At 40.7% G+C, this 125,675-nt stretch overlaps 2 protein-coding genes across 2 annotated transcripts; both read right to left on the bottom strand.

Annotated features, from left to right (window-relative positions):
* Positions 1-4,153: 4,153 nt before the first annotated feature.
* On the bottom strand, positions 4,154-69,663 carry ntng1a (netrin g1a). The gene is made up of 7 exons (XM_030767606.1): positions 69,418-69,663; positions 42,341-42,984; positions 25,338-25,510; positions 18,420-18,446; positions 11,647-11,814; positions 9,393-9,527; positions 4,154-4,401 (listed from the first exon to the last, which is right to left on the bottom strand). The coding sequence occupies exons 1-7, from the start codon at positions 69,661-69,663 to the stop codon at positions 4,154-4,156; spliced, it is 1,641 nt and encodes a 546-aa protein (XP_030623466.1).
* Positions 69,664-85,476: 15,813 nt separating this feature from the next.
* Positions 85,477-91,566, bottom strand: prmt6 (protein arginine methyltransferase 6). The gene is made up of 2 exons (XM_030767605.1): positions 91,553-91,566; positions 85,477-86,533 (listed from the first exon to the last, which is right to left on the bottom strand). The coding sequence occupies exons 1-2, from the start codon at positions 91,564-91,566 to the stop codon at positions 85,477-85,479; spliced, it is 1,071 nt and encodes a 356-aa protein (XP_030623465.1).
* Between the last annotated feature and the right edge of the window lie 34,109 nt (positions 91,567-125,675).

The raw sequence follows: 125,675 nt of genomic DNA, 5'->3' as shown, positions 1-125,675 counted from the left end.
CGTTTGTTATGCGTAGATGCTGCCAATTTCAACAGGTGTTGAGAAATTAATCAGTCAGAGCAATAATTCAGCAGAGAAAAGAAAGACAAAACAAATGGAAAGACATTTAAATGGAAATGAGTGAAGATCATCAACAAAACCATTTAATCAGACTGTCTCACTTATATTACAGACACATGAGAGCTGAAAACTGCCTCCACGAGTATGAATTTCAAACCGATGGTGTACACTGGCTGGTCACCCAGTTTACACAGAAATCACACCATGTGTGCTGAGAGTATCAATGCACTGCTTTGTTTGCCCTCACAGAGAGCACACAGCTGTCTAACCTGATAAAAAGACACAGTAAACTAACTGGACAAGGTCCCTATGTACACAGTGTGATAATGTGGATGTTACTCGATGCTGCTTTGGAAAAAAACAAAAAACAAAACAAAACAAAACAAAACAAAAAACAACAACAACAAAAAAAGAACAGTTTATATTTAAAAAATACTTTTCTCTCTTCATCTGGAGCAGTGCATTAGATCATCTGTATCTACCATGTTCTTTCAGTGGAAATTAAATTTGTTATCTGTGGCAGAATTTGTGTTAACTTTGGGACAAGAAAAAAACTGAAAAGCTCTACTGACTGATTCATTATGACTACATTGAAATTGGTGTACTTATTCAGACTTTGTATGAAGTGTGACTTATGAGACATCCTTTGGCACTGACATCCGTTCAAATTGATAAATATTATGAAAAATTAACATGTGTGAGAAATGCTTAAATTAAGACCTCATTTATCTTTGCTTATCCTCAGTTCGTTTTGTTTGCCATTATTTTGGCAATAATAATAATAATAATAATAATTATTATTATTATTATTATTATTAGTAGTAGTAGTAGTAGTAGTAGTAGTATTATTTTATTGTTATTATTATTTCTTATTATGGCTACCTTTCACCATGTCTCATATTATATTTTATAAATCAAATTCACACTGATTCTGTATAAATTCAGTCAGGACTTTGTCATGATTGGTGGGGAAATCGATTTTACTCTGGATACTGGGAACTCTCATCATACAAAACATGTTCTCACAGCTTCAAGACTTATTTACAGCAATTGCATGTGTAAAGAGTTTCCGAGTAACGTCATTTTTTCTGTAGTGATATAAGCACAGTAAGATCTCCCCTGAACAGCTTAATATTGTTTCGTACAACAGCAATGTCATCTGCTCCAGTTTAGCACTGTTAAGTTCTTTTGCTCCATGCATATCGTTTTCAGAGGGATATAGAATATCGCAGTTTGGTGACTTGGCATCGAGAGACACCTATTTTATCAAAGTGAAGGTATCGTTAAAGACCAGACTTCCAGAAATATTCAGTTTGGAAGTATCGCTAGCCGCTGTAGCACGACACGATTCGGCCATGCGGCGCTGCCTGCACGACGGCTGACAGCCGCGGAGTGGGAAACGCAACAGGAACTCTCTGACCTGCTAACACGAGTGCATCTCACTTCCCAATGACCCTGCATTATTTATCTGCTTGGCTGCCAGCCTTATCCAGGTCAGCTCATGATTTAGCATTACATCTGACCCATTTACGCGTACCTAGCCTCGCCTTTCTGGAGAATGTAAAAATGTACAGCGCTAACTCCCGCAGGTCAGTTACATTCTCCGAAAACCGAGACTCTTTATTATGGTTCTCTAGAGCCATACGATCTGTCCATGATACCTCGTACTTAGGTTGTTCCTCCAGCCTTTTTACTTTGCCATGTGCAAGAGCATATCTCATCTTTGATATGTGGAGCTCTGTCCCGTGTAAAATAGGAATGAGTCAGACAGACATCTGCTAATCAGAGCATAATGAACCAAACACATATTCCAATTGGCCGTACCAGTGCACACAGACTTGACGGAGTTTACTGAGTTTTCTCAACAAACAGTGAAAGAAACAGATCGATACTGAGGTTCATACTGAGGCAGGCTTGGTTTCATGGAGTATATGAGAACTTTTTGAAGTGTACTAATTCATCCTCATTACAAAGTGTCAATGATATTTTTTGGATCCTTGAATAATTGAATACAGCTGAGATAATTTAATGCAGTTAATGCAGAGTTTTCCCCCCCCCATTCGATTTTCCTTTCTCTAAAGGGCACACATAAAAATTTGCAACAAGTAGTGCCTTTCATTTGAAAGGACCTAAATGTTTTGAAATTACACACAGGACCAAATATGTGAAAATTTAAGCTAAAGAAAGAAAAAAAAATGATAATGAATTGTAATAAACAGTACATGAAAAGTAGGTTTGAAAAGTTTATATCCACCAAAAGCTTGCAGTCTGGCAGGATCAACTCTGTAACAGCAAGACTCTCAGCAAGACATCAATAGCTGTTAATATTTAATTTTCTCCATCCAACAATGCATTCCACTACACCACACCATTACAGAGCTGATGTGAAGATAAATAGCATCCAAATATTCCCTAGGCCTAAAGCGTTTTCCATCAGTCTGCCAATTACAGAATCTAATGTTTTTTAAATTTAACACAAAATTTATTTTAGCTGTCATTTCATAGTGTATTTGTATTGCTTTTATGTAGAATCTTGCATAAAATTTGAAATGAAACACGCACATAATAGTACGCCACCTCTGAAAAGGTCTTTTTTAAACTTTTATTCACTTAAATTTTTCCAGTGTTAAAGCAACAAGAAAACATTTAGAATGTCCTTTGGTGGGATTTTTATTACACTTCAGTATATATGTAAACTCATATTCTTTGATGCCAGCACGTTGCCAATACTGAGGAAACTGCACAATCAAGAGTAAAAGAAAACAAAAGAAAAAAAACCCAGGAAAAAATCAAAACAAATAGAATAAAATGAAACAAAATTCTTTCTCACTCAATTTTTCACCTTGTCTGAATACACTAACTTGTTGCCCTTTGAACACAGTTCAGCAATAATACAAAAAAGTATATGTTCTACAATATCTTTGCTCTGTCAAGAAAATAACTTTTTTTAATACAAAAATTAAATACACTGATGATATTTCTAAGCACTTCATCTGGTTTGGGTGAACACACACATCCTAGGCCAGGCCCAGAGTGCGTCTAAGTTCAAATAAGTATATGGGTGGTTTGATTATAATTTGAGGGAGGGTGGGCTGTTACACATGTGCATCACTAACATTGGACAAAAAAAGAAAAGAAAAGAAAAGAAAAAGAATTCATTTGACCAACCAGGGTTACAGAGTAACGTTCACAAAAGCACAGGTAAGAGAGGAGGGAAGGATTGGGTGGGGTAGGGCAGGGAGGAAGGATGGACAAAGGACGTCGTAAAGAGAGGGAGAGAGAGAGAGAGAGAGGGAGGAGGGGAAAGCATCGGGGGGTTATTTCAAATGCAGATCCAATGGGATAGTCTGGATTGATTTCCTTATATCCACAATGCACTGACAGCAAAGAATTCTCATGTTTCTTTCATTAGTCCTTTTCCTTCTTCTTCTTCGTCTTCTTCTTCTTCTTCTTCTTCTTCTTCTTCTTCTTCTTCCTCTTTGTTTTTATAATCTATTTTCAGCTTTATTTGAATTTTTTTTTTTTTCCAAATGTTCCATAGAATCTAGACAGTTCTCCATTGCCCTGTGTCAGAATAGCCAAAAAGCAGTCCAGCCAACAAGTTAACTCAAAGCACCTCAGGTGAGGACTGGCAGCTGCCTTTGCTCTGTGTGTGTTGCAGAGTGATCACTGCTCCCATTGCCATGGTGATATAGGGAGGAGAAAAGAGGTGAGTCCGCCTGCTCCAGTCCCTCTTTTTAAGTATTTTCTAGAGGAGGGGGGAGAAAGTGTCTTGTATGGCTTAGTTCACCGGGCTCCTCTGCCTTAATGCGCTTTTTTTTTTTTCTTTTTCTTTTTTTTTTTGAAGCAAATGCTCTGTTAAATTCTCTTAAATAACATTTTTGAAATTCTCTGGATTTGTTTTTAAGCTTTGATACTTTATCTCAATTTATATATATTCTTCTTTTTCTGTTGCCATGGTAGTTTGGTATCTTTTCAAATTCGTAGGTTTGCTCAGATTCTGGCACATTCCTGGTATCCAGCCGTGTGTCTGTCGGGTCTGGCGCGCTGCTTGGAACAGGAAGCTGGATGTCTGGAGGTCTCTGATTGGCTCTCAGAGCATGGCCGACCAGCATGCCTCTCTGAGGAGGAAGATGGTCAGAAGTTTTAGCAGCAGCCGCAGTGAAGGGGTGGTGAGGGTGGCCTGACCTGAACCCGGACCGCTGCACCCTCCGGCCTCGTTCTCACAGCGAGGCTTTTCACAAAGCAAGCCCGTGTAGGTTGGAGGACATTGGCAGCGTAGGTTGTTCAAACACACACCACCGTTCTGACAGCGCAACAGCTCATTGTCACACACTCGGGCTGCAGCAGAGAAAAAGGGGAGGTGAGAGGTGAGAGTCTAAGTGAGAACTACATGCACACACACACGTGTACACACACACACACACACAAACATGCATGCGCACACACACACACACACACACACACACACACACACACATGCACGCGCACACACACACACGCACATACACACATGCGCACACACTCACACGCACGCACACACATACACACATACACACACGCACAAACACACACACGCACACACACACACACATTCAATATCACTTTCTCTTACACGACTGCTTAGTGAGATATCACATAACCCACCACAGCTGAAAATAGTCAAAGGTAGCCAATAAACTGTGCTGGCAAGTTGAAATATTGATTGAGAAATATTACATCCACAAAATACAATATTACGGAAAATATTCATAAGCAAAAGATATTTAAGAGGAATTTGTCAGATGACTCAATACAGATAAGAACAGTGTATATAACATCACATTCCTAATGTATGGCTATTTTTTAAAATTATCATTGGCTTCATGTACACAGTAATAAATATTCAGTGGAGGTGCAAATATGCAATAATATAACCCAAAATTCTGACTGTACAAAAAGACACAGCAATCATCTCATGACAATTATTAGATCATTTTTCATACCTGTAAATCTTTACTTCATTGTTAAGCTTACACATGTCACCAATCTGTTTTAAATCTCAGGCTTTTAACGTTTTTTTTCTGTTAAATTCAATAAGAACATAAACTTTCCAGTTTTCAACAGTCAGTCTGCACTAGCACCAGACAAGGGCATGTTTGATGATTCGGTGTACAGTGGCAGTTTGGCACAATCCTTTTGCATGCCTGTGGGTTTCTCCAGAAGCAGAGCTTCTAACTGAGCCCAGAGCTGCCATAACTGGTGTGTTCAGTTACGGGACTAGCGAGGCCTGCTCTATTCCCACCAGAGCCAAGCTGCTGAGCGAGCTTAAGGCAAACAAACTCCAGGAAAAAAAAAAAAGAAACAAATAAAACAGCCAACCAAATAAACAACAACAAACCGGTAAAGCAAAATGAATGCTGAGTCATATTAGCAATTACACTGCCAAGTGTTAGTTCCTGCACACAGATACCTATTTGTCCATCATTTCTAATAAACCTTGGAAGGAAGTATATATTGGATGCACTTGCTGAAGAGTACTCACTTCCTTAACAAGTTATTTTATACCAGCTAAGCTGAGAGTGACACAGCTGGTTAGTTAGTGTACAAGAAATTCAGTAAACTGCCAATGTGTATTGTTTTATTACTCAATAATTTCACCTCTTTTAAATATTGTTTTTTTATCTGTAAATCACTCAAACATTTGTTCTTCTTCATGTATTATTCTTCTGCTTGCATACCACTGCCATGTTTGGGCAAAAATATTCCTTTAAACTTGTAACAGCCTGGGAGATGTCCCAACCCGTATTTTTGATTGTCTTCAGTTTTAAAATATGCTTATAAGTTACAAAAAACATGTTACGCCTCCGAAACAAGCCAAATGTGACACACTTGTAAATAAGAGACAGACTAAGACCAAGATTGATTAAGAAATCATGTTCCATCTCCATCAGCAGCTCTTTCCCTCAGACTTCCTCAAAACCAAAGCCAAAAAAAGATAAATTAGCACGAACCAAATTATGACCTGTGGAGCTAGCACGGACCCTCAATTCAACATCTCTGGCACTAGGCTGGTCTACTTGTGGTGGCTCAGAGGACTGTGTTTTATTACAGCATCTGTTTAATGACAGAACAGAGCTATTTTTGGCATGGCCCGGCTGCCAATTGAAGTAGGATGCAATCCCAGCCATAACAGAGGGCTTGGGGGGGTGGGGGTGGAGGTGGGGAGGGTTGGCAGAGACTGTCTACTTCAGGACCCGCAGTCCTAGACCCTTCTGCAGTCCAGAAGTTTTAATGTTGAATTCACAGAAAATGAAGCCTCCAAACTGGGTAATTCATTTTACTTGTTTATCATCAGCCCTCTGTACAATAAAGATTCAAAATCTCTATCATGGCAATTTATTCTTCAACCACTAAACAAGACTCGCGGCGTTCTGTGAGAGAAATGTAATTTGTGAGCAATTTTGACATCAATTGCATATTTAGATTAAAATGATTTGTGGTATTGAGACTGCCACTGAACTGAGTGTGCGATGGTAAAATTTCACATTTGCAAGTAAAGGAAAATGTTTTCTGTATTCTAGGGAGATTTTTTCCCCCATTAGGGAAATTAGTTTAAATGTAGTGTCTAGGACCAGAGCTAACGCTGTAAAGTCATTTAATTGGAATGGCATGTTTTACCTCAGGGGCACTGATGTAATCATGACAAGTACAAGACTTTATTAATTATACATCAACCTTGGGTCCCTTTAGCACAATTTTGTCTACTTTTTTACTTTACAAAAAAGAAAAAAAAAAAAGCCGTCTTGCAAGGCGTGGGCCCGCATTGAGACGACCCTGAATGACACATCCATACAGAAGGTTGGATGGTATGTAAAATGTACTATATTCCTCTGATGTTGTTTTTACCAAGTGGACAATGTGTCCTATTAATATCTTCAGACTGAGTCATCGATAGCACCTATTACCAGCTACAAGTGAGAGGGAGTTTGCAGTAAGGAAAGGTATCTTCAAGTGAAGGGACCGTGTACCTTGACAGAATTTTGAGTACCCTGACAGAAAATGACCTTTCCATCGATCACATCTCTTTTAGTCAAGAGCCTCAGCAAAGGGGTCTCGTGCCAAGTTTTCATCTGAAAGAGGACTTAAAAGAGTCAGCTTTCCACTTTAGTGGGTAAAAGGATTTCCTCTGTGTTTAGGAGCACTTTGGAGCTTTCTTTGTCCCTCTCCCTTTGAATTCTCCCCCTGCTCCACGTCCCTGGACACCCCAGTCAAAAGATACAGAAGCTGAGAGAGGTCCTGCTATGATTTAGAGCTATAAAGAGTACAGAACTGACAGAAACAGAACTAACAGAAATAACTCCTTATTCCTTACTTGTGGGGTACGCAGCGTTCTCCTTCTCTCTGTGTGTCTCCTGCATGCTGACATTATTGCACCCACGGATGATTCAGACTACGCCTTTCACTGATCCTTACTGCAAACAGCTGGTTCCTCTTTGACCTCTATGTGCCTCTTCCTTCATACTCTAATACGTGGTTGCATGTTTCCAGCCAATGAAATAAGACATCTGTTTCAAGTGTGCATCTGTATGACTTTCTCAGCATTTCATAATCTGAGGTACAACTGTAAAACTGTTAGACTGAGCATAAAGTCCAGTGTTTATGTTCCATTTTTCTCTCTCTTTTTTTGAGCAGTGGGAACAGGGGGATATTCTCCCTGATCTATCCGACAATCCTATCTCGTTTACAGTTTGCTGTCATGTAAACAGAGCCTTCCAGCGGAAAATAAATTGCTCAATTTATGAGGTTTACTTTTGATATGAGTGGTAATATTTATAGAGAACATTGTCAGACGTGGTGCGGCGATGGAAAAGAATGTGTGTTATTTGATGAGAGATTTGATTGTTAATTACATACTCCAATCTGCATACAGATGGAGCAAATCTAGACACCTCAGAGACCAGGGTTGGAAAAAAAAAAAAAGAATAAATAAAAAAAAGACTATGAGTGACAAAATTCTGTTTTCCGTAAAGTCTCAACCCTTCAAATTTAGACTTATGAGATTTCGAGTGGAATATAGTACATTTTAACCCAATTTACATCATATAGTGTGAACCACAAATTGAAATGAATGGTTTCCTGGTTCCTGGACATGAAAGGGCGACCTCGAGGCTCCATATGAAAAATGACTCTGGATTTCTGTATGCTCTTGTGTGTATGGAAATGTATGTTAGCCATCGATGTGTATTATGAATGTGCTTGCATGCCTTGTTTCCTTATCACTGGAGCAGAGCACCTCCTCATTAAGTCTGTCCCTCCTCACTGACACCACACCACCTCATCTCTGCCAGCCTCTCTCTCCTAACACGTTCTTTCTTTTTTTTTTTCTCATCCGTTGTTGACCTCCAAGGTCTGCCTGACCCCCCATTCACTCCATCACACTTTGGTGTGTGAGTGTGTGAGAGAATGTGTGAACGTGACAGTCTTGCTCACCTGCATGTTATATCAACCTCATATTGCTACATGTCAAATAGAGAAACTGAATATGTAAACCAAGGAGGAATTGACCTCATTTTGCCAACACACACACAAACACACACACACACACTATGTAGTACATCATCCATCCGCCCTGCCCATTGTCTCCTATCTCTGAAGCCAACACCAAAATTTTTTTACTTTCCAAATAAGAGCTTGACCTGCTGATGACTGCTGATAACATTTTGAACCAAAATGTTTGTGTGTAAACAGTGTTGAGATAAGGGATGAACACACAGTTTCGTTACTGCATATTTTCTCAGTGAGCATCCACCATGCTGTCTGCCGCAAATATTGGTTCAGCTGTTGTGTTTAGCCTGCCCACGGAAAGGTGCCCAGCAGCTCAGAACAATGAAAGACATGCCTGCACATGCAGAACTAGTGGTCCACATCCACGAGCATAGAGCCGCATGACATTCTCATATGGCCAAAAAAAATATGATGCGCTATATGAACGAGCTACTAATCATATCCAGAGTACTGGTATCAATTAAAAAGAGAGAGAGAGAGAAAGAGAGAGAGAGAGAGAGACAGACAGACAGAGAGCGTCTGTCTCAGGACGAAAACATCCATTTGAATTTCTGGCTGTTGGAAATATTAAAGAGAAGCCGCTCGAGTTAGCGTGGGGAAGCGAGAGCAGCAAACAGGGAGCAGAGAAGCGAAAGAGAAGAGAAAAAAAGAGAGAGAGAGAGAGAGAGAGAGAGAGAGAGCACGCAGGAACCAGAGCTGCAAGGTGTTAAAGGTTGGGGGTGAAGGAGGGTGATGTTGGGTAAGGGGGATGGGGTGGGAGGGGGGTGCAGAAGGTTTCTACTTACATTTGCAGCCATTGTCCCACAAATACCCAGGCAGACATTCGTGGCACTTAGCCCCAGTCGCTCCCTCCTTACACTTACAATATCCTGTGCCATTACAGCGATCATTGTCAGAGCCAAAGGGATTACAATTACAGTCTGTAGAAACAAGACACATACACACACTCTCACACACGCTGGAGACGGAGATGAGCTTTAGCCATCTCACCTCATGAATTATGCCCTCAGTACATTTATCTCTACGCAAAGCAGAGTTCTCAAGTCAACAGGGCTCTGCTTCTACAGTCATGCATATTAAGGGTATTTAAAGCTAAAGAGAAATGCATTCATTTAGAAAAAAAAAAAAAAATTTGTGTATTTATTCATTTTAATAGCCATTTCAAAGGAATGAAGTGAGCTATGGGAGCTTGAGAGAGATGATTGACAGTGGTGGACAGGAAAGCTTTTCCATTCGTAATAGAGTTTATAATGAGAGTACATATCTTTACATTTATCTGCACATTATTTTAAAAATTGACATTCTGTTGTTACATCATTAAGCGGCTAATAAAAACATTAACCACTGAAAAGATGAAATGGAACAGAGGCTATATTTTAATTAGGAGTTTTCTACTCTGACACGTGACAGAATGGATTTGGGAAGAAACAATTCAGAGAAAATTCAACAGGTATGGACAATGACACACAGAAACAGAGGGAAATGAATGTCTGTTGTTTCCGGTGCAAGTAATTGTACTTTCTTATAATGGCATTTTGGCACATTATGAAACTGTATCACGGTGTGACACATACATTTTTACATTAACAGTATTGAAATGGGCATTTTTAATCATAACGCACAGTGGGATGTATTTGTCAGTTTCCTATCTGAACAGGAAACCTGGATCATTCCACTTGAAATGGTCCACTACACTATTGTAACCCTAAATGCTACCCTTCAAAAATTAAAAAAAAAAAAAATCAAATTATTCAGCTTTTTTTTCTCCCGTAGTTAATATGTGTAGCAGATGGAAGTTGTCGGCAAAGTCTCATGCCAGGAATTTAACGTGAAAACGAAATCATTCGGTATGCCATTTGCACTCAGCAGAGGTGTGGGCGAAATAAGCTGTCCAATACCCCATTTGAAGTCTAAAGGATGAAACAGAATTTTAAATAATATAATTATCATTCGATGAGGCTTCATATCTTTAACTCCATGATATGTGAACCAAATATTGCTGTTGTCTCGTTTCGACTTATTATGTTATTGACCCATTTCATCTTGCTGTATGTTGCACTTCAGAGACTCATTGCTCTATTTTAGTAGCACCTAGGAAGCCACTGCTTTGGCAGTTTCTGTTAAGATACGTAGTTTTGTTTTGAGCCATGGTGTGAGCGCCACTTTAGGTGCAGCTGGGGTGAAGTGGAGGTTACTGGGTGAGACCTGCCCCCCCCTTGGGGCGGCTTGGCTTGTTTCTGGGTGACAAAGCTGTCCACAGTGCATGATGCTTTTTTTTTTCTGCCTCCATCCCTTTACTGCTGTGATATCTCCCTAGCACCTCAGGAGAACATGGCATGGCAGACATCTCCTCAGGCTTGCTTTGGCATGTTTCTTTCCTCTCTGCATAGGTTTTCCACAGGTTTCTTCCCATTCTGCACATCTCTCTCCCTCTGTCTCTTTCTCACTCTCTCTGTCTCCATCTTGCTCTCTCTGTCTCTGTATCACTGGTTCTCTTTATCACTGCCATTCCCTCACTTTCTGTCACCATTTTTTCTTCTCCTCCTCACTCACTCTTGGGTAATGGAGTTTCATTCTCTCTCTCTCACTCAGGGACAAATGAATGGAGGACAACAGATGCAGCATAAGATTGGTTGGAACCCCCTCCTTCCTCTGGTTATAAATCAATCAGCCTGTGATGCGTTCAGCAGTACATTTGTGTGTAGTGTATCAACATGTCAAGTGAGCTGTGTTTGCCTTTGATGCTTTACAGTAGCGAGTCTGTGGTTTTATTGTGGCTGTATGTAGAACACAAAAGGGTGAGTGACGCGCAGTGGGTGAGAGCAGACAGGACAGGACTGATAAAAAGCCCAGAGAGGAGGAACGATGGAAGACAGGAAGCAGAGGAGGAGATGGAGGCCAGGGGAGAGGGCGGCACTGTGTGCTTACGTAGGATGACTGGTGATACGAATGCTAAGCTTGTGCACGTGTGGTGAAGGATGGTTGGTGGGGGCAGTGGAAGTATGGGGGAGGGTGAATGTGATGGGGGGGCTGACTGACCTATGCAAACATTCTCATCGTCCAGCTCTGCCGAGGCATTGCGGTAGTAGCCCTGTTCGCACAGTTGACAGTGCTGCCCCCTAGTGTTGTGCTTACAGCTCACGCAAATGACCGAGTTTAGCAGCTCGATGTAGCTGCAGCGGTTGGAGTGGCCGAAACATTCGCAGTCTTGCAGAGAAGGAGAGAGATGGGGCCGTGTTTAGGGTGTGTATGCGTGTGTGTTTATGTGTGTGTGTGTGTGTGTGTGTGCGTGCGTGCGTGTGTGTGCGCGTGCGCACACTACGACGGCGTAGGCAAAAAGGGGCACCGCGGCATGCGAGGTTAGCATGAGCTTTGGACGTCAATAGGGCGGGCAAAGCCCTGGCATGAATGCAGCCTGCAGCGTGAGATGTCAGATCACCTTGAGAATGATGGAGAAGCACGTTGTTAGTGAAACGCTAGCCTCAAGCACACCACAATGAATGAGAAGGTGAGGGGGGTGGGGAGGAGCAGTGTTACATGGAAACAACATGATACCAAAAAGTAAGAGAGGATGTAATTTTCAACCTCGGCAAGACGTGACTGCACCAAGTGGTTTGAAATTTACATCAACGGAGTTCTAACTCTACGGGTGATGGATTGATGTCTGAAAAAAGTAGGGAAAAAAAGTAATAACTATGTGAAAAAAAAAATTGTTTGAGAAGGAGCTGGAACTTTAAAATGCAGGAATAAAAAGATGCATCCCGTGCAATCCTATGCAACACCTCGAATATGCAGGTTTCAACCGTCGGGTTTACTGTTGTTTACAATATTCCTTTCACAAAAAAAAAAAAAAAACATGAAAAGGAAAAACACAAGCCTAACCACAGCTTTTATACTGTAGCACTGCAAATATTGAAATGAACAAAGCACGTAACTCAATAAAAGACACCACACTACCCATTCCATTACACTCGGGCCAAAAGGAACCAGCTGAGCGTGCATCCATGAAGATAACACAGGACTCTTATATAAACTGCATTAACTGAAAGTATACACTCCATACATGACAGGCTGTCTATGACTGGCAGTGCGGATACACTCTGCTGGCGTGACAGACACAGACAGCTGCTGGACTCTGCCCTGGCCTGATATCTGGACATCCTGCTTCTCTACCTTCTCATTACTGACAAATCCGTTTGGCAGAACAGCAGTCATCAAGACTCACAGAGGTGGATGCTCTGCTACAATACAGGTGGACCTGGAGAGATAGAAAGCGGGTCTCTCTCTGAGAAGTCTCACCAGAGATACAACAAAAATCCTGGGATGCAAGATTTTTTTTTTTTTTTTTTTTGCTTTTGTTTATAAAGTATATTCTCTATATCACACATATCTCCATAATTAGGCAATGATCAACTGCCCATTGGTTCAGTTGTGAAGAGGCACTGTTAATCTGACTGAGGAATTCAGTATAGGCACAAACACACACACCCTGACACACACACACACACACACACACACACACCCTGACACAAACCCAGACACAAACACATACTGTGATAAAGAGAGGAATCAGCAGGTCATTAACAGTAAAGAGGTAGTATTTGGTGGATTAGTGGTTAAAAGGAGGGGGAGGGATAGATTAGGGTTGAGTGGCTGGGACGAACAGGGCTCATTCTAGATTCATACAGCTAGGGGCAGTACAGGTCAGCACACAAGGGTACTGTATGAATCTCAGAACTCCTACCTCGCTTGCTGTTTGCAACTTGAACAGAGGGGACAGTTGACAAAGCAACTTGAGGAGCTACTGGACAAATTAAAGACAAAAAAACAAACAAATAAACAAACAAAAAAAATATGACCGCTTACTTCAAATTAAATGCTGAATGAAGAGTCTTGAACATGTAAAGCACCAAGTTAGTACTGAATATGATGAAAATTACATTGAAAATAAGTATGAAAAACTTGTAGAAAACACACACACACACACACACACACACACACAAAGAAAATGCAATAATACAAGTTTTTGCACTTGAATTTGTAAGTTTTGCACTGGTGATTTCTCTTTAGAAAAAAAGCTCAAACTCAAACTGTGTCAAAGAAAAAGCCATTTGGGTTCATTTCCCTCCGGTGTCATCATGTACTGTCTCAACAAAGCAGATCCCTCTGCTACCACCAAAAATTTCCCTCAGTCAAAATCACAAGTGGAGGGGGAAAAAAAGGAAACCCAACAAGCATCCATTATTTAGTTTCAGCCACCCATCCCCTCATCCCTCCTTCTAATGCCTTTTCCCCATAAATGCCCTATGACATCCAGCTGCTCTGACTGCTGTTACTGTGAATGACTAAATACAAGCCAGTTGTTTGTGAGACAATTCCAGCAGCACATCTGCACAATGGATTAACTTGAGATTGTCTGAAATCAATCTACATAAAACCTCAGTGAAACCTCCCTGTTCTCCGTAGCTTGACTGAGATAGGATTGAGAGTCTTCTAGAAGTGTCATGCCTAATTAAAATGGAGAGGATAATCAAAGGATATTTAGATGGGTGGAAGTGTATGCCTAGTGCCACAGATTTGCACGGAGGCTGGTGCAGAAAAGGAAAGGGATTGAGGAGGAGAAACAGCGTGGTGCTTCTTTTGGCTGTTGAATAAACGTCGTAATCTGAATACAGCTTTCCGTAGCATCAGAAACCCTCTTTCACCGTACGTGAAAAAGAAAAAGGGAAACAAAAATAAAAGAACTTCCATTTTTGGAATGTCAGACCTCTCCACAAACAAACCACCAAATGTGAAAACTACCCAAAAACTGTTTTTTTTTTTTTTCTTTCATTAAATTTCACAGTTTCTGCAGACCAGGGCTGCTGTATAAGGGAGATCTTAGTTGGAGGTATAGCCTACCTTGGTTTCGGTTAGCAACCCCTAGGGAAGAAACATTCTGCCGAACTGCATGCAATCAGGAGAAACCAGGAGTTATTAGAATGCACTGTCTGCTGTGTGTCAGATGCACTAGAGTGGGTTTGGCTTTGACCAATGGACATAGAGACAGCTACACATACATCTTCGACTTGGCTCGTAACAGAAACTCTCTTGCACCACATAGAACTGCCAAGCCTGACACGGACGAGCAAAATTCATCCCAAGACCAGTTGGACACACACCTTTCAGACATTGTATGTAATTGTGCAGTTTCATGGCTTACTTTTGCCGTAATGGGGATGTTTTAGAGGGATAATGGTAAAATAAAACAAAATTAAAAAAAAAAAATGACAGCAACAGAAAAAGACAAAAAAAAAAAAAAATCTGTTTGAGACTATATTGTGCAAGCCGTGGTATAGTGCACATTGAAGTCATACGTTTAGCCATCCATAGAAAAGCTTGGTTTTGAACGAGGTGTCGGCTTAATTCATCAAGATTGATCATTCAATCAATATCTAATTACGGTATATTTCTGGAAGAAAGAATAACAATGAATAAGTAATGCGAGAGTCCGGGGGTGGAGATGACTGATCATTGGGCGTAACCTCCATAATTACATACAATTCTTTATTTCCTCGGAAAGGGGAAATAGTGGCAGTGTTGGCAGGCAAGGGATGAAGGCATCTCTTATCAGAACCAGAGGCAGCACGAAAGGCCGAAGCCCCAAGCCCCTCCCTCTGAGACCCCTCCCTCCCTCCTTTTCTCCCAACTCAAAAACATCGTTCAGTCTTTGTGTGCTGCTTCGTGGCTGAACTCAGTGTGTGTGTGTGTGTGTGGTCATATGATCAGTGGGCAAAGGAAAGGTAGGGTTTCCAGTGAGGAGTGTTGATTTGAAGAGGAGCAACTCTTCTCTTTCTCTTTAAGGATACTTCAGTGTGCATGCAGACAGGCACACAAAGAGGTATGTGGACCACAGAGACAATTTGTAAAGGGATATGTAACATGAGTAGTCCTTGGATTTTGGTTTAAACAAAAAAAAGAGAAAGAAAAATAATGAAACAAGTCAGGTACGAGTCAAGTTGATATTTCTCGCCGGTATCTATGTTGAATAGAGCCTCCTGACACTCAAGCGCAAGCTATTGTCAAGAATTATTGTATGATTAAAAGATTTTCAGTTTGTTGAATGGATTTTCATTCTTTGTATTGTTTTCAGTTCAAGCTCCAATGGTATTTTATGAAAGGAACTAAAATGAATGGTGTTTCAAAAGAAAAGTATTTTTATCAGTGAGATTTTGTGACACAATCAGTGAAAACCCATCAGCAGCCTAAAAAGGGCAAGTCCACAAAAGACAAACATTTCAATTTCTTTTACGTGAGGTTTGAAAGGGTCCAAATTTCAGTGCAAACAGGCCTGATCTCGGCTTGAGTCTGACATCTTCCATTTAAATTATCCAAGACCAAGAAAAGCATGACAACAGCTGAAAATGGCTGTGATCGTGTGTGCATATGTAATCAGAGTAAGAAAAATTGTGAACTTCTTCGGTTTTGCGGCGGACTTGCCCTCTCATGGGAATTTTCCCCGGCTGGGTGCTGAGAACCGAACAGACCAAAACAGAGCGGACACACTTTGCTATTCTTTATTATCAGTGTGTGTTGAGGACAGTGGGGGAAAACCCAGTATTAAAATGGATAACACAAGCACAGCTCTCCGTGTCTTTAATATAAAGGTAGCACTTGCATTGGTAATAGCTGTTTATCTCAAGGGCCCCAAAATCTTCAATCCCTAAAGGTAATAAAACATATTAATTCTATAACAGTGGATAAGTTGGTCCAATTCATCTCATATTCGGTTTTGCATTTGTTGTTTTGTTGGGAAAATTTTAGATATGCGAAGGTGAGCCAGATGTGACAAATTGTAATCAATATTATTCTCCTCTTAGCACAGAATCTTACACTGCCAGAATGGCATTTTAAAATATTAATCTAATCCGTAATGTCTGCATTTGGCAATTTTAGCTGGTTTAATTAACTTGAAAATAGAATTGAGAAAAGTCAATAAAGAATTTAATTATCCTCAAACAACAGTAGGAGAAAAACAGCCCTTTTCTCTCTAGTGAAGTTTTGGAGCAAGTTTTATCGTCCTCAAGGACGTTGGATTATTCCTAATTTCTGCAAGTCTGCAGAAGGTAACACGAACTGTACAAAATTTTGTTTTGTTTTGTTTATATCCTCCTCATGAAACATTCACCACTGCAGGAGGAGAAACTGTGCAGACAGGTCATTAATGAGATTATGGGTCCTCTTGATAGAAAATAATAATAATAATAATAATAATAATAATAATAATAATAATAATAATAATGAAAAAACTATTGAAAGAGTGCTTGTGAGCGTGGCCTAGCTGAGACTGAATGGAAGACTGGCTTGAAGTGTGTCCTTACTGTGTAATGAATAAATGCAGGTGCAGTCGTGTTCTCCACTGAGGACTGGAGGATGACGTCTGGGACGGGAGGCTGCGTGGGGTGGAGGGGGGGAGGGGGAGGGCGATGTCTGGAGGGACAGTGTGAGTGTGAAGGTCATGCAGAGGAAAGATAGCGTGGCACATGCTTGAGGAAAGTTGGCATTGAGAAGTAAGCAGGGACAGAAGGGGTACGAGTAGAAAAGTGACTGTCCACTTTGGTCAAACGCTCATTTCCGCTCTTACGTGATATTTCACTCATACATCTTTAGTCCAGCTGTTTCAAGTACTGATTCCAAATACTGATTTGAATATTGACCTTCCAATACATTCTAATATACATACTGTGCAAGGCTAAGAGACCTAGGAATCTAATCGACTGAAAAGATGTTAATTCAATTAAAAACTGCGGTCCACAAGTTAACACATGAATCAATATGTTCATTATCAAATATCTGTTGGTAATATAAATTCATATACGCCAAATACATTCCATAATATTGGACTGGTAGAGAGTGTCTCCTTCATGTTGCAAAAAGTTAGCAGATGATCAAAACAAAGGGGCAGCTTTTGTAAAAAAGGATCCAAAAATACCTATGCCTTTCAAAAATACTGACTTAATCTGCAGAGGTGTTTCAGGACCAAATCTGAGCATTTTTCTCATACTGGCTCATCCATTCTCGACATGTGGCTGATATTACACAGCGCATTTCTGATCTTTAATACGAACAGGGGTGCACCAACCCCTCCTCCTACCCCAAACACACACACACACACACACACACACACACACGCACCCTCCCAACCACCCACCCGCAAAGAAGCTTCCAGATGCACCGGGGAGAGGCGATTGATGTGGAAACAGCTGGGCTTTGAATGCACTTTGACTTGTTCAATATTTCTGTGGCTCCTGTTTTCCTATTGAGCCTCCCAGCTGCAGTAACTCTAGCTGTCTGTCGGCTCCCGGGGCCCCTTGCAGCTCCAGATAATACCACGCAGTGCTGCAGTGCTCATATTAAAATGACCTTTCCCATATTCCACTTGTGGAGAGGTCTCTGACTTCAATAAGTATATGTGCCATTTATTTATAATACATATGAAGAAATAAGACTCGGGGAGAAAAAAAACCACATTTTTTTTGTATGCATACAAAAACATCCATTCTTCTCCTCTGCTGTCTCTTGAATGTAAATTAATGCAACCCACACCCACAATCTAGGTGGCCATGAGTTATATGACTGTTACCTGGAAACAAAACTAATCCCTGTCAGAAGGAGCACTTTCAGTCCAGTTATCACCGTATGGTTGAAACTCAGCAGACCCTTACATCAGAAATGAGCGTTTAGCACTAGGTGGACTTATGGGATATGATGAGCGAAGCCAAAGCATTTTCATGCATCTCGTTTTTTTCACTGCGGTGAATTTGTTTACTTACTAACTGGCCCGACGTTGTTTGGAACACCTAAAAGAGAGCAACAACAACAACAACAAAAAAAGGAAAATAAGAAAAGAAAAGACACTGCATAAGTTTACAGTTTTTACAAACAGATGACATAACCACTCAGAGATAAAGTATAAACAGTGAATTTTAGAAAAGTCCTTCAGTTGAAGGCTAGGATCCTGCTCGCTAAAAGATACTGACGTATGTCAAATGTTTAAGAAGGAATGCCATGCACTTCATCCTTTTTTAATGTACCCGTCTCTTCTAAATCATTGACTGTGTGACTAAACAACCAAAATTAAAACAATTCAAAGCAGAGAACCAAACAAAAAGAAGAAAAAAGGTTTTAGTTTTTAATAGCAAGAGATGCTCTTTCATTACCACCCACTGTTGAACTGAGATTACCATTCTGTCTTATGATGACAAATACTTGGAAATATCGGCATATTTGTTTAAGTGGACATCTCAACACGTTGACAAAGCTGACATTACCAGTTTTCTCATGAGTTTTTTTTATTGCTGTTTGATTGTCATTGATTTTACATTTGAACTGGGGGAGTGTAGTCCTGAGGTCCGTCCCAGTGTGTGTGTGTGTCTGTGTGTATTTTGTCATTGCTGTTGACAAGTAGTCAGTTACAACAGCAGGGAGTCTGGTGATATTTGTGTACAGGTTATGTACAGAAAGAAAATGCAGAGAAGTGAAATAAGTTAAATAATAAATAATATTGTGCAGGGCTTAGCATCATGAAGTGAATGGATGGTTCGGCCACAACACTGCTTCAGACACATTTTCTGTTAAAATTCTTTCTCTTCTCACTTCTTTCTAATTCTCTCTCTTTCTCTCTCTCTCTGTCTTATTCTTTCTTTCTCTTTCTCTGTTTCTCTGAAGGGCCAACTCTCTCACGCTGTCATTTGGGGGCGGCAGGCGGAACCCCTGCCATGTGACATCGATCTGGTTCACGTTGTCTAATCTTTCTCTCTGATCCCTGTTTGACAGGGATAGTTAGGAGCCAAATTTATGACCTTTTGGGAGGAGGTGAAAAATGACTGAGTGATTGGGCAAATGGAACGTCTGGAGACAGAGAGAGAGAGGGAGAGAGAGAGAGAGAGAGAGAGAGAGAGGAATAAAAAGAGGGGGTTTACTGTTCAAGACTACATACTGGAACTTCATAAAGACAGCTACCATTTCTTCTACTGCTGTGTTTAAGAGCATTCATGTTCAAAATAAAAGAATTCAGTCTCAAGCATTTACTTTGAAAAAGTGTCCTTCATAGACTGTGCAATGAAAAGAAGAAAAGAAAAAGTTTTGAAAGCAGAAGGCACCTTTGAACACCTCAGAGTATCTCTATGAATATATATTCTAATACAATATAAGGTTTCAACCTTTTTTTTTTCCTAAAGCTTAGATTCTACTTGAGCTTGTAGTAATTATTCTGTGTCAACAAAAATGCAGGTCTAAGAGAAAAAAGAAATAATGAACTAATATAAGTAAGCAGTACCATTTCACTGTTGGTTGTGAATCTGGGGCGATGAAAGGATATATTAGGTTGTATTGCTGTTATGGGGGTTGCAGTGAAACGATGACAAAATCATACGAACTGGGGACGTCGCTGACTCGGCAGAAATGTATACAGAGCTATCTATACTTGCTAAATAGCACCTGAAATGTAATACAGCACCTACATGCTCAGCTCATGGACATGGCACTGCAGAACAATGTGCCTTTGAGGACAAACTCAGCTTTTGACTAACAGTTTATTTATATTTATTTTCCAGTTTACTGCGCGGCTAGTATTACCTCTTTATGTTAACTGTCTCCTGATGGAGAACCCCTTGGTCTGAGACAGATGCTAAATATCATGTGTCCAGTCATTAGATTAATTTTCAATCAACATCATATCCAATCCGCTTCACCTGGTGAATCTCTCCATTAAGCTCCATAACAGAAATCTAATTGTGTAGTCCAATACAGGAACGCATTAGACTGCTTATGTTTATTGCACATTTCATTGATTTTATCATCTTCACTTTTCAGACTCTGTAAGGTCACCCATCTCTAGCTACAGAACATGAGCTGAAAAGGAGTGCACTGGACACACACACACACACACACACACACACAAGAAGTCTTTACAGAGAGCATATTTAAAAAGACATAGAATAGAGAGGCAGTCAGAGGTAGAGAACGTGAAAAGAAGCAGAAAGAAAGAGAGAAAGAAAGAAAGAAAGACATAGCAGGATACATAATACATGTACATACATATTAATCTATTCTCATAATTAGCTGTCAAAACTAAGTAAGGTTAACAGCTGCACTTTTTCACAAAGCTGACTGCTCTGCCTTAAAAAATTTTCACTGGAGAGGAACCTAAAACAAAGACTCATGGGAAAAGGCAGCACACCGGTACTGAATTGAAATCAAAAATATCACCTCATTTTCACCATATTACATTTCCCTCCAGTTGTTAAAACCACTTCTATATAAGTGACTCCATTTCAATACATCCAGGCAATTATGTTGTCAAAACACACCCACATTGTTGTAAGCACCTGAGTGGGAAAAAGAAAAAAAATGCTAGAGAGAAAAAAAAAACAACGAAGGAAAAAAGGAAGAAAGCATACACCCACATATACCTAAACACATGTTGTGCTGACAGTTAATTTTTCAGGCTTCCTCCCAATGAATGATGGGATGCAATTAACCCAACCTGGGCGAGATCTGTTTTGGCCTACATAATACACTCATCTGCCAGCCAAGTTACCAAGCTCCGGGGACAACCATTGGCTGACCGCAAAAACTGTGATGGCCTAACCATTTCCCATTGGAGTGCTGATCTGCCAATTAACCACCCACTGCTTGAGTCAGGGAAAGGATACCTTTGCCCAAGGCGTTAAGCGTTGCCTTCATTTTTTTCCCTTTACATTTTTTTCCCTTTATTTATTTTTCTTTTGCCTCTGCTTGTGTCATTGAAATGATAGTGAATGCCTGTTGGCCTCATTATATTTTTTTTCTGGTAAAAAACAGGATTCTGACCTTCACAGTGTCTTCTTCTGTTTGCTTTGTGTCCACCTGGGCGCTCCAGAAAAGCTTATCTCCAAAAATGTCCACCACTGGCAAAGTTGGTAATTGTTTTTTTTTTTTTCTTTCTTTTTTTCTAAGCTGCACATGTCCCCTGGCAGTCCATTGTGTATGTGTGTGTGTGTTTGTGTGTTTTTCTTCTCCAAGGCACAAGCCATGGAGAGCATAACGTGTCGGAAAGGTATTTTGCCGATCCGCACCACGGACCACCTTAAGTAATTCTACGGGTTTTCTCTGGAGCACAATTACACCGTGCCTTTGCCAGAATAAGTAGCAGCTCCTTCTGTGTGTCTTACAGGTGGGGAAAAAGAGAATAGATTTGTATTGAACGTGGCAAGTGGAAAACAGCGGCAGTGCTGAGTGAGAGGCACAGTTCACATTCTGAAAATGTGACAGAGACACAGGAGCGACGGCGGAGAAATCCGGAGACAGAAGAAACAAATATTTGAAAGAGAGATTACTGCTGCAGCTGCATATGTGGAAAAGGCAAAATAAACAAGCCGTGGTCCCAGGAGAGAATACACAGAGCATGAAACAAAACACACTCACACATACACACACACACACACACACAGAGTGTGAGAGAGAGAGAGGAGAGAGGAGAGAGAGAGAGAGAGAGAGAGAGAGAGAGGGAGCAAGGGAGCAAGGGAGAAATAGAGGGAAAGGAGTAAGAGAGAGAGAGACGGTGAAGGTGTAGGTAGAGGATCAGGATTCCATGCAGAAAAACCCAACGCCACTGGGAAATACAACAGAAAATAGAAGGGTGTGTGAAACCCGTTGGGGCTGGCGTTAGGAGTTAAAAATGTTAAACTGAATAATTACTTTACATAAACAGTACTAACAACTCCTCTCTATAATGTAGGAGACACAATAGCCACCTGTCCTTGCAGATAACTGTAATTACAGCATCCTTAAAACACTCCAGAGCACAGTTATGGGGACTCCTCTTAATTACAGCGCAAGACCCCCTTTTTCCTAAACAGACTTCGCTTAGCACCTTTTCGCCGCGTCATCATTTACTTTAAGGTGGGCGAATGTTAAATATTGAAAAAACGTACAGTATAAAGACCTGCGTCTTTCTCAACTGTTCTGTTAAAATGTAGCCGCGATGGAGGAGAGAGTTAGATGGAGAAGCATTTAGGTGTGTGAGCAAAGGGGATAGGAACTACACTGCATCTGTTGTATTCTCAGCGGTGCATTGGTGGCACCATTTGATTCAAGAACGCCCAGAACCACCAACAAGCACAGTGACATCTGGCAGTTCTGCACTAATGTGCTCTAATTAAAACACAAAAAACAGAGACTGGTTGTTATAGGGTTCTGCTTATGTAGATAGTCATTTGCTCGGATTGTGACCGTAACCTCCAGATGTGAAGCCTTTCTTTTTTTCTTCTCCTTCCTTCTTTTTGCTCTGCCGAGTTAAGCCGGGCTGAAGGAAAGGAGTATTAGGAATCTTGTGTCTCAGTTTATCCCCCAATATCTTGTTAGTCCTGTATACTGCGTTCTCCCATACATCTTCATGGTATTTTCATACAAATCTCTCTCTCTCTCTCTCTCTCTCCCCCTCTCCCATGCTCACTCTCTCACCCTCTCTGTGTAGCCTACGTAGATCTTGTTAACTGTGATGTATATGCTAGATGCTGTAAGGAGCACCGTAACAGAGAATAATTAAATGTTAAAAAGCACTAAAAATCAATAAGTCACATAAAAAGCTTACGTTACGTTTGGCCTTCATCCCAACGTTACAGAGGTCTAGGGCCTTGAGCAGTTTTCAAAACCCCAGGCAAATTCACAGTGGTACCCGGTTCTTCTTTAGAGCTTTGATCTGAGGTAAATTACACCTTCAGTTCAGTTTGATTTCAGTGGTTCAACATGCGGTGCCTAATCCTTCAAGGACATGGGGAATTCTTGAGCATAAAATGTTCAATACGATTCCCTCAAAAATATGAAAGAAAATTGGAATATCAAAACAAAATCCATTATAATTGATCACTCATGCTGTGCGCCTATAATAACTGTTTTTTAAAAATAAACAGTTCCATATAACGACAAACTGGAAGGAATAAACACGTTACTTGTGGGCTGAAACTATGCTAAGCAATTTAACTCTTACTGATGAATCCATCTTCTTTCACAGTTACGCTTGTTCCGTCTCCAAGTTTAAAATAGATTGTGTGATTTCAGGAGGAATGTGCTATGTGTAGATGTATATATATATATATATACCTGACATTCTATGTGGATACAGGGGTTTTTCTCATAACCAACAACGTGACAGAAATTGTCATTCAGAGAAGCCTGTATATTGATGTCTGCACTCTTGCAAAAGAGAAGGAAATGGCGGCATGGCCCTCTCCTCTGTGCTTGTGTATGGCAGAAATGGACTGTCAAAGGTAATTCTCAGACTGATCCCTCTCCGACACAAACTGAGAACATGGTTACATCCCGGAGGGATGACTGCTCCGTGACAGGCAGCGATACACACTTTTCTATCCTTCAGCTACACACAGGTCTTCTTTCCTCCTCATCGCTCTGAGTTCAGCCTTCAGAAGGCCTTCTGATGGAAGAAATGACACTGCCACATGTACGCAAGACTGCTCATTGGTTAATGATTCAAAGCTGCTTTTTAAGCATATCAGATGACTTAATGTATGTCATAAAAAGATATTAAGCCTTAATCGTATTTCCATCTCCGTCTAATTTGTCTCAATCAGTGTGCCATATGTTCTCTGTGCTGTGAACACAACACAGCAGAGAAAGGGCCAGATTTGGCGGTGAATGGTTTTGGAAATAATAAATTGTAAGGAGAAGTTTTTCTGTCAGAAACATGAATTATCTTTATTCTATGGGGAGAAGAACATTAATGCATTATAATTTCTTTTTTTTTTTTTTATCCCTCTCCCAAGCATGATAATCAAGTTTAAAGAAAGACTGTCTCTCAGTTTTGGATGGCGGCTGTTGAAAGTATTAGTAATGCCCAGTTAGTCTAAGCCTCAAATGACCATCCAGGCCCACTCTCAAACTCATAAACTGCATCAGTGGTTGGGAAGAACACACAATGGTACCGCAGGAAACAAACACACACACACACACACACACACACAGAGAGAGAGAGAGAACGCGTCCAAAGTGGATATAATCATACAGCTTGCAACAATGAAACTCAAAATCTTGCTAACATGCACACAATTTAGTTAATCAGTCTGTTGTGTTGCTTTCTCACAACACTGTTTCCATTTTATGTGTGTCCTTGAAGCATTGTGTTTGAGGACAGCTAAAGTCTACCATCTGAGCATAACTAGACAGCTAAAGTCCACCATCTGAGCATCACTAGACTGTATGTAAGTATTCCCATGGCTTGTATTATTAGCTACATAAGCTTCTGACGGCTAGCAGTTAGCTTGTAATAGTCTAAACATTTTTCATTCCCATCCCTAATTTTCCCTCAGTCAGACTCAGTTAATTTCTACTACAAACTGATGTAAAAGCACTTACTGTGAAATGCATATTCAGAGATAAAAGAGTAGAGAGATGTATATAGCATTAGCGTAGCACTAACTAATGCATATGTTGTTGTTTATTAAGGGTCGGTTTTCCAGATGGAGTTGAAAGTGGGTTAATGAGGTCTATAGAGAGAGCAGATCCATTGTCAAAGTTAGGGCAGGCTCAACAGACATGCTTGGCTGACCAAAAAAAAAGGATATGAATGCCTCGATACTCAGAGTCCTCTGCTTTTGTCCCCCTAAAGACACATTTACAGGGAAGTATTGTGTGTGTGTGTGTGTGTGTGTGTGTGTGTGTGTGTGTGTGTATGTTCTGGATGTAGAACTTACAGATATTTGCTGTGCCCTTGGGGATGGGAAGATAGGAACCAGCACTCCACGCCCGGCCCTGGTAATTCCGTTTGCAGCGCCCACAGTCTGGCCCTGTGGTATTGTGTTCACACTCACAACTCAACTTCTCTTTGTCAAAGATGCAACTGTTGGCATGAAGGTTGCACTTGCATCTGTCAAGGAAGGGAAAATATGAAATTAAGCAAAAAAAAAAAAAATATATATATATACGTGGTTTTTCGATCACATAATTCAGTTACTGTAAAGAGTGATACTGGGGATGGGGTGGGGTGGACAGAAGGGTATGAAAAATACACTCCAAGGCCGGAAAGACCTTGGACATTATTTGCATTTCAACAAAACATACTTTGGTGTGTGCTGCAGTTTCCTAAAAATGACTTCCAACTGAGCAAACAACATGTAAAATTCTACAAAAGCCACACTATTACCCCCTCCCCCCTACACCTTTTTTTTTTCCTTGAGAAATAACCTTTCTTATAATTGTCTCTCTGGAGAAGACATAATTGCAGAAAGGTCACGTTTTCTGTGCAAGGGAAGGAAAAAAAAAAAAGAAAAAAGAGAGATAAATCAGAGAGAAAAGAAGTCTTGCCAGCCCACTGAGTGAAACAAGCCTGGTAGAATTGTTGTACGCAGGGAAAGAAAAGAGGAGAAGAGCTGAAAGCTTCTTGGGTAGCAAGTGGGTCTAAGACAGTACCAGAAGAAGAGATTGGCAGGGGGTAGGACAGAACGAGCATGAGAAATGATAAAAGATAATGAGGGATCTCCAACAGCAGCAAAGAAAGGATGTTAAGGCGTGTTCCCAACCTCTCCTACATGGATACAAACACACAGGGTGCATCAGATCATTGTAAAGACATTTCAATTGTCTGACAACCCGCTGTGGTATTTATATTTCAAGACAAACAGTTAAACACCTGACTGTATAAAAAAAAATGAAGAAGAAGAAGAAGAAGAAAAAAAAAAACATCCCACGGGTGTGGAATATTGTCAACCCTTAAAGCTTCAAACCATAAACTTTTAGACCTTTAAACCTGAAGGGTTTTCAAAGGTCGATTCTAAGGTAAAGTGGCTAAAATTTTATGGAATTTTATCCAAATGAAATATGGCATCTAATAACTTGTCCCAAAACATCTAGTTTAGCTCCGATTTCCAAACCCCAGTCATCAGGTACAAAGAGTTAATTACATAGCATATGTGCATATTGGGTTTAGACAGACAGAGCTTGTTTTCCTCACTAAATACAACAAATAGATCACAGTTAGACCAGTTTAGATTTCACAAATATGTATTATTTTTCCTGTTTATGTCCACAGAGTTTTACTACATTTATAAATAGATAAGCAGAACTTTCTGTGGAGTGGATTCAAAGAGGTAAAAGAGGAGAAATAGATTAAGGATATTAATATTATTATATACTGTAGTTTCGTTGTACAATAGAGGTTACAGCAGAAATTCTCATCTTGTTAGATATGGTATACAATGGATTACGTCAGATAGGCTTCAGAAAATACCATGAAGATCTGTGCAAATTGAAATATATATCCTTTCTGAGTGACATTACTATCCTGCTCCTCTCTAGCCAAGTAAATCCCAGAGGGAGAGGGAACGAAAGAGAGAGACAGAGAATCGGAGCGAGGACAGATACATAGCTTGGAAAACAATCATGAAGAGCTTGAAGGAGGAGACTCAGTGACAGCTGGCGCTGTTGATCTGGTCACAGCTAGCATTTTGGGCTTTAAGACGCTTAGCATGATCCGGCAGATAAATATGACAATTTAAAGAAACGATGTCCACCCCCCCCACCCCCCACCAATCACTCCACTTTGATGTGGCCGTCTGGGCAGGTGCCTGGGCTGGATTACGGCCATATAACCGCCCGAACTGACGTATCCAATCCTTGACGGCGGCGTTAGATTCGGCCCAGCGTGAATATGGCCTAGCATTATTAAAACCATTACTGCTCTGCGTGTGGGAGGACGTGCACGGAGGTCCTGATGGGTATGATGCGTCGAGATGGAGCTCGGCGCTGACAAATGACTGCTCGGTCTCTGCAGGTATACACGGATGGCATCAATGATAAGGCATTATTCTCCAGACAGTCTCATTTGCATCTCATTACCAAATGGCCTTTTTTTTTTTTTTAGCTCTGCGGAAGGGCATATGAAGCTCCAAGACCATCCAAAGCATCAAAGACACCATCCTTACAGCTGACGCCTGTCAACAATCTATGCGAAGTTTATCTTGTCATCTTGCGTGTGTGTGTGTGTCTGTGTGTCGTGTTTATCCATACACCTGTTAAGTCACTGATCAGATCTTGAAATATCACGTTATAATGGACTGTTTAACTCGATATAAACATTAAACAGTCAGCATCTGTGAACTATAAAGGTAATAAGTATATGAAATCTGCAAAATAAAAGTTTATGATTTGTTTAACAATTCCATACACCATATAAACTGATGAAAATCTTAACGTTTGCCCAATTAAAATTACTCTGGCATTAAAAACGAACGTGCGTCCAGGACTAGGCGGCTCACTTAGAAGCACAGAGACCACACAACAACAAAGTTGACACATCTGAAGGCCTCAAGCACATCGGTGCTTGAAATTCTGCTGAGGCAGTCTGATGGACTCTTTTTGTATTTGGGGGGGCGAGCGGTCTTTTAAGAGAGGGGGGAGTCTTAGCCTCCCCATAGTGTCTTGTGCGATTTAACCTTCAGTATCCCTAAACACTGCCAACATTTTAATCACCCCCATCATGCCACAGTGCTGACATAATGAAGGAAGTACACCATGGGCTCATGGGGTCTTTCTTGCCACCGGCATGGTTGCATTGCTCTCGGTCACTGAACACTTTCTCTCCCAACCTGGTCTTCGGGGGAGACCGCAAGTGGCAGCGGACCAAACTGAAAAGGCCGCAAAGTTTATTTAATCAGACTTTAATGCCATATCTGTTCTCAAGGGTCACATTTATTACTTTTTTTTCCAACAAACTATGCGTGCTACATTCACAATGAGCCTCTCCTCCTCAGAAGGAATATCTATTATGAATATACTTTTTTTGCTTGGGTGTGAGGGCTTCAAAGAGATGCGTAGCCTTAGGCACAATGGAGAGTCCCAAAGCATGTCTGGTAGAGGTCAGAGCATGTATTTATTAAATTACCCAAGAGGCCATTGCCAAGCTCTGTTTTGAGAGTTTAACGTGCCACACACACACACACACACACACACACACACACAAAAGTACTGTAGATCTTTTATTTTTCTTCCTTCTTTTTTCCCCTCTTAAAGACTTCTACATTCTTCAATATAGCTGACAAAAAAAAAAAAAAAAAGTTGAAAGCTCCCCTTGAAAGGCAGGAGACAGAAAATGTTGGGAGGGAGAGAATTGTTTATTTATTTAATACTTTATTTATTTATTTGTCTTTTACAAAAATAGTAGAACACTGCCAAGCCAGCCTCCACCCTGTTTGCCTGCAGCACAGGAGTCTGTGACCTCCAAAGTAATGGAATTGTGATTGACAATGAGACTGCAAACAGCATATTGCACTTTCTCTTCCAATGTTATTAGTAAAAATAAAATAAAATAAATAAAGAAACAAATAAAAACAACAACAACAAAAAAGAGAAAACAGTGCACCATCTACCAAAGGATGTTTAATATATTATATCTGATCTTCTTCCCAAGTGGTTCATTGAATGACAACAAAATAGGCAATTTTGCAAAGCCACTCTCTCTCTCTCTCATGCTGGGGTATTATGAACAAACATATCTGTAGATAATTAATCGCAATTATCTCCAAATGAGGCCTGCACACGCAAGCCACAGCCTGCTGATGTAGCCAAATTGAGTCGACTGTTGTCTGCTTTGTCCTTAAGTGAGCTAAGTGAGTAAAGCAATTAAATTTATTCAAACATGCAGGTGCTATTCCAAAATAGTAAATTAGGTCAAATGCTTGGTGAATAAATGTTTGCTCATGTCTGCATATAAAAAAAAACCCATTCTATAAATGAGCAGAGAACAGGGGATAAAAGGGTCTACTTCTGACTCTATTACGTAACTGCAAATTGAAATAAAATTGCGGGAGTGCATGTTAACAAGGCCGGGGGTGTGCACAGGTGATTTGCTGGATTCAGACACAATGAGCAATTATGGAAGGAGCATAAACAGCGCTTTTCATATTTATAGCTTCATCGCGGCAATTCCCCTGCACCCTCCAAGTGAAAAAAAGGCACGAGTGTGTGTGTGTGTGTGTGGGGGGGGGGGGGGGGTTACACAGTATTGTAGACTGACATGGAAAGCCCTGTGCTACAGCACTTCAACCCAAATTAGCTGTAAACGGATTTCGCCATCCTGTGCATTGGCCAGAATTGCCTACTGAAAATGCCTTCCCCAGGACCACGGCGTAGGAGAGGGAGGGAAGAAAAAAAAGACGGTTGCTCCCCTGAGACGGCCCTTAGCGAGCGTTCAAACCTCCCACAGTCCACACGGATTTGACAGGAGGAGGAGTGAAGGTTCAGGGTCAGGTCCAAACACCCCCCCCTTCCCCTCCTCCCCCCATGGGAACTGGACAGAACCAGAGAGGTAGCCTTCAACAACAAACATTTCAGAAAGTCTCCTTTGGGTCCAACTTACCTCATTGTTCCCTGTTTACACAAACAATCAGTGACAGCTGCGGTACTACAGTGCACAACCTGCCAGCTTATGAATCAAGCTATTTTTAAGTAGTATTAATAGCTATTTTGTCCAGACTTTTACTCAACACCCGGGAGGTAAGCATAGCACTGGAAGTACAGCGACTGAACCACAATTACCAGACAGCTTCAATTGCTTTGAAAATATTCCATTTGCGGAATTACGGAGCCTGCTTAAATAGGCAATTAGGAAGTGGAGTGGAATAGAAGTGTATGACCCGGGAGGTGAACTATGACACTACGCATATGATGAGGCATTTCAAATTAGTTTAATGAACAAGTCAGAGAAAAGTGAACTGTTTCCCACTTAATCTGGTCATGTAGGCCTGACATCCTCAGAAACTGGAGGTGGTTCAAATTTACTATCACACTGAATCTTAACTGAGGTTGGTTTGTTAAAAGACACTGTATACTGTGCAGATACAAATTGTCCAGTGTAAAGTGTATAGGAATGTGTCATAGTGCTAGTTTATATACCTGTGAAATGAATACGCGTACGAACATGAATATTAATACGAATACGAATAGGAAATAATTTATTAATCCCGAGGGAAATTCAAGTGTTGCAACAACACCGTCAGCACACACCAAACACGACATAGAATAAAATAGTAGAATATAATGAGGTAAATAAGAAAATAGAATAATAAAAATAAAACAAAAATAAAAATAAAGGTTGTATCTTTACATCGTGCAGTAATTAGTAATGTAATAAGTAGCCTTTAGTAAAATGGGCATAGTGAGGTAGATAGAAAGTTATTGCCATAGTACGGGAGTTATATACATAGTATATAATGAATATAATGAATATGCCACAATATAGAGCAGTAGTAGTAAAATTTTCACTATTGTGTGGTGTGTAATGTGCAATAGAAAACATACGGAATTAAACAGTAAATAAGGCCTTTCCACACTTGACTCTTATACAATGAATGATGATGATAAAGCATAATAACCCCCCTCCCAAAAAAAAAAAAAAATACAAAACCCCAAAGTCACCTGAGGTTCAGTTGCATGTACTTTCACCACAGATATGCATTCATTATTAGAACAATTGATTTCACTCCATTACAATTAGGTTCAGCTTAAAATATGTCACACCAATTATCCTTAAATGTAATATTGGCTGTACAACCCAGATAGGAGTCAATCAGAAAGCATTTACCCTTGACATGCGAACCCTATTCAATATAACTGACTGATCAGCAGACTGCAGTAGTTCCTGACCCATTCTAGAGGCACTATTCAGTGAGATCGACATGAGTACTGGAATGAAGACTTACCCATACAAATTCATAAACATAATCAATGATTTTTGGTGTCCCTGTGGCAAAGACTTGACCTTGGACAAGATAAAAAAAAAAATCCAGCCAATTTTAATCACAAGTGTGAGATTAATGGTGCACCTTTTGTGTGTGTGTGTGTGTCTAATTTTTTTTTTTTTTTTTTTGCTCCATGTATGTAATTTAATTTTACTACCACATCACCAGAGGGACGAAAAATGTCTTATGAGGCAGTAGGATCAGAATGTGGAATTAGACTAACAACATTCCGAAAAGAATTGCCATTATTCTCCCTGGAACATCTGACCACTAAAATTCCTGCATTGTTCTTTCCCCTTCAGATAATTCTGCATACCATTACCAAGGTTAAGAATTGAAAAAAATTGTAAGCTATGGTCCTATTCATTAACCAAGCAGCTCTCTTTTGTTGCATTCAGTCTTATTGTGTGACCTGCCCTAGTTTAGAGCCACAACGGAGTCCATAAGCAAGATATTTTTCAGAGTCTGGTACAGTCTGAGCTTTCCACAGAAAACACAGTCAACCCTTTCCTTTGGAGAATCACTATGAGCAATCATTATTAATGGAAATTAATCATGTGGAGAGTCGTATTTACTTCTTACAGCATCATTAGTCTAGTGCTGGAGTATTAACACAGCTGGAAAAAAAAAAAAAATAACCAGAACCATATACCCCATGTGGTTTGCCATTGTGGTTATACACAGAGATTTAGCGTATTTAAGTCTAGTTGAGTTCTGCAGTATGCCCATCTTAAAACAGACACGCAAGGCTGCAGAAAACATGGTGATATCTGTATCCGGTTGATGCATGATCCTGGTGAATTAGCTGGGCTGAGATTGCCAAGAATTTCTTACTGTGCTGATTAAAGACTCTTAATCCATCATCAGAACTTTCTAGAAATGCACAGATGCGCCCGAGGTTATGTGCCAGCCGACTAATCTGTGTCCAGCAGCGTCTGGAGTCTGCCTGACCGCTCATCTGTCCAGCATGGTACCCCATTCTGGACAAAATGAATTACGAAATGGTCTTTGTTTAAGCATTTACTTTTGAGCATATCCCGAGAGGTGTGTACATATATATGTATGTGTGTGTGTGTGTGTGTATGTTAGTGGGTGTGTGAATAAACTGTGGCTAATGACAGTATGTACAGCTGCTTGTTTTTAACTCACTTGTGGGACTATGCCTGCAGGCAACTGCAAATCGTACAGTTGTAAACTATGGGACAACTGAACAGACAGTTCAGAATACAGTTGATGCCTAACACATAGGCTATTCACAGTTTCTGCCATACAGTTGTATAGTGAAGAACAAAATGTTACTGTGTAGTGACGTATATCTCACTGTCTGTGCATATATGTGTGTTTGTGTGTGAGTGTGTGTGTGGTGTGTATATAAGTTTGTGTATGCATGCATGTATATTTGTGTAAGAGGCTGAGGATGTATGTGCATATGTGCATGTGTACATCTATGTGTGTTTGTATGTTTGTGTGTGTGTGTGTGAGAGAGAGAGAGAGAGAGAGAGAGAGAGAGAGAGGGAGAGAGAGAGGGAGAGACCGAGTGAGAGAGACAAAGACAGAAGGAGTTCCTCAATCGTCAGGGGTGCGGTTGTGAGATGGAGTGAAGGTGAGGTCAATGAGAAGATTAGTCAGGAGTATCTGACAGAGGAGAGCAATATAAAGGGTTGGACAGGCCTAGGAGGCAGGCAGAGAAAACCCTCCTACATGTATAAAGACCCCACCATCCATTATATGGGGCATTCCCTTGAATGCTGAATGTGTGCCATCAACAAAAAAAAAAAAAGAAAAAAAGAAAAAAAAAGTATACCACTGCCTCTTCTCTCCTCTCTGTCCACCAGAGCACAATGAATGAAATCGACTATTTTAATACGACCACAAAGAACCTTCTAGAGACTCAGGCAGCACATGACTGAATGCTCCTCTTGACTTTCCTTATTCAAAAAACATAAAGTCAAACTAACTAGGGAGACACATTTACATAGCAATTCCCTGATTCTAATGCACTAATCTGGGCTGTATTAATGACTCTGTTCCACCTTGTGCCTTTGAATGTGGGAGTTTTGCTTTTTTTTTCCCAGGCTTGTCAAAGCTCTTCTGAATGACAAAGGCCTTCTCTGTCTGTGACTGTATTTTCATTATGGGTAATAAAAAAAGAAGAAGGGAAAAAAAACCCTTTCCATACCAAGTCCTCTTTCAGTATTGCGTCCATGTTAGAGAGACAGCCTATGGTGTTGAGCGGTATTCATGTGGGGAGGGCTGGTGCTAGGGCTGGGAGGGTGGGAGGTTGGGGGGAAGGGGGGGGGGGGGGCCCTTGTCATTTATACGACATAACACCTCTCCCTGCTCTAAATCCAAACCATAAAATTTCTATGACTCTGTGTCTACTAATTTCACAGTGCTCTTCAGCTCTAGATGAAATCAATGTCGAAAATCGCAGTCACTTTTGCCTCTGAAAAATGAGATGATTAGTCCGTTTTGCGAAATAAATGATTTCATCAGGTTTTGTCGGGGATATTGTAATGGATGATGAGAATAGCTGGCTAGAATAGCATGTTATCGGCCTGCTGTATCATTCTGTATGTGAGGGAAGATAAGATCAGATCAGAGACGGATACTGTTCACTCAGCTGAATGCAGATGAGATCGGGAAGAAAACCGTAACGTCTCTTGGTTTTGAGACGTGCTGATAGCTTGCATGAACACTCTATCACTGCGACCACCTTCAACTCTAAATGTAGATTCAGACACAGAACACTATTGGGGAAAATGGGATTCAGCTCTTAATGGGCATATTTTACCCACAGTGGGATCAAGCACGATTGTCTTCTGACAGATGAACAAAATAAAACCTCAAAACGTGTTATCAGAACTTGCTTCTCATTCTCGAACAGCAATATCAAAGGTATGAGTCCATTTGGATGCAGAAGCAATCCATGTGCATCTGTGCATCTGGCATTCATTCATTTCCCTAGTCTTTTGATGGGCAAAACAAGGGAAAATGCATTAGGGAAGAACAGAACATCAACACACACCATCACATGTACAGGACAACAGAACTGATGGAATATCTATGGTATTCTTGAACTTTTCTACACTTTTTATTCAGCAAGGTGTTAATACTTCAAAACCCATTTTAAATTAATGCGCGGGTATACATAAATATTCCGTGGAAATAAGAGGGAGAGTTACAAATGCCTGACACATCCGTACTGCAGTCAAAATTGTATTGGGCTTTGAATTTATGAAATGGAAAAGGACAGATAAACAAAGAATGGAAAAAGGAAATCAGCCTTTTATTTTCAATGCTTTTCCTGCTAAACTGCCTGCAGGTGAGAATCTGTGTTATGTCCCTAATGGTAACCAGCATAGTCCTTTGGGATTCACCTCGTCATCAGATTTATATTGGAAAAACTCAATTATTCCCATCCCAAAAGACACACCTCACTTCTCAAAGAAACACCTGCTATTCATTAATATTCTGACAGCATTCAAAAATGTATTACCGAAAGTATTAAGTGCCAAAATAACCTTTAAAAATTATGTCTCCTTTATTTAGTCTGTAAACACCATAAAATGTCCTGTGCATTGTTCCCATGAATGCTAATATGAAGGAAATGATCTATCAAGGCAAGTTCCAGTTGTCTTTATCCAGTGGAAGCATCGGGTCTTGCGAGCTGGGCCTTTTTTCTTTGCAGTTTTTTTTTTCATGGTTGATATTTTAGAGCAATGGTGTGTGTGTGTGCGTGTGTGTGTGTGTGTGTGTGTGTGTGTGTGTGTGTGTGTGTGTGTGTGTGGGTGCGCGCTCTTGCACTAAACCAAAACTTCACCTCCTGTGAAACGAGCGGAGCGGAACCGCTGGAGCTTCGGTATCGACGGAGCATTACAAACACGCTTCACACGAGGAGTGCACCACATGCTCGAAAAATATTCACCATTTCCCAGGGAATTTTCACATTTCACCCACCTTCATGTTATGTTTTATGAAGTCAAGAGAGAGATATATTCTCTCGCCGTCTTATATTACAACTGTTAGATGGAGAACAATTGCACGAGTGGATCTACGTAGACAGAGCCTTTTCGTTATGCGAACTGAGTGACAGCTGCAGTGCTAGTCTGCTCGGTTTTAGCACAGACCGTGCTCTGTTGATAGGAAAGTATGAGACTTTACCACATGAGGGAAGAGTTTGTATCCGTACTGAGAGATCTCGGGATACAGTTCAATAATTCACAACAAATAATGGAGGGGGGTGAGTTTAGGGTGAGGCAACAATGAGACAGAAAGACAAGAGTGAAGGAGAGAGGGAGAGAGAGAGAGAGAGAGAGAGAGAGAGAGAGAGAACTGAAGAGAAATTGAAGGCCTTTTTAATTTTTTTTTTTTTTTAAATAAAGCTAATTAAACATGTGAACTGAGGAATGATTGGCAGGGAACACATCAGAATGTGACACGCATCTGGTCAGACACGCAGAAATAGGCCTGCCCCTTCGCACAGTCCCGACAGCAGACGCCAGGCACACACCAAATATTGCCAGCAGCCATATGCAGGCAACTGGGACCTGCCAGCTGGGCTTCCTAGATATGCTACAGTACGCTCTTGTGCAGAAAAGCTGCCTCTTTCTTTCTTTCCTCCCTTGCTCCCTCCCCTCCCTCTTTCCATTTTTTTTTTCGCCCTCGTGGTTCACAGGTGTAGTGCTGGAGGAGCTTTCTGTGAGGTGGATAACCAATTAGAGTGACTGAAATGGTGGAGAGAGTGGGACAGTTAGACCTACAAGCTCAGAGCAGATCTGGGACTGCTTTCTACAGGGCTGTGCATGTGTCTTTGTGAGTAAATGCCAGAAAATATCACGCTCACAGACTTTCTAATGCACAGGATGTGTAATCTGTAAACTAGTGAAAAGAGAGGGGGTAGTCTAAGTGAGAGGGGGACAGAGAGAGAGAGCGAGAAAGAGAGAGAGAGAGAGAGAGAGGTTTGCTTGGGCTGTAGAAGAGTGATCTTATTTTGAGGGAGGAGATGTTCCTGTCAACTACTTCTACTTGTTGCACTGTGGTAATAAATGTCCTTCAGGTTAAACAGTAACAGGGATGAGGAGTCAGACGTCAGTTTCCATTCCACAGAGTGATGCTGCCTGTCTTCTCCCTCATCACAGTTCATTCTCTTTGACTTTTCCTACAGCTAGCCAGTGAAAAAGCAAGGAAGACCAAAATGAACACGAAACAGATTCTGCCACACTCTTCTCTTGAAAAAGAGAAAGAGAGAGAGAGAGAGAGAGAGGGAGGGAGGGAGAGAGAGAGAGAGAGAGAGAGAGAACACTACAAATTACCACATCCTTCCTTCACCTTTAAAATATCTACCTTATCATATGGCAGAAACAAAATGTGCGATATTCAGTTTTAAACCCCACATTTTTACAAAGTTCCACCAATGAGTAAAGAAAACTTTGCATTGGTAGGTTGTTTTTTTCTGACTGTCCTACTGTTTCAGCATTCCAGAGACAGAGAGAGGGTAAGACAGGATACAGAGAGAGCCAGAGAGAGAGAGAGAGAGAGAGAGAGATCAAAGCAAACAGAGCACAGAAGTGGTGCAGTCATTCTGCTGGGAGTCAGAGTGAAGTCAGGGTACTGGTGGAGGGGACCCCATGGCTCTGAGTGAGATTTGTGACTTAACAGAGTCAGTAAAGTGTCTGAGCTTTACCAGTCACCAAAAAAAAAAAGGGCGGGAAATAACATAAATCCTTAAAGCAGATCTCCTCTGAGTCACACTTGTTAAATCCATCCTTCACTTTTTCTTAAAAACACAACTTTTGAGAATTGAGAGAAAATAAATTTTCTAATGTGCCCTTTGAAGTAGACAGAAACACTGTTAACGGATTCAGACCGAGTGAGAAAAAAACTTTTGATTTTGGAAGGGAGATGGTTTCATGCTGTTGTTGGAGGGTGATGTGGAAATTCTCTCACGTCTGATTTTCGCTCCCCTGGTAGGATATCGTTGCTGTGACGCCTCGGATATCTGCTAGGTCAAGTGTGTATTTTTACATATTAAATTGTTTTGGTAGCTGAGCTGACATATGGAAATGGTGTTTGTGGATAACAAGTTGACGGGATGATGAATGAGGTGCCAGAATCAATTGGGTGTGTAATTACACATCATCGCCACCCAGATCTTTATGCCTGGCTCTCTGCTTTCCCACAATGCCGAGTAATGACAGTCCCTCCCTAGTTTTACAGGATGTACAGTAACCTCCCTTTTGCTGATGTTGAGGTCAAACGGAACAAACATACTACTTTTACTCTAAAGAAAGAAACTCAACAAATTTATCTAACACCAGAGCTGAACATTCTTCACAACGTCTTAACGGTGCGCGAGACGTGTATTTGAATACAGCGGAGCGAAGCAAAGGAAAAACACAAATATCATTTCGTTCATTTTGAAATAAAATGAATTAGATTGGATTATTTTATCATGTGGTGAAGTGTCGCTGTGAAACCATATCAGGGGCAGAGTGCTGAAGAATCAAATAACCGGACCAGGGAAATGTGCTGATGTTTATAGAGGCTAAAGTGCCTAGCACAGCACATGGGGACGGGGCTGATTCTGAAATGAGAGGGTGACTGTAGTAGTCCCAGCCATGCAGAATGACTTATTCAGGAGGAGGTGGGGAGAACGAGGGAGGAAACCTTGAAATTAGCACAAATAGATTATCTGTCTTCTGGTTTCGGGCCACGGATCCAAAGGCGAAGAGATGGGGGGGGGGGGGAGAAAAATGAGCATTGACTGCCTCACGGTTGCTTGGCCGAAGGGTGGAGCAATGCAATTAAACAATCAATCATCTTACAGCCATTTCAGGGCTAAAACAGCTGTGTTGGACACAGGGTGATGATGCATGTAAGCATATAATCTAAACAAAACAACAAAAAACAATGCTTACAAGTCTCTTATTTGGTTCATACTCCACTACTGTTCACCATTTAAATATGTAAATGGATTAAGTGTAAACTTTCTAAAAACCGAAGAAGGAAAGTGAAGAGGATTCCGGGTGCAGAGTTTTCAGAGATATAATCGTGTTTGAAGAGATTAAGCGTTTGAGGACAATAACATGAGAAAATGCACGGAGAGGCCTCATCGTGCTCTGTATAATGCCACTCCATTCGTTTAAGATACTCCTGTATAATTGCCGTAACAAGGTTCTGGCAGAATCTAAAATGCAAAAACGGTGTTAGCAGTCAAGTGCCAACGATATTCAACTAACCATAGCCAGTGAAAAAAATAAAAACAAAAAAACAAACAAAAAAAAGAATCAAATATAATAAATGATCAATAGGATATTGATTGTTAAGTCGTCCCTGAGGGAAGGGATCAGTCTCTGTGCTGGTGCTGGTGGAGTGTGTGACTGACTGTGTGTGTGTGTGTGCGTGCTCTTGCCCCTGGGTGGATGATGGTGGTGGCGGTTGTTGAAAGTGGGGGGCCGGGGGGCAGGGGTGTCGGGTGTGGAGGTCTGAGCTGGGATAATAAGCACAGATGTGTCTCGGAGGCCCCTGCTCTGCCATTTTGGAGATATTGCGGCCGTGTAAGAGATAACGAGGATGAGTAGAGGATGACTAACACACAGTTTAATTCGGCTATGGGATGCTGGCTCCGAGAAAAGACCAATCTACCCCTGTCCTCCCTTAACACCATCATCCACACCCCAACACAAATGAATTGCCAGTCCAACTGCAGTCCAAATGCTTTTAGATTTTTTTTCTTTTCTTTTTTTTTTTAATACTTTTCTTCTCCCTTAGCAATGCTACAGTAATATGTGAATATCTGTGAGGAAATTGGGATCAGAATGGCCACAGGCAAGGCAGAGAATTGAAGAAAACAATTTTATATCTTGCCCAAAGTTCACTCCTGTGGAATGAGTGAAGATGAATAGACAGATATGCGGTAATAGTCTGCTAAAGTCTGCTAACTTTTTGCTCATTTAACTCACTGGATTCAAAACCATCTCGCAAAGCTTCAGTTTTACATTAGGCTTCATGTCACACTGTTTCAAAGCAAAGACCAACTTGTTTAAGGAAGAGTAATCCCTCTCTTTCAGTCATTTATCTGCCGTTTAATACCGACCACAAACACACCAGCAACAGCAAGAGACTACACACTTTTATTGATAGCGTGTGTGTGTGTGTATCAGGATGGGGTTATGGGAGACAGAGGATGGTGGTGGCATCACTCCATGTATAATTCACTGAATGAGTGCAGACCAGCAGTGTGTCAGAGGAGACAGACTCTGCCACAGAGAGCTCCTTAAGGAGCCTGTCTCATCCCTGCTTTAATTACACTCTATTGATCAGAGAGAGGGAGAGAGAGAGAGAGAGAGAGGGGAGAGAGGAGGGTGGAGTGAAAGAAAAAAAGAAACAGAATAAGGGAGAAAAAGACAGAGAGAGAGAGAGAGAGAGAGAGAGAGAGATGTGATGTTATTAAGATCCATACAATTAGTAATTAGAAAATGCTCCGAACTCCTCATCCCGTCCTCCCCGCTCAGCCTTTTTAGCTATGCTGAAACAGTAGGGCTGTTAGGGTGACGAATTCATTCCATTCAATCAGCTCTGCCCATTATTCACCCTCATTCAATGCATACACGCTTAATTTTTATTTCTGATGTTGTGCATCGATCCCCCTTTCCAAGCTGCTTTCGTCTCGTTGCCATTCATAATTAAATATAATGAAATACACATTAATAATTCACACTGCTCCAACACAACTTTTCGTAATGCGTCGGAGACAGAGGTCTACTTTCCAACCTTTATTCTTCATTCATTCTCTCCTCTTTCTTTTGTCGTGTGTTTTCTCCCCACTGACCTACTTTACAGCCGGAGTTCCTTCTTTTGTTTCACACCGTCGTAAACCAAAATCGCGCAAGTTTTCCTCTATATGTGAGGGAATGGAGAAAGTCCAGTGTATTACTGCAGAGTTCTGCCTCTCCAGTGGACACACAGGGGCACACACACACTGACTGGCTGGATTGTATTTTAGGGTTAAGGAGCTTATGTGTCTTGTGTGCACTGTGAGAAGAAGGACTAAGCAGTGATTTGCCAAGGGAGTCAAACCAAGGGGAAACCTTTTATGACAGGAACTCCATTACCCCTGAACTCTGGATTACCCTTTTTATATTAAAAAAGAGGGGGAGAGAGAGAGAGAGAGAGAGAGAGAGAGAGACAGACAGACAGACAGACAGACGGACAGACAGACAGACTCTTTTTGTTTTCAGGCCAATATCAGTCAAAAATGACTCGGACTAATCAAGCTTAAGAACAGAGTGTCTTTAGGGTCAGACCCTCTGGGAATTCTGGGAAATTTACAACTGCTAGTGTACTGAGTCATAGCCTCATCCTCATTTTGTCTGCTGTAGCCCCATGTTGGTTTCATAATGAAATAATATCAAACACTTTTGCACATAAACACACACACACACACACACACGTGCGCACACACGCATACACGCACACACACACACACACACACACAGAGAGAGAGCACACTGCAAATGGTCTACTGAGGTTTTCCTCTCATGAGATATCTTTCTGTCTGATCTAAGACTATGGATAAGTTGTACACTAATTGCTATTTTGTGCTAAACACTGATGAATGACTTAAATGTATCACTGGGGAGTCCCAGTTTACCAGCCTAAAATATTTAAACATCAGGGACAGATTCTGTGCTGATATAATTTGCTTTGGGAAAATAAGAACATCTGCTCTGCCTTTCCTGTGAAATGAATTTTGCTGAATTGAAATTGCATTTCTACATAAGTTCAGCTGACACTAGTGTTGATTTGCTCCAAAAACAAAGAGATGGAAATGTTGTTTTCCAATCTTTTTTTTTTTTTACATTAATTGGACTATTTGCCAGGACGTGGTGTGTCTACTGCAACTTTTCTTCAAGTCATCAAACACTATGGCCATAACAGGGAGTTGAAAGTTAATTAAAACTTGTCCACAGTCCCACTGCTTCTATAATTATAGATCAATCTTCCTCATTTCCAAACCTAATGTCAGAACAAAATACCTTTCTGAAGTAGGAGCTCCTTATAGGTGTTTACGGGGCGGGGGGTGGAGGGGGTGGGGTGGAAAGGGAGGATGAAGGACCTGTCAAATTTGAACAGTGGTAGACAGTACACTTCTCATTTCACATACTTCATTCTATTCATTTGTCATGAACAGCAACGCTCCACTTGGAACTTTAAACAAAATAAGAACAAATAACTTTGGAAAAAGTCGGAGGCAAATTTATTTTTTAGAGAAATTTTTCATTCTTAAACCTGACTGTGGCCTGGAGGGGTAAACTGTGCAAATAGTTACGAGGATGACAAATAGCACTTCCAGAGCTTAAAATAATCATATTTAGATTTAGCATTTCCCATTAGATACTGTCTGCTTATTGCTATCAATCATATTTTTTTATGTGCATACATTACAGAAACGACAGGAGAAAATAAATTCTTCTCAATTAATTCTGGATAAACATCTCTTTACCTCTTTGAAAACCCTCAGTGCTTGGAAATACACATCGTGCAAGAAAGACACTGTGGCTATTTGTGACGCGTAACAACACTACAGTGTGTTGGCCGATCATATAAAGACCCACAACTGACTATGAAAGCGTCTGTTTTACAGCATTTTTTTTCCCGACGAACTGTATTCAACCGAGCGTGACAATATGAAATTGAACACAGTATTTCGACTTTTCAGAAAGACCTGAACAACATTTCTATACTGTCAGCCACACAACTTATGACTAGATAACAACCGTAGAGGACAAACATGGCAAAATTAAAAACAAACAAAAAAAAACAGCAGCTGTTAACAAAAATAATTGATACATGGGTCACAACTTTCCCTACCGATTTGAAAATATACCTTAAACCCATTCTGATATTATACATGGTGTGCTACTGAGGGAAAATAAGAAACATATATTGTTGTGCCTTACCTGCCATGCACTTTGATATCTGAGATGGCATAGAAGTATCTGGAAAGGTTGTTTTCATCCACCATGGTGGCTCCAGTGGCAGGTCTGAGGAGTCGAATACGTAGGTCAGTGATAGTGAAGAAATCTCGCAGGTTTTTGGTGGTGTCCAGCTGGCCATACAAGGAGGCCATGTTATTGAGCCTGGGCCCAGCGAACAAGGCAAAGCGGTCCTTGATCTCGAAGCGCACGGTCTTGTCATATTTCCACACATAGCCTCGTGAGTAGTCCTCCGTGCAGATGATGTCCAGCAACGTGTTCTGAGACAGATCTTGGGCCGTCTTGGGCTCCATCGTGAAGGCGTCTAAACAATCGGTGGCGTAGAACTGGTAGGGCTGCCAGGTACGGCCGTAGTCCAGCGACTTTTCCAGAACCATCTGCTCTGGTCTGCCAGACTCGAAGGTGATGACGATGTCATCGGTCAGCTCGATAGTTTTGTTCCAGGAGAGGGTGATGTTGACCAGCAAGGGCTTGGGATATTTCTTCCAGGAGGTGGACTGCCAAAACGTGGTGGGGTTTCGACCCTCGTGATCAAACATGAGCTCAGGTGGGTGTGCAAGCTCTTCTGTCCCAGCATCACATTCATTGTTGCACATGTAAGGATTTTCCTGAATAAAAGTAATGGAGAAACAGAGAGAAAAACAAGAGGAAAACAGTTAATGGAGAGCAATAACCTTCACAAGAACTTAGCCTTTTATGTTCCCGAAAGATAGGTTAAAGGCGTAGGTTAAAGAAATGGACAATGTCGTTGTGGACTGGTGGCTGTAGTAAAAGTTCCCTCACCCCACAAGACATGGCATAATCGTTGGTATAATTGATGTGCTGCTTGGGTCTCTTACTCCAGCTGTGCTATAAGCTGTTAGCAGAATCCAGATGATTGGGGGGGGGGGGGGGGGGGGGGGTCATAAACCACTCAGAGACACACTGATTTTTTATTGGGCCATTTCAGTCAAGTTCCCTCTCGTAGAATATCAGTAAAAAACCAAAGTCAAAAGAGGGCCCTACGATTTTTATCACAGTCTTATTCACTACACGCTTTATTAGATCCTCATCGTTCCTCTTTAAGTTATACTACAGAATGGTTATAAAAACAAGTGGGGAAAAAAAAGGAAGTCTCTGTAGTGTACAAGGAGAAATACAGAGTAAAATGCTCATTAAGAGTGAGAATAACCCAAAGGTCAGTCTGACAAGTTGTGAATAATGCCCCGTTTTCCAGCAGTCATTCTTTTGCATAAAGCCCACCTTGATCTGTTCCTCATGTTTAAGGACACCCAGAGGTACCCTTCAGTCACCGCTGTCACTAGTGAATGAAAAATATACTGCGCATACACAGTTCAAAGTCAAAGAAACTGTCCTGAAGGCGATGGTGAAATATAAGCACCGGTGCTTCTCTTGCTTCCTCCGAAAAAAGGTGAACAGACAGACCTAAGACCAGATGTAACGGTATCAGCCTTGGTGATAACCAGTGATACTCATCAACTCCCTCTCACCCCCAAACAACCTTTGTAACATTTGCTCCTTTTGCCACAAATCATTATACCACAATGTTCTACAATTCCCATGGCTTGAGACAAGTATATGCTGAAACAGTTGTTGTGGCTTTACAAGGAGAGGCAGGTGGTGGTGGTGTGCATGTGTGTGTGTGTGTGTGTGTGTGTGTGTGTGTGTGTGTGTGTGTGTGTGTGTGTACGTGGGTGGGTGAGGGTATGTGTTCAAGAGAGACCTTTCAAGAAGAACAAACTCCAATTTATCAGGACAAGACACCACACTACTTGATTAGGTGGTGGATGTCTGTCTCTCTGTATGGCTCCAAAGTCGAGGACATTAAGGAAGTCCAGGATGGATGGAATGAGGCAAAAAAAAGAACTAGGCAGACACACAACAAGGGGAGAGAGAGAGACAGAGAGAGAGAGAGAGAGAGCGCGAGCGATGCCAGGGGAAAAAAGTCCCCGTTAATAAGCCTTTTCTTTTCTTTGTCCTTCAATGCAAGGTGACAGCAAAACCCTGTTCTGCAAGCCACTTAGCCTTCGAACTTACAGAGACTGGCATTAATATCCTGTCTGGACAAACCTCTACAGATCTCTGAGCAGTGGCCATGGGCCTGAGCAGTGAACAAGTCCTGCCAATGGACAGCCCCACTCAGCACTTCCCATCTGCTTTCTAACAACACTATAAAACCAATGTCTGCAAAAAGGGCAATCTGCTTTAAGCAAGAGAGAGAGAGAGAGAGAGAGAGAGAGAGAGATAGAGAGAGAGAGGATCTATAACCCAAGTGTATAACTAAAAGGAATTAGAACCCGGTATATTTCCATCTGCATTATCTAAGTTAAACTGAGATCTGTGAAAAGCTATTAGCAGGGTGATGGCAATGGGACGGGGAAAATAATTGCAAGATTATCTTAAAGAATCCGCCTCCGACTGAATATATTACAAAGTCCAGGAATATAGTGCGCAATATAGAGTCTTTAATGAATGAGATCATTTCATTTCAGCCACGCAGCCAAAGTTATGCGTGAAATAACGCGCCACAACACGCATGCCTACCCGTACACATTTATAGTGGAATCCACACATACACATTTTAATCAGACAAAGATGTACCCATATTGATTTTCTCTACGAGGAGGTGCAGCTATCTGCAGCGTTCCACCAGGCAATCGAGGACTGATCCTAACACACAGGTTAGAACCCTCCCATTACAGTTGCTTCCTGTACTCATTGAGGGACAATAATACCGCCTTATGAAGATCAATACCCGCGTTCTTTCACTCGTCTCCTGTCATTCCGAACCACGAACCACTGCTAGAAAAGATAATCACGACTAAGCACAGCAATCGAGAATCGATGTCAATACCGACTTTTTTATTCTATGGCGACGAGTGCACTATTAAAGAACTGATGGTTTTAGCACTCATTATAATAATTGATGTGTCGGCGAAGAGCACATCAGTAATTACCAAAGATGTTTCTATTAATCCTAATCTGATCAGCACGGACAGCCAGGGTATTTGGAACTGGGCCATATATTTTACAGATGAGCGGAGTTACTCGACCGAATAGGTCGCGCGAAATTGGTGTTAATGATACTGTCGCCCTCTCCTCTCTCTCCTCCAAACAAACATGAGAGGGGTAATCCAGCCGTCTGCTCCATTGATGAAGTGACACAGATTTGAAAAGAGGGGACTATTACTCATGGATCCACCCGGCCGTTGTAATCCAGAGTTTGTAATGCCCATTGAGAACGTTCCGGATAATTTCACCAGTTGACAAAAGAAGCGCAGTAGCTTCATAAATCAGAGCTAGCTTTCCAAACGTTTTTCTGTGATTCTCCCTGTAAATGGTGATTGTTAGCTCAGACCTCGTTATAAATGTTTTTTCGCAACGTTCGTTTGGCATGGTTTAAAATGAAGATATATTGCCAACAATCTTATTTGGCGAGTGCTCACACAGAGAGAACAAGCCAAAAAGCGCTTCATTTCATTTGTTTACGAGTGAAATACTGTATTATATTTTGAAACAAACACTGATAATAGCTACATTCTGTCAGTGGAGATTATGACTCAATTTTCCGCATGAGTGTCAGAGGCGCAACACTAACTCTTATTCAGTGTCATTAAACAACAAAGTTATAACTGTATTGCATAATGTTTAAATGAGTCGAAAATCAAGCGAGAAAGGCAAAACGTTTTATATAGAGAAAATTTGTGAAGTTTATAAATGAATTTGTTCATAATTGAGTCAGAAAAGTTGCCCTTGTTGCTCCCTCAGGCGTTTTTTTTTTTTTAGCCAAGGATAGCTTTAAAGAGAAAAAGATATGGCTTTTCAGAGTGACAGCCTAGCTTCCAGATTACGTGATTACTGATAGAGGATGTGACTAGGGGGGTATAAATTTACTGGCCACTGACAGGAGAGCTTGATTTATGGACATAACCAATCAAACAAATCCTTTTGTGTGACAGATGTTTCCAACTCGTAACCCAGATCACAGATTGCTCTCTCTCTCTCTCTCTCGCTCTCTCTCTCTCTCTCTCTCTCTCTCTCTCTCACACACACACACACACACACACACACACAAACAAATGGTAGACCAGTCCAGACTCTCAATCCGTCCTGAGCTGTTTCCATGTCACTTCTCAGATTATAGTGGTTTTTGAATATTACAAAGAAGACAGAGTAAATCAGTTTCAATTTATTTGAGATGAAATGACTATACATCAGTGAAACAGATCGGACGATTTCTCTATAATATCTGATGTGTAACTGTCTCAGTAGCTACTTAAATAAAAGCGTGAATAGTAATTTTCTCTCTTATTGAAAAAGTACATTTCTGATCTAGAGAGACAGTTTACATACTCTGTTTCAAATGCCTGCTCTGTCCTCAAGACACTGGGATTTGAACTAACAAGTTCACACATAATCAAATAATAACCTTTTTTTTCTCTCTGCAAAAGCCTTATGTCCTATGTGTAATGCCCACACCTGCCCTCTAACTCTTTCTCCCTCACTGTAGCCAGGCAGGTGTTAAAACCATTGCTCCTGCATGAATAAGACCTTGTGTGGCAAGGATAGAAATTTCACAGGAATACAAGACTTGATTGAAGCCCTTTCTCATTTTCAATCTTGCTTCCTTCTCACGCTAACACCTTTCATGGCCCCCATTCTGTCCTGCCGCGTGGAGACGAAGACACGCTACCTGGGCTTCACCAACGCATGGCGTGAATACAGGCAGTCAGGGCGCAGATTACATTGGGTAATAGACACCGAGGCTAAATCCCGTCGAGGATTACAGTTACATTTTCAAACCGCTGAGGGTCGATCAGAGGTCACTGGCCGTTCGTAAAGAGAGGAAGGGCGTGCAATCTCGTCCCGCTAGCGTCTCTCTCTCCCCTCTTGGCGGCCGACGCGGCAACGACGACAGTGTCATGGCTTACAGAGCAAGCCCTGATCCCGCCTCGGTTACCGTGACGATAGCGAGCGTGGCCCTGCCTACACGGGCCGGATCAAAAAAAAAAAAAAAAAAATTAAGGACACGGCCCAAAGGTGAGTAGATGAAATATGGCCGCCGTGTTGGCAGCTCAGTGAGAGTTCAATGGCAATCTAATGGCTCTTGTCAGGCTCTGAGGTTGAATTTGAGGGGGTGGCTTGGGTGGGGAGTGGGGGGGGGGGGTGGAATGAGGGTGGATGTGTGGAACAGGCTTTCAGAAACATAGTGCTTGCTGAGGTTATGAGGCAACACCAAGTGCAAATTTTAAGACGTTATGCTCACATAACGGATGAGTGTTGAGATTTACTAGAATCATGAGGCTTAAAACAATGTCCTGGAGGGACCAGGACCAACCTTCTGAGCTTGTAAAGAAAGCAAAAGGGAAAAAAACAACACTATATCACTATATCACTACAGTATATTTGATATGCCCGTAAAGGCTCCGTTTTAAAGCTTTTGGGCTAAGAGAAAACACAGTATCTTCTGAATGTATGAGCATTACTGTCATGCAACAGTGTGGTATTTTTGCTGTCTATCAGTGCTTTTAATTATCATATCCCATTATACAAGCAACTGTGTGTGAATTATGGATGAATTGCAAAAAAAAAAAAAAAAAAATGAATTGAATTATGTACAGTGCATTAGTCATACAGTGCATCCATCTGTGTTCCAACAATGAATCATTTTTTTTTTAATTCCTACAACTGTGACTACAATCAATGTGATAATAACATATATTTCCTCAGGTCAAGGCAATGGTGCACCACAGACTTTTGTGAGATCAGTGCTCTCTCTCTCCAAGGGAGAGACAGTGAGAGAGAGAGAGGAAGTCTAGTCTGTCTCACTCAGTGTGGAATCACTGGAGGATTTATCAGTGAAAAGACCCTGTGAACTGAACCAATCTTCATGTCTTCTGCTGCCATAGAAACCTGCACCTTACAGCTACGGTCACACGGTGTGCTGCAGGATATATTGTTTCCAAAGACCAAGTGTTGTATGATCCAGGAGGCAGTGAATCGGGTGACAGAGTGAATAAGTGAGTGAGTAAGAAACAGAATGAGTGAATTATTAGGAGACTGGGAGAAAGAGGGAGATTAGGTAAACAAAACACTGACAGCGGAAGTGAATGAGTGAGTCCGTATTCATAGCCATCAGTGTGTCGTTGTGACTGGATTTTTTTTTTGGTGTGTGTCTGTCTATGTGTGCATGAGTGTACTGTGTGTGTGTGTGTGGAAGGGGGATGTCTGTGAGTGTCTGTGTGTGCGGGTTTGTGTGTGTCTATGTCTGTCGTTTGCCGAAATATCACTGATTAGTTTAGTCAGTTCAAAAGAAAACTGACTGTAAGAGGGAGGTCATCAGAGAAGCGTTGGCCGTCATTTTGATCTTGCTTTGTGATCGTCTAATGAGTTCTACACAAAAAGGAAAAAGGAAAAAAAAAAAAGCCAAATGTGCTTCACTTCGTAAAATGGACGCTTTCTTATATCAGAAAAAAAAAGAAGATATTTTTCTCGTTGGACTGTAGAAATAATTAGCCCTGCCTGAAGCCCTGTACATCTCAAAGCCTCTAAGAACCAAAAGAGAAGACTGGTGTAACCCGGGGGGTCGAAAACTCCCACACTCACTCGTTATTAAAGCACTTAAAGTAGGAAAAGCAGGGATTGAACCCTTAACCCTGTTTTTGCTAACAGAACACATCAAACTCCCATATTTCTCCTGCTCCAAAAAGGTTGGGTCATTTTTGTTTCTTACCATCTTTTCCCAAGCTTGGATCGAACTCATAACCTGTCTGCTAACAATGATATCAGCTGCTGCACAACAAACAATAATTACAGAAGTCGTCCGGTTGTTGGTGTCATAAGAGGCAATGTTGTTTCTTATCAGAGTTCTTGGTGAGATTTTGTGATCAGTAATAGGTAATGGATACCTTTGGTATGTACTCTGAGGGAATCATGAGAAACAGAAATCAAGAAGGAACTTTAGTTCTGAAGAAACCTTTGGAAACATCAAGGCTCAGGTGGAAAAGCTTATCCATTTATTATTTCTGAACCACACCGAGTAACCTGGATGGTAAAGGATTTCACTTGCAGTATAGAAAACAGGCTTGCAAGAGGGTATATATGTTATTTTGAACCAGCTGTCTGTTTTTAACACAAACAGTCATGTAAAAGAGTTAAACGTATTTCGTAAAAAGAAGAAACAACTATTGCATTATCCCTGGTGTTTTTTCTTTCAATACACAGTGGCAATTATCGTCATGTTGGAAACCTTTTACTAAAACATGTCTTTTCAAGGTGATTATTCGCCTGTGACAGAGGTGATTTTTTTCTAAACAGTTGCCTGAGGGTTTAATGCTGTATAATTTCATAACACTTGTCAAGCCACATTTCAGCCACAAGCTTTCAAACAGGCTTATAGCATACGCATATATGCACTAATGTCACTCTCTGTCTGTCATGTAAATTGTTCTTTGGTAGGTGGTGGAAACCTTGAAAACTCCAGTAGACGGCCTGCGGCAGAAGTGTTAGCATCCATCTCATTCCCTAATGTACGTGACAGATTAAAAATGTCATATTATCTAAGTTTAATTAGGATCTGAGGGGAGAGTGTCTTTTAATTACTGACCGGTGGCACTAGATGTTCCTTCTTGTCCTCGGCTAAATTTAGCATGTCATTCTAATCCAAGTGTCTAAAGATGTGACCAGCGTGTTTAAGGTGTCAAAAAAAAAAAAAAATCAATCAATCCAGTCAATCCAAGATCAAGCCAGTCTGCCAACCAACATCTTCAGTATTTCATAGATGCTTTTGGTCCTCCGATTGCAAAACTTTTTTTTTTTAGCTCTTTTGCTCCATTTTTTAGCCATTTTTTCAAAAAGCTAAAGCGTTTTAAGATGATTAAAATCAATAAGGCTGTAAATGTAGGCCTTCCCAGTGTGGACATTTCAGCTGCTATAGTGTACTTTAAATTCAGCTCTTGACACCTCTGTCAGAGCTCTGAAGGTCTCTGGCTCATCCACCAGGAATTTCTTTTCCCTTTTTTTAACCACTGAATGTGAGATATGATTGACAGATGACTCTGGGGACCAGGGCTGAGTCCTCTGCAGTTCAGGACTTATTCACACATGGACACACAGTACACACACACACACACACACACACACACACACACACAGAGAAACAAACACACACACAAAGAAACAAACACACACACACACAAATAAAAATGATTTTCTTCTCAGAGAGAAAGAGAAACCGTGAGACAGAGTGAGAAAGAGCGAGTGAGAGAAAGAGAGAGAGAGAGAAAGAGGGAGAGAGAGAGAGAGAGAGAAGGAGAGGGAGAGATTCCACTGACGTGGTGCTCCCCTGAACCATGTGGAAATGTGTGCATGTATTCTGCCCACAGCAGAGCAGTTGACCCTCCCCATGTGTAATCATAGCTGTGGTGAAGAGCAGAAGGCACTTGGCAGGCTGATTGTCTCTTTGGCTTGACGAGCAGCCATTAAAAACTTTAAAAAGGCTACAGGGAGCAGCTTCACTAATCAACTCCACTCCATAGAAATAAAAGACGAATTAAGTGCTCAGATACTGATTAATTAAGCCGTGAGACTCAAGTAATGAGACCACACAGAAAAACACGAATGGGATTTGGAAAAACTCATTCTTGGCTTGTCAGGACCCACTGTTGTGTCGTTGTCCTCAGAAAAAGCATGTCAAATTGTTAGTGAAGAGGGACTTTTTTCGATGCCATTCACGCAAACAGAGAGATTAACCAGAATGAGGACAGAGGGGGCTGATTCCGTACTCCCGGACTGATTTCAAAGAGATAACGCAACGGATTCAGGGAGCGGTGTGGAATTTGTCCGGGAGTACAGAAACAAAGTTAATTTGAGAATCTGTTTCAGAATGCTTTGAGGAATTAAGCCTCTGAAATGCGGTCAGCCACTTTTTAATCCTTAAATATATATTTCTCCTCCTAGAAAGACGGGAGGAAGCTAATGTCATACTGTGCTACCCACTGAGATTTTTCCTTAGGGTAATAGATTAATGAGAGTGTGATAAAAAAAAACACGTAAATAAAGAAGTAAATAAAAAAGTAAGTAGGTGAATAAATAAATGCAACACAGCGAAAATACCCCCCCCCCCCCCCCACCCGTTTTTCACTACTTGAAATCTAACACTCGCTGTCAAAATTACGTAATTCGTTAATTTCATCATGCCAGCTGTTTTACTGAGACTTTATTTTCATCATCTCACACTGTTTTTTGCTGATTAGTGATGAATAAAAAGCATTCAGAGTTATATGTATCATATCAGATATGTTATATCTGAGCCTACCAAGCTCTCTCTGTGCTAAACACAAGATTTGCTACGTTTTCCTGAATTTTTCTCTGTTTTTGTTTACAATATCCTAATATGCTAATTAGAGGCTACACTCCATGTCAGTAGAGATAACTGTGAGTATTTCAGTATCAGACTGCACTGTGTTTGAGGTTGCTATAGGCTTATCAGGCAGGAAGAATCTCTAAGCTAGGCACTTGACTGAGGACGTTTCACTGGCGCTATCTCTCAGGCTGTCTGTTTGAAGCCCAGCCTGTCATCTCTGCTTCCTGGAACACAATGGATCATTTTGGAATGTCGCTCCTGGCCATTCCTAACGCGTCGTCTCCCTTGGGGGTCAAATGCCGATGGGGCCGGAGGGTTGGGCGTGTGGGGCATCTCGAGTCATTTTGGCTTTGCCTCAAAACGAGGGCACAGAACATGCACTGTATACATATCAACACGCCTGCCAAAGTGCAAAATTGTGAACACACACACACATACACGCACACACACACACACATAAGACAAGAGACGGGGGGGGGGGGGGGGGGGGGGGGGGGGGGGGGGGGGGGCAGAGAGTGAGAAAGAGAGCTTTATCAGATTAGCTTTGGGATATGAGAGCAAGACTCAGCGGTGACTGCAAGGATAAAAAATTATTCACACTTCTCTCCAACAGAGTGTGCATGGGATTCCAGACAGAGAGAGAAAGAGGTGGGCTTTTGGCAGTTCGATACAGTGTCTCTACCATCCCCTCCTCCCTCATCCACCTGCACGCACTCTCCCAGGAGCACATAGCGCTCCCTACTTGTAATGAAATCACCTGTTAGAGAACTACACAACCTCTGATAATTAGAGGTGGAGAAACCATTTAGATGCTACCCCAGAAAAATGAGGAGATATTCTACATTCTATGTATGCGTATGTATGTGTGTGTGTGTGTGTGTGTGTGTGTGTGTGTGTGACCAGACTACTGATCATTAAATTTTATGGATACAATAAAAAGTTTCTATAGGCTCTGATGATCCCTTACATAAAGCATGAATTGTGTTGATTAAAAAACTCACATTAGAATGCATGTGTAGTAAACCTCATTTCATTTTAACACACAATGGGTTCTGGAATTCATAGTCTGTTATCTGATGCACACTTATGACTTCTTAAGGGGCTACACAGAGAGCTGCTGTGGGGCTACACAGCACTGACAAAAAAATGTTGACTTAGAGGGAACTGACTTTTGCATGAAAATACACACACACACACACACACACACACACACACACACACACACAGGTATACACAATCACTGGATTGATTCTTTCTAGAGGGCGAATGAAATTTAGCAATGTATAGAGGGCTGTCGGATGAAAATGGAAAAACGACTTCCTAGTTGCTTTTTAATTCTGCTCTTGAGAAAGATGTTTCTGCCACTCTACACAGACAGAACACATTTTTCCCTAACAAGTCACAAACAGTTCCAGAGGGGAGAATACATCTCTCTCAACATACCATACTTATGCGCTAAAAGCACCAACAAGCAATGCTGGCAATTCCACCCCAGAGCTCCATCTCACAGGTATTCTAATCTATACTGTACAACATACCAACCCACGTTTATTTGAAAGCAAATGAAAGTGATCTTTATGTGGGTAATTATTGCCCAAGCATTTTTTTCAGAATATTAGCTTGTTTCTGTTTTTAAATCACTCACTACATGCATGTTAGTACAGTGTCATTAGCCTGGAAAAGGCAAGATCATCGTTCTTCATAATTTAATCAGCACAAATAAAGCGACTCTATGGATGCACAATCAGTGACACAGTCATTCTCCTAGCAAAAAAGACATAGGGCTCTTCTATTAGGAAGTTAACTACTTACTCTGAGTTAACTTAACCAGAAGTTATCGGGATAAGCCAGTTACCTCACATCGTAGTACAGGCCCCAGATTTGCCTTTTGGAAATCTAATTAAAGGAGAAAAACTTAGAACATAGGCACTAAAAACACATACTGTTTTGCCACAAGATTTGATACTGTTTCTGTCTACTGCAATATGCAGGAGTACAACCGCTCATGGTCTTTGGACAACCTGAGGCCTCACTTCAAACCCGATCCTGACGTAAAGGCAATATTTAAGACCCGCTTCCCGCACACAGCTCTCTAATATGCAATCTGTGCAATATCATGTTATCAAAAACCAACGTAAAGTGCATGAATTATTATCAGTGAGAGAATTCTGAAACTGACAGACAGGGTTTCCAGACTACATGCTTTCCCTTCCATCCATAATGCAGCAAGTTTCACTGTTCATTTTATAAAGTCTTCATAGTTGCTCCTAGGGGAGTAGCAAGAAGAGAACTCTTTTGCACTTAGATGGAGGCAGCCTTGGCAGCACGTGTAATATTTCTATGTGAATATCGAGATTTATTTTTAAGGCAATCAATGGCCTTTATGTGAAAATGAGACAAACACTGCATAACCAAAGAAGGCAGTTATTTCAATTATGATTAGGCAAGTGCTCTCAGAAAGCTGAGCTATTGTATGACCTGTTTTTTCCCCCCCTTCCCAAAGGTTTGAGACGTGCTACAGTAGGACTCTGAAAAAAAAAATGTCTGATTGGTATCAAAAGGTTCTCATCTATTCAGACTTCTCATCATCTGAAGTTTGCTTTAACAAAGGTACTGTGTGTGCTTTTGGAAATTTCGAGAGAGCGAGACAGAGAAAGAGAAAGAGAGAAAGAGAGAGAGAAAGAGGGTGACGGAGACAGGAAGGGAGGAGATGAAGGGGAGACAGGGTGAAAGAATGAAAAGGTGAGTGGGGGTAAAGAGAGTGAGAGGCATAAAGAAGAGACACAGAAGTAAACAGTGAGGTGAGAAACAGAGTGATTATGACAGGGGGGGAGCAGTTAGAGAGAAGAGGAGTAATCTCAGAAATAAATACTATATGACTCAGTCTTTTCATACCACCACTCTGCTTGCAGCATTTCTTTCTCCTTTTGAAGCTGCTTCCGTTTTCTCTGATAGGTGCTTTTAAAGGGCCACTGATTTCTCTAGCGCTAACATTTGTCCAGTTAACATACCATGGCCAGGCCACACTCCACCTCAGGTTCCCTGTCTGTTTAAAGCTGTGGTTCATAGGTCATGACCTGTGTTAACCAAATGTCCAAAGATCACAACCTGTGTCCCCACCCCCAACTCCTGGACCAATCAGAGGGTGGTTTCTACCAGCCACAGCCCGCAGCCCCCGCTGCTTTTTTTCCCACTCCGACAGGGGATTATTCCCTCACTTTTTATTTCCTGTTACTCTCAGATTACGAGATGTATTTTTGTTGATTACATGCCTGGCATTAGCTGATTAATCTACATGTTCCACTATGGGACAGACATGCAGTTTTATGGTGTGGAATGATGGACTGTAAGCCATACCACAGTAGCACTGATGGAAGTGTAATAGTTATATTGGTGTGGAATGAAACTGTGGGCTGTAGATTATAATTCAAGGCTGTACTCAGGGTCATAACTGTATGGAATCATGCGAGTGTGAGCCACGCCAAAAACAAACAAACAAAAAAAAAACACTGACTATATGTGGAGGACTAGGAGTGCTAAAACAAAACCAGAATAAATACAAAAGGAAGAGAGAAAGAAAGAAAATAGAAAAAAATCTAAATGTATTAAAAACTCAATAGTGAATGATGGAGCATGGAAATAAAATCAGAATTTTAGCATATACAGTGTGTGTGTATATATGTATGTAGAATATACAGGTTTGTGTGTGTGTGTCTATATATATATATATATATATATATATATATATATATATATACATACATACACATATATGCACTAACATTCATTAAGACTTTTACTGATTCCTGCACATATTTCTTTTTTCTTTTTCATTTATGATTTCTCTTTCTCCTCTTCTTTAACATGCAGTCCTACAGTCAGACTTTAGTTCTCTAAGAGCGAAGCAGCAGATCTCTCAGTCAGGTCATGGCCATTAATGTAACTGGATCTCCAGATGAGCAGATAGGGACAACGTGATGTGCTGAGGAGCTGAAATGAACGGTCCTGCATGGGAACAGGGTAAATGCACCGTTTGCTGGTCGGAGAAGAAGTATACACTAGCAATTGGAGAAACTCCTTTCTGTGTGGCCCTGTGCTTAGGGACAGCTAGCAAGTTCTAGCCAGTTAAAGTTAGCTACAGACTTGGACACCACAAAAACAGTGACTATAAGCTCTATCTCTTGCCGCTTCAATGCAATTCAGCAAATCTGGACAGAGCCTACATACACTCAATTAAATTTAGTGCAATTTCAATGAGTGAAAAAAAAAATGTCAGCAGAGCAGATATCGTTAGCTGTTCAAGCAGAGATCCAGTTTTACTGATGGCTGATATTTGTTTGACAGGTGCTTCATTTGCACCTGCTTCACTCTGCATATATATATATATTGATTGATTGATTGATTGACTTACAATGGATGCATTGTTTAATTACTTATTTATGCATTCCGAGTGCTCAATACAAAATACAATACAAAATGCTGATTTAAACAATACAACTGAAAACTCTTCAAATGAACTTGAAAAGGTTGGAATATAATGGTCTCATGCCATCTGCTAACACAACAAATTAAATAAAAAAAAATGTAAAAAGAATTTAAAAATGCACACAATCTCAGAAGAGCAAGATCATTTAAATAACTAAGAGAGCATTTTGAGAATTCCTCTGCATTAATTGCAAAGGTGGGAAACATTTAATCAATAAAAAAATCCCAAACAAATCAAACAGTGTTGCCTCGGTGACAGCTGTCGCCGTGACAGAGGTATTATCGGGTGGATTTGTAATTGTCATGCAGGAAGAGGCAGGCGGCCAAAAGGGAGTTATTGAAAATGTTTTGGGAGATGCCAGTCATCGGCATATCTGTTCTGTTTTCACTAGGCCTTTCTGAGACCCCTACTGAATATTCATCAGCTTCAGCTCACAAGGAGCCTGAAAAAAAAGCAAAGTGTGCCAAGGGCTATTATATAATAAAGGTAACACAAACATTAGTGCTGCGTAACTGAATGAGACATGACTGATAATGTTAGTTTGCAACCCACTTTGTCTCTCATTGGACGCCGCATAACTGCCGTTGAGTGAGAGCTCAAAAAGACATCCCAGCTTTCAGTTTGACACTAGATGACATTCTACAATTTCTCTCTCTCTCTCTCTCTCTCTCTCTCTCTCTTTCTCGCTCTCGCTCTCTATTTCTCCACATTTGATACTGATACGGAATTTTAGAGGAATTTTTTGTACAAGGAGAAAAGGTGAGAATTTAGCAGGTAAACATGTATTGCATAACTGTTTGGGCCAGAAAAAGCCTATAAAATCTGTCAATGTCTTTGGTGACAATAGAGAAAAAATGAAAAGGAATTATGTAAAGCCAGGGATGAATGCGCTGTCTCTTTCTCTTTCTCTTCATATCTCGATTCACTGTACATTCATCAACTAGTTGTCAGATGTCATCTGATTTAAACAATAGTACTTCATGACCTTGGAGTCATGAACATCTTCAGAAACTATCCATACACAAACTGCAGTTGAACAACACTCTGAAACAACTATTTCAAACATGAGGAACTTTTTTGTCAAGTAAATGCATAAGGATGCGTGTAGGGCATGTAATGGTAGGAGAGCAAAACAAAGGGATGTACAGAAAAGAAAGCAAGTGATGGTAATGGCCAGACCCATCAATATTCTTGGCTATTCTATTGTCTCTCAATTGCCACCGTTAACAAGACAAACACAAGCGTGTTTTGAAAGAGTCAAGGCCGAAGAGCAGCCTTGGTTGGGGGAGAGACGACAGCATGAGAACAAAGTCACGTGTGGCATTGTGGAGCAATTTTTTCTCTCTCTCAGATTCCGAGCGTGTCTCATATTCATCCTCAAGCCCTCGACGAGAACGAGCAGCGCAAGAAATGAAGCAGAGGAGCGTGCAAACAGAAAAACAGAAAAAGTTGCAAAGCTAATGCCGTCATTGCAGTTACTGACCCCAACTCTGTCCATCCGTTGTCTACCTCCCCAAAACTTTTCTCTCTTCTTTGAAGTGCTTTTGACACACAATCGCTTGCTTGCCTAAGCCAACAACTTGATTGGTAAGATTCTGGGCAAGAAATCAAGGTGTGTACAGACACCGTCAGCGCAATGCTCTGACACCCAATTACAGCAGTCGTACCGCTTCTGCTCCAAATGAAGCCAAGATGTGCTTAACTCAGGAACAGATTGATGGTCACACCCAGATAACATCAAGTCCTCTATCCTTTCAATTAAATGGCTGTGCAGAAAAAGAGGTCATCAAATCTGGCAGATTGGCTAAAGAAATACAGACAAGCTTTATGGCCCTTTAATTATCCAACCTTGGTCAGCTCTCGGTCAATAATCTGCAGTGCTCAGACTGCACAATCATAATGTGCTAAAAAAAAAAAATAAAGCGTTTGTACAAAATCTCACCGAACTGAATCATTGTTTAGTCATCTGAAAACTCTTTCGTAACCCACCTTCTCCGAAGTTTACATAAAAGGATCATGGCGCAACATGGATGACTTTTAGAACCCCGCCCCTTTCAATTTGCCAGGTTTTGAAAATAGGATACCCGACAACTCTGGGTGAAGATAAGTCTGGTGGCAAAGCTTGTCAATTGGACTGGAGAGCGGCTTAGGGAGTGCTCTTATCTTCTCTCTGAGTAAAGCCCTGTCATAACGCCACATGGTGTGCTGGCACACACACACACACTCTCTCTCACACACACTTTCATCCATTCTCCGAAAGCAGAACAAAGTTCAAAAGCATTACCAGAATCCACTGAATTACGTGCTTGCCACAAAAGCTGCGCAAAAGATCATTAGCGTTCACGTTTTTCAGAGCTTTTCTGAAGTGGCTTTCTTCTCATCAGCGAAGAAAGGGGGAAAGAAAACACATCTGAATGAAACTGCAGAACTCAAGGTAGCATGTCACTAATTAGCAGAGGGTTGGTGTAACTAGAGCAAGTTAAAGACATGTCAAGGAGATTTTTGCGTCAAACCTTCACGGTCTAGAATTCTCTTGCAACCTAGCATGCACTGTATGAACACAACTGAGAAATGTGCAAACATTTCGAGGCAAAGTTCATTTTACAATGAACAGCTGGATTTTAAAATGTATGTTACTTAGCAAAAGCCATTTTGGCCTCTGCACTGAAAGCTTGCCCTAGAGGAAATATTTCAGGGCAGAAGGCATTAGGAGGACTAATTAGCATTATTAGCAGGGTATAATTTACTCAAAAGGGAATAAAACAAATTGCAGAGGCGTTTCCGAACTAAATTGAATGGGAGTACCAAATTAATGACAGTGTTTAGACACAGCTTAAATGATATTTGACTTTGGTGTCAGATGTTCCACCATCACCAGTGGAGTTATATTGTATCACCATCACGATCAGTATTATATTGTACCACTATCACTGTATTATATTGTATGGGTTGGAAGCAGTACTTGCAAATATAGTTTGTGTTTATAGTCATGTGATCAGTAAGCGATGCATTCATAAATACAGTGCATTATCTTTTAAATTTGTCTACTTAATCTTTTTTTTCCCCCTTGCCAATTATTTTAGTCAACTTTCAGTCTTGAAGTAATGATGAAAATGATGAATGTGTGAACTGGGTAGGATTAGGAGGTAAAGGACAAAAGGTCAGAATGAGAATGAAGGAGAGAGAAACCGAGAGAGAATAAAAACCTGTTTGTGACAATCATCTGCGCCAGATGAGGGAAGTGGAGCTCCAGAGGAGAGTTTCTTCCATGCGTGTCAAAGTCTACAATGCGGATTTGCATACACTGAGCTTTCGACTCATGCATGATGAGACTCTGCCTCCTCTGTATCTCTCTCTCTCTCTCTCTCTCTCTCTCTCCCTCTCTCCCTCTTTCTCTCACTCCCTTCTTGTATTCTGTCTTACTCTCTCCACTGGTGTTTAGCCCAGGAAGCAGCTTTGGTTTTAGAGAGAATGCGAGCTAAGACAATAGGAGCTCAAAGAAAAGCCCCTAATGAGATTTGAGTAAATTCGGGCATATATCAGAGGCAATAGCCTGCTGCTATGGCGGCTGTCATTCTGAGCTATGACGTTTGCCGGGTGAAGTAGAGAACGAACACATTAAACACCATTAAAAAGGTACTTTACACAGGCAGTCCCTCCCAAAACGATGTCTGGGGCCCAATGTGTGTCACTAAATCACTTCATTTTTATTCTCTAATGTGTGGCTGGAGGATACATAACACGTTTAAGGCCAAGGCTTCGGAAAATGACGGTCAGCTTAAACCAAAGGCACGGGGGTTCTCCTGACACCACTTTTCGCATACCACAGTGATGGACAGTCGTCCCTGCAAAACCCACGGGGAGCAAAAGCTTAGGACAGTGGTTTCCTCTTTTGCTCTTAGACAGTCAAATAGAAATATGTAAGGCGGCGAAGGGAAATAGCCGCAGAAAAGAGAGAGAGAGAGAGAGAAAAAGGCAGAAAAAGTGTTAGGTTGAGCAGTTATGTAGGAGGGAGAGAGAGAGAGAGTGAGATGAAGAGGTTGAAATGCCAGAGTTGTAAACCTCGCTGGCTCCAGGACACGGACCTGCAGATACCAAAGTCTTCCGCTGAGCAGTGCGAACTCAATTTACAGATGGGTCTCCTGGTTGTGGCAGTAAAGAGCTAACTATCTCAATAGCCAGCCAGCACTTCTCTGATTGCATCCTGGCACTATCATTCTTCTTCCTCTCCACTGCTTCTCTCTCTCTCTCTCTCTCTCTCTCTCTCTCTTTCTCTCTCTCTCTCTCTCTCCCTGAAGAAAAGTGGAATTCCCTCCCATTTTTTAATCAGAGTCTCACTAATTAAAAGAAAGCTCTTGGGCCTCCCCTGAAATTGGTCCTGAGACAGCTTCATTTATACAGTAAATACAGATTTATATCAAAACGAGTGTAAATGAGTTTCTTTGTTTTGTCTCTTTAATAAAGGACAACAGATCATTTCACTTCACCACTTCAGTGCTGACCAGTGTCTATGTGTTTTTTTTATTTAGTGTTATTATTTATTTCTTTACAGTTTCTGCATTAAAAGCAGTCAGTAAGGGATGACAAAACTGAGGCTTGTTCCTCTCTGTTGATACAGCATTTCCAGGATTTTATGAAAGTGTTCCAGGAAATATCTTTGTGAAAGCAAACAGATACAGAAACCAGAGGGCAGTTTCAATGGCAGTGGATGACCTTTACAATATTAAATATCCCTTTGCCTTGCAAGGTAGTTTTCATTAAACTGGCATCTCTATAGAGCACATCTTCAGTTCTAATCTCATACCTTCACAATCATAAATGTCCATTTTATACCTCAGAATATGTAGCTGTTTCCAGCAACTGTCGGTAACATAAGAAACACATTAGCTATTCATCACAATGAGCAAGTGTCATTATGCTCTGAATGTCCAGAGAATTATTTTGCATTTGATTCCCTGTACTGATAGCATTGTTATTGGTTTAAAATTTCCCCAACACTGCACAGGGCAGACACAACACATCACTGTATTTTTGAACTGTCAATCATAGGGATAGGGGACCTAACTGCAGAGCTGACACGGCAGATGGACAGCTTCCCTAAGCCTTCCCAGAGTGCTGTGAGAAAGCCAGGCAGCCCTTCAGGCTAGCAAAGAGCTTCTTCAGTTCTTTTCACCAAAGGATTCACCACAGCATTCTCCATTCTCCTTAGACAGCTTCTGACTTTTCTCTCTTTTCCTTGAAAATGAATAGGCCCATTAATCCTCCGTCAAGCCACCCTTCCAAGAGGCAAGAGTAGAGAGAGAGAGAGAGAGAGAGAGACAGAAAGAGACAGAGAGGGTGGGGGTGGTGGACTGTATCATGTTCATTTGTTAATTTTAGTTCTTTTTTCCTCTTCACCCCTCTCTCTCTCAAATTTGCCTCAGTTAGCGTGGGTAGTGAGTTGTAGTACACTGGCCATTTAAAACAATCAATTTGTTTATCAATAAGATTCTTTCTTCACTTGGGCAAAGTGACCTGGCTGTTTTTCTCTGTCTCCATTTAGTAAATGGGTTTGTTTTGACATCCAAGAACTGCACACACTCATTAATCTCTCTCCCTGCTCTCTCATACACACATACACACACTTAAATGGAAAGTTAATGTGGCTAAGCTGGAAAGGAGCGCAGTCTCAGAGCTGGAATGTGAGTCTGTACCGCTCTATCGTTACTTGCCTGTGTCTTTTCACACACCACCTCCCGTGACCTGCTCTCATTGATCAAAAGAAATGGCATCGGTTGATGTCTCTATTTTAAATGCACATATTAATCTCACTCTTTATGCAAATGAAAATGCAGCTTAACAAGGATGAATCAGAGAGATGAGTCAGTTCTAAATGGTTGCTGCTTGTGTGTGTGTGTGTGTGCGCATGTGTGTGTGGTCTGTGTGTCGTATTACAATACCTCTCTGTATGCGGACATGTGGAATTTCCATGTTGATGACAGACAGATTGTTAAAGTTGCTGTGTTTCTCAGACACAGGAGAATGTAACGGAAGGATCACTGAAGTAGAAGAGATGGGATTGGTCGCTCGGAGGCAGAGGTGGCAATTAAAAGTCAATGGATCCCAGAGCCCTGCTTCAGATGGGCTACTACTGTAGTACAGGCTATTCTTAGAAGCCATCCACAGAGGAGGCTTCAGCCCATCATTCTCCATGCCTGATGAGCTGTGTAACACAACAAAAGCCCTATTACCAGCAGGGGGATTTGGACTCGCTTTGCATTAGAAGAGTGAGAGAGAGAGAGAGAGAGAGAGAGAGAGAGAGAGAGAGACCTTAGTGAAATAGAATACATTAAGAAAATATTCCCTGTGTCATAGACATAAAACGAGGAGATAAATGGCTCCTTTCCCATTATTTGCCATGCAGAGATTCCACTGGGATACATTTACAGAGCGAATTACAGGCAGGACTGTGTGATTTTTAAATAGTCTATAACCAGGGTGTGACGACTCCACGGAAATATGCTGCGCTAATTTTAAATTAATTCAGGTAAAATCATCTGCCTTTGATCTGTTATGTTAGAAATGTGTCGATACAGATTTTTTTTCATTCATCATGGCCTCTCTCTGGCATAAAGTTTGAGGGAACCACTGAGTGCCAAAATATAATAAAAAATCATTTCCTAGAGAAAGCTGAGGCAGCCAGCAGGTTTTTTTTTTTTTGTGCAAATACATTCATATACCTTGAAGATACAGACAAAGGATAGAGAGCATAATGGGAAATTTCCGCTGTGTGGTTCTGTTGTCCTCATCTTTCTACTTATATTTCAGACAGGACAAAAATGCTGATGAAAAGTTGTCAGAGAGCATTATGGGAGGCCCAGATGGAGACAATGTTCTCTTATCGAGTTGTAGCAGACTGCCTGCACCTGATGGAGTTTAGATAGACGAGGGAGCTTTCACGTGGAAAAAAAAAATTATATAAATACAAAATACTTTATATATATATATTACTTCAGCCGTCGTGACAGCTTACAAAATGCGATGAGCATGCTGCGTTTCCCTGGTACTGTTACAGGTTTAACGTGAATGGATAACGTACAGTGACATTTGCTCTCCATTTTGAAGCTTTCTTGCTTTGGAGGTACTAACTCTGACTGGCTTGTCAGAGAGATAACATCCGAGATCTTTTTTCATGGTTCTTCGCTATGATACCAGAGCACTGCAATCTTCCGAATATACTCAGAATTAGATATTTTGTAAATGTCGTCAGGGCGTTGAATAGGCATAAACGGTTATAACTGTTTTGTAATTGAAAGCGTGGGCAACGCCAGGGAGGGGCTTGGGGGTGTAGCTACCCCTACGATAGCCATAGCACACCCCCCACCCCTCCCAGCACCCCATTTCTGTGGTTTATTTAGATTTTTAATTTTTAATATGTTAATACTATAATTATAATTTGAAAAATAAATAAATACATTAAAAAAACAAACCGATCATGTTTAGACTAAAAAACGTAAAGCCAACACAGGTGATCTGATTTAGCCATTGACACAGCACGCATTAAACTTTTACCTTACTTTCACGTCCTGTCAGCTAGGTCAGTTTTTTGTAACTTAGCATTACGTTGGCGATATCACGATGGGTCGTTTTTTACTTCATAAACGTCCACATGTGGAGACTCACTCAAGAAAAAGGAAATGAAACTTATTGTGAACCTGATAGGGCTACAGGTGGCTAATGGTACGTGCATGACCCCCCCCCCCCCCCAATTTGGCGTTTGAGACATAAATTCAGACTCCTTTTGCCATCTCAGTGCGATGGTCATTCATATAACGTTAGGTCTATGGAGCGGAATACTGTTGATTCATTAGTCTAGGTGTTGGTAACTGGCAGCATGAGTTTGTGATCTTAGAATCTCAGGCTGAAATGTACACAAACATGTCTGCTGCTTGTATAATTGTGTGAAACTTTATATTCAAACGTGTGTATACCTAGGCTGGCTTGTGCACCTTACGTCTATATTCCATGAGCTGAATATCTCGCCTTGTGTTTGATACAGTATGGCATTGTAACCGTCGCGGAGCGGGTACTGCGTATGTGCACATGTCTGTACGTGTGTAGGGGGTGTTGCAGTAGGAATTTAACTGTGGCGACCGGCACATTAATGGGAAACCCTAAATTTCAGAGCACCCTCTCTGAAAAGTCAAGCAACCCCAAAGCACAGGAAAATAAAATCTCTGGCGCCGCCCCTGATTTGAACAAGCGCGCACTTAACATAGAACGCAACTCAATAATCAGTGTCCACACACTGATGTGGACGTGTGAACGACACGGTGATGTTTTACCGAGTCAGGACACGATATTAAAATTGAACAGGTGGATATGTCCAGCGCCAGCTTGTTAATGGGTTTCTCCAGCTCTTGCCCTGGGCTGATGGATAAGGGGTCTTGGAGCCGGTGCGCTTTATAATAAACAAATATATAAATAATAAAATGTCCAGCCAGTCCCCCCGTGATCATGCAAACTTTATAGCGCAAGGTCGCCACTGAAATACGAAATGGACTGTAGGACACGAGTTTAACCGCTTTCACTCAAAGCTAGAATGTGTGTGTTCGGTCTAGTAAAATATACATACATGACACCCGTTTTATGCCGCCTCCCAAAAATGGAATAAATTTTACACTTTACGGCTCCTGTATTGCTCATGGTTCTGTTATCCCAAAAATTGACATAACTTTATTTGTGTTTTGATGTATAATTCTGACCTTTCCCTGCATATTTCTCCCGCTATATTGCCAAGTAGGGAGGAGTGATGGAAGACATTTGAAGTCATCATGCCTCCTCTCGGAGCGGAGCTATTCCTCAAGTGGCTCCGCTATGACATTTCACCGGGATCCGAGTGTGCTGTCAGCAACAATATAGCTCGTTTCATATTTAAATGCGCATTTCGGTGAATACCGAGGGGATGGGCCTCTGCTAATGCTATGCTGTCTGAGACAAATGGTGACATTCCACTTTAATCAAATAGTTTATTCATACCATAATCATGCCACGGCTTTGGTGAATAAATGGAAACAACCCCCCCCTTTTCCCCCTAAAATGCTGACTTTTGTGAATAAGAGATGGACTCTTATTAGCATTTATAGAAATATTAGCATTTTAACAGCGCTGAAAAAAACGAATTAGTTTTTCCAACAGAACTGTTGGACATCACAAAGGATTTTAGCATTCTTGATCCGTTTGTTTGCTTGCTTTCATCATAGTCTAACCATGGGGGAAACAAATCAAGAGCTGTTGCAGTGCTGAGTGAAGTAGTCACAGCACGTCTGAGCAAAAGCTACGACGTTAACAGATTTAAAGTAATTAAGGAAACTGTGTTTGTTAGAGAGGGATTTTATATTGAACTGTTGCAATGAAAATAAAAATGTAACGCAAAAATCTATTAAACACGGGAGGGGCAGTAGAAGACTGCTTTGACAGCTAATATTAACTAGAATTTGACAATGTTCGTTCGAAGGTATCTTTATTTATACAGTGTAGCTACTAAAATCATTCGGACCATTTCCTCCACTCAACGGACTTATTTCGATTCTCCCAGAGAGAGCTAAGCTCTCCTGTCTGGCTTTTTCATATTAGATTGTTCTCCTCGTTTCACTGTTCCTTTTACCGATCAAATCACATTACATGCAGAGAGGGGAAAGCATAACATGTCTTTACCGACTCTAAGCTTTAATGAAGAACATGTTGTATTAGTGAAATACTCCGTTCCCCATCGGAATATATGTAATGATCACCTCATAATGCTACACCGGGACTGAGTAAGGCTAGCACTTTTTAATAATCTCTCTGTTTCCTAATTTAGATTTGATTGGCTATGAAATCCATGGCTGCTCTCTGGGAATAAGGTTTCATCTGCCATCAGCACTTCCTGAGTATACAGCGTGGTAGAGTGAGAGTGGAACCCACACACACACTCATAGCATCTGTTTCCCATCCCCCACCCGATAATGATCCAATAATGATATAATGGGTAGTAATTTGGGAGTCTGAGTTCAGAAGCAGCCCTTCCCTGTCCAGTCTCACTAGTGGTCACATCAGTATACAAACCCTCTTAGCAAAGCGGCATTAGAACCATCAGTCCTGCTCAAGTTCAAATTTACACTAGATGATAAATCTGTCTGTGTTTCATGTAACATTTACACTATGTTAAATATATTCAACAGGGGATTTCAACATGAGAGTCGTAATTGTAAAAACTGAAATATAAGTGCTTGCATCTCTCCAGGTATACATACATACTTATATATATATATATATATATATATATATATATATATATATATATATATATATATATATATATACACACACACACACACACACACACACACATATATATATATATATATATATATATATATATATATATATATATATATATATATATAAATGCATTCTTGCACAAATAAAAACATCTGAAGAAAGAATTTGCTATAGTACTAAAAGTCAATAAAGGTATGTCTGTGTGTATTGATACAAACTTTTTGAAGTCAACTACAAATGCTTCTGATTATCATTCCTTTTGGATAGTGCATGGCTTATATATCTGTTTTTTCTTCTCTCTCATTCTCTCCCTCTTTCTGTCACTCTCTCTCTCTCTTTCTCACACACACATGTCATCTCTGCTCTAACACACACCTCAACTGTCATCATAGTCATGTCAAAATATCACTGTCATGGGTAGAACTGCCTACAAAAAAAAAAGTCAACAAAGGGTCAAGTTCTTGCCGCAGAGAAGGTCAGCCGGATAAAGACTTTTTTCGGCAAAGCAGATCAAGCTAGCTCTGCACACTACTGGCCCAGAGAGGATCCACTGCATGTGGAGTCTCTGCTGAAGCTTGCCCCCCTGCCTTAAGCTGCCTCCCTGTCAGTCATTCAGTCTGCAGGCAGCGATGGTTGATACAGGCCTAATCGGAAAAAGTATCCTAGCAGGCCCGGTGAATGGGAGCTCGCGGCCTCGCAGAGCAGAAATCAATTAAAGCCGATTGAGTTCCCTGATAGGGCTATAGTAACGGCTATCGCCGGAATAAAAAGAATGATTAGAGTCATAGTAAAAACTGTTATTGGCATAATCAGTATATTGCTTTAAATGTCTGCTGCCAATTCACGGCTAACTGCTCCAGAATCGATCGGTCATCTATTCGGCTTGATAAAACAGAGGCCGGCTTCGAGGCGGCGATGCAGCACTTTAATATCCACGCTCCGAGTTGCCTTCATAAGGGGATGATCTTATTAAAGAAAAAAAAGAATAAAAAAAGTGACAAAAAAAGGAAAAAAAGAACCTCCCTACACGAAGCCAACAGTGTGACGGCATAAACAGTTTACAACGGGGACCACCGTAGCTAAATTCAAATACCTCGACTGTTATAACAGACTGAACACGATTAGCTTGATTTCAATCATCATGTCCACAAATAGATCCCATAAACAGAGAGAGATTACAGAGTCACTGGCCATGAAATGAGCCATGGATGACTGAAATGAAAACGTGTTAAGATTCAGTAGATTGTTTATCTTTCAGCAGCAACAGGCATAAAGACAATGGGGTGGGTGGTTAAATTGTGTATAGCAGGCTGAGGAAAAGCCAGTGTGGGCTATTTGCCCCATGAGAATAGGAGATGCAACCTCATTGTGGCAGTGAACGAGCAACATAGACTGTAGCTCTGTGTCTAACCTTGGGAATCTATCATACAGGGAGTCAGCGTTTTCAAAAAGTGCCTTGGATGCCCAGCGGCCCTGAATAATATATCCTATGAATAAAACACATTAGCTACAAAACATATTGAATAATTCACTTCTCAAAGCCGACTTGCACACTACATATTAGGTCCTCTGTCACTCAAAGCATTCTCATTGGCGCGTTTCTCCTACCTCAGACAAAGCAATTCTATTTTCATCGGTAAATATTCTGTAAACGGATACTTTCTCAGAGTCTCTGCAATTTACCTTAAAAAACGCTGAGATGATTTAGGACATCAAGTCACACCCCGATCATATTTCCATGACTATCATAGATGGAGACACAAAAATATACATGCACGTACACAAGCGCATGCTCACACACAGCAAACGATTTGTTCTTTTAGAACAGGGGAGATGGCCCAATGGTCACTGACACTGCTCTATAGAGTATGTAGGGGGGATGGCAGGTTAACGGGGGGAGGGGCGGCATCCCTCCTCATCCCCCTACAATTCACCTACTGCTCACACACATACACACACACACACACACACACACACACACACAAACAATCAACAGCTGCAGTTATATTTAGTTTGCAGTGAGGCTAAACAGAGGTAGTCCAACAGTAAGGTCCAAAGCATACACCCCACATAAAGATGGACATTTTTCTTAATTAAACACTTCACCCCTGACACAGTTACAACAAAAGCCTTCATGACCGCTCCTCAAAACGCACTGATGTCTATAATGTCCTCCTCTTTCCCTTTGCACTCATGGCAATTTTCATGTTAATGATGGACTGCACTTTACTCACAAAGATTTTCAATCAAAGCTTCTGAGAAAATCTCAAATGAGATAATTAATAGTCAAACTAGATCAAATAAAGTGAAAGTGTGATCACAGAAATGGAATAACTTACGAATATTAATGTGTGTTTGATTTTGGCTTTAATGGCGTTAATATATCAAGTTTCAACCATTGTCATGATCAGGCATAGAATGGTTGAGAGGATCTAAAGTGATAGAAAATTAGAAAAAGAATAGCCCTTGGCCTGTGTGATCTTTATGTGAGATTTTTTTTCCTTCGGGGCGGAGATTAAATAAAAATCCACCCCACATGCACAAAACTATTACCGCAGATTTGAGACTGGCATTATGCACGTGGGTTTGAATATATTTGCAAATGTAATTAGAAGTCATTGCCATTATGTGTGTGTGTGGGTGTGCGCGCGTGTGCGCGCGTGTGCGCATGTGTTCATGCGTGCTTGTGTGCTTGCGTGCGCGTGCGTGCATGTGAGGGTGTGTGTGTGTGTGTGTGTGAAAATACATTGCTTGAGGACATAAGTAAATTTTCTTCAGTATGTGACTGATCATATAAAGTAGCTGCAAGGCACAGCTGGGTGAACCCACAATGGAAAAAGTCACAAAAAAAGCAGTGAAATGTCTGACAGGATCCAATGCCACACTTACCAGGGCACAGTATGTTTCCGGTGGATCTCCACAGGTGATGTTAGGTGGGTCGAGGGTCACCTTCAGGTATTTGGTCATGTCGGCAGCCTCTGGCTGGCAGGCCATGTAATCCCAGGTCAGTCCCTCATCTGTGTACACCTGTGACTTGCACATGTCGTAATGGCCCCAGTCCGGGGGATAATGTTGCATGGCCTGGACCGGGCCCAGCCACAGAGCCTGGAGGGTCAACAGCACCGGCAAATGCATGGCTGCCTCCGTTTATGCGTGGAGAGTTCTCTTTCTAATAGACTGGTCTCTACTGTGTAAAAGTGTCTCTCTCTCTTACCTTTTCTCTTACGCGAGCCAGAGAAAGGGAGAGAGGGAAAGAAAGAGGGAGAAAGAGAGAGAGAAAGAGAGAGAGAGAGGGCGATAGAGCGAGGTAAGTCTGAGCCAAAGCTTATGAAATAATCCAACCTTTACTGAGAAAGGGGACGTGGAGCTCTGGCAGCATGCCAGACCGCTGGTAACGACGCCAAGGGGGGGCAGACAAGGGCCACGGATTCCCCCCGCTTAGACCATCCACCACTGATTCTTTCACGTCTCTGGCTTGGGTGGAGTGTCCCCGCAGGTGGAGGTTGTTATGGGTCACAGGCTCGCGGAGGAGATAAGAGGAGAAGAGGGAGGGAGGGAGAGAGAGACGGCCTCTTCTGACACGCTGATGAATCGTGCCTTCTCCTGCCCAAGAGTTGAGTGACAGCCCTCTCAGTTTCTCTTTCTGTCAATCATTCCTCTTTTTTTTTCCGGTTCTGGCACCTGTTCGAGCTGTAAGGAACAAGAGATTTAGGGTAATGAGTATCTTGCAGACAGGGGAATAGTGTTTGACAGAGAGGCAAAATTAGCAGATGCAATGCAATAAGGGAAGTCTGTGAGGTGGTGCCAGGTAGTGGCATGACTGATGTGCATTGGGGGTGAGGGGAACTATCATATATCCGAAGCCCATATGAAAGAATATGATCCTAGACTTTCACACCAGTCCTTCAACACCTCTCCCCATTACCTGTCATTGTCTGTCTATCTTTTCTTCTACTGAGTCCATTCCCTTCATAAGCAATGCATTAAGAATAGCCTGTTCAGAATTCAAAAGAAATTAGAAAATGTATGAGATCCTGTAATGTTATCCTGAAATTTTTAGAAGTCAGTTTTTTTTTAATGGAAAATGAAAGATGAAGTAGAGGTTAGAATTATAGGAGTAATTCAGGTTGTTTGAATGCCTCTATATGGTAATTGAAGAGCGTGTTAAAAAAAAAAAAAATCAGGCAAATCTTTGAGGGTACCTGCATAAAAGTTACTATAGAAACATCTTATCTGCAGAATGACAGGACGCTATAGTTTGGTTTATGTTGCACAAAAAAAGATGTAAACTGTGTATGTGAAAAACAATTCAGCATAAGGGAAGAACTGTCTGTTAAGATGCAATATTAAATTAACATTTTCCATTTTTTTAAAATGTTGAAAAAAAACCCAAAACACATGATCAAAAAGAATGGAGAGAATATCTGAAATGGTCTTTTAATGCTCTGTGGAATTAAAATCACTCCATGACTATTGAGACTGCCTGGCTGCATTCAGCCGACTCCCGACAAGATCAAACCTCATCAAACTTAAGAGGAATACTAAACTAGGACCACTACAGCGATGACCATCATTTTCTCTTAACCACTGAATATTAGCCTTGTCAGTTAGCACTGCTAATTTAAAAACCTTTGGAAAAGATCAGTGGAGTTGCATTCTGCGTGCTATCGGTCTCCCGATTCTAGCAAAGAGAAGTACAAAATAAAAGCCAGACATATAGTACCAGTCAAAAGTTTGGACACACCTTATTCAATGGTTGTTTCTTTATTTTTATTATTTTTATTTTCTACATTGTAAAACAATGCTGAAGGCATCAAAACTAACATATATGGAATCAAAATAACATATATGGAATTATTTATTAATTCATTCATTCATTTTCTAAGCGGCTTATACTAATTAGGTTCCCGCACCCCCCACGACCCTATCCCAGTGCTCATTGGACGAAAGGCAGCAAGACACCCTGGACAGGTCTCCAGTCCACCACAGGCCAGATACACAGACAAACACATTCACACCTAGGGGCAATTTAGTATCTCCAGTTCGCCTGTCCTGCATGTCTTTAGACTGTGGGAGGAAACCAGTGCTCCCGGAGGGGACCCACACTGAACATACAAACTCCGCAAAGAAATGACCCTGGCCGCTTGGCCAGGAATCGAACCCAGGACCTTCTTGCTATGAGACAACAGCACTACCCACTGTGCCTCTGTGCCACCCATAAGGAAGAATGTAGTAAGCCAAACAAGTGTAAACAAAGTACAATGTAAAAAAATGTAAAATTAAAGAAAAACCCTTGAATGAGTAGGTGTGTTCAAACTTTTGACTGGTACTGTATATCAGGACTAAATCCAGTGAGGGATTCGAGATCACAATGGTCATAATGACAACTGTGGGGAAAAAAAAGAAAAAAAAAAACACAACTAGGCTTTCATGAAATGTATTATTTAAAGAATATAGGATCTGGTGTATGACTTGAAGAATTTGTTAAGAAGTAAAAAAAAAAAAAGGGCTTCCCTTTAAGGGAATCAACTAAAGAAAATGATAGAAAAGGCAAACTAGGAGGCATTAAGGAATAAAGTGCTCAAGTCGCAGGCAGATTATGCTTACATATCTACTCATAAAAGATTTTTACTGCTCTTCGTATTCCCAGAATGGGCTTATTCCTTAGTTGCACTGTCTTTATCGTACTGTCTTGTTCATATTACAAATTGTTAAGACTTATTAATGTGCTAATTAAGCCTTACATAATAGGTGAATAACATACTGAGAGAGGACCCAGCTTGCCAGGAGTATTACAATAATGAAACGCAACAATTGCCTGTAAATTTTCCTCCATCAATAAGAGAATGGTTTAAAGATTTTCAACTTGACTTCTAATACCACTCTAGTACCCCTCCAGTCTTTGGCGTCAATATGTAACATTTAGAGGCTAACAGTTTAACTGTATTTCTGCCTCTAACAAGCTAGCACTTCTAACGTACAGCTGCAAAATGGAGACAGCTCAAAGATTGTCTGCCTCTCCAGTAGCGGACGGATAATTGACGATGTCTTGCCCAGCAGTCTGTGGTCCTGTGCACTAGTGCGTTTTAGTGCTGGTTAATCAGTCTGTCTAGTCAATGGGGCTGCTGACCCTGCACCCTCTCCCCAGCTCCTCAGCGATCAATTAGCCCTGAACACTCAAGAGGCCTGCTTGGACCCTGGCTACTTAGCTTAGCTCAGATATCGGCTGCGCTCTGTTCCAATTCTGAAGCGCATGTCTACGGCGGAATGAGAATTTTTGCTCAAAAACAACAAGCACATTAACACTAACACCATCACAGTCTGTGTGTGTGCGTGTGCGCGCGCGTGTGTGTGTGTGTGTGTGTGCGGGGAAGATATGTGAGAGACCGATTCTCTTTCAGCAGGGTCAGTTCTGTGAGGATTTATCTCTAATTACATGGACTAATCGTGTATACTAAGAGGCTATGTTTAGTTGACCTGTCCACAGTGTTTGGTGATTGAATGAGAGGCCATGTGATTCTAAGCTATTAACAAATGAATGTGCCTCTAAGAATATGTGAGAGGGCTGTATCATTAAGTAGGGCTTTAGATAACAACATGCAAATGAAAGCATTCGTGGCAATAGAAGATTAGTCTGATTAATTAGTAAGCATATGACCCGTGGATAATAACCTCAATGCGTTCAGTCTAGACCACGAGAAATAAACTTCTGAAGGCACACTCAGTTCCTTGTGTCTATTATTTTTTAATTTTTTTTTTCATCCCATCTCAGTGTGGCCTATATGTTTAACCTATGGACAAATTTTCATGAGTACAAGTCTGATGGGAAAAGGTCAATTTTTTATGAGTCCAAAAAGCACGGCACTGTCCCATTAAAAGCCGTCACATTCATCAGAATGACCATTATCCAGAGTTATGGATGGGAAGCCTTCATTAGATTTACAAGATTTAATAAGAAGAAGGTGAAGGGAGAGAGACAGGGAAGAAAAGATAAGAGTAGGGAGTGAAAGAAAAGAGAGAGAGAGAGAGAGAGAGAGAGAGCACAGAATTGTTTAAGGTGGGAATGTCAAAAGAGAAATCAGCCCAGGTAAAATGAAACCAATTAGGAGGCCGGGCTTCTGGCATACAGCTCCTGTGATTAATAGACATAATTTCATCGTGTTCAAAAGAACAAGCAGGAGCAAAGTGAAGGGCTTCAATGGGCAGACCTGGTCTACAGATCGAGGGAGAGAGAGAGAGAGAGGGAGAGAGAGACTGATAGAGAAAGAGAAAGAAGGAGAAGGGAGTAATGAGTCAACAGTGATAGGGGAAAAGGGCCGGAGCACATTAAAGATCACACAAGCCGGGGTCGTTATCATTTTCTACAATTCCGACACTACTCTTTTCCTTCTCATTATTCCGGCCGAGCTTGCTCTGACATGTCAGTGGAGGGAAGTAGAGCGTGGGGTGCATTTTAAGCGAGACCTGGGCTATTTAGGGCAGGTCACCTCACCTCCCATCTGTCATAACACACATGGGGCAGTCAACAGGAAAAGGCAATATTTAAACCTACAATTAAAGAGCAGACAATATGCTATAAAAACAGAGTTGTGCAAAATTGTTTTTGTTTTCTTGTTACTAATTTCCTTTAGTATATTCCAGATCGCTGATTGATCTACTGGTATGTACAGTGAATTGCGCTTTAAAAAAATGGCAATGTTTTGTTAATGGTGAGATAAGACACACAAACACAGACAGACAGACAGACAGACAGACAGACACGCATGTGTACACACACACACGCACGCGCACACATACACACACACACACTAGTCTCGCTGTCTGTCGAGCAAAACAAAGGAGCTAGAGAGTGTATTTTTGGTGACTCAGGCCCACCATTGAGCTGATACCTGTGCTGATTTTATATTTAAACCCATAAATATTTCACAGCTTCACTAAGACTTGGATGAGAGTGGAACTGTGAAACACCCCCCCGTGTCCACTTCCATCCCGTCCCCCGGGCCGCTGGAGCATGCCTGAAAGTCACAGAGGCAACTGCAAACACAGCATGACCTACCAGTGCCTCAGCATAAATGGAGCAGATGTTGAAGTATACCCATCTATATTCCTTCATTTATGCCCCTATTTCTGACAATCATCTTTTAACCCTTTAACTGGTATGTGTCTTGATGTCTTAATTAACCTCTATACTGTCTGGCACCGTGGAACACCACTCTATGGATGGGTTGTGTGGAGGGAGACATATCTATGTTGTGAGAATCTGTGCAGATTCCTGGGCCTTCTTTTAGTGAAGCTACAACTGAGATGTCAGTGAGGTACCAATATGACAGCTCCTCATAAATAAACACAACGATTAGAGCATGCTCTTCCAAACATGACAGCTCAACATTTATTCAGAGTAAATGCTGATCCAGTATCTCATCCATACTGCATTATAGACCCCCCCCCCACCCCCCCACCCCCAATCATATTCCCCTAGCAGGGTGTCATAAGTCTCACTTATTCAGGTGTGTGATCTTTTTTTAATAGTGTCGTATGGCAAATGTGTTTAGCTGTACCGTCACCCTGTTCCCAGACACAGACTAACTGTCACCGAGTGGGAAATCAAAGCAAGGCTTTTGTATGCACTCATAGTGAACCACCCAAACATGGCAGCCCTGTTCCCCCAATAATGCAATCTGACTGTTGTCAGCAGACGGGCTCCTGGCCTCGGAGGAGAAGATTCTCCCCAAACATAGCTGCCAAGCAATGTCTGACTTGCCTCACAGCTGTATTTCTCTTCTCTCTCTCTCTCTTCTTTTCTTCTCTCTCACTCTCTCCAGTGTGGCATGTTCTGGGAGAATGCCACTTGCTGTTTGTATGTGAGGGGACAGTCTAGTTGACAGGGTGAGTCTTACAGGGCCGTCAATGTTGAACAGCTTAGCTCTGGGAGTTTCTCAGGCTGCATCTACAAAAGCCCCCGTTAGAATTCCCCCACCATCGCGTGTCCTCTTTCTCTTCCCTCCCTCCCTGCTCAAGTCACTGCCACCATGCGCACAATCATACACGTCCACGCTACAGAGGAATACACTATACATTATTCAAAACATTTCAGACCACTCTGAATGTTTCTCTTAAGGATGAAGCTTAAAAAATGTCAGACTTGATAATCATTTCAGGATAAAATCGCAGCAATACACTGGAAGTCACAGTAAATTCATTCATTAATTAATTTCAAACAAAATCAGTATTACAAAATTCTTCAAACTGTCTAGGGCTGTGCAAAAGTGTGTCAATAATGGGAGGAATGATGCAGAATGAAGAAGCCTAAAATGTCTAATGCGAAAGCACACGATTCGATGAAGCATTATCAGTTTAGCAGTGGAAATGGCAAATAATATGTAGCACCACAATCAGATTTAATACTGCTGTGACCAGTATAGCAGTGAGCTTTTAGCAATATAATTCCTGTACCCTACTCTACTGCTGCAGTTTAACACAATCATATGTTTTTAAGAGGTATAACTTAAATCAAATTGTGACTTACAGGAAACAACCACATTTAGCCTGTTTTCCATTAATGAAAAAAGTTTCAGTTTTCAGTAATCTAAAGGTGTCTAATCTGATTACCTGTTTCCGTGATACAAATGAAAAAGTCTCCTCTCCTCTCTTTCTTTTGCTGCACAGGCCGTATGACTCTCGTTTGCAATGAGAAATCATTGTAATAATTGTGATTCCTCATGAGTGTTGTGGAACGTGGACTGTATCCGTTTACTCAGAATTTGCTGGTGAGACACTGAAGCACTAAAACAACAAATTAATTATAGACTCAGTCGTCGTCTTTTCTCTAAATCTATTGGGATATACATGTCCTCGTTCCTCACTAAAATGGCCATAAATTAATTTCCACACTACAAGCACAAACAGTGTAATGATGAATAGTGTTATCCATAGCGATACTTTGGCGAAGTATAAAAAACACTGTGAATATATTATTTATCAGCGACACGTCGACTGCTATAATGTACTGTACGGAAATTCCATTATCTAAATAACAAAACTGGAATTCTGCACGTGGGACTCAGCGAGAAAGGCATTTGTCATCTCCACAAGGGGGCGCTTCGAATATTTCCATCGAAATATGCATTCGGGTTAACGAAATTATATTTAGTTTTTCCACTGCCTAAAACATGAAAATGTGTCTGATATAATCGATTATCTAGGTTTAAACCGTAGACAAAGAAATAAACACAGATGCATGGAATGCGAGCGAAAAACTACTGACTTCTGAGTTTCCATGATATAATAATTAGAGTAACCTCGAGCTGTTTGGATCGCGGGTGAAACAGCATAATTTTACAAGCAATTCACTCTCCTCATGAAACACTAAACACAGCTGTCAAGTGTCTACAGCGACTCAAGAAATAAAAATAAAAAGGTTAAATATGGTGATGTGGATACTCACATTTCATAGATTCCCTCTCGACTCACGTTGCGAGGGGTCCCGTCGTAGTCTTCAAAGTGTTCAACAAGTTTACAAATGAGCAAAGGATCCTCTTTAAGATGCGCGTGTTAATCTTAATGTGATGAGTTCGGGGAAAACGCAATCTCTAAAGTTGATGACCCAGGAATTAAAACGAGCTGACTACAGACAGTGACGGGAAAAAGGTGTTCTACCACACGTCAATCTTCTTTGAATCACTGTGCCACATCTCTATTGCACAAGACAGAATCAGAGAGAGGATTTCTACCACTTCAAATGATAAGACTGATTACTCTCCTGGGAGCTTGGTCGGCATCATTCAAACAGAGCGCATTTAGGTTTTTATGTCCCAAGCGACGCCGCTTAAAAATCCGACACCTGCCTCTCCATCATCATGTCTTTGCAGATGACAGTACCGCCGTTTCGCTCACAGCCCCGGAAAACCTTTCTTGGTAAACTTTAGACAGTTAAGAGTCCGTTTCTCCGTTCAGTTTTCGTTCTAACTACAATAATCCCAATTTCCGAACCACAGACATTCGACTCCTGTGCGTCGTAAAGCAGTTTTCACAACGAATTATTTCTGAATTCGAAGTCTTTCTCGTCTCTACTAACTCGTTCTAGACTCTCGATGGGAGCATGAATCACAGCAGTCAGCCTTTGTGCGGAGAATGTCCTTACGCGCTCTCCCGTCACACATCCTCTCACATTCCCCTACTCTGCTACTGCGATTGTCCAGTGGAGATGACTGGAAAGATTACGCACTTGGACACTCCATTTGATGTAACGCACACTCAGCCCAAATATTCCACTGGACCACAATACAAACTCAACGTATTATTTCTACTTGGACCAGTGTGAAACTCGACAGGGACTTAATGAGAGGATAAACGAGGTCTCCCGGGTACTGCACGCCTAACGTGGGCAAGACAGAAATATGGAAGATAAGAAATCTCTTCCAGATGCTAGCTGATATCAGGATTTGAAGCCGTCTTCTGCCTCAATACTTAGGCGATCCGCAGGGTCCTAAAGGTAGTATTTAACTAGGGATGGGCATCTTTAATCGTAGGACAAATCTTAGAATAAAGTGGGTCGAAAATGTTTAATTGTGCGTTAAACTTGTGTAACAAGATGACATGAAAGCTTGCTGTGCATGACCAGGGAATAGGGTATTTACACATAGTTTTTTTTTAAATTATTTATTTAATATGTGCGTCAAGAAACTTCAGGTCACGAAATTTCCAGTGCAAGAGGAGGGAACATTGTTATTTAGATAAAGACAGGGATGGGAAATACTACAGCGTCAACACTCCCCTCTCTGTATTACGTACTCAAATGCTGTCATAATTAACACTTACGAGTGCGCTATAAAACACGCAAGCAGACAAGCACACAAAGAAGCGCGCGCGTGCATACGCACGCACACACACACACATACACGCACGCACAGACAGAGAGATACGCAGAGAGAGAGAGAGAGAGAGAGAGAGAGAGAGAGACCTTATATTTAGTTGCAAATTTAGAGTATGGACTCACGGGGTAACCGCAGTGGGAAGTGGTTTTCACATATAAAACTACCATTAAAATAATTCGTTGGCCATCAGAGGTATAAAATGGTAGCATATAGTAGCGCTTTAATTCCGCTGTTCATAAACAACAAATGAAATTGCATAAATAGGGCCGGAGGAACAACTGATCAGCAGTAGGAAGTGATCCACCACCGATCGCTCACACGTTCAGGCGAGCCTTCCTAAGGGCACAGAAGCCATTAAATTTCGATCTACCCACTGACAGTAAATCCAGTGATGATTGCAGCAAACCTGGAGTCAGTGTGTGGCATAGTGAATAGCAAAGACTTTATTCGATGTGTTCATAAAATTTTAGTCCCTGATCTTCTACTTCTATGGTTTTTTTATTCGATTTACGCCATATCAGGTGATGACCTCTTAAAACAAGAACTGTTCAAAAGTACAGTTATTGGAGAGAAAAAAAAAAAACTAATATCGTGCACGTGTGCATCTCTTCTAGTGCTTTGTAAATAAAGTAGCTTGAGCTGTTTTCCCTTTTCCACCACAAGACTTCATACTGCCAAATACATTTTGAGACATAAAAAGTTCATATATATGTCAAAAACTATATATTCAAGACTCTGAATAAGTCAGAAATTATGAAACTGGTTAGATGATCGTGAATAATGACCGAACAATACTGCAAAATATATTGACAAAGCAGACCAGGCCGTGCTGCCCGCGTGTTCATATCGCACACTAGTCAAGTCTAAAGCTGTCTGTCCCGAAACTGTTTCAAGAAATGAGATTTCCTTTATGTTTTGCAACGTACAGACTTCTCTTCGCCAAGATGTGTAGCTGTACTCCAAGGCCTGGCACCGTATAATCATATAATTAGCTAATGGTGCTTTGGTGCTCTATGCACAGTCGCATATGAAATAAATACTCATCTAACGTGTGAATATTCAGCAAACATTTAGCATAACAGAGGTAAGTGGACAACACTTTACGTAGACATAGAAACTGTTGGTGAAGTGACACCAAGCAAAATATAAACCACACAGTCATATTGCATATCAGGTGGGCATCAATAAATCACACATCACCCACCAATCTATCTGGTCTGCAAGCTACATCAGCAGTCTCCACAAAGTATGCAGCGCTCTCCGCAACCTCTAATGGCAAAAAAAAGAAAGAAAGAAAAAAAGAAGGCCAGGGGAAGAGGAGATCAAAGAACACCAAAGTACAAAGAGTGAAAGAAAAAATACTACTTAATCATGTGAACTTAACCAGAACCATCGAATATCTTTGTCTAGGGCAGAGATATCAATTCGACTCCATAAAAAGATACATATGTCAGAAATTACATCGGTCATCTGCGCAAGACTGGCAGCATATTGCCTGAGTCAGTTCAAGGAAATTAAACAAAGATGATGTCTGAAAATTGGTAAAAGTGGTAAAACCCAAATCGTACATAAACGCGACAGGTAACCATGCTGGGAGAAAACAAGGTAAAGACCGTTAAATCTTACTTTAACAAGTAATGACGATTTCCCCTCATGATGATGTCTGATAATATACGTGTCCGTTTTTCAACTTTCTGAAAAACACCCATTCGCATTAATCATCGCGCATCCTTCAGAATCACATTCATAGCCCTTTGCTATCCGTGCATCAAAAGTTTGCGCGTGGCGCACCCATCTTAAACACAGTGGGAAAAGAAAATCCTCACAGATCTCACCTTCGTTCCAAAGCGTCATTCCAAAACAGTGTGAAGAGCAATGATCTCATGTCTCGCACAGATATATGGTGGCTTTAAATCGGGGAATCATGTTTGACAGGCGCAGCTAGAGAGCTAACTCTGAGGCGACTACTTCACTCCGCGGCTCCAAGAGAATGGAACAGTTCAAGGCACAAACGGCACTTCACCCGGTGAAAAAGCACAGCAAACAAATACGGAACGGCAGACAGGAACAGAAAAAACCCATACACACTCACACACTTTAATTTCAGCTTAATATTTGTGTTGTAAATGTCGTTCAGTTTCTACGGGTGATGGTTAATGCATAATGTATTATGAGACGTGAACATTACATTGACCCGCTGCGTGTGTATTCAACATGTAGATGGTGAGCAAGGGACCGTCTCATTTTAATAGGCTAGTACATACTCCTTAAAGCTCATCTCGCTCTGACGGGATAACCGAGATCATTAATAAACATGCTTAAAAGTATTTAGCATCATGTGACATTGCGGTCAAAGAGGCTTTCACCTTGGTAAAATGAGATAGCCATAATAATTACTGCGCTGAGTGAATAGAAACAAAAAAAACCAAACCTGTATTAAAATTATTTTCAGGAAAGAGACTTACACATACACACTGGACAGGTTTCAATGCAACACAAACAAGTGTTTTAAAACTTTGAGATTCTCTGTTAAGCGTATATGAAACACACTAGACTGAGACTGGAGTTGTAAAAGAGTAAAGTACTGGCTATAGCTATAGACAGGAATAACCTTTTACAGAAGATTTTACAGTTATTTTAAACATAGATGCTCCCGCGATTAACATTGTCTTTAACCATTTAAGCACGCCCAGAATACATTGTATAACCAAAGTACTCGGCGCTCACGTGGAGCGTTTCAAGGTGGGTACCCTGACTACAAGAATTTCAGCACTTGGACAGCTCCCATTTCAGCATTCCTGGCACTACGCATATGTGCTGACCTTGAGCGAACTTAAAAACGAATACCACACTTCTCTCATTTTCCCCCCCTTCATTTCATAAGTGGGGTTGCAAAGGTATAAGAGTAACACATGACACGTGGTAGAACAGCGTCTTCTAGAGAGCTTGAGAGTTTGTGAGTGCCTGGGAGAGAAACCAAGTGCGATGTAAACTTTGTGAACTTGAAGGTTTTGCAGCCTGAGTTTGAAAACTCTGTAGGTTACCTCTAGAGTCTTCACACTAGAGTTTTCTTTAGCGGGCAGAACCTGAAAATGATACAGATATAAAGATGGCTTTTACTGGCATAAACACGATTTGAAGAGCCTTAAAATGAGCTAACAATAGTCAAAAACAATAATAACAATCATTATAAATTTCTTCCTAAACAAAACCTTAAATTAAATCTTTCTCACTGACAAAAAGAAAAGAAAGAGAAAAAAAAAACGACAAAAAAAAAAAAAAATCCACAGATATGAATCTCCAATTGATTCAGTCTCTCCTTCCTCCCCAGACTCAGTTACATCCGCCTCATCTGTGTTTACTGTTCCATATTCAGCACTGCCATGTGTCTTAAAATCTATGTGAGGGCTCAATAGCTGGCACTGAAATTGACATGGGCGGGCACGCAAGTGACCTGTAGGCCAATATGAACTGCACGGAGTGTTTGCTTCTTTGCTGTCATAGTTATCGATGATTGGAGAATTGATGGTTGTAGCTTGAACATCACTGTCTGCTCAACTCTGAGAAGATGGTATTGAGATTTTTTGTTTCTTGCTTGGGGGGGGGGGGGGGGGGGGGTGTGCATTCAGTTGGAGGTATTGCTTACATTCCCTGAGGAACAAGATGAGAAAATGTTTTGGGCTGCTGCCTCCATACCGTAATAACTTTATTGTGAAAGTGAAAATTTACAATGCCACATGCTAAAATTTACACTGAAAGCTTCAGTCAGGTTTGCATCTCTGTGTTGTATGACCTGGTAATTTGACCATAATTGAGAAGTGTCATTGAATACAACCACTTTTATTATATGTTTGAGGAGGACTTTTAAAAATCACGAAACTGATTTATGGAATTTTTGAGTTGCCAAGAGTTTAATGAGAATCTTGTGTAAACATTTAATATAGCTTTATTTTAATTGTCTTCCCTCATGCTCTTAATGCAGTGCCCTCGTTATGCAAATCTGAGTTTTGAGAGCATCTGCTTACCTAGTGTGGTGATTAAAACCAATAACTAGGCTTTCCTCAAATTGAAATATCATATTAGCTTAAAAAAAAAAAAATACCTGCAAAGAATTATGTGGGACTGTAATCCTAAAAGATGCATGATTGAAAAAGGATTATGTGGACCCACACACTTGGTGGATTTGTTCTAGCACAGACAGAGAATTGCCCCACCTTAAGCAAAGAGAGATTTAAAGTTCTGTCTGGATTTGTGTTTTGTGCAGCGATTTTAGGATTTACCCTACTGCACTGAAGAGTTATCCTGTTTTTTCAGCTCCATTCACAGCACGGTCCTAAATACCATTCCTAAATACAGTCATGTACGTGCTTCTATAGATATTGCTGTCTGCTTTATACAGCATTTCATTTAAACATTTAAGGTGGGGAAGAGTAAATATTGTAGCTGACAATCACAACTGTAAAACTGAATGATGTGAAATAATGAGTGAATGATAGTGCTTAAATATTTAAATGAGTTAAAGTCACTATTGCTGTCATAAACAGTGTGTAATTTCACTGTGCTTATAAAAGCAGACCAGGTTGCTAATGATAATGATGACAAATTGTCCCCTTTGCCAAAGAGATCCACCTGGTGCTCGGGGAATTGGTCTTCTAAATTAAGTTTTGTCAATAACATGTTTCCAATTTGTCTTCTCCAGAGATCTCAACAGAAATATTGGTTACTGTAACACGCTGGCGGCAAATGATTTCTCTTGGCTTATTTACAGTAATGTCATTAGCATTCTGGGAGGACATATTGGATACAATGATATGCCTTTGTGGCTGGAAGCGACTTTGCCTTTGTGCCGCTGATTTTGTTTAGTCCAAACTGTTTCCTTTCTCTATGTCCCCTCTCTCTGTCTATTAACAGCTGAGTTGAATTAGCCACATTTTTAATTGGCATAGTGTGGTTTTTACCATTTATGTATGGACAATTTTCTGCTTTCACTTTAAACCTTACAGTGCTATATCTTATTAATCATAACCCCTATTCTTTTTTATTAATGCTCATACACTCCGGGTTAAATTTAATTCAAGAGAACCCAACTTGAACTCCAAATGTGAAATACCTCTGTTTGCCCTCATGTATTCACACTGCAATAACTATAGACTTTCTTTTTAAAACCAGTTTCCTTTACCAGTGCTTTAACCTCTTCATATATGCAGAAGCTTGTCCCTATGGAATGCCTTGTATCTCTGATTCTCACAGTCACCATGCTGACGGTGAAACCACCAAACGTTAACAATAAATGGACTGTCACTATTCTTCGGGTAATGCACTCCAAAGCTCCAGTGTTTGTGCTGCCTATGATTTTAGGGTCAAGAAAGCCGCTGACCCTCGACAGAGGTCGATGGCTGCACTGGTAATCCTGAAAGGACTTGACAGGTATGAGGAATAAAGTAAATCAATAATTTATTCCTTAATTTTGTCACGGCGCAACATAAACGTGACTCAAAAGCCATGTGATCATGTCAAAGCTGATTATATTGAGGAGGCAACAGGAATAAATTATAGACATATATAAACATAGGTTTGATCTGTTTCAACAACTGTGCCGTGCACACACTCTGCAATAGTTATCACAGCTCCAGTTTGAACATAATGGGTGAGCAATGCTGCTTACTCACTCAGTAATAAACTTAGAGTGCATCCCATTACCACCAGGGAAGCGCACGAGTCTAATTTTTCATGGCTGGCTAAACAGTGGCTGGTATGAATGAATGATCTATTAATCAGCCACAAAGGCTTTATTAAAACAGAACATAATGTCGTATATTATACTGGATGTCCCTGGATGACTTTTTTTTTTTTTTCTGAAATATATGTTGTGTCTGTCTCCAATTTGCGATTTGACAGGAGTTAGTAGATAATCATTGTTATTACCTCTGTTAGGGTGAGTATTTGAATGTATGTTTATTACGCCTGTTTAGATCAGCACTTCAATTTATGTTGTTAGAAGGTATAAACAACAATCACCTCATTAAAGATACAGACTTCATCAGAACGACCAGCCTCAAGACACTGACACATCTCTAAATAAAACCATTCTAGGGACAGTGTCTTGGAATAGAGAGGGTGATTATTTGCAAATACATACTAATTATTCGACGTAGGGAAATCCATGATCATCTCAATTTTTCCAGATCTAAATAAGAGGCTGTTGCAGGCAACATTCCACAGGCTTACTGAGCTGCTAGTGTAGTTTGCTTTTCTGTAGAATAAAGGTGTTCATTGAAATGCAAGGTTCAGCACAACTCCAGAACAGTTAGAGTATGTCAGTCACCCAGTTCAAGTATCATCTTCTCACTGCATAGAGAACTCTCTTCTTCTGTAATACTCATATTCAGTAAGTTCCTCAAGGTACACTGGGTCAGAAGATAGACAGTTAGTGGCCACTGCAATGACTTTGCCTTTCAGTACATTTCTCTTTAGGCTTCAATCTTTCATTATTTCACTATTTAAGCTACCTACATAGCACAGATGCCTAAAGGGAACTGAAGCACCTGAAGTCACAACCGAATGTCAATACACAGGCCCAATCTGAAATCACCTAGGCAACACTAATACTTCATAATAAGGGCTGTGGATATGTATCTGAAATGCACTATGATGCTATGTAAATGAGGTGTGTGGAGTTATAAGCCTTTTTTTGCATGTCTTCTTGATTTAAAACTGTAAAGAGACCTTAGTTCTTGGGAAAAGAGAGCAGATTTGGACTGGATCAGTTTATCAGCAAAACTGATCTTTCACAATTTAATATGTTGAATATTTGGCCAGTGTAAAAAGGACTATGCTTATGTATCTGCAATGTATTTTTACTGGGTAATTCTGTTTCTAATTTTCTTTTTTGTACATCATAATAAGGTGGAATAAAAAGCCTTTGACAGCAGTTTGATATTGTCACACATTTACTTATGTGTACTCAGTATTCCACAGCTCAAAATTAGAACTTGCAAGGCCTACAGAGAAGAAGGAAAAAAATCAATACTGTCTGAAACACAAAATTAAATAATATAAAGGCATTAAGGCTGACTCAACTCTGAGTTTCACAGTATCCATCAGGGATGGAGAAGGTCTTTGAGTTCTTTTTATTATTTCCTATTGTGTAGTCCACGTGAATGCATATGTGTCTAGCGCTCTCCTCGGAGGGAAACAAATTGATTTCTCCCTCGACCTTGGTATCTTGCATAACATCCACAGGCTCGTCTAGATACAGTACCGCCTGTTTCCAATGAGTCTCCGGTTTGAACGGAGACGTGGATAGTACCAGGGGCTTCTCCTCACTTGGGAATGTTACTGTGAACCAAACGCAGAGGGCGTTCACGGACGACGAGCCGAAACACTCACAGTGGAACTGCCCGCGTACAGATTTCAGTTGCTCTAGCGTCACAGTGTGTAGGTCCAATTCAGCAAACTTTGAGGGATGGGAGAGGACATCTTCAACCGTCACCAGGTTTACGGTTATGTCCTTATTCATGATGCACTTCTTTGCAAAGTCAGACATGCACGACATATCCACGTCATACTGGTCCTTGACAGTGCTCCAAAAATTCAAACGGTCTTCCACGACCAAATCGTTAATGGGTGCGACGTACAGCTCTGCTTTGCATGGTAAAATAAGGCCACCAGGTTTCAGCCACTTGTCTCGAGCAAAGATGACTGAATTTAGCATAGATTCGTGAAGCAGCGCATAGCCCATCCATTCGCTGACTATCACGTCTACCTGCTCAGGCAGATCGATTGTCTCCAGTCTACCCTTAATGACATCGACTCTGTCCTCCATCTTATTTAGTTTTACGATTCTAACAGCTTGATCGGCAATTGAACTTGCCTCAACTGCATAGACTTTTCTGGCCCCGGCTTGTACACAAAATATACTTAGGACTCCAGTGCCTGCACCGACATCCAGTACAACTTTCCCCTCGATCGCCTTACTGTTTTTCAGAATGGCCATCCTGTATGTGTTAGTCCGAACAGTGTCTGCGATCATCTCTTCGTGGATGGTCACATCAGAATAACTGTCGAAATACAGGTTATCCTGAGTATTTTTATCTAATCTCCTTTTCTTTGCACCACTGTGAGACATTTTGCTCTGAGATATACTCCAGTCACGCTGCAAATTTCGTTCACGGACTTCCGCAATAAATCCGTTGCATTATGGTAGTTGTAGTATTCTTCATGCCTGGTAATCTTAGCGTAGGGAGTTGTCTTTTCTTTAACAGACTACATTTCCAAAAATAAAGGCAGCATTAAGTCGCATGCAATGTACGCATGTGGTGTGGTAACGGTGTAGTTGATCGGATGAAATCGCTCGCCTGCTTCAAATTGCTCTTCAATTTAGTATTACAGTGGTGGAGCTAAAGAGGTTTGACAACCTCACATAACGTAAAATTTGAAACACAAATTAACGAAAAAATACGAACAAGGATGCATATATAACAGTTTTAAGCAATTTAAGATATGTGGAGCACACCCAATCAGAATTTGATTATCAGCCTTAACTCTTCAATTTTATTATGACTTTGTATAGCGGTTTGACATGTCAAAAGGTAATTGTATCTTCTTTCATAACTTTTGTGGTAGCCTACTAGACTTCGATTGGGTGAGGTGCATGATACATTTCTTTGAACACATCCGTAAAATTGTATAGATTCTGTATTCCTCTGACATTTAAAAACATGTATTCCTATGTATCCAGAATCCACATCTATCAAACAGCAGGCAGTGCAGTTTGTATCACAGTAGTGCTTCAGCAATACACATTCTGTATTCAATACACATCAAAGCAAAAAAAGTAAAATATTCGTGGACTGTTGTGATTGTGAGCATTTCTCTTCCTTGTAACATTGCCTAACTAAGCTTACTTGATGAAAAAGCAAGGGAAGTGCTACCAGATTGTTGGTTTGTAGGGCTTTCAAGATTGCCTGTGGAATCAGATGAAGGAATCAATCCGAGGTTGTTGTGCCTCTGCTGGCTGTAAAGACTTCCTTTGTGTGTGTGTGTGTGTGTGTGTGTGTGTGAGAGAGAGAGAGAGAGAGAGAGGGCAGTTTCTTTCAGAGCTGATGTGAGAACGTGAAACCTTAACATGAGAGAGGCAGAGATAAGTACCCCACTCACAACTATTTGATGCTGTGAAATGAATTGAAATTACATACCAGAGATCTTTACAATTATATCTTAGCCCTAGCATTTCTGGAGAGGGATAACGGGGTACCGGTCTGAGTGGCTCTATAGTGGGGTCTTCAGCGCTCTTGTCTCAGATGTACTTGCACCACACTCCCCACTGTGCTAGGGAGGAAACTTGTCTGAAACAGTCTTGACAGTGAAGAAGTCTTTCTTATTTTTAGTTTGTTTGGCAATAAGTCCAAATACTTGTAAACAGTATGCCTTTATGACCAAAAAAAAAAAAAAGTACCCCAGAAAGCTAAGTCGTGTAACTGAGGATCAGTGGGAAACTCATGGGAATAAGAGGTATGGAGTATGGTCAGTTATGTATGTATATTCCACCCATCAGATACCATCAGTGTAAAGACTGCAAACTCGCATTTTAAACCAATGACTTTCACTGCTCAAGTTTGGCAGACCTCTCCTGGCAGCTGAGAAAGCTAAACAACTGTAGACGCGCCTTTTCTGGCGGTGCATCGTCCCCAGTCAAAGCCAGGCTGCATCTTCAGTCGTGATGGATGACATGATGTGCCTTTAACCTTAAAAAATAACCCAACATCAGAGTAACTGTCAGTCTCCCTAACACCAGCAGGCTCCTCACTGACAAAAGAACATCCTGACTGGGACCATGCCTTACTTTGTCATTTGGCTCTCATTTAATTAGAACACTGATGAGTTGTCTGTGGAATGGTGAAGCTGTTCTTTTATTTTCTTTTCTGCCTGGCCACATTCAGATGTGTGTGTGTGTGTGTGTGTTTTGTCCTTATAGTGAATTTCAGTTATGAATAGGGTGTCTTACCCTGAGATTTATGTTATGGAGCATGGGTAACTATGTGGATTAGGCATGCCTTTTAACTCAGAAAGTCATTCATTCACCTCCTGAAAAAGTCTAATAAAATGCTAGGCCGCAGCCTTGAATGCATTGTCCAAAGGCAGGGTGGTGCACTGTTCAGATGGAGTGCAAGCTTTCACATCAAGATTTTAAGCAAGTTTTTCACTTTCAGAGAGAGATGAAAAGAGCAGGCTGAATTTGGCTAAATAAACAAAATAAAAAATAAATAAAATAAAAACCTGTACACATCAAACAATTGCACATTCCAGTTTATACATCCATATGTATAACCTGGAATGTAGAAACACAGATGAGAAAGAAAAGGGTGACGGTTTATGAAAAACTGACAAAGAAAGGGGGAATAAAGACCTTTGTTATAGGATAATAGTATCAAATGGTTTGGAATGGTGTTGTGTGAGTGTTCATACACGCAGTGTACAAAGCTCTGACCTGAGGAAAGCTTCTCACTGTGGGAGTGCTGGTATTCTATAGACGCATTCATCTCTTCTCTGTAACAAGCCAAGACACAAGACCACAAGCTGATTCCTTCACACACGGTGGATGCATAAAGGTAAAATGGGGCACAAGTAAATTGGGTCTTAAGGACCAGTTCACAGCCATGTGGTCACATTTATAAGGGCTATGAAGTATGTTAGCTGAGAGAGCTCCCCCGCTGAGAGAACTATATAATGCTGTATAGATCCCCTTTCTTCTGGAAAATGATGCTTAGAAATGACTATTCTGCATATTTTTATGTCATGTATATGTCGTTTGCATGGACAGTACTTTGATTTAAGCATCTCTCTTATTGAGGGAAATCTCTCTCCTCCTCTCTCTCACTTTCTCTCCCCCTCTCTCTCTTTCTCCATCTAACCCACAACCAGTTGTGAAGCCACTCTGTTCCTTTTCAGCACACCGGCATTGAAACCTTCGATAAGATAACACACAAATCTGCATCCATGGAAAGACCTTTTCCCTACACTCACATAGACTCACACACACAGAAATTATTGAAGGATTAAAAAGCACATGTTTGCACAGACATCTGCACCTGATCTCCTTTTAATTAAACTTGTACATCACTGTTTGCCCATCTAAACCAAAGGCTTGAGGTTGAATGGGAAACTGGGATGAGACGGACTAAGCAAGGAGATAGAAATGAGAGAAAGAGAGAGAGAGAGAGAGAGAGAGAGATTTTGCTCAGTGGGCCTGAAACATGTTTGGAAAGCCTAAGATCATTTTGCAGGCACTGAGATATATGCTGGTACAGTGACTGAGAGTTGCTGGTTGTTCAAGCATGAGAGCAGCAACAGGAAGCCAAATCACTTTGGACAATGAGGGATGTCCTGGAAAAATCGATAAGAGCCTCAAAGCTGATTTTTTTTTTTTTGGGGGGGGGGGGGGGGTTGGAATCTCAATGTGTTGTTTTTGATAGACCAACTGAATCTTGTTCGGACTGGATTGCTTAGGATGAAGGACATTGCGATTAGTCATCTGAAAAGATGAAATCAGAAAAAGAGAAAAGTTGACAACAAAAAATATGTTTTTTGTGAAACAGTGAATTACATCAAAAAGAGTTATGAAAACACAGTATTGTGAAGCATATTGCATAGGTGCCAACATAATTGTCTTTCTACATCTTGGAAACCATAATTCACAAAGCTGAATATCAGTTCACCCCCCTTTTTTTTTGCTGACTACAATAAAGGTTAACTCCGTAAGTAAAAACTTGTAAAACAGTGTGGACAAAGAGTGAGAAAGATAGAAACAATCGAGAGAGTGAGTGAGAAATTGAGTGAGAGAGAGAGAGAGAGAGAGAGACGGAGAGTGAGTGAGAGATTGAGGGAGAGAGAGAGAGAGAGAGAGAGAGAGATGCAAAGACATTTTCAGAATGACTCTGTGTGTGTGTTTGTGTGTGTGTGTGTGTTTTGCCTCTTTTATGCAGCTGCTGTCAGTCTGTGTGTACCCCTGGGAGAAGCCACAGTGCTGTCAGCTGGACTGAACCTGTCACCTGCCTGACCATCGTCTACTGCCTCCATCACCGGCGGGCCTGCTTGCTTCATAGCTCGCCAATAGGCCCAGTGTCACGCTCCTTCATTCACAAAGCATATCCCACTGAGAAATTTATATGTGGATGCTCTGGCAGGCTATTGATCGCATCCACCGATCAATGCGAGAGTACTTTGATATTTTACTCTCATAGAATGGAGCGCATTAGACAACAGTGCTTTGTCGAAAGCTGCTTTTTACCAAACATTGATTATAGTCCCAATCTGTTTTATTAATGCAACTTGTGAAGAAATAAACAATGTGATAAATAAGCTTTGAAAAACTATCAGCGTCTTTGTTCTCGTATAACTAATACACATATGAAATGCATGATTTACAAGTATCAAAATGAATAAGTTATGAAGTTGTGCAATTTTCTGTTTCTGTCATTTCCTGTGGGGAAAAGTGCTAACTATAACTGCAATAAGAAAGTTCTGTTAAACTATCTTCATCTCCTCATCCCGATATACACGTCTACCAGTTGGCCAGGAAGAATCTTGGCCTGTCACTCTAGACCCCATTAATCAATTCTATAATTATTTTTCCCTTCCTCTTAGACTTACCTCCTCCCTGGTCAAGAATCAGTTACAATACACTGCAATTAGATTAAATTACAATGTAAGCTTACAAGCTGCAAATATGACAGGATGGGAAGGTGGAAGTAAAAAAGGGTGAAATAGTTGCTGACAGTGCAAGAAAATCCATCCATTTGTTTTCCAGATGTAACGATATGCTTCACTGTTAATGGGTAAATTATTGAGCATCCTTAAATAGTTTCCTCATAAACCTTTGACCAGTTTCTTCCAACCGAGATGCATCTGCAATGTAATAATATCAGACATTTATAAACCAAATTATTTTCCAAGGTACCAAGCTAAATCAGCTCTTTCTCTTCATCTGCCATTGATGTAATGCAAGGCAATATAGAATACAGGCTCCTCAGTTTGTCTGCAATCATCCAGTTAATAACTCAGTATTATCAGCATCATGTCTATAAGTCAGTGGGTCCTACTGAACCTTGAAGTATGTGTAGGAGGTTATTACTGTTTATTCTGTGGTTGACCACAGGTTGCTCATTAGCCCTTGTGACAGATATTTTGTACATATGCCTTAGCGTCATGTCCAGGGGTGGGATACGGGCAAATACTCATGAAGCCATGCTGTAGTAATGTTAATGTTGAATATTATGAAATAATAACACAAAATTCTTCGGAATCTAAAGATCACTCCATTGTAGCACACTGAACTAATGACATCTTTATCTGTTCTTGACTGCACAAATAACAGTTAAACTTGAACACATGGAAATGTTGTCTACATCGAAACCTTTTCAATCAGTTTCACTTAGTGAGACACATACTCCTTTTTCTTCCATGTGTGCTGTCTTCAGCTGGAGCCTAATTCACAAACAAACACACGTATCTGTTGCTTTCTCTGACTACTTGCCAGTTAAGACATGGATGGTTTTTGAGAGCTCTGGAACATAATTAGACCATCTGACATCAGAAAAAAAGTCTGCGAGTCTATTTTTAATTCAAAAGGTGTTTTCTCACCATACACATAGTGGACACTACAGGGAAATCACCAATTAACAGGAAGGTGTTAATAGGATGGAAGGAAGACATCTGCGGTAGAGGAAGGAGGTGTCTGTGTGAGGTAATAAATGCAGTTCTTTACTGTCAAGATGTTCAGGTGGGTTTTTTGTTAATTCATCATTTCATATTACACAACCATATGCAAAATTTTCAAGCATGATCCAAAACAAGGGTGATGTGATTAAAAAAAAAATCTTTGACTCAACGTAACTGAAATCTTTATCAACAACAGTAAAGAAAAAAAAACAAAACAATCTGTCATTTTCTCCTTTTATCTAAATTAGCCCTTTGTCCATTTGTATTCTGCTAGCATGCTTGAGGCAAACATGAAAGCATTCAAGAGGAAACAATTAATTTGGGAAAGCTGTCATCTGGCTTGATTAGGTCCATAACTTGTTTACAGGCCTTACCAAAGTGAGAGAACTGACATTCTTGAACTCGTATTTAATGTTGTAAACAGCCTGGAGAACAAACATCATTCTAGCTAATAAATAGTGAATATAACTAAACAAATGCATGACATGGACTCTTGACACACAATACATCCAGTCTAAAAGCTTACTGTTTTACATGAGCACAAAGTTCAAAGAACAAACCAGCTTTTGCTTGAATATATCAGTTAACAATAAGATCAGAGGCATGAGTATTTAGGTTGGACCCACCCATCACCTCAGGAAATAAACAGATGTTTTGGCAAAAAAGGCAAAGAACAGTACTGAAACTGTCCACTGGCAGTGCCTTATGAAAGTAGCAATACTCTTCTAAATTTCTCAGGTGATCTTGAGCACATGTACCTGTCATCAAAGACCACATATAGTATTTTCTGGTCACCTGAAAGAGAATTTCACTCCAGGAGAGAGTGAAATTGCACTCCTTGAAGTTCTCTCCTCAAACCTGACCTTGAGCTTCTGAGAAATAAAATCAATGGCTTCCAGACGGAGTCCTCTGCAGTGAACACACCTCTCCTTTCCCTCTTCCCTCCTCTCCTGAGCTAGACTAGACCTGAGAGATTAGTGATGAAGCTCTCTGATGTGTTAGTCAGATCACGAGTGTTGGTCCACTCCCTGAAAACTAAGAGAAATCTCCTTCTTGGTAAGATAGAACAAGGTAACAACTGTCTGGTTAGAAGCACAGGTAGTGTGCATGTCTCTGTGTACATGAGCATATTTATGTGCTAAGGTGAGGCATGTAGAGTGTATTTTAAATTCAGTTTAAGCTGGAAATATGGAAGGAGGAGCACTTAATCGGTTCAGTGGATGATATTATGCGCTGGTTTTGAAGGACTCAACCCACACCTGGCATTTCACTCTATTAAAACAAAGCTACTGAGAGATGTGGTGTGGATATGGGGGAGATCAGTCTTCTCTGCATCTGGTCAGGGGAGGGAAATTGATCTCAGATGGTGCTGGGTGGTTGCCATCACTACCCGGTAGAAATCTCAGCTCGACACTGAGAGAACAGGTTCACAGCATGGTTTTTTGAATCTTATTATCCTGATTACATCCACTATTGTTTTCTTTCATTCTTCATAGACCGACTTTATTATGCACAGTATACGGTTATATTTTTCATCCATATACGACAGAGAGGAAATGAAAAAAGAAAAAAAAATCGAACCATTGTTGCTCATCAAATACAACATGGTATTTCTTTAAAGATCTGCGATCAACAGTGAAAAAAAAAGAAAAAAAAAACATTAATTTTGAATAATGTTTTGAGTTTAAGAAATGACGGAACATGTCTCTCAACCAACATCATTTTGAACACTCGACAAGTGCTAAGCTGCTTTAACGCAATGGTATAATAATGGACTCAGTGGTTTGCGAGACACACAGGGTGGGAGACATTTAGCGATGGAGAGCTGCAGTGGAGTCTTATCCTTTCAGAAAATCCATTTCAGTGCATTAGCAGACGATGTCATTGGGAACCTCTGTTTGTCTAATTACTCTCATTGATTCCCTGCAAATATCCCAAGTTGAAATTAAATTAAAAAAATTGATGGCGACTGTACAAGAATGAGAAAGAGCTGATTTCATACCAAATTTCAGTTGGTATTAATGAATATTTCAGTGATTGGGGGGCAAAAAAAAAAAGAAAGGAAAGAGGTTTTCAATCTTATCGAATTTTCACTTGTGTCTGACTCTCCTGTTAAAGATCTGCTGAAGCGCAGTGCAGAAAGATCTAGAATTTGATCTGACATGCAGTAGACAGTAGATATGTGTCAAAGAAGCAGAGTTATGTTTTTAGACATGATTCCCTTTCCTGTCACATCTCACAGCTTTATGGTGACAATGATCTCTAACATAAATGTTACCAGTTTTGTGATTACGCCTATAGTGTTGTGACTTACCAGACACCGTATATTGTTCAAAATTCAAGATTCAAGATTCAAAAATGTATTTGTCACATGCTTAATTGCACAAGTACAACAACGCTGAAATGAATTGCAACAACTCCGACAACTGTGCAAATGTAAAGCTAAATATCACTATAAAATTAAATAAAGTAAAGAAGAATATAAAGCTACATACAGGTAAAGAAATAGAGAATTAATATAAAAATAATAAATAATAATATAAGGGCAGCATGGTGGCGCAGTGGGTAGCTCTGTTGCCTCACAGCCAGAAGGGTCGGGGTCCTTCCTGTGTGGAGTTTTCATGTTCTCCCCGTGTCTGCATGAGTTTCCTCTGGGAGCTCTGGTTTCCTCCCACAGTCTAAAGACATGCAGGTTAGGTGTATTGGAGACATTTAATTGCCCCTAGGTATGAATGTGTGTTTGTCTGTGTGTCTGTCCTGCGATGGACTGGTGACTTGTCCAGGGTGTTTTCGCATCTTTTGCCCAATGAGCGCTGGGATAGGCTCCAGCACCCCCCACGACCATAATTATGATAAGTGGTTTTGAAAATGAGTGAGGAAGTGAGTGAATAATAATATAAGCTATGAACAGGGAGGTAAACTGTTGGAAATGTGTAAGTTTACATTGAAGAAGCAAAAAAAGACGCATAATGAAAAAAGGTGAAGGTGTATAAACAGTTTGTATTGTGAAGGTGCTGCAAAGATGCAGTGTGCAAACTGGGTACAGGATGTGTAGTGGATGTGTGTTATGTAGGTTTGTAAGTGCTTATGGGCCGTTTGGCCTGGGGGAAGAAGCTCCTTCTCAGCCTCTCTGTCCTGGCCATGCTGGAGCAGAAGCGCTTGCCAGAGGGCAGCCACTGAAACAGTTTGTGGTCGGGGTGGTGAATGTTCTTAATAATCTTGTTGGCTCTAGTCCTGCACCGCCTGATGTAGATGTCCTGGAGGCAGGTCGATGCTGTCCTGGTGATGCGTTCGGCACATCGGATCACTCTGTGAAGAGCTTTCCTATCCAGAGAGCTGTACCAGGTGGTGATGCTCCCAGAGAGCACATACTCTACTGTGGTGGGGTAGAAGGATTTCTGCTGCGCTGCAGAGATCTTGAACTTCCTCAGGCATCTGAGGTGACACAAGCACTGCCTTTGGTGATGATGTGTGTAGTCCATGTCAGGTCCTCAGAGATGTGAACTCTGAGGTACCTGTAGCTGCTTACTTACTCCACTGGGGTCCGGTAGATCCTGAGTGGTGTGTGGTGCATCCTCTGCTTCTCCCTCCTGAAATCTACCACCATCTCCTTAGTCTTGGAGACATTCAGGTCCGAGTTGTTGTCCCTGCACCATGATGACAGCACCTCCACCTCATCCAGATAGGTTGTCTCGTTGTTATTGGAGATCAGGTCTACCACCACTGTGTCATCTGCAAATTTCACTATGATGTTGGAACTATGTGTGGCTATGCAATCATAGGTGTAAAAGGAGTAGAGCAGAGGACCCAGGACGCAGCCTTGGGGGGCCCCAGCGTTGAGGGTTCGGGTGCTGGAGGTGCAGTTACTAATCTTCACCACCTGTGGTCTGTCAGTCAGAAAGCTCTGGACCAAGCAGCGGAGAGAGGAGCTCAACCCAAGGTCCCTGAGCTTGGTAGCCAGTCTGAGGGGGACTATAGTGTGAGCTGAAATCAATGAACAGCAGGTGCGCATAGTTCCCCTTACAGATGTCTAGGTGTGAGAGGGTGGAATGGAGGATGTGGGAGATAGCATCATCAGTACTCCTATTTGGGCAATAGGCGAACTGAAGGGGGTCTAATGAGTTGGGCAGAGATGAGCAGATGAAGTCTTTGATGGGTCTCTCTTCATCACAGAGGTCAGTGCTACAGGGCGGTAGTCATTTAAGGAGGCTGGGTTGGTCTTCTTGGGTACAGGGATAATGGTGGACGTTTTGAATCGTGTAGGGACGACAGAGTGAGGCAAGAACAGATTGAAAACAGAGGTGAACACCAGCGCTAGTTGGTCAGTGCATGATTTTAGCACCTGCCCAGGGATGCCATCTGGGCCAGCTGCCTTCCTGCTGTTCACTTGTCTCAGAGCTCTCCTCACATTGTGCTCTGAGATGGAGAGTGGGCAGTCCTTACTGGTAAGGTTGCCAGCTTCAGTTGCGTTAGCGTTAGCTGCGATGCTAGCACTGCTGACGCAGCTGGTATTGGAGTGTGATGCATTCCCCTCCTAACTTATGGGGAAATTTAAGTGTATGTCACCTTTGGTTCCTGTCGTTGTGCATGTAAGGCCGATGCTTGATAATGCAATGTGAAACTGCTGCAATGTGAGCCGGCTAATCTTTAATGAGACAAATAACTGCTAGCATAATAACAGTGGCAAGATGACCTTACTTCTTTCCATTCAACTTTTGGTGGCGTTTTCAGAATGTTTCTTGACTGTTCCTGCGGTGTTAACGGTGATGAATGAGCATCCATTGGTGGCGTGTGAGAGCGCGGAACCTAAAGAAAAAGGTCAAAGCAATGCAAATACACACACACAATGAATGGCGAATGTGGAAACCAAAAGCCAAATCCCGGACATTTTTGGTGATTTAGAAATCCAGGCCGGATGTATTTTTTAGTTCCAAAAAAGAGGACATGTCCAGGAAAAAGAGGACGTATAGTCACCCTACTTTATCCCTGTATTACCTTTTAGCCGCTTTAACTGCTTGTCTTAGCTTGCAGGACGGCGCTTTGTACGGTGACTTGTCATCAGAGCTGAGCCCTTCTTTTTAGGCAGTGTGTGCTTTCGCAGCCTCGCGGATAGCGTTATCAACCCATGGTTTCTGGTTGGGAAAGACCTTCACAGTCACCACGGGAAAGATATTGTCTATCAACTTGGATATGAAGCATGTCACTACTTCTGTAAATACACTGACGTCATCAGAGCTCTCCCGGAACATGTGCCAGTTGATGTCACTCAGCGTGTCCTGAAATGTAGCCTCTGATTGGGCAGACCAGAATCAGACCTCCCTCGATACCGGGGCTTCCTGCCTTAGCCTTTGTTTGTATTCTGGTATGAGAAAGATGGTGGCACGGTCAGCCTTACCAACAGCTGGGAGAGAGGTGGCTTTGTAGCCGTTCTTGAATGGGGTGTAGCAGCGATCCAGTGTGTTTCCACCCATGGTCGGAAATGTTATGTGTTGGAAAAAGTTCGGCATAACTTGTGTGAGGTTGGCCTTATTAAAGTCCCCAGCCACGAAGAGGACTGCTTCCGGATATTTGGCATAGTGTTTGTTGATGGTATCATGTAATGTGGACAGAGCACTGTCCATGTCCGCCTGTGGTGGAATATAAACGGTAATGATGGTGTTCGAAGAGAACTCCCGTAGCAGGTAGAAAGGGGGACAGAGGATCACTATGTGCTCAAGATTGGGTGATCAGGAGCGTGACAGAGCAGAAATATTCCTTGGATCATACCAGTTGTTGCTGGTCATGAAACATATTCCACCTGCTTTAGATTTTCCAGATTCCTCTGTCCTATCCATGCGAAACACAGAGAATGTTTTGGCTAGTAGAATGGCATGAGCCGGCACTGCAGGGGAGAGCCATGTCTCAGTGAAACAAAGGATGTTGCAGTTCCGCATGTCCTGCATGTCTAGAAGCGGACCCAGGCCCTGATGTCGTCCAGCTTGTTATCCGAGGACTGAAAATTAGCAAGCGGGATACTGGGCAGGGGTGGACTCCGGCTTGTTGTGTCCTCTTTCTGCTTTTCGCAGAGGCTTGTTTCCATTGTTAGGATCCGCGTCCCAGAGAATCTCTGTTGGCCAAGTGGGGCTATCACACGTAACTCCAGGAAAAAGTTATGAAGTTATGATTGCAATGGACAGAAGTGTGCTGTGGTCATAGATAATTAGTGCACACGACGGGGAGGTAAAAGAACACAAAAAAGCTATGTAATTAACAAACAAAAAGCACAGTCTAAGTGGAGCAGTCGCGACAGCGACCGGTCTCACCAGCACCATGTTGTCATGTTCATTGTGCGCAGTAGTACTTGTAACAAGATACATATCCTTCCTCCAATTACCCCTATACTGTAGAACAATAGCACCCATCAATATTGTATGGTTCAATCTGGTTTTGCTCACTGCTCTCCGAACACTAAATAGACTATCCTGCTAATCGTAAAACATCACTGACTATCTTCTTCCTAAGCCTTAAAATAAACTGACTTCCATCACCCAACAGTATTAACTCTCACTTAATCACCCTCAAAAATTATTTTCAGAGAACGTACACAGCCGGTGATGGATCTGAAAACCACACCCCTCACCACCTGCTCCCTAGTGCCTCCTTTGGATTGTGTAATGTGTCCCTAAAAATATGCTGTGATGAGGGTGCTTTTGCTTTTTTTCTGATGTAATACTGTGACGTATCTCTATTCCAAGCTGAGTTACACTCCCACTCCTGCAACAGCACATATGCTTACTGATTTATTGGTTTATTGATTTAATGTTTATTTATTTATCTATTTGTATCATCACTTCTTAATCTACAGTGACGCTTGCCTTCTCAGCTTAAATGGTTTCATCTCATATTTGTTGGATGAATGTTCAAGTCTCTGATGCCAGTTTACTTGCATATTCACTGCCAAAGCTTGAACGGGAATGTGTATGTTGTTCTGTTTTCTGCGGAAGGAGAATAACATTCCTGTTTGCATTTCTGGGCTCCTCTGACCTTGGCCACTTGTCTGTTTGGTGTAGGCAGTATCTTTATGAGGAGCTAGATGGTGATATTGAAGTATTCTGCCATGTTTTAATCTTCCCAGGTTCTTTAATAAATCACCAATATGACTGGGAGTGATTGGGACTGTGGACATGGCTGACATACAGCAGAACTGCTGCAGCTGACAGAAATCACTTTTTTTTCCCCTTAGGTATGCAAGGCATGTTCAAGGTTCCTGCAAAACCACTGAAATATTAAAACTGCCCACCTGCACCTCATTTCTTCCCCTCCTCCTCTTCCCCTTGAATAATACAAGATGGTCACACACTCCTGCCTGTTTAGCACTGCCAGTCCACTAACATACAGCTGTCCATCAGCCCGCACGCTCTTCTCTTTCTTTTCTTTTTCTTTTTTAATTCATTATTCACCCACTCAGCCCAATCATGCAGCAATTGCACTGTTTACATTCTAAGATGTTTCAGAGCATATTTTATTAAATTATATTGGTTTGGACAGTATAATATTTCAATAAAGCTTGAAGGATCTATAAAATTAGGAGAAAAGTAGCTGTTATGCCATAAAAAAGCAGAGTGTATTTGTTCACATACTGTTCCTCTCTCTAAGACTGTACACTTACGAGACAGAACATACTGAATTATCAGATTCACTGTTGGTCAGAAAATTGCAGATGGAGATTGGGCCCTGAAAACAAGATGTTCCTTATCTTTATTGCAGAATGTAAGTTTTCCCTGTGCAGAACCGGTAAGGTGAAAACATCCTCTAAGTACTGTAAAAGAAAATGGATTATGTAATGAAGTCGAATGCAGGAAACATTTGTGGAAGACCATAATGTGTTTCAGAGTTAGTCAGACTAGAGCCCAAGGGATTTAGAGATGCACAACCCTACACAGCATAACCCTGAACCAGTTGCAATGGCCAGCTACCCGCAGGCCAATGAGAAGAATGCCCACAGTAAGAACAAATCAAGTATTGACCTTCATACAAGCATAGCGTCTTTGTCTAAAGCTAGACTACAAACTAGATGAAAAACAATTAATCTCTTTCATGCACACTATGACAGAACAGAAAGTCTCTTGTAAATTTGTGTCTATTTACCATGTTTTTGGTATTTAAAGTTAAATTTATCTCATGCTAAAAGTGCTATAGGACCGAATTCAAACAGACATGCTAATGAGAGAAGAATCTGTTCTTTTGCAAAACACATTGAATATGTACTCAGTGCTTTCTTTGACACTTTCTTTCTTTCTTTCTTTCTTTCTTTCTTTCCTACAAAAGACAGTGAAACCATTCAAGCTTAATTAACCAAGTAAACCAGCATCACAGCACAGCAATATGTTAACATTATAGCCAAACAATGTTTCATTTACACGTTCGTTTCCTAAACCCAGAGCGATAACAACCATTTCAGGTCTCTTTGTCTTTAAGAAAAGTGCAAGCACAACGAGGGAAGTGTATTTGTAATGACAGAATTATCCAATGAGGGATTGGTACCCCAGACAAGATGGCAGAGAACACAGCATGGTGTTAAGTAATGCCTTGCTGTATCAGGCTAATAAGCTGTAAATAATAACCAGTAGTCATCCCGGGCCTAGCTCACTGGAATTTGCTCAATGTAATAAAGTAAAATTAAGCTGGATCAACCCTTTTTAACGACATTTGCAATGTACCCCTAGAGGCAGAAGCCAAATTTGCCGTAGTCAACTGGAACAGTAGAGAAAATTTGTACAGGGAAGCACAAAGTGAGTCTCTAAACTGAGAGGATGCTTGTTACACTTTCCGGTTTTCTGGGTCCCAGAACCTCTTTGTGTAAAACTACTGAGGACACCAGGGAGGCAGAGGAGACACAGTGCAGCATTGACACTGACATTGATACTCTGGTCGATCTCTCTTTACTCATCTACTGCTCTATCTATTTCATATAAACAGTTTCTCAAAGAAATTTTTTGAAAAGTTTTCTGTACTTTTGGGCCTAAAAGCTCAGTGGATACTGCAGTTCTCTTTAATCTAATAGAAGTGTGTAAAATTAGTTTTATGCTAAGTCAGGTTTCTTGGTGTCCATGTGGAACAACAAAATCTCTCAAACATTCAGACACAAGACTTTTAAACATCTCAGCAGTTTTAAAACCAAATCAGAGAAATGTTTGAAAATGAAAGTTTACTTCCCCACACACAGAATGGAGAGGAGATACATTAAAGGCACTACAGCTGTCCTTTGAGAAAAGTCCAAGTTGTCTTTAAATATTTACAGTATATGTGTATATTCTTGAAAAAGTGCTCATGAACTTATATACAGTATATACACATTTTAACCCACCCAATATTTAAGTAAGTGTTAACTTCAAACATTACACTTAGCTCACATTACTAGAGATTAGAGTAACACTGTTGGGGCCAATTCTAAAATGGAAACTGAGTTAGTCTCAGTTTGTTTCACATTTCACCACTGCTTTCCATGTTTTCATGTAGAATTAACCTGAACATACGGCGGGAAGTTAAATTTTAAAGCAAACACACAATGTATGCACACAGTAAAAGCAGCTTATGGCTTGATTTGCCTCGCTGCGTACAGCTGACCTGTTTTCGCTAAAGGATCTAGAAAAACAGGCTTTACCAATCATGAAATCTTCAAAACTTCAAACCTTAAAAAAAAATCCCCACAAAACAATCCCTTACTTTTCTAACTCCATCACATGGAAGGGAGTTTCATTGATGAACATGTGTGAAATGGATTATAAGAGTTATGTGTGATAAATTGCTCACATCTATCACCATTACCTATATAATTCATATCACTTGATGATATATAGGACCATTCTGAACACTCCTTCACTGGATCTATAAATACAGTGGAGTCTATGGCGCTTTTGACATTTGTTAATGTGTTCTCACAAATGACCAAATGAATAGCCCCTTAATGAATCTGCAGAAGCATGGCTGTCCCCCTGTTTCCTACAATAGAAGCACATTAGAGAATCGCGACCTTTTCCATTTCTCCTTGTGTGTCTCAGGAAGACCAGAAAAATCCCCCGGAATGATAATTGCAGGATTTGGAGTTAGATACTGCTCTAGTTTAAATACCCCTAAGCTCCGAGACTTATGCTTATTACATCTCGTTAAAAAAAAAAACATCAATTTGTTTAAAAGTACTATTTCATTGACTGTGTTTTTATATTTTCCTGTGTGTGTGTGTGTGTGTGTGTGTGTGTGTGTAAGTGTGTATGTGTTTGTGAGCATTAGCTGTAACAAATAATCAGCAGTAAGTAACACACGGAGGTTACCCTTCACCTCTCCTTTCAGATTATTCAGGATGAGAAGCAACGGCTGATGGGAGAAAGAGACCTCTACGTCTACTTTATGGTTAATGAGGCCTCAGAGTCATCTCTGCCAGTGTTTGAATTGCTAACAAAAACACAGTTGAATTGTTTTATTGATCTGTATTCCGCCCTGAGCTTGGCAGACTGGGACGTGAAGGGCGGCATGCTCACACTGCGTTTGCTATTCATTTACCGCACCCTGCTCTTTATCTGGTTTGTCACTATTGACAGTGTCTTTTTTTTTTCCTTTCTTTTTTTTTTTTTTTCTTAAACCATGTACAGCGCATCTGCCTTAAAGTAAGACATCCCTCAGTATCTCGCATCTCTCAGTTAGATAAACAGGAAGAGATTAGCTACCCATGAGAGAGATGAAGGATAGGAGAGACAGTATTAACAGCCCTCTCTCTTTCTCTCCCTCTCTCTCTCTCTCTCTCTCTCTCTCTGTGTGTGTGTGTGGGTGTGTGTGTTGCAGTTCTGCCTCCCTCTGCTAGAGCGAGCTCCTGCTTCTCTTCAAGGTGACTAATTTAATTTCCCTGATTTAAGTGACCTTTGGCAGAGATGTTTTGACTGTAATGATTTCCTGTCCCTTCTGTTCAGGCAGTGGAGCAGAGCACAGTAGAGAACGGTACAGCAGAGAGAGAGTGGGCGCAGGCCACTGCTTTATGCACCTCTGCCGCTTCATTGGAATTTCAGAGCGACCAGAGACGAGATCCTCGTGCATATGCGAGGCTTGGGGGGGAAAAAAAAAAAAGGAATTTCACCTCCAGCGGAAGAGTAAAGCAAAACGAAAGCCTTCACCCCTTTAAATGTTTTTTTTTCTTTCAGTCTTTCACAATCTGACTTCCTTTCTTTTTTTTTCATCTATTCATCCCTGTTTTCTGTTCCCTGACGATGTCACTGTTAGGGTTTGGAGGATGCTGTGTGCCCATCCCGCTGTGCCTTGATAGGCTATTGATTGTGCTGCATTGCTACCTCTCGCCGTTGGTCTCTGTGTTACTGTTGGCTTGTGTTAGTTTAAAGGTGGAGGAGAGAGGGTTTGCTTACATGTTGACTGTGCGAAGTCAGCTGAAAAGCAAACTATCAGAGTGCATTGTCATATTTTTATGTGACATCCGCCCTCTCCAGATAAAGCACTTTCGAAATACACGTGTTCCACAGCACTGGGAAGTACTGGAGTGTTGAACAGATGAAGAACATATCATATTTGAGTGTCATTAAATGTATTCATTTCTCATTCCAAAAAATATGGCTTTTAACAAAAGTGTTTGGGTATGCACCTAAATGCAGACATATACATGTATAAACACACACCCACACACACACACACGTGCCTGTAGACATGTCGGTCTTACATCCCAGTGTGGTAGGCAATACTAAATGAGCGTTTTGCAGTACCTGCCAGACAAATGCACCAGGGCCCCTTTCTCTCGGGAACTCTTCTCTCCTGAGTGGAGAGCGAGAAATATTTGATGTCAGGTTTCCTTGCAGCACCTCCACGTCAGAATTAATGTGGGCAGTATGAAATATGAATGCGCAGTTTTTTAATATGGTTAACATTGAATTCTCTTTACTGCTGTGTGTTTTTGGGAAGCACAACCCTAGGAAAGTGGCGTCTTTAACATATGAAAATGGGTATGTGAAAGCGCTTTGTTCCATGCTCTCCGCCCGTGTGGTGGGGGGGATTCCGGAGGTAGGGAGCAGCTTGGCAACCCAGGGGGGATATCATCTTTAACAAAGAGACCGTCTGAGATAGGGCACTAGGCAACCAAAGATCTCATCTCCGCATTTCAAAAGTGTTCCGTGGCGTTTCATATCCAAGGGCTTCACTGCGAGAGTGCAGTGCTGCATTCCAACACATCAAAATCCCTCTTTCTCTGAGCCAGCGGCAGAAAATATGCAGCATCTGCCTTCGCATTAGTCCTAAATGTATCAGCCCGTTTTCATTTGCCCCAGTAAAGAGCGTTATTCTCGGTTTTCATTTGTACTGTGCAACTTTGATCCAATAATACATGCACCACGTTCTCTGACAAACTGACCACTTAAACAGGTATAAAAATGATTCCATGGGAGAGATTAAAGCGTCGATTCAGCAGCCTCTAAACGGACATGTCGCAGTTTGGAGTGATGCAAAATGATTCTAACACTGCTCACAAAAGACCCGGTTTGCTCAGTCTGGTACATTTGGTGCCAGTGAGCTGCAGGGATTGGACCACAGAAAGCTTGACTGCTTTTATGGGATATAGCCACATTTGCTTCCCACGGTTTTGGTCTCCAATCAGAGTGCTGGATCCAGGACATTAGAGATAAAGGGGTAAAACTGCTAACACTGGCTCTGTGGACAGAATGATGCTGCGGTACTGCTGAGGTGCTCTTCTAGTTCAGCAATAGAGTATGACTGAGTTTTCAGGAGGTGGAGAACTGTTTGGATTTGGCCTCTTAAAATATGTCCAGAGGAGTATACAGTATATACACAAATACCAATAGAGAGAGAGAGAGAGAGAGAGAGAGACAGACAGACAGACAGACAGACAGACAGACAGATAGATAGATAGATAGATAGATAGATAGATAGATGTAAAAAATATTTCTTTTTCATGATATAATTGTACATTGATAAATGTGTAAAAGTATGGTGTAAACAGTATGAAAGTATGGTCACCTACTACATTTTGAATGAATGCTCGTGGACCAGACCTTGACTTTTCTGTGGTTTGTGACAAACCATGTGTAAAGCAGAGATCTATGTTGGTGGAGATACTGTAGTGCTACAGCTGTGTTCATCAGAGTAAGGGTTTGGCAGACAGGGAGAAGTTGCTAGAAAGTGTCTCTGGGTGTCTGCTGGAGTTTCTGCGTGAAAAGGGCTAGACTGCACATTTCTAGTGTCAAGATTTACACTGTGTTAGTGTCAGAATCACTAATTCAACAAATGGGCAGTATTCTAAAGGGCAAAGAGACCTCAAAGGGTTTGTTCATGTTGAAGGTCACTCTGGGTTTGTTCTCTGTCACTTATGCCATTTTCATTGTGAAACATCAAGTGGTCTATTCAGGATGGCATCCTCCCAGGCTTCTAAACACAGTGCTTGTGCTTTGACTTCCTTCTGTAAGATTCTGTGATTGTAAGAGCATCTAACTCAGCTGGACTGGGGACCACCTAAGGAACTCATCAGATGAAGTACTCTCTCACTAACTTTGATAGCCTTGGGCTCCAGAGTGGTTGGGACACAAAACAACATCCACAGAGTGGGGAAAAAACTTAACTTCAGAACTTCTTGTCACAATTCTTTATTTGAAAACTTAAGAAAAGCTAACAAAACAAAACAAAAACAAAAAAAAAAAAGCAAATGGCGTGAAGTAAAACAATCTTTTTTTAAAAGCATTTTAATGTTTTCTTTTCTCTCAGCATACAATAAAGTTGTGTTATGCAGTTATCAGACTGATGTATATCACATTTTTAGCTTCAGACATAATTACAAGTCAATTTAGCTACCTTGAGATTCTTGACCTTTTGAACCTATTAGCACTTTGAACGGCAAAGGTGATAATTGGATTACAGCTTTAACACTTAACTAGAGGTACTACTGAGGTTAATTACATCCCCTTTATTTTAAAGACAAATCTGAATGACTCACTGCCGAGTAAAATATACGTTTTTTATTTATTTTTAATTAGTCTGCCAGTTGTTTGGCAGAGGCAGAAAACTGTTTATTTTTTCAGCTTTTTCATATTTTGTAGGTGCGGGTATGTCACTGGGAGACTGAAAGTCCTTATTTACAATATACTCTACCCTCTACACACATGGAAAATGTTTTAAAAGCAGCACAAAATACACTGTATCTTTCTTTACACCTGTATTCCAACACACTAACACAATGGCACAGAATCCACAACATGATGGACAAACCATCACAGTGGGTTTGTAACTGCGTATATACTGCTTATTAAGCATTATTCACACTGCTGTTATGACACATCCTACAAAATAATCCATTATAATCATTCTAAATGAATGCAACGGATTGATTGAATGGACTAGGTAAAAACCAGTTTGACATTGAAATGCCATGGCAGGATGCTCATGTGATGGTATCTCCTCATATGTGCCCTGCTGAACGGTACAAAGTCTGCTCTTGACATGATGGTGGGTGACAGACTGACATATTTTACTGCCAGGCAGTGGAAACAAAGAGAGCTACAGGCTGTAATCCAGATATCTACAGAGTTCTTTTTTTTTTTTCTTTTTTCAAGCTAAAGACCACCACTATTTATGTGTGAAAGGCTGATAGGCATAATCTTTAAACAGGAGCCATTTCTTCCCCAAGGTCTGGTGCCTGCAACCACAACAATTGTTCATTTAGACTGGGAAATAGAGTCACTGGCTGATACACTAAATCAATTTTACAGGCTTGTATAGAGTCAACTCTTTTGACTCCAAGGTTTATCTACGGGCAGGAAACAGTTCCTACAACCCTTTTCTTGATCAGGTCACAGACATACACACACACACACACACACACACACACACACACACGCACACATACACACAGAGAGAGAGGGAGAGAGAAACACACACACACACAGATAGGGAGACATGGATGCATAGACAGACATACAGATATTCCTCGTCCAGAATAAAAACACAATCTAATATCTTGAAAGGTTGGCCTTTACAATCTTAGAAAATAAAGGGCATGACAGTATGCAGATGCATTCAAGGTATCGTGAATATGAGAACTCGCAGATGGACTTTTTTTTTTTTTTTTTTGGGTTTTAGTTTTTGCCCTCTCTCTCTCTCTCTCTCTCTCTTTCTCTCTCTCTCTCTCTCTCTCTCTCTCTCTCTCTCTCTCTCTTTCTCTCTCTCTGGAGTATAGTGAGAGGGATATTAAAACACACCACTCATAATGTGCGTTTGGTCCAAGTAATTTCCTCCTGGGATTCACATTCTTCCTCTGTGATGGATAGACATCCCATCCGAGGGACAAGGGATTAAGGGGAAGCTCACCTTGATTTCTTTTTCATTTCTTCTAATGCCAGCTATCTGTAATCTGTCACTTCCATTCTTATGGTGCTTCTTCAAGAGAAATGCAGGCTATTTCAATAGGGTTGTCATGTCACCACAACGGTAATCTTTATTCATAAATTTGTATATATCCCCGTCGCTTTTAATATTACTGCAGGCGATGACTTCTATCGAATAACAGGAACATACACCCTTCAAAATGCATATTATTAAAAGCACAAAACAAGATAAAAAAGAGTAAGCTTGTTATTTATCATCATAAAGTAAACATATTTCAGAGAATCGCCTGCAGTTGATTTTGTTCTCAGTCCTCTTAACATGTCAGCTAAATACACATATACATATTAAACACATTTCCATAAATGCATCTCTGCCAAAAATGAAACTGATTTCAACAACTGAAAACACAGCTTTTATAGTTTGTGATCTTTATATTTCATACACAAAATAACCTCCAAAGTCTATTTACACAATACCGGTATTAACTATATTATTCAAAGTTCTTAGCCTTGAGACATGTACAGGTAATAGCAGGAAAAATGAGTCCATATTAAGGATTTATAGTGGATTTGCAGGAGTTCCCTTTTGAGAGTGTGGTTATGGAGCTTATTAAGCCGCTGTCAGGAGCTCATTTTTGGGCGAGGTGTGTGTGTGTGTGTGGGAGAGAGAGAGAGAGAGAGAGAGAGAGAGAGAGAGAGAGAGAGAGAGAGAGAGAGAAAGGAGGAGAACGTGTATGCGTAGTGGCCTCCAGGCCTCGGTAGCTGGCTGGCACATTCATTTTGACTGCTGGGTGATTTAATATGGCAAAGGCCTCTATGGGGGCTAATCCAGCTCACCTCAGTACTCCCCACGCTCTGCATGGAGATTTTCACCACCGTGGAATACATCTGTCTGCTTAGAATACACTTCTCAAATCTATAAAACAACAACAACAACAAAAAAAAGAAGAAAATTTCACCACTCGGGAGACAATCATGTGCTACAGAAGACACCATTAGCCTAATACAGATACATTTACACACTAATAAAGCAGATAACATATATCGCATGTAATATCTATAAGCAATAAAAACATGTTACTAAAACAAATGCAAAAACCAGACAGAATTCATTTCAATAGAGAGTGACATCACAAATGAGTTAACTAGCATGAGATACACACATAAAAGTGTACAGACCATAATTTGTGAAAAACATGATATGTGTATTTGTTTAAACCCAGAGGCAGTGGTGTAGTAGTCTGTATTTCTCTTCTCCTGCATTTGCATATTTATATATATGTACACACACACCCACACCCACACACACACACACACAATTTTATTTTCTTTCAAATTAGGAAGATGACTTCATATGCCTTTCTGTAATGCTGGCAACAGCCAAATATAATTTTCTATAAGAGTGAATCGGTCACATCCCATAAAACGGGAGACTATTATTAACTTCTTATATATTTAATCTATCTGTGCTGTTGATGAATATGTCGTTGTCTTGACATCTGCTTAGTGGAGAAATTTTTCGAAGTTAACTGGATTTTTTTTTTTTTTTGTCACATTTCACATTTTTCACATAATTGTGATTGACTCAAATGAAAGAATTCTCAAATAAGATATTCACTGGTTTTGTATACTTGTTGAGAAGTAGACAGAAGAACGACTTCTAAAATGATAGACACAATTGATTAGGATGAGAGAAAAAAGTGACAAGGGCCTTGAGTTTGTAACTTTGAGTGACCTAATCTCCAAACGTACGACTTCTAATGGTCACTTTAATTCCTGCTCAATGATCGGATACCATCTGCATATCAGGAGGCTTAAAAAAGAGCCTCTAGCAGTGCTAACCATGGATACCAGCTGTAGGTCTAGTGTCAGAAGGAAGACGTGTGTGTAGAAAGAGCCTCATACTCACTTTAAACTATGTTCCAGAGTCTTTGAGATTATTTGACTGCTTTTCTTTTGAAGTTTAATGTTTGTGGGATCATTGTTAAGATCAGGGGTTAAGGCCCCCGTTTCTAGCTGAGTGCTGGGACATTTTTAACCAAAACTACAAAACTACATTTCCCATTCCAAAGAGTCTGAAAATTGGTTGCAGTTCGATCTTCTAGCAATACAATGACTTCATGAACACGCCCCAGTCCTTGAACAAAAAGTAAAAGTAACACAAAATCAATATTTTGCAATGGTCCACTCAGACTCCAGACCAGTTTCTCACTGAAAACCAGTGGTTTGAGTTGAAGAGGCTAGTTCATACAGTATATGCAGACCTGAGGAACAGATACTAAAGCATTTGAAGTGTTCAAGGGACTGGTATAAATACCTTCCCAGTCAGTTCTTCACTGTTTGTTTCCTCTTCACAAACCGTCTTAGAACAGGTCTAAGCGCTTTTACTCTTGAAAGTAGACTGTACACAAAATACTGGAAACAGGGTTGTCAGTCATTTTACCTCTTATTTTTGGATTAATAACAGTTGTATTGTAAGAAGTGCATATTTTGTTCGATTCCATTGAATTTGACCTTCTCTTTTTCGTCTGTGTGGGGGATTCAAGGAAAACGTGTTGACGATTAGAAGCTGAGAAACCCAGTCAGCTGATGGGCTGCACGCTGCATATGCTTATCTGTGTTTTCTCAGCTGATCTGCCTAGAATGGTCTATGATTGAACACAAAGTGAAAAAACACCTGTTTATGTCTAAATTAGGCAATAGGAGATGAATTATTACACATCCTCGCACATCCAGCGTCAACGCGAGTGGGAGCCTCACCAGTTGCTCTGTCTGTGTAGTGTGTTCTTCTACTCTTTCTTCAACTTTCTTCCTAAATTTCCCTCCGGATCAATAGAGTATCTATCTATCTATCTATCTATCTATCTATCTATCTATCTATCTATCTATCTATCTATCTATCTATCTATCTATCTATCTATCTATCTAGGTACATTCATTTACAATACAGATTTTACCATTTATATGGCTGTACACACAACACTGTAATATGATACATCAAAAATGACGTGCACAGCCAAAATACTGTATTGTAATATAGTTCACACTATACAATGACACCGGCACAGTCTAAATACTCTGTGATCATTGGCAGGAGAAAAAACAAAACAAAACATGGATTCCATGTTTCATGCAATTATGAGGTTTTCCATTTTCATAATTAAAAAAATAATGTTTTATTTACTCTCAGGCTGCAGAATGATGAAATGTTAGATGCTGATGTGATGTGTACAAGCGGAGGAGGAAATGGTAGTTCAGCTCGGTGGTGCAGTGCTGAGAGGGGAGTGACAGTCTGTGGACTGTGGCATAAATATGGACAGAAGGAAACCGCTTAGAATCCAAACGAGCCTCATACAGCATGACTGAGCATCCCATTAGTGCTGTCCAACAGGCATCTTTAACTGATGTAAGGGATGAAGAGCGTGTGGTGATCACTGTTCTCTCTGCCCCCCCATCTCTCTCTCTCTCTCTCTCTCTCTCTCTCTCTCTTTCTCTCTCTCTCTCTCTCTCTCTCTCTCTCTGTCCCTCTCTCTCCCTCTCTCCAAGTCCCAGGAGGTAGTTTCCAAATCTGGTGTGGATTTAGTGAGAAAACAAAGTGCATCCTAATAGTATGTTTTTTTTTTCTCTCTTTTTTTTTACACAAAAGTATGAATAATGTTTTAGCGCATATCAGCACTGATAAACACCATGCAGTTAAACACTTACATAGTCAGTTTGACACAAATGAATTTAGCATGCATCTAGCTGATTTGACTTTAACCTTGTGAAAATGGATCCAACTATAGAAACATCAGCAAACATAACTTCTCTCTCTCTCAACAAACCTAACGCACGTTGTGCCCTGGGCCTGGGGGGCTTAGAGGAGATAAAAATGTGTGTTGATTCTCAAGAAACTAAATGAGAACGCTCATGTAAGTTAACACACACCTAACTGTCACACCACACACACACACACATATATATATAACCTCCTCACACAATTTTATAGTATAATGTTTTATCTCATTTCATGTACTTTCTATTACAGGGAATTTCAAGGCAGGCCTTTTGAGAGGAAGAAAGGTGGCTGTCCAGCAGTAGTCTCTTAGATTGTTCTTTGTTCTTCTGTTAGCCAGGATTGAGAACACAAATCAATGCCAACTCCCCAAACTGCAGTCTGACATTTTGAACCCAAGTACAAGGTTTCAACCACAGTCATTCAATGCAACTTTATATATCGCAGCTGTTTCTGTTTTGACAGAGATTACAAACCCATTACGATCAAGTGTGCAATTGATTTTGGGTAGAATTAAAAAAAAGAAGAAGAAGAAAAAAAAACCAAAGGGCAAAGGAACTCAAATAAACATGGATCCAATTATCTGACATTTGACCATGGGACAGGAAAGCAAAGTTCACATGTAATCATTTGCTTTAAGTCATAGCAGATCATGCCATTATTCTAAAACAAATGATAATTATGTACATTGCAAACAAGAGGGCTTGGAAAATGAATTGTTGGTTTCCCTCACTACAATTAAACCTTTTTTTTAAAAGCTTTGGCTTGAGTCTAAATGGCTTTGTACCACAGATGGAAGGCAATGCCTGGAGCTGTTATAAGCTTGTCATCATATTTAATTTCATTCTGTCCAATGGGGTAAACATGTGGAAAACAAGATAGAGCAACATAAAACCTGTGGAATGTTCAGGGCCTCAGCTGATAGCTCTCTCCCTTTGTCATGTTATAATTGAACAAAGACTGAACTGAATTACAAAATGTGGGGTTTCTTTTCTTTATGCAGCTTGTATTCAAAACACTTAACAGTCCCTCTACTGAGATCCATGTATTTATTCCAAATGCTTGCAATTTATTGGTCAATTTCACAAGCAGCGACTCAAGTGTAAAAATATACATGTTAATTTTAACATCCCATGAAGGTTGATATCATGCATATTGTGCCTATGACAATTAAAATGAATAACGATATGCTGTGCGAAAGTTTATTTTTATTTTTTACATTTATTTTTTACGAAAGAACAGCTGACAGACTGCATTGCGAACATGAAGGTATTGATGATGGGGACCGTAAAAGGTGATTGTGGAAGGTCACCAACAATTTTTTACCTTCTCTTTCCTTTACTTCTTCATCTTTTTTTTTGGTAAACTGTATAAATCATGTATGCCCACACTCAGCTGAGCCCTCTCCAGCAACCTTCTGCTCTCTGACATTCCCACACACACATAAACATTCTCATAAATGAACTCTTCAGGTTATCGCTCCCGCTCCCATGACAACATGCCACGGAGATTACGCCGTTGATGAATATGCAGAGGGTAAAAAGTGGAGAAGAAATCTGTGCTGAGAAACATGGGACTGGCTGGATCAAGTGTCGGCCCCCCTAATACCTTAATGTTCATTCAATGGTCTGTTCACACGAGCCAAGGCACTAGGTAAAGCAGTCTCAAAGCACCTTGACGCATTAAAACAAGCTAAGAGGCCATGTGGACTCACAAATGAATTTAAAAAAGAGAGAATAAATAAATGTCATATACCACATTCAGACCTTAGGCCACTTGGATAGAGAGAGTGAGAGAGAGAGAGAGAGAGAGATAGAGAGAGAGAGAGAGACAGACAGACAGACAGAGGGAGAAAAGAGTGAGAGAGAGAGAAGAGAGTGAGTGAGTAGAGAGAGACAGAAACAGAGAGAGACAGAGAGAGACTGACAGACAGACAGAGACAGACAGAGAGAGTATGTAGGAGCTCTTCTCTCTTGTGCCTGTCCCAAAAGAGATGTGGGGTGGTTTACAGAGATGAGTGTGGTGACGCCTTTGAGCCGAGGCCCAGTCCATACAGAGCCACCTCATTGATCAAACATGTGTCTAAATGAACTACTGGTTCTGGTGTTCCCTTTCAGAGCCCCCACTGGCCTGCTCTGGTTAGCCCACATCAGGCAATGACAGCCAGGGTGGGGGGGGCAGCCCCAAATGACAGGCCTGTATCCCGTGGAGGCCACATATCAGCGGCACAAGGGTGACAGGATAGACCAGACATGTGAGAGGCCAATGCTCAAACACTTCTCTCTCTCTCTCTCTCTCTCTCTCTCTCTCTCTCTCTCTCACTCTCTCCTCTTACATGCTCTTCTTACCTCTTACACACCTCTCTCTTCCCCATTTTATGGACTGTTGCCAATTTATTATGTAAATCTTATGGAGAAGTTAGAAACAACAAAGCCCTGAGGATGTATTTCTTTAAACACAGTTAAAACCGTGTGCCTTTAGATCACACTCTGCATTCTTAGTGCACAATAAACCCCATAAGGATGTGAATTAAATTTCAATACATTAATATTCAGTTGCGTTCACTGTGGCTCAGGTCTAAAAAGAATGTTACTCTATTACCCTTTCAACCTTTCCAGTCTCTATTCAGTAAATAACCGTTAAATATCTTTAAGAATTGGGGCAACAGTGCATTCTTTAACCTTGTATGTTAAAGCCCTGGTGAACACTAATGCAAATTAAACATTACTTACCCTGTCTGCAAGATAGATTTCTCTAGTCATTAATTCTTGGCCTTTTTTTTTTTTTTTTCTACTTGAGGAATTCTGACGTCCCTTTGCAAACTGGACCCCCAAGCCATCTTCTAATATTAGAACTCTCACAGAAAAGCGAGACTGACTTTTTTTTCTTTCTTCCGTTTTTTTTTTTTCCCTTCATAATGACATTAGAGCCACACTTGTATGGATTACAAGGTCTTTGGAGGGCCCCTGAAATGCCATGGATAACACAGATCAAGCAGTATACCCTACTTTTCCCCAGCACAAAGAAAAAAAGGAGAAACTGACATGGGAAAACATAAAGAACATATCACAGGCAACATCCGTCCGTCATGAAAAACTGATTGGATAGAATTCACAACCATTTAATGTATGGTTGTTTTCTTTTTTTTTGTCTGTCCCATTTTGAAAACCAAAGGTGGGAGTCATTAAGTCTCTAAAGCATATTTAGTCATGGTAGGCCTTATCTCAACATCTGTACCACTCTATAATTTCCCATTTAGAGATACTATGCTAGAAGACCTGAAGCAATAAAGATGCTTTCCAGTGATAGCGACTTATTTTGCTTCTCCTTAATGATTTTACTTCTAATAATACAAACCTAACTGTTAATCGATTCTAGTGAAACCCATAGACATAAAACACATTCCCTAATGTGGAATTAAAATCAGCATTGCCTTATGATTATAAGCTGTGATGCTATGAATATGAAATATGTACAACTTCTACTAGATTCTCACAAGTATATTCAAGTGAGATCATTACGCCTCCCCTTGATGACAATGAAATTGGAAGCGTATTGTATACATAATGTAATAACTACATCTTGCTGTGTTTTAGAGCAAGTAATCTTTGGGCAAATAATCTTTAAACTTCATTTTACTCTTTGATTTTCCTTTCATTTTCAATCCAATTTGGGTTCATTTGTTTATCCTACTGTATTGCATTGTGTGGTGCGGAGAATGCAAGAGAGAAAGAGAGAGAGGGAGAAAGAGAGAGGGGGGGAGAGAGGTCCTTCTCTCCCATGGGCTTAGCAACTGCCTCCATTGGCATTTTCAGTGAAATATTAAAGGTGAAGTAGATTCACAGAGACATATTGTAAAGATTGATGACTGAGGCCGCCGCGTTGAGTGGAGGAAGCAGGAAGAGGAAAGAGGGATAGAGGAGGTGAGCTTGTGGAGGTGAACGGGGCGGGGAGGAATGGAGGAGGGGTGAGGGTGGGGGTGGGGAGGGGCTCCTGGCTGGAAAAAAAAAAAAAAAGAAAGGCGTAACATGCCATGAGGACTCATAAAGCACTCTCTGAGATGGGAGATGGCAGGCTGGAAAGGTGGAAGGGAATCGAATTGACACGCGGTGCTGTCCAGAGTCGGGGCAGAAACCATCTGTGTGGCGGGAGAGTCAACAGGGGAGGCTGTAGCAGGGGAAAAGTTTTTACCCAGGGCTAGATATTGATTTCTGAGAAGGGGAGGAAGGCTGTGGAGAGCGTCTGGAGGTATGCGCCTAACCAGAGGACGCTCTGTCCTCTCGTTGTTGTTTTTGTTGCTCCTGCTGCCTCTGCTGGCTCGGTTTGTAGTCCTAGACAATGAAGTGATGTAAGGATAGACTTGGAATGGGTATGGCGGAACATTCCAGAGAGAGAGAGAGAGAGAGAGAGAGAGAGAGAGAGAGAATTCAAATAAACATCAGTTTACCATGTAAAATCACACTCATTAGTTGGGTTTAGTTTTCACATTTGCCAACTACGTGCGACAGATTTTTCTAATTAGTCTGTAATTTTATAAATCAGCTATCTCTCTTGTAGAATAATTGATTTGATTAAGTTACATTTCATGCCCTATGGCAACAGCCAACCTCAAATCTGGCATATGACGCGTATGGCACCGTGAGACTTTCCACTTCAGTTGAAGTGGTGGGCATTCACTGATTTTTTTTAAATGATTTTTGATACTTCCGTAGAATTTTGGACACAACTAAAAACAGCATATTGCAGCAGAGCCTCAACAGTACGTAATCACAATCAAAAATACTTATGTTGACTGACAGACGTTATGAGCTAATAAGAACCATGAGAAAAATTAATCAAAACAAAATTCCAGAGCTTGATTGGGAGCACCCTCAAAGTAGTTTTCTAGTATTTCACATTTTAACGTCTGCTCAAACCATGTAATAATATTCATGATATCCAAATGAGGTAGACCTATCCAAGGTTATTAGATCCACACATATTCAAAATTTGAATGCAATATTTCTCATAATCATTGCCTGAGCCTTACTGTGGAGGCAAAGCCAGACATTCTGAATGCAACATTTATAACTTGATTTTAATTTGACATAGCTCTCTTTCCAAAAGAGTATTGCTTAAGATTTACACCACTTTCCACAGCATGGTCTCAATCAGTTGTAAAAAAAAAAAAAAATCAAAAAATGAAAAAAAGAAAAAAGAAAAAGATCTCCCACCATTATGTGACAGAGCCTTGAGTGCTGCTCTAAACACTGCTTGACTGTCACCATCACTCTAAAAGCAAATATAGACAACAAATTTATAGAGAATGTAGTGAGTTATTCCATCACTGATGTGCACAAAAGCTGACTCACCTTGTGGAAATTCAGCAGCGTGTTATGTAAATACAGAAAATCTATGAGTGAAAAGAATATGCACATGGTGCTTTGTGATTAAACCAAATGAGTGTAGCCTATTGGTCCTGAGAGGCAAACCAAAGACAAAAGGCATAATGCAAGGCATGTAAACGGAATAGTTTTTGTCCCCTCCCAACCAAGGAATAAGTCATTTCAATTTCCTTTCAATTTCCCTACAACCCTGGATTATTTCCAAACATGTCTGGTGTCAATAATCTGAAAATGGCTAATGTAACCCCCCCCCAAAAAAGAATTAATGAGTATTATACTTTTTAAGAAAATGAATGTTGTGAAGAAAAAGGCTAATGTTATTGTTAACACTCAACATAAATTGTCAGTATATAATTCGTACTTTGATATACAGTACTTGATAACTTTGATGTTAATTTAACATATAATTTTCATATTGAAAAGAAAGTGATTAAAAAAAAAAAATTACAAGTTCCATCCCATAATATTTAATGTCTCTGACTGATTAAAGAATGGACATAGTACCAATTTATCAATTTTACCATTTAATTTTAAAGAAAGTGTTTACTATTGTTGATGTGCCCTTTTTAGCCTTCACACAATTAAATCATCATAATCAATTATTTATTTTTTTGGCAATGTCGTTGATATTCAGCGAGTATATGGGTGCCCTTACTAAGCAAAATGTTAGGTCTGTATACCTATGTTGAAAAAGATAGCCTTCCCTTTTATTTCACTCATTCATTTGCAGTTCACCTGCAATTATAAGTATTTCACCTCTTAATAAAAGGAGCTGTGGAAATGAACCTCTTTGTATGCGACCTAACAATCAGGACAATATTGTTTTCCAACGACACCAAAATTATGATATTTATGCTCCTCAAATAATGTCTGACCAGACCAAGCTGTGTAACATTAGCTAGCCTACTCATTTCAAATCACAGACCATTTACTTCATGATTCTGACACTGCATGAAGTAGAACTGGACTTGGTCTGCATCATGGTAAAAATATTTGTCTGTTTCCTTTCATGTCTTTCTTTCTTTCTTTCTTTCTTTCTTTCTTTCTTTCTTTCTTTCTTTCTTTCTTTCTTTCTCTCTTTTGTTTCCTCTCTCTCTCTTTCTTTTTCTTTCTTTCCTTCTTTCTCTGTACGACCGATTTTCCACTTACACATGTACTCCAAGTTGTGGATGGGAGTTATGGATGTGTGCATGCATTGTTGGTACAGAACAGAGGGCTCTTCTATCTGGATGCTGCTGTATTAGCTGCACAGGAAACACATTATTCACTCATTGTGGCACTGTGAGCTGTCCTCCCAGCTGTATCTGTGGTTGACTTACTCTGGCCGTGGCCTGCGCTCTGATCCTCACTCAAGCTCATATTCCACTGTGGAAAGATTTTATGCAACTTTATAGCCCTGCAACCTGCCATTCATAACAAATTACTGTCTGGTTTTCCCCAAGGCAAAGATTTCCTTTAAAATCCACCCAAAAGGCATGAAATGGTTAACAATATATTGAACGTGAAAGCAAAAACGAGATTTTTATTATTGAGAGTTGAGACTTATATTGTTACTGTAAAACTGTTAAAATCTCAAAATAATTACATGGACATCACCTTGGGAAGAGAGGCTGGTTCAGAGTGAGGAATCAAGTCAAATGAACTAACCATCAAGATTTGCATTTGAATTCAAATATAATCTTTGTCTCCTTTAACCTACTGACACTATTTCACTCCATTCATTCATTCATTTTCTAAGCCACTTATCCTAATTAGGGTTTTGGGGGGTGCTGGAGCCTATCCCAGCGCTCATTGGGCAAAACGCAGGGAAACACCCTGGACAGGTCACCAGTCCATCGCTGCTATTTTACTCCAGACAAATAATAATCATGGAAAAGAAATAGACAGCAGCAACAACAACAACAACAACAACAACAACAACAATCAGTGAAGTGATAATATTTTCATTTTTAGTCACAGATCATGCGGATGAATTTTGACTATGTAATATGTTTATAATTACTATGTAATATGGCCCAAGTGACTAATTATTGTTACTTGCAATTGTTATACCAATCCAACTTTTCTATAATCAGCAGTTATAGCTGGGATTGTGAGATGAAATACAAGATATCTTCAGCAATGGATAGCAGTGTTCAAGTGATGTGTGATTGGTTACACTGTATAGAAGAATTTGTAGAGGAATTAAAATCCTGCAGTGTGAATTCTGAAGTCTTTAGTAATCAACTTTGGAAAAAAGAAAGAGTAAAAGACTGTTAACTCTCTGAAACATTTCCCTCTCTCTCTCTCTCTCTCTCTCTCTCTCTCTCTCTCTCACTCTCTCTTGCTCTTTCCTTCTCTCTCTCCTCTCGCTGCATATGTGTACGAGGGAAGATGAAGAAATAAAAGGGAGAAACAGGAGTGGCCATGCTGATTGTTGTGACAGCTAGTAAATCACTGCAGGAAAATGCAATTTCCCCCTGCATTCCCTTTGGCCTGTAGATCTCATTAAGTGACCATGAGAGAGGGGAGACAGGAGGAGGATAACATACCTATATCATCACCACAAGGCAAGCTGTGTGTGTGTGTGTGTGTGTGTGTGTGAATGACTCTGAGCGGTGCATTTGTATGTATATCTGTGTGCAGGTATGTGTTTGCGCATGTTTGAATGTGGTGTGTGAGTGTGTGCATGTGAATGTGTATGTTTATACTTTAGTGTATGTGTGTACGTGCATGCGCATATGCTAGCATGTGGAACATGTGCGTGTGTGTGTGTGTGTGTTTGTATGTGTGTGTGTGTGTGTCCGTGTGTCTGTGTGTGTGTATCCTCTCCATTTTTTCCTCTCCATTTTCAAACCCTACTGACACCATCAGTCAACAGTCTCTAGGGACGCTGTAAAAACAGTCAACTGAATTAGGATTAATCCGTATGAGACAGAACTGTAAGAACCTGAGAGATCTGTTAGTTTAATGGGCAAAGACTCAAGTGAAACATCAGCATTCTGGATTCCTGAAGACATAATTAAGCATGTTCTTTACAATGCTGAGCTCACATCAGCAGAAGCAAAAGGCAAATCAATGGACACATTAGTCACCGATAGACCAGCAGCGCATGTCAGACACAGAGTATAACATATTTAGCCTTATTCATGATTAATCTCCTTCTCAGTGAGAAAGGAACATCAGCAATGATAACTTAAATAAACAGCCCTACATTTTTTTTTAAAAAAAGGATCATTTAAACCATCTTAGCATTTCTCTAAAAAAGCAGTGAGTTTTTGATGCTCAGTTTCTATTTTCCTGAAGCTTTGAGAAACACTTTTTTTTTCAGCTGTATAATCCTGCAGCATTCACAGAAGACTTTCAGCATTAGGGGCATGTCACTGCCATTACCCGTATTATGTAAAGAGTCTTTTGTGACTTCTTGTTTTCTGGCCATTTGAGACTGACAGATACTCCTCCGGGACAGAGACAGTTAGATTCTCTGACATGACTAGCACACAGAAATATTCAAAGGATGAGGGACACATCCTAACCTGCCTCACTTGAGAAGGATAGAGGAGGGAAAAATGTGTCTTTCTTTGGTATCATTCCATTTCCAACGGCCTGTCAAAACACACAGTCAAAAGAAACATTGCTGAGTGATAACCATAAAGGATATGTCTAAAACTCTTCTTTTTAAAAAGAGAGTGGAAGGTGTTTCGAGGAGCCATTTTAACGAGTCTTAGACCTCTGTCACGATAATTCATTTGTCACTAAAATGGTCATTTTTTATCATTGCAACTGTCCATTTAACCTCTGTAAATATACATGTTCTTATTCACTAGAGGTAATTAAAGTAATGAAGATGAGAGACAGCACATGTCATAAACTGTTATAAAGAACAAGTCCTGAGAAGTGTAAAAAAAAAAATTATACGCAACATCCAATAGTGTTGGACAATAGACTACAACAATGTGCTGTTTTGTGTGATTTTGTTGGTTTCAGTACAGTTCTTCCTTAACCCTCACTCACTATGTCATCAAACTTCATTGAGAAAAAAAAAAGCTCCACACTTTTCAGTTTTTCTATGAATACTTAATGTTACAAAACTTTCTAGCTGGAGTACTGTGTCATTCATATTTGATTACATTTGATTTTCATATACATTTTTTTTTCTAGGTGAAGCAATAGCCAAACGTGTGTAGCAGTGTGAAATTAAAATAATATCAGACTTGAACGTGTAAGGAACAATACATGAGAGACAGCTGATTGGATAGAACTAAGATTGACATTTTACTGTGGCATTTGGCGTCCAAAGCGATTCATTTTTAAGTACGGGTAAATTGAGATGCATTGATGAATGCAACATTTGTAGTGCAGGGAGAAGGAAATATTGAACTCATTGAGAACGCATTTTTCAAATAGCATTTATAAGAGACTTCTATTTATGTCTCCCCCTTTTTTCTTTTTTTAAACTGAACTGAACTTCCCTCTCTAGGATCACATTGCCCAATTACCAATGTGGTCAACATGCAGCATTTAAGTCTCTCAAAAATAAAGATATTAAAGTATGTGTAAATGTTGAGCTATAGCTTCACTGCAGAAATAAAGCCTCTACAGATTGCCCTATGATTTGATCCCGTATGAAAAACACAATGGCATTACTGGCACTCAGTGGCCACTTTTTAATCCTAGTGACAAAAGTGGTTTGCATAAACTTGTGAGTCTTTCTGAATTGTGAAGCTGATCACAGACAGGTTCATGGCGCATCAACTGGCAGATTAATGAGCCATATTTCCTCTTTGGCTTTGGGGTCGTGTTTTGACAGGCTGTGCTCCAGTGATCCTGAATCACCAAGAGGTGCCTGCTTCAGTGAGGTCTGTAACATTTCTCACACGGAATGGCAGGTTAACTCCAGTTCATTTGCATTTGCAAAGATGATCTTATCTGAAGGGAAAGTATGATGTTCTGTCATTTACAGTAGGCAAAACATACAATGCTCTCTGACAAAACTTTGGTGTTTTAATGAGTCCAGATTTTTTCACTCAGTACGTTGTATCAACTTATGGAGAACTTTGTAGAAAAAGTTTTAAAAGAATAATCGATACCAGAGTCTGCAGTTCAGAACTTGAGTCTGTCCAAAATGCAGAGAAAAAGGGGTAGTGAGATTTCCAACACAAAGTAATAAACTTTGCATGAAGTACGGGTAATATAATTAAGCTTTTTCAAATTTGACATGATTCCAGTTTAGTCTTGGTTCATTGTGAATTACTAACAAATATATTACGAGTTATATTAATTTTTACAAATCTTCTTATGTTGTATTTTTAAGGGTAAAATCTGACATCACCCCCCCTCCACATCCCTCTTGCCTTCTCTCTCTCTCTCTCTCTCTCTCTCTCTCTCTCTCTCTTTCTCTGTGAGCATAAAAAAATAAACACGATAATTTCTCTTTGCTTTTCACTGTCCTTATGACCTGAATTCTGCTGCCAGCGCAAAGCACCTGCTCTTGATTATCGATGAGCACCAGCGTCCTCCAGTTGAATAACACTGCTGGCATCGTCGGGTGCTAACGGCTGTAAATACTGTGAAGGGCGATAAATTCAGTCTGCCCCGACAGGGATGGGACACATTACCTTCGGAGACGACGTATTTCACCGCTCCCAGGGGCAGATGAAATGCCCCGGTGTGGATGCAATACAGCAAAGCGAAGCACACGGCGGTTCTCAGGCTTAATCTTCCTGCTCTTGTGAAGCGTAATTACAAAAAGAAGGCTGTGTGTAATGTTCCTCTGGAGTTCCTGTAGTACCTAACGTTTTCAAGTCACCTCCATGAAATTCCGTTTGTTCTTGCTTTTGCCCTCTTTGTACCCTGACCTTTCTTCACAAGGATGTAAGAGCGACTCTCGTATTCGTAATTTTCATCATATGAATTTGATATCTGGGTATAATCTGCCTTACACATTTGATAACATGAAGATCTCTGCACAATAAAACCGGTCTGTGTGTGTGTGTGTGTGTGTGTGTGTGTGTGTGTGTGTGTGTGTGTGAGCGCTCAGCAGACACACTCTGGAATCATAGTAGCTCTGCTGCTTGGTGACAGGGGTGATGGATTACGAGTCTTTGGTCCACTAAAAGGTCTGTCCACTCTGATCAGCGACTCCTGCGCAAGGGATGCTTTACATCATATCCAACAGTTCTGAGGCCGTTTTTTCTGAATTCCCTCTGTTTTAGTATTTCTACAGTTTAAAATGTTGAAAATCTGTCACAAATACACAACAAAACATTAATAAATTAGATTCATGTCCATGTGCTTTCTGTGACAGCTAAAAAATCAAAAATAAAGACTGAAACAAAAGCAAATAAACTTTTGAGTGACTACTGGGCAATTAGTAAGATAACTTAATCACCAACATGTGACAAATCCTTTGTAATTTTCCAGCATGTCCCCGGTGACTTCAGCTTCACACAATGTGCTATTGATTTAGTTTGCAAAAGAGCCCTCTGTGTGTAGTAATCTCTCAGGGAATAGTTACAATTTATCTACAGTGGATAGACCTCACTGGGGACAACCCCGCACTGATAGACAGAGTGGAACGTCAAGGGAACGGCTTTAGCACCATGGAGACAAGAGGATTGTGGGTGAATGCCAGGCTCTCCCCCACAATCCTTCAGTTCCCATACGATGTCAAAATAACCAGATACTCCAGTGGGAATGGAGGCGACAGAGACCTGCAATGGGAGTGAAGACTCAGTGTTCACTGGAGAAAAAAAAAAAAAGTCACAATAAAGAACTGAATCATAGGTCAGGAACCCAGTCAGTCACCGTGGCGATAAAGAAATATTCTGTTTATTGTGCTTTCAAAGTAGCTGTGTATTAGTCTGCATGTAAACAGCCTTTGGGTACCTTTGTTTGAACGACTGAATGCTTTTCATCCCCTAATGAATATTCCAACAAGTTTGGGCACTGATAATTTGTTTTCTAAACCAAACACTTGTATGAGTCATGAGTTAATGAGTGTCTGATAAATGCAATGCACTTGTAAAATGAGATGTATATCTGAACTGGTTTGTGTTTTGGCTCTGTTTCAGGTCCCTTTTAAATCACATTTCTGAAGGGTCGACATTCTGACATAGTGACAAATGACTGGAGCAAATGCTAAATAGTTACATTTAAAGGTGATGGATGTCCTGTAGCATTTTGCTAGGCGTGCAGAGTGAACTAGCCACTAATTGGTTTGGTGGAGTATCAACTTTTGTCAATAAATGTCTTGAACATATGTGGATATTTGTGGATAGACAAAGAAAGCAAGGCTGAATTAAAATGTCGAATGGAGTTATGTGTGTCTTAGACATCTAAAAGTTGTCAATCACATTTGAACAATGACACCTTTTCAGATTATTACACCATCCCGTGATTCCTGTAGCTGGCATGTTGAGAGCAGCGTCAATAAATACGTGAGGTCTCAGAAATTTCTGCAGGTAAATAAACCTGCATATGTATAAGCTGGTAAGACGCAAAGTTGAGTAATTATACATAGGAAGGATATAACAAACTTGATGAGATAATTTATAAACATTCTCATCTTGTATTCTGGTGTGGAAAATCTATGAAAAGGTGCAACAGAACTGTGAGGCAAAATGTTCCACAGACTGATTAAGCTTGACAGTGTAAAAAAAAAAAAAAAAAAACACACACACACACACGCAATTTTTATAGATGGAGGAGAGACGTTAATTTGTTTCTAGAAATGGGCTGGATACAGATTACTGATGTAAAAATAAATAAAAGTGACCATAGCAGTGAAAGGTCACCAAAGTTCACATTCTCCAGAGGGAGGAGCGAGCGTGTGGTGAATGTGGGATCCAATGAGGCACTTGAGCCTCTGATTTATTGACATCCTGTGGTAAGATGTTACAGTTCATTTCATATTGAACCTCACTCAATCAACCTGACAGCTCCAACACAGTTTCACATACAGCTGCTCTGACAGAAATGGGAGAGTGTGTGAGTGTGTGTGTGTGTGTGTGTGTGTGTGTGTGTGTGTGTGTGTGTGTGTGTGGTGGGGGTAGGGTGGGGGTAGGGGTGGGAGTATGGAGGATACAGAGGGTGACTTCAGCACTGTTACCACATGGGAGGTTAAACTGTACAGACAGAGAGGCGTTTTTCTGAAGGCATAAGTCATTAATCAGGAATGTGTCATCAAATATAAGATAAGTGATTATTTACGTGGTACGAGTTGTGTCACCTCCAATTATTCAGTTTATCAGAAGCATCACCTAATATGCAAAGAGATATGGAAGTAATTATATGATGTTATCTATATGAAGCAACCGCCCCCCCCCCCCCCCAGCAAATCCATAGTAATTATTAATGATTGTAATTATTACAAATATTTTTCCCAAATGAACAAACAAATAAATAGATAAATTAAAAAAAAAAAACAGGAATGCAAATGAATTCGCCATTCAGTTTCTCTAAAAGTTTCACAAAGCTCTGCAGCAGAAGGTGTTCAGAAACTTCACAACATTAAGAGTCAGACTGAAGGACTAAGATGTACTCAGTGATGTGTCCTACACGCATCTCTCAGCAACGCAGCGAGTTCGCAGGCAGGATGTCTTTTTGTTCAGCTTCAGCCTATGGTGAAAATCCATCATAACAGACCATCATCTCCACTCAAGGGGCGTGGGCATTCGGTTACCAAAAAAAACACACGTATTCGTTGTAAAGGGGAGCTAATCGATACACGTATGGCTGGTGAGTGTGGATCCTGTTCTCTGGCCGCATGAGTGTAATCAAACAAAGTGCACATTACATCCTAACCTAGGTATGGAGCCCTGCTTTTCAAACAGGCCCATCGGGGAGAGGTCGTGTCTCTGAGCCTTCAGAAAGCACTCAAAGTCCTCCTTCTCTCAGGGTCCAGACTCTTTGGCTCCAACTGAAAGAGGGGTCATTGTCTACACAGTAACAGGGAGCAGAGCTATAAATATGCCCAGTTATTAATTTATATTTAAAAATTGAGACCGTACACCAGGTTGGAGAAAAAAATACACAATGGGATATCCAATAGTGC

Source organism: Chanos chanos, chromosome 3 (genome assembly GCF_902362185.1).
Source record: "Chanos chanos chromosome 3, fChaCha1.1, whole genome shotgun sequence".
NCBI lineage: Eukaryota > Metazoa > Chordata > Actinopteri > Gonorynchiformes > Chanidae > Chanos > Chanos chanos.
Note: the sequence above shows the minus strand (reverse complement) of the source record. Positions and strands in the feature narration are given on the sequence as shown.

What these genes read in the sequence shown, in the direction of transcription:
- ntng1a (XM_030767606.1), bottom strand. Translation starts at nt 69,663, where the DNA reads ATGCATTTGCCGGTGCTGTTGACCCTCCAGGCTCTGTGGCTGGGCCCG. An exon ending in CAAGGGCACAGCAAATATCT is followed by an intron (nt 18,447 to 25,337) that starts GTAAGTTCTACA and finishes GCTCTCTTTTAG; the next exon opens with GTGTTCCAAACAACGTCGGG. An exon ending in CGATGAGAATGTTTGCATAG is followed by an intron (nt 9,528 to 11,646) that starts GTCAGTCAGCCC and finishes TTGTTTCTACAG; the next exon opens with ACTGTAATTGTAATCCCTTT.